The sequence below is a fragment of the Callorhinus ursinus genome, unplaced genomic scaffold (assembly GCF_003265705.2).
Source record: "Callorhinus ursinus isolate GAN/ISIS: 27379988/994484 unplaced genomic scaffold, GSC_fseal_2.0 scaffold86, whole genome shotgun sequence".
In the NCBI taxonomy this organism is placed as follows: domain Eukaryota; kingdom Metazoa; phylum Chordata; class Mammalia; order Carnivora; family Otariidae; genus Callorhinus; species Callorhinus ursinus.
Genome location: NW_027397148.1, coordinates 1,854,808 through 1,989,379, shown reverse-complemented (window position 1 = coordinate 1,989,379; position 134,572 = coordinate 1,854,808). Strand labels below are relative to the sequence as shown.

The 134,572-nt window shown below is 46.2% G+C and overlaps 3 protein-coding genes, 1 long non-coding RNA gene and 3 pseudogenes across 8 annotated transcripts; 4 read left to right on the top strand and 3 right to left on the bottom strand.

Moving 5' to 3' along the window:
• Positions 1–13,470: 13,470 nt before the first annotated feature.
• LOC112817877 (calcium uniporter regulatory subunit MCUb, mitochondrial pseudogene) lies at positions 13,471–15,718 on the top strand (annotated as a pseudogene).
• A 17,267-nt stretch (positions 15,719–32,985) lies between these two features.
• CIDEA (cell death inducing DFFA like effector a) lies at positions 32,986–51,232 on the top strand. Of its 4 annotated transcripts, none has more exons than XM_073888028.1 (6): positions 33,055–33,134; positions 38,756–38,883; positions 42,085–42,229; positions 43,040–43,186; positions 48,732–48,913; positions 50,760–51,232. In XM_073888028.1, the coding sequence occupies exons 2-6, from the start codon at positions 38,876–38,878 to the stop codon at positions 50,905–50,907; spliced, it is 630 nt and encodes a 209-aa protein (XP_073744129.1). In that variant the 5' UTR covers positions 33,055–33,134; positions 38,756–38,875; the 3' UTR covers positions 50,908–51,232. The 4 variants fall into 4 exon arrangements, with proteins under 4 accessions (XP_025720973.1, XP_073744129.1, XP_073744130.1 ...); XM_073888029.1 differs by having other exon boundaries at positions 33,062–33,134; positions 38,756–38,919; XM_025865188.2 differs by lacking the exon at positions 38,756–38,883 and having other exon boundaries at positions 32,986–33,134.
• Positions 51,233–56,519: 5,287 nt separating this feature from the next.
• On the bottom strand, positions 56,520–65,452 carry LOC112817850 (uncharacterized). The gene is made up of 3 exons (XR_003206482.2): positions 65,238–65,452; positions 63,880–63,945; positions 56,520–58,334 (listed from the first exon to the last, which is right to left on the bottom strand). It is a non-coding gene; the product is annotated as an uncharacterized lncRNA (long non-coding RNA).
• A 1,556-nt stretch (positions 65,453–67,008) lies between these two features.
• LOC112817849 (cytochrome b-c1 complex subunit 7 pseudogene) lies at positions 67,009–67,491 on the bottom strand (annotated as a pseudogene).
• Positions 67,492–75,861: 8,370 nt separating this feature from the next.
• Positions 75,862–92,362, top strand: TUBB6 (tubulin beta 6 class V). The gene is made up of 4 exons (XM_025865145.2): positions 75,862–76,035; positions 76,419–76,527; positions 78,380–78,490; positions 90,853–92,362. Exons 1-4 carry the CDS (start codon positions 75,979–75,981, stop codon positions 91,914–91,916), a joined length of 1,341 nt encoding a protein of 446 aa, XP_025720930.1. The 5' UTR covers positions 75,862–75,978; the 3' UTR covers positions 91,917–92,362.
• A 2,288-nt stretch (positions 92,363–94,650) lies between these two features.
• Positions 94,651–130,568, bottom strand: AFG3L2 (AFG3 like matrix AAA peptidase subunit 2). Of its 2 annotated transcripts, XM_025865185.2 has the most exons (14): positions 130,412–130,568; positions 130,121–130,273; positions 127,563–127,637; positions 124,148–124,272; positions 122,093–122,366; positions 120,764–120,901; positions 118,040–118,193; positions 110,063–110,170; positions 109,839–109,964; positions 107,553–107,663; positions 104,818–104,933; positions 101,380–101,580; positions 99,096–99,290; positions 94,651–95,486 (listed from the first exon to the last, which is right to left on the bottom strand). In XM_025865185.2, exons 2-14 carry the CDS (start codon positions 130,238–130,240, stop codon positions 95,244–95,246), a joined length of 1,986 nt encoding a protein of 661 aa, XP_025720970.2. In that variant the 5' UTR covers positions 130,241–130,273; positions 130,412–130,568; the 3' UTR covers positions 94,651–95,243. The 2 variants fall into 2 exon arrangements, with proteins under 2 accessions (XP_025720970.2, XP_073744132.1); XM_073888031.1 differs by lacking the exons at positions 109,839–109,964; positions 110,063–110,170.
• On the top strand, positions 115,581–117,792 carry LOC112817859 (WW domain-binding protein 11 pseudogene; annotated as a pseudogene).
• Positions 130,569–134,572: the final 4,004 nt, after the last annotated feature.

Here is a 134,572-nt window from a genome sequence, read left to right as displayed (position 1 = left end):
CTTCTGGCCAGGGCGGTCCAGTCGATTCTGTTAATTTAGCTAGCTTTAGTTTTAAGTTACCATGTGTCCATTCAACTTTACTGGATGACTGAGGATAGTAAGGACAGTAGTAAGACCATTGTGTTAGCAGCACCCTATTTCTTTCATTATTTGCCCAATGAAATGAGTTCCCCATCACTGGAGGTCTCTCTGGGGATACCCCATAAAGAAAATTGTCTTTTCTAAGCGTTTCTTAGCCGTGGGTGTGGCATCAGCCCTTCTGTAAGGTTTTAGTCTGTCCTGAGAAAATGCAAACAATGACAAGGACATATTGATAAGCCATTGTGGGAGCAACCGAATGAAATCCATTTGTAAGTGTTCAAATGGCCCCGAAGATGGTAGAATGCTCCATCTAATGGGCCATCTTAATGGTCTTTCCAGGGTTAGGGGTTTGATCAATCAGACATTGCGATCTTGGAGCAGTCTCCCACCAATACTTTTTCATAACTTAGGTCATTTTCTTCTGTGCCATGTTGAGTTGCAGAAGGTAGCACTTCTAGTAATGGCATTTTTAAGGACTTGGGAAGAACCAGGAGGCCATCCAGGCCCTCATCTAATATTAAATTTGCACACTTGGTCTCAACATTTGTCGTTCCAGCTCAAGTGCCTGATTTGACTTTTATATAGATTATCATAAATAATTTGGTTAAAATCAGTCTTAGGAACTCATTCAAGTTGTATATTGGAACAGTTTTAGTGCTGGCTGATTTCGCATCGAAGTCCACTAGAGCACTTCCCTGATACTCAGGTTCTATCTTCTAGTATGAACTTCGTTTTTAATCATTCCAATTCAGTCAGGCAATAGAATGGCAGAGAGCAGTTCATTTACTCTGAGTCCACTTTTCCAGAAGTGAGGAACTCTGTTTCTGTCATGGAGCAAAGGCAAAGACCACCCCAAAGGCATATGTGCTAGAGGTATCTTTGGGTGGCTAATAAGTGAGGGCATCCAACTCTGCTGGTTCCTGCTTGATACTGCCCTCCTGCATTCTTAGCGTAGGACCCATTGACGAAGAGTATCAAATCTGGGTTTTCTAATGATTTGTCCTGTAAGTCATGCGAAGGGTCAAGAACCGTGACACCACATCTACACGTTTACACAGATCCGTACCATCATCAGGCCAGGGCAGCAGGCTTGAGTGAGTTGCAGCACTATAGACAGAGGTTAGAAGGTGAAGGGAGAAGACTCTCACAAGATGTTCGTCTACTTGCTGAAAATGTTGAATCTGATCGCAGTGTAATAGACTCTGACCAGCGTGAGGTACTTGTAATATTAGGTTGTGTTCTAATACCGGTTCAGCTGAGGCTCCCCCCCCAGTTGAGGCGCTGTGGCTACTGCTTTCTAACAGTTTGGATGTCCTCTGATTCCTGGGTCTACCTGTAAGCTGTAGTCAGCAGTAGATCTGTGTTTTCCTCCATGCTCTTGGGTTAGAATTCCTAGAGCCTGGTTATTGCTCTCATGGACAAATAAGGTGAAAGGTATAGTATAATTTGGGAGCCCTAGGGCCGGAGTTTGTTGCAGGGCTAATTTTAGTTGGCTAAAGGCTTGTTCGTGATTAGCTTCCCAGGATAATGACTCTGGAATTGAGTTCCTTGTAAGCTCATACAGAGGCAATGCAATCAGAGAAAAATGTGGAACCCGAGATCTACAATATCCTGCAAGTTCAGGAAATTGTTATTAGTTGTAGTTCTGGGGAAGTTTTGGGTGGTCTTTATTCTTTTAGGTGAGAGGGAAATGCCTTCTGCGTTCAAATCATGTCTTAGATAGCGGACCTTCTCTTTTGAGAATTGGACTTTTTCCTTGGAAGCCTTACAGCCTTTACAAGCTCATTGCTGTAATAGTTAAACTCAATCTATTTCTGAGTCTTCCCTTAGAGGGAAGCATAGCAATAAGGCATCTACATACCGATGAATATAGCATTCTTGAGGAACTGTAAGATCTTGATATAAAACCCAGGACAAACAGGATGGGGCTTCAGTGACCCCTTGTGGCATTATCATCCAGGTATATTGTTGATTTTTCCAAGTAAAGATGAATAAATATTGATTCTTGCTGTCAACTGGGATGCTGAAGAAAGCAGAGCAAAGACCCACCACTGTGATCCACTTTACACTAGATAACAAGGTGTTGAGATTTGGAACGACAGGGAACCTTCAGATCACAATTTTATTGATTGCATGCAGATCCTGGACACACCTTGTCCATTTGGTCTCTTAATGGGTAAGATTAGAGCATTACAGGGACTAATGCATGGGATTCTGAGTCCTTAGTTAAGTCTTCTGTAGTCGGTGAGAGCTCTTCAGGAGATTCTGGTCTTGGTGAATATTGAGACAATTTAGGCAGAGGTTTGGAATGATCTATTTGGATTTCTATGGGTTCAGCACTTTTAATTTTGCCTTTGTCGGTCAGGGAAGAAGCCCATAGGCATTCAGCCACTTCTGAGAGATCGGGACTTTCACGCTTTCCAGTCTCCATTTCATCGAGTCCTGCTTGGAGAGAGGGGAGCAGCTCAGGTCATTTTTCCTCCTAGTTAAATTGTGTATGACTCCTCAGTTCAAAAGGGCAGTCTTCTCCTAACAGGTTTATGGGGGCAGTGCCACACAAAAGGAAAGTATGGTTTCCTGGAAATGGCCCTAATATCATCTGGACTGGGTTAGATACAGGTACCCTTTGAATTTGGTGAGAAATCCTTACTACAGAAGTATTTTCTTTACTCTGAAGGACTGGCTATTTTATGAAAGTGGGATTTATTGTTGATAAAGCTTATGCAGACCCACCAATACTGTGTAGGATTCTCCATTGATTTTTATCTTCGTTTCCCCTTGCTCATTTAGAGGTATCATGGGGAGCAGTTTCCTGGAGAATCCCTTGGAACTCCATCAGTGCTTATTATTTTGATAATTAAGTTTTTTAAGGCCTCCCCTGATGGAAAAATAGTGTGAATTAATAGGTAAAGGTCTATAAAACGATAGGTTCAGCAGCAGGCCTTCCTTTTTCCAGTGCCCTGGTTGTTTATAATGAAGGCAGACATTTAGGGGCTGGTTCAGTTGGTAGAACATACAACTCTTATTCTTGGGGTGGTGAGTTCAAGCCCCGTGTTGGGTGTAGAGATTACATAAAATCTTTTCTAAAAAATTCTAAATTACTCATAAAATATTCAAGGACTCCCTTTAGTGTTTGGAGAATCTTTGAATCTTCAGCCTTTGACCATGGAGAAAGGTGGTTACATCTGGTATTCCAGGCTCTACGGATGACCTCACTTTAAAAAGCATTGGTTTAACCTCTAGCTCATCTTCAGAGTGCAAAGGCAATGGAGTGAAGGGACCCACAGATTCAGAATATTTGGGGAGAGGAGGGTACAGGGAAGGAGCACTCAGACAAGTAAGTGTATACCTCTTTTTAGATTCACCACCATTGTTGCATAAGCTTTTCATTTGCCTTTTGTACAGAATCTTTTAAAGAAACATTTTTTTGATTCATTCATTTTCTTAGAAGCTTCTGCATATCAATAAAAAATGCACTCCTTTGTTTTGGGGAAATTCAGAACTTTCTTTTCTCTAGAGCACTTCATAAATGGATAAGCTCATCTAGGTTAAAAGTTCCCAATTTGACCACCATAATGCAAGAGGATCCTGGGTACGTATAGTTAGCCAGATGGAGGAGTCCCAGATTGTTTGGACTCAGAGGAACCCATTTTCTCCCCCCATCCCCCCCCCCACTTATTCCCTGAGGCCTCACTTGGTCCAGTCCAGCTTAAGTTGGACCTAGTCTGGCCCTGGACCTGGTGTGGTTTCTTCTGACTGATCCCAGGCCCAGTCTGGAAAAAGAAATGCTCAAGTAAATTCAGAGAGCTCTTTTAAATGTGGAAACTGCAGAGCTCAGTTCTTACCCGCAGCCTCCAGATGCAGTGAGAAAGCAGTGAGCTCACTGGGCTCAACAGGTATCTGCGCCTGGTTGCTCTTTGCTTCTGGGGGCCATGGCGGGCGGCGGGGAGAGATGGTTCACCTTCATATCACACTTCTGACACCAAAACTGTTGAAAGATAAACTGAGGCATGTTAATATTTTAGTCTGAGCAAAAATGGATTCCAACTGGGCAGTGCCAAACTGGAGGTAGTTAAGAGAGATCCATTGACAGGAGTTGGGGGGAAACTTTTATAGAGAAAAGGCAGAAGCAAAGTGAGGAAATAGAGCATAAGGCCTAGCTGGCTGCTTGGGATTGGTGGTCCTCAGCTTTCACTTTTGTAACCTTGAGGCATTTACAGGCTTAGATGGTTTGGTTTGGTTTAGAGCCCCATCGGTCCAATGGCCTCCTTGTTTCATTAACCTAACATGTTAGTATATGAAATCCAAGACATGGGACAAACTGAAGAAACATGAATAACTCAAAAACAGATCTCTGAGAAATTAGGTTGCTTCTGTGATCCATTTATTAATGAGGAGAAATTGTATTTTCTGGGCTTTATTTTTTCCCTCTGTAGGAGATGGAATTACATAAAGGATGTTCGCTGACTAGCCAGGTATCCTTTCTGAAGTTTAAGAATTGGGAAAGTCAGGGGCCCCTGGGTGGCTCAGTTGGTTAAGCGTCTGGGCTCTTGATCTCAGGCTCCTGAGTTCAAGCCCCAGGTTGGGCTCCATGCTGGACCTGGAGCCTACTTTAAAAAAAAAAAGAGAAGGTCAGGCTTAAGATGGAGAAAACTGCAACCTGCTCTTTTTCCCTCATGTTCCTAATTTACCATCAATGCCAACAAATATGGAGTATTTGGGAGCCTCCGTGGCATTTGCTGTCTCTGGCTCCTAAAATTCAGAGGTTGGCCTGTACAATAACCCCTGCTACTTTCATCAGACCGTACCCATGAGGAGTCCTCCACAAGCCCCAGGCTGACCCCCAAGGTGTCTCCTCTCTCGACACTGGTGAACCCTTCACTGCTGACTCCCCCACACCACCTGCCTCTCCTCTCACATGCAAGCTGCATGCAGGCCCCCCACTCAAGGCAAAGAGTAGAGCACCCAGTGAACTTCCCCAGAGGATTAGTCCCTTTGTGAGTCAGTTACCCAGATGCCTACCACCACTTCCCCTTGGGTTATTAATTGGTAAATTTGCTATCAAAAAGGAGTTTCCTTTTCTGATCTGAATGGGGTGATCAAGTGAACCCCCAAAAGGTGCACAGTTCAAGGGCTCAGATGTGAGGACTGGGATCTCCTTTGGGACTAAGGAGTCTAATGTGCAGGGCCCCCCCCCACTTCTGATACCTGCAGGAAGTTGGCACATGGCATACAGGGCCATAGAACTTCAGGGCCAAGGGCCTTAGCTACTTGAAGTTCTGCCACCCCTGGGAGTCTCGAGTGTCCTGCATGCCCTGCTGACCAGCATTCAGCCTCTTGCTGAACCCCAGGAGAGGCACACCATTCCTCCAGAGAGCACCCCCACACCAAGATCTTTCATATCATTAAAACGTTCTATGTTCAAGTTAATTTGGAGCAACTGAAATATGTAAGCACTCACGAAGTTTTTCTGAATGACTTTAGTTTTAATACATTTTAAAGATTAGTGACATACGGGTGCCTGGGTGGCTCGGCTGGTTAAGGATCCAACTCTTGATTTCCGCTCAGGTCATGATCTCAAGGTCGTGGGATGGAGCCCTGCGTCGGGGTCTGCGCTCAGCGGGGAATCTGCTTCTCTCCCTCTTCCTCTGCACGCTATCTCACTCTCTCTCTCTCTCTCAAATAGATCTTAAAACCAAAAACGATTAGTGACATAAATGGAAGCAAGCTACTCCAGCTAAGGGGAGCAGGCCATGCAGATCTGGTTGGGGGATGAGCAGAACCGGGCTCCAGGGGACTTCAGAGCCCAGAAGGGAACCTTCACATTCTTACTAAAAATAGTTATGTAAGCAAATGAGACCCTTTGTAAATTTAATTTTCTAAGTTGTGTAGCTAACTTACTAAGTTTTCCATTAGAGAAGATTGGGGTCACTTTTTTAAATTGCTTTAATGAGTCCCCTCCCTAAAATGTGTCTCTCACCATGAACCGCCCCTGCTGTCGTCACAACGACAGGCTTCTGTCCTCCGTGTTGAGCAGACACTTAATGACTTGCATGTGAAATACCAAAGACGCAAGCCTTGGGGCTGCCAGAGTCAGGGTGTGTTTCCATTGCCTTAACGAGGAACCTGGAGAAAGGCGAAGAGCTCAGTAGGCTTCAGATATGGATGTGAGATCATTGCTTCATACAAAAACGCCAGAGGTCATAAATGGTATTATTATATTAGGGGCGTGCTCCAAGTACAGCTGTCCCACCATCCTTGCAGTGACCGTGTCCATACTAAATACACGTGAAGGCAGTGGTTAATAAGAGCATGCACAACACACCTGCCCTCTTGGTTCTCCAAGCTTCATGGAAACCGCTGGGCTCTGAGAGCAGCTGTTGGTGTTCAGACCACTGTTTTATCACCTGGGCTCAACACATGCGCTGTTGGAGAGACTGTCTTGTACCCTGACAGTGATCATTTCAAAAAAATTTCCCCAAGTATCAGTCTCCTAATCTGTAGGTTATTTACGTGTACACACAGACAACCTTTAACTGTTTTTATACTGCTTCGAGGGAACCTACTTATGATACAAAGATAGTAGTAGAAGAGAGCCTTCCTCAAAACCCACATGTATTGAAAGGAAGAAAGAGAAACTTAAAAGCAATACCAAAATATTAAGGTAACTTAATATTATGGTAAGGTCATTCCGAACATAAATTAGTATCTTTTAGGCATACATTTGTGACTCTGAAAACACTGATGTGGGTTATTGAGCATAAATTTTTAATGCTTAAGATTCAAGGGGAAGAGTACAAAAGTGAGTAGCACACTGGACAAGGATAAGAACTGGTTCTGTATTCAACTCCTGGCCCTATGCCAACTAGCCATGTGACCCTGGGCAAACCACTGAAGGAAACCGAGGCCCCACTTGATAACTAACATTTGTGCATTACAGTTCTCCAAGGCTTTTTCTAGATTCTGTTCCCTCAGCCTATGAACTAGTAAAGACCACACCTCGCCCAAGTTCCCAGCAGGAATGGAGAAGAGGTGTGTATTATCCAGCTGAGATAACAAATACATTTTGTTTTTAAGTAACTCTGGGTTCTTTGTGTATTTCCCTAGGTTCACCTTCTTGTGAGCACCTTATCTTAATTACATTTCGTAATAGTCGTGTCTTTGAGGTTACGGAGCCTACTCCAGGTCTGACCACCCTCGAGAAAACCCAGAACTGCTCTAAGTGCTCTGTGCCCGTGCTCCCAGTGCCCTGGTCTCTCCAAGCTACTGACTAGTTCCTGAAGCACAATGACAATCATCTTTGAGGAGGCTGGGTCTTCTTTCCTCTCTGGAAACAGCCCGATTTGCCATTTTATGACTTCGTTGAATGGGACTTTCTAATAAATGGTGTGGCTTTTTTGAATGAACGTTTAAAAATATATGCTCACGTCTCACCAAATTGTTGATGATCTTCTTAGCCTTAGATTTGCAAATTTTATTTGCTCAGGATATAGTCAAACAGTTCTGAGTAAAAATGCAGACACAAAAAATTCCTTACTTTCTTCAACAGCCATTTCGAGGTGTAACAATTATTAATCACATGATGCCTTTTAGTTCTTAAGTGTCTAATGGAAGATTTCTTCAAAGAAATAACTCCCCACAGGAAAAGCCTTTAAGAGAGCACCCTACGAGCAGCCTAAGAGGGTGTCTCCACCTGTTTGCTTCTGCACTCTGCACTTGCTCAGAGTCCGGAGCTGGCTTTGGGAAGCTTTTGGCACGAACATTGTCACTGCCTCTTCCAGAGAAGCGGAGAGACCCCCTGGAGAACAGGGAGGTGCCTGAGACCCTGAAGCCATAGGCCAGGCTGGGGCACAGAGCATAGCCCACCGTGGAACCTGACGCCCGGGTGCCACTGCCCGGATGAGCCTCCCAGAAGCCAAACGAGCTCAAATAAGCTGCCTACTTTTATGATCTTCAGAGTCAACCAAACTGCTCACCTTATCATTGACTTCCTTGCAAAATACTGTTCGCCTACTCTTTGATGATCTAGCCCTAAATAAAAGGGAAAACATTTGTCTTAGCACATCACTAAATGTCACTATCCAAACCAGGAGTCAGAAAACAGATTCTGGTCCCAAGTTCACACTAAAGTAGCTGTGTAACCTTGAAGTCCCTTGCCTCCTGTCAGTCTTTAGTGGAACGTGGAACCTGTCCAACCCCTCTCTCAGGGCTATTGAGAAGATGTCACAGGACAATATGTGATGGTATCCAGAGCTGTGAAATGCTAGGTGATATATATATCATATATATATATTCCATATATGTATATGGATATATACATATCCATATATATATATGGAATATATGTATATGGATATATACATATCCATATATATATATTCCATATATGTATATGGATATATACATATCCATATATATATATGGAATATTCAAGAGTGAAAGGAATCATGGTATCTTTCACAGCCAAATGGGAGGGTTCAGGTATTGGAGAAAGCTAGAAATATTTAGTCAGATTACACCATAGCTTACAAGGGCTTTGCCTGACTTGTTAAGCCATTCACAATCAGTTCTATAATCATTCTGCACTCAAGACTTTAGGCAATCTCAGAAAATACCTCCCCTTGCTTTCCTCAGTAGTAACCACATTAAAATATGCAACACACTTTAATCATCATGCTTTTTTCCATGGAGGCAAGCTATAAATAGATCAGACTTTTTTTTTTTTTTTTTTAGAGAGAGAGAGTGCCTGGGGAAAGGGCAGAAGGAGAGGGAGAGAGAATCCCAAGCAGACTCCATGCTCAGCAGCACTGATCCCAACGCGGGGGTGCTGGATCCCACGAGCCAGAGATCATGACCTGAGCAGAAATCAAGAGTTAGAGGCTTAACTACTGAGCCACCCAGGCGCCCTGAGAACAGACTTTTAAAAGCATGAGCAAAGAACCAAATCAGTGGCCTAAAAGTCCGGATGACTTCCAGAAGCAGCAGGCCCTCTGAGCCAACCCTTTGCGTTCCCAGTGGATGGTGGGACGTGCGGGGGCTGTGCCGGTGGGCGCCACTCACCAGCTGGTTGATCCCGAGCTACCCGTGGGGCCTCTCTGGGCCTCCGAGTGAAACAGGTTAACCCGGGCTACTCCCGAGGTCGGGCAGAGTATGTGAACGTGCGCGCACATGGCTGCATTCAACACACGCACCACAAGAGCAGACAGACTTGAAGAAGCCAAAGGCTTCCCGCTCAGCGGCTTTGACCTTCCCTTCCCGCTGGTGAAGACATGGCGGGGGGGGGGCACTCTGTCACCTCCTAAAGGCCTCCTGTAAAGGACGTGGGAAGACAAAGATCTGGAAGTGTGCGGAGTTCCATGCGCTGAGCTTCACTTGAGACGCTGGTGGTCGCCTACGCCTGGCCCTCCCCTGCCGCACCAGGCCCTCCCCTGCCGCGCCGACCCCACGCAGCCCGGGCCCCGTGACACCCCAGAACTCACTGCCAAACAGAGGGGGACGGCAGGGAAAGAAAGCTGAGGACCTAGTGTAGGAAAGGAGATCCCAACGGCTGCTTCAACTCCCGGTGTGTGGGTTCGAGGCACCCAGGGCCCGGGGAGGTGGTCGGGGGGCAGGACCGCCACCACCACACCCGGCCAGGGAGGCCCCAGAAGTCTGGGGTTGGGAGGGGAGGGAATCGCAAGGGTGGCGGTGGCAGGTGGGTCATGATTTGGGGCCTCGGGGGATGGGGGACGGCGTGACTCAGAATACACACACTCATATGCGAGGGGCAGCCGGCTTCCTGTAGGCTCCTGGAGGTCAGAGGTTCCTGTGACTCTTCATCCGCCTCTGGCTCTGCTGTATCCACGACAAGAATGAAGGCCATTCTCAGCAATTAGACTGTCGACCTTCCAGAAAATGTCGACAGGACTCTACAGGGACGCGCTGTTATTATGAAGGGCCCCAGAGGAACCTGCAGAGAGACTTGGATCATATCGGCATAGAACTCCATCTCCTTGAGAAGAAAAAGAAGAGGCTCCAGGTTACAAATGGTGGGGAAACAGAAAGGAACTGGGTACTGTTCGCACATCTGTGCTCACGTCCAGAACGTGAGCAAGAGTGTTACACTGGCTTCTAGCAAAACGTAAGGTCTGTGCTCACTTCCCCATCAACATCATTCTACAGGAGAATGCTTCTTTTGTTGAAATCTGCCATTTCTTGGGTAAAAAATACACCTGCAGGGTATGGCTGAGGCCCGGCGTTGCTTGCTCAGTATCTCAGGCCCAAAAGATGAGTTAATTCTTGAAACGACATTGAACTTGTATCAAATTCAGCTGCTTTGATTCAGCAAGCCACAACAGTTAAAAACAAGGGTACCAGAAAGTTTGGGGATGGTATCTATGTTTCTGAAAAAGAAACAGTTCAAGAGATGGCTGATGAATAAGATTTCAATCGTCCAGCTGCAGAAGCAGCAAGATGACTGATGAGTCCTCAGACTTACCTGTGGTATCTCAAAGATGCAATAAAAGTTGTGTATTGATTGGGGAAAAAACCAAACATAGGCCTGGGTAACCTTGGACCCCCGCCCTCCAGTGCCCAGGACCAAGAAGTCCCACTGGAGAGGGCTGACAGGAGGGGCTCGCCCCGGGCTCCAGCAGCACCTGTGAGCATCGGCCCAGGCTTCCTGGGGTTTGAGGAGGTGAGCGGGGGTGGGGGGGGGCTGGGGGGGTGTTAGGTCAGTAATCAGGAGCAGGGCATTCCAGGTGGAGTGGGAGCACTGGCCGTGGGAATGCCATGGAAGGAAAGCTCCAAGTGCTGTGTGGCGGGGGAGGGGCATGGTGTTATCCAGGAGAGGGACAGGGAGGTGATGCTAAAGACACCAGGGCCAACTCAGAGGGCCTTGGACACTAAGCACAGCAGTTAGCCCTTCATGCTAAAAACACTCAGAGAGTACTTTTGTCACTCAGTCTCTCCAGCGGTTGGTAGGCGAGCTGTGATTCCATGAGGCAATTTCATTGTTCACCAAACATGCAACAGGGTGTCTTCTATTCGGTAGGATGATCTGATACATCCATGCATAAGGTATTTGGGGACTTTGACAATGTCTCCTGGAGGCTTCTTCCACCTAATAAGGGAGTCGCCCAGGTGGGGTTGGGGGAGGCATAGGAATCACCTGGTCCAACCTCCTGCCCAGGTAAATGACCTGGTCTCTATCTTACAGAGCCCCCCTCCCCCAACCCGGCCACTAGCCTTACAGTAGATTGCAGGTATGCCTGACAGATTCACCGCCAGAAAAGCAACAGTTACAGTAATTTAGTTTCCCCATCAGCCCTGGGGGAAGAGGAAGACGTGCAGGGCCAGAATGGCTCAGGGCCACTCTGATATGCTGAAATGCTGTGCAATCTCATATCCCCTGCGTACGTCCACATGGCCTGACTCAGCACGGGCATGCCCTCTGTCCCCTCCCCATCCCCCGGATGGCCTCGCTTCTCACCCCCAGAGTCGGCCAAGCTCTGTGCACATCTGGCACCTGGACCAGATTCACCAAAACCATCTCAGTAAGGATCCGGATGATGAAAAGCCCTTTCATCCTTGTTTTAGATTTTAGCCTCCAACTGCCACTTATCAGAAGTGTTTCCACGTTGTGACTTCTTTGGTTCTCCACGTCTCAAGTGGAAGGTCAGTAGGGTGCCCCCAAGGCCTCTGCCCTGGACAGGGAGGCAGTTCCCCACCATTCTCATGCTGCAGGACCCATGTGGCAGAGAGGGCCAGGTCTGCAGCCTCCCTGACTTGGAGAAGAGTGACTCTCACGAAGATATTAATGACTTAAGGGGCAACTGAGTGGCTCAGTTGGTTGAGCATCCAGCTCTTGATTTCAGCTCAGTTCATGATCTCAGGGTCCTAAAATCAAGCCCAGTTCCCCCTCCCTCCTCAGGCTCCAAGCTCAGCAGGAAGTCTGCTCAGGGTTCTCTCCCTCTGCCCCTCTCCCTGATCTCCCTCTCTCTAAATAAATAAATCTTTTTTTAAAAAACATATTAATGACTTAAGGTCACACACACAGCAGGTATGTGGTTTTCTTTTGCAGTTTTCAACAACAAAAATTAAGTCAAAATCCTTAATCACCAGGCCCGTAGGTGACTCAGTTGGCTAAGCGTCTGCTTTCGGTTCAGGTCATGATTCCAGGGTCCTGGGATCCCAGCACCGAGTTGGGCTCCCTGCTCAGTGGGGAGTCTGCTCTCCCTCTCCCTCTGTGTGCACACTCGCTCTCTCTATCAAATAAATAAAATCTTTAAAGAAAAATCCTTAATCACATGTGTTGCTATGAAGGTATGCCTCTCTGGTCATGTTCCTGCAGAGGTAGCTTTTTAGACTTATATGTAGGGCTTTTTATTTTTTCCCTGCAGCAGTCCATCTTCTCAGCATGGCCTTTAGATCTTTTGGGATTCTGATTCTCTCTTCATTTTATTGAAGTCCTGCCAGCACTAAGGCACCCAGGTGAGGGAGACAGGTGAGTTTCCCACGCCCTCATGTTACACGGTCTAACCTCCCCACCCCCCACTCCCACCCCCCTACTGCCCCTAGCTCAGGGCCAGCCTCCCTGTGAATGACTCCCTTACTCCCCAGAGCAGGAAGGTTTGCGCTAGAGAAAGAGATATTTGGACAGGGTGTGTCCTTCTTAAGAACCAGCTGCAGTTAGCCCCCTGAGGTTGGGAAGAATGTCGCAAGCAGCTTCCAACGCCCAAGGGGTGTCCCCGCGTTATGGTCTCACTGCAAACCAGGGCTCACCAAAGCTTTTGGACCCAGGACTACATCTATTTCCCGGGAGTCCCGCCTCCCACCTGCGCTCTCCTCCTCTTCATGGAGCCAGGGCCGCGAGGGTCCTGGGAGGCGCATCCTCGCCAGAACAAGCCACTGAGCAGTTACTTCTGCGGACCGAACCTTCTGGACCAAATTCCCCAGAGAGGAGTTCAGCTTCTGGGGAAACTGGCCCGGCACCCCCCGTTCCGCCCCGGGGGTGATTATCTGCGCCCCTGGGCCTGGGGTCGGGGTACGGGCGGAGGCCGCGCGGTGCTGGGCGGAGGCTGCCATCTGCTGTCGGCGGTGGCGAACTGCGCGGCGCCCGAGGCCGCAGGCGCTCTCAGACATTGGCGCCCTGCAAAAACTTAGGCTCCGAGTTTACGCTGAGCCTTAGGGTATGATTTGAGATGCCTGTCCCTGGACGGCAGGGAGAACCTCGCTGCTCTGCTCTTCCGTACCCAGGACTGTGAGGACACGGGATTTAGGCACCGTGACAGAGTAAATGCCATAATTCCATGTAATATGCCATAGTGCGTGGATAACCCCAAAATGTCAACATAGGTCATGGCCAAAGTAAAGATACGATGTAAAATTTGAGTCCAGTAAGAGAACAAGATGGAATTGAACGAGTTCATCCAGAGTTTACTCAAGTGTTTGGCAGAAGGTTTTTTTGTTTTTGTTTTTCATGGCTGCAATAATAACTTTGGAAAAGGCATTTAATGACTTTGAAATTTAAGATGGAATTGAAGCCCTGCTTCTGGACACTGACATGCAGAGTTTTGTGAGCTACAGAGTGTTGTGGGGCGGGGGCCAGCAAGAGGCGCCGGGAGGGCAGGGCGCCCTGAGAGTGCGGGGGGGGGGGGGGGGGGGGGGGGCGCGGGGGGGCGCTGGCCAGGGTTGGCTGACCTGGTCCGGAGGGGCCCCTGGCCGCGGGGTCCGCGGCTGCTGCCGACCCCCGGACCCCAGGGCCGAGCGCCTGTGTGGCCACGATCACGGATGCTCCAGGTTGTGTGTGTGAAGCTGTGTGGAAATCTACAACACTATCAATCCCGTCTTCGGAGTTCAGCGGTGCCCCGTAATGAAGTAACAGTTAATGATAGAGCCGGCCTTCCCTTGCTAATACTTACTTGGCCATCCAGAAAAGCGCGCTGTCGATTTGTGGTCAAGCCAGTGTTATCAGCAGTCGGTTCCTTCCTCCGGGACCTCCAAAAGGAAGATAAAGGTGGCAAAACTGCCCCAATCTTCACAGCAGATGGCAGTGAAATTCCAGCTTCAACCTTGATGGAAATTTTGCTAACGAATATTTTAAACTTGTCATTAAGAGGTACGGTGCCCCAAGAAAGAAAAAAACTGAACATGGAGCATGGGAAAATGGGAAATCTTTGGTTCACAGACTGTTTACAGCTTTGCGTTTAGAAGAGTTTCAGAAAAAGAGCGCCATTTACTGGAGAAACCGACCACCTGAAGGGACAGCCGCGGCCTCTCCAACAGATCAAAGCTGGAATCGTATCTTGCTCAGAAGCCAAAACCAGCAGCCGTGGGTCCATTTGGGGCCCAGTGGCCTCCCCCGCTGGGTGCACTCCTGGGATGTGATGGAACCAGGGACAAACCTCAGCACATTTGCAAATTCCATGGCCTTTTTTGCATACTTCGTAGTCACTCGACAGGATCATCCGTATCAGCTGTTAAGAGTAGGCAGTTTCTTCGCTTCCTGCATAAGAAATCAAAGCAATGACATTCCATGTGGTGCAGTACAAGTTAAAAGATTCTGCCAAGACTACAGAATCCCTCAAACAAGTGGCCACTCAATCCGTTTGTGAATGCAAGGAAAGGAACTCAAGGAAAAGAGTTAATCTTACATTTTCAAACGTCACTGAATTTTTCCAGTATGTGCTGATTCTGCAACTTAGAAACTGGAGCTTTTTGAGTCCCACAGTGCCTTTGAATTTGAGTGTTTCGATCTCTTTTGTTAATTTAAAAAAATGCTTGAAAAAAAAATGTTGTCAATTAAGTATTTCAAGGACAGGGATCATGGCTTTTTTTTTTTTTTTTGACATCTTCCCAGAATAGGAAAAATCTTAATTCAACTCCATTCAACATGCCAATAATCATTTATTGAACATATCCCAATAACACTACTTACTTCCTGTGTAAGACCTTAGGCTTCTTGTACTCTCTGTGCCTAGGTTTCATCATCTGTAAAATAGGTAATCATATCACCTACTTATAGGGTGAGGAGTAAATGATTCGTGGCACACTCAGCACCATTCTTGGCCAGACAGAGGACTCATAGGAAATGTTTCTTATTATTTTTACATCTACCACAGTTAAGTTCTGAGCTAAGTGCTGGAGTTACTCATAATAAGACATGATTCCCGTCCTCAAGAAGTTTACCATTTGAAGTAAAGATGTATACAAACAGGCATATAAGATTATCAATGATCAATGCTGTAAAAAACGTAAGAACAAGGTGCTAGGGGACAATGGACAGGAGAAATGTATTATGTCACAGGGGAAGGACACCAGAAGGCCTTACAGGAGGGGTAACATCTGAGCTAAATCTCAAAGGATGAGTTAGGATTTGGATGGAGGAAGAGAAGCAGTCTGAGCAGAAGAAATCACATGAACAACAATGCTGAGTCATCATGACAGTGTGTAGTAAATTCAGCATCAGCCAGTGGCCAGTGTGACCACAGGGTGGGAGATAGGGGTGAGGGTTGACAGGGAGGCCAGAGAAATGATCATAATCAATGGTGAGCCTCCGGTGAAGGCTTAGTTAACCAATGCCAGGCACCACGAACTGGAAGAAGATCAAGGGGCCCTATGAACCATGCTAAAAACTGATTTGTCTTACAGGCAATGAGGCACCATCAAAGCTACCTGAGCAGGTCCCTATTTGCAGAAGGATGGAGTACAAAACAGGCTCCTGGTAAACACCTGTCAGATTAAATTAAACTGGATGGCGGTAGGGTATAAATGGTGGCAAGTCCTATAGAGGTATGAAAACTACAAAATAAACTCTTAGTAATGGCATGGTTCAAATGTACTTGATACCTAGAAGGAATGAGTAGGTACATTCAAGACACATGGCTTATTTTAGAATCAGTGAAAACTATGACGCCAAGTAGGGAAGCAGTTTCTACCAAAGGTCACTGCTCTACAAAGCTTGAACATAACAAGTATGGATTTATCTTAGTATCTTATTCCTGAGGCAGCGGGGAGGAGAGTAAGCCCTGCTTTATGACAGAATGCAGTCATTCGGGGACCATGGCTGGAGGGGATGTGCAGTCCCCATTCTGGTGGTAAGGATATGGGGAAATGGTGTTTCCAGCTGAAGCCAAATCCCTAGCTTCCCAGCCTGTTAAGTGTACCTGAAGCTGGTTTTGCGCTCTCCAGCGCACTTGTAAGGTCTTGTTTGGGGACGCAAGAAGCTGTTACCTGTTTTGGGCCTATGTGCAGGGCATGCAAAAATGACATAATTGCTGCTCCAAATTCTGAAAAGCCCTAAGCGATTGGATGCATTGGCCATAATCTTGTCTTTTCCAGAGCATTATAGAATATCCAAGCTTGCAAACCAACAGAGGTGAGTATAAACCTCAAGACTTCCCCAGGGCTATCGCCAATTCGCCTATTGACAACTATGGCTAGAGAAACTTTATGCAAAGCCTAGAATGTGAGAAGGAGGACTGGTGTGGGGCAAGAGAGAAGATAGCAGGTGGGTGAAAAATCCAGTCCTGTTGGAATGCGCTCTTAGGTCCCCCAGTGCCTGGGAGAGTGGTGTGTTTAATGCCACCTAGTGGCTGGCAATAGATACACACCTCATCCTTCCCTGCAGGCTTTCTGGGGCACCTGGGGTAGGGGTAGAGGGCCAAGCCAGGAGTCAAATGGGGCCAGGAGTTGTTGTGTAAGAAAGAGCTGCTACTACAGTCCAGAGGATCTTGTCCCTGGGCACATACAAAATATGACCTTTGCTGTCTTTTGGCTTGGGATAACTTCCAACTGTGTTAACTGTGTTTCTACATTGCCTCCAAAGACACATTTTAGGCTTGGAGAAAAGCATGAGCTTTTGCTCACCCAGGGTCACTGTCGGGATTCAGTGCTTGGTATGGGTGTCATACTCAGTTACTGCACTGGCCTCTCATGAATTTCTGATCAGCGGCAAGGTCAATGAAGAAAAGGAAGTAAAAGGTGACAATAAGATAATCTGGGTGCCTGGGTGGCTTAGTGGGTTAAGCATCTGCCTTCGGCTCAGGTCATGATCCCATGGATCAAACCCCGCATCGGGCTCCTCATTTAGCAGCGAGCCTGCTTCTCCCTCTTTAAAATCTTAAAAAAAAAAAAAAAACTGGTAAAGAGAATTCCAGGGTGATACCATTTGCGCTCCTACCAGTCTTTTTTTTAAATTGAAGTATGATTTACATATGGTAGGGCTCACCCTTTGTAATGTACATCTCTGCAAAACTTAACAATGCCTACAGCTGTGTAACTACCACCACAACCAAGAGTTTCAACCAGCCCATCACCCCCCACCGAAAATTCCTCAGTATACTCTTTGTAGTCACTCACCCCAGCTTCTGGGGTGGCTATATTTTTGCCTTTTCCAAAATGTTATATCAGTGGAATTACACAGTCCGTAGTCTTTTGAATCTGCCTTCTTTCACTTAGCAAAAGGCATTTCGGGCTCATGCATGTTGTTGCTCGCAGCAGGAATTCATTCCTTTTTACTGCCAAGTAGTAGTCCCTTGTGTGGATATACCAGTCTATTTACCCAATCCCAGTTGAGGCACATTTGGGTGGTTATTTCCAGTTTGGGGCCATCATGAATAAAGCCTCTATAAACATTCTCATACAGGCTTCTATGTGAACATAAGTTTCTATTCCACTGGGTAAATACCTCGAAATGGGATTGCTGAGTTGTCTGGCTGAATGTTCAACTTAAAAGAAACTGTGGAGCTATTGTCCAATTTTCATTCCCACCAGCAACGCACAAGAGTCCCAGTTGTTCTGCTCCAAGTGCTTGGTATTGTCAGATTCATTCTGGTTTTCTGTTCTGTTTTTTTAAGTAAACTCCACACCACACGTGGGGCTCGAACTCACAACCCCAAGACCACACCCCCAGGCACCCCGTGTCAGATTTGTTTTTAATTTTTAAATTTCACACACATCCTGGGGTGCCTCGGTGGCTCAGTCAGCTGGGCGCCTGACTCTTGACTTCTGCTCTGGTTATGATCTCAGGGTCATTGTGCTGAGCATGGAGCCTGCTTGGAATTCTCTTTCTCCTGCTCCCTCTGCCCCGCCTCACCCCACTCCAACCCCACTTGCACGCACAAATGTGCGCGCTCTCTCTCTCTCCTTCAAAAATGAATGAATGAATGAATGAATGAATGAATGAATGAATTTCACAATCCTAATAGAGGTACCTCATCATAATTCTGATTTGCATTTCTCTAAAGACTAATAATGTTGCCCTTCTTTTAGTGTGCTTATTTGTACATGAATTATCTTTTTTAGTGAAGTACCTCTCCAAATCTCTTGCCCATTTTCTATTGAGTTGTTTCTTTTCTTGTCATTGAGTTATTTATTCTAGATAGAAAACCTTTATCAGAGGGACACCTGGGTGGCTCAGTCAGTTAAGCATCTGCCTTTGGCTGGGGTCATGATCCCAGTCCTGGGATCGAGTCCTGCATTGAGCTCCTTTCTCAGCAGGGAACCTGCTTCTCCCTCTGCCTGCCGCTCCGCCCTGCTTGTGCTCTCTCTCTGACAAATAAATAAATAAAATCTTCTAAAAAAAGAAAAGAAAACCTTTATCAGATATGTGATTTGCAAATATTTTCTCCACATCCATGGCTTGACTTTTCATTTTCCTGACAATCCCTTTTGAAGAGTAAACGTTCTTAATTTTGATAAAGTTCAATTTATCATTTTTTTCTTTTATGGTTCATGACTTTGACATTGTAGCTAAGAAATGTCTGCCTAACCCAAGCTCAGAATATTTTTCTCCTGTTTTATATTCTAAAAGTGTTATAGTTTTAGGTTGTACATTTAGGTCTATGATCCAGGTTGAGTTAATTTTTGTATATGGTATGAGGTATGGATCAAAGTTCATTTTTTTATATGGATATGCAACATTCCAGAATCATTTGTTGAAAGACTAGCCTTTTTTCACAGACTTTCCACTTGGTTGAAAATCAGTTGACCATATATGTGTGGATCTATTTCTGAACTCTCTTCTGTTCCATTTTGGCCAGTGTGTCTCTCCTTTCACCAATACCACACTGTCTCCATGACTGTAGCTTTATAGTAAGTTTTTAAGTCAGGCAGAGTTAGTCTTTCAATTTTATTCTTTTTCAAAATTCTTTTGGCTCCTTTGACTTTCCATCTAAAGTTTAGAATCACCTTCTTGATTTCCAAAAGAAAGAATTCCTGCTAGCATTTTGATTGGGGTTGCTTTGAATCCATAGATCAATTTGGAGAGAATTGGCATCTTATCAGGATTGAACAATATTGAATCCACAAACAAGATGTCTGGTCCCCATTTATTTATATCTTCCTTGATTTCTTAGTCCGTGTTTTGTGGTTTTCAGAATACAGGTCTTGAACGTATTTTGTTAGATTTCTACTCTAGTATTTTGTTGTTTTTGCTATTTTTTATTGTGGTAAAATACATGTTCTACCATTTTAACCATTTTTAAGTCTATGTAGTTCAGTGGCATTAATACATTCACGCTGTTGTACATTCATCACCACTAACCATTTTCAGAACTTCTTCATCATCCCAAACTGAAACTCTGTATCCACTAAATGTTAACTTCTCACACTTAATCATGATGAGCACCGAGTGTTGTATAGAATCGTTGAATCACTACATTGTACACCTGAAACTAATATAATACTGTACGTTAACTATATTGGGATTGAAATTTAAAAATAAAATAAAAAATAAAAAGCCCCCAGGGGCACCAGGGTGGCTCAGTTGGCTAAGTGCCGGACTCTTGGTTTTGGCTCAGGTCATGATCTCATGGGTGGTGGGATGGAGCCCCGAGTTGGGCTCTGCACTTAGCAGGGTGTCTACTTGAGATTCTCTCTCCATCTCATTCTGCCCCTCCCCCTGCTTATGTGCTCACACTCTCTCTCACTCTGTCTCTGTCAAATAAATAAATCTTAAAAAAAAATTCTAAAGCCCCCCAAAACGATAACTTCTCATTCCTTCCATTTCCCTAGCCCTGGGTTACCTCTGTTCTACTTTCTATCACTATGAATTTGACTGCTATTTCACAGAGGTTGCATCACATAGTATTTGTCCATCTGTGACTGGCTTATTTCATTTAGTGTAATGTTCTCAAGGTTCATCCATGTTGTAGAATGTGTCAGAATTCTTTCCTTTTGAAGGCAGAGTAGTATTCCCTTGTATGGGTGTACCACATTTTGCTTATTCAGTTGTCCCTCGACAGATACTTGGGTGGCTTCCTCCTTTTGACTACTGTGACTAAGGCTGCTATAAACATGAATGTACAAATATCTGTTTGAGTCCCTGCTTTGAATTCTTTTGTGTTTATACCCAGAAGTAGAGTTGCTGGATCATATGGTAATTCTGTTTTTAATTTTTTGAGGAACCACCATACTGTTTTCCCCAGCACCTGTACCATTTTACATTTCCATCCGCAATGCACAAAGCTTCCAATTTCTCCATATACTCACCAACACTTGCTCTCCTTTTTTTTTTTTTTAATTGTCACCCTATTGGGTGTAAAGTACTATTTCATTGTGGTTTTGATTTGCATTTCCCTAATGTCTAATTATGTTGAACATCTTTGCATGTGCTTATTTGTCATTTGTATATCTTCTTTGGGGAAATGTCTATTTATATTCTTTGACTATTTTTTAAATTGAGTTATTTTTACTGTTGAGTTGTTAAAATTCTTTATATATTCTGAACATTACACCCTTATCAGATTTACAAATATTTTCTCCTATTTGTGTGTTGTCTTTTCACTTTTCTGTTAGTGTCCTTTGATGCATGAAAGTTTTAAATTTTCATGGACTCCAGTGTAGTTGTTTGATCTTGGACATACCCTTAATCAGCTTGAGGAAATTCCTATGTTTATTTTGCTAAGAGTTTTCATCATGAACGGTTATTGAATTTTGTCAAATGCTTTCTCTGCATCTACTGAGATAATTGTATGGTTTTTCTTTTTCTTCTTTTTTAGATTTTATATATTTATTTGAGTGAGAGAGAGAGAGAGAGAGAGCATGAGAGGGTGGAAGGTCAGAGGGAGAAGCAGATTCCCCACTGAGCGTGGAGCCCAATTTGGGGCTCGATTCCAGGACCCTGGGATCATGACCTGAGCCAAAGGCAGACACTTAGACTGAGCCACCCAGGCACCCCTGGTTTTTCTTCTTTAGTCTGTTGATGTGAACTATCTTGATTGATGTTCAGATACTGAAACTGCCTTGACCAGTAATGCCCAGTGTCACTGAGCACCATTCATGTGTTTACTAGCCATTTGTAGATCTTCTGTGAAGGGACAGTTCAAGTCTCTTGTCCAATTTTATTTGGATCGTTCATCTTTTTATTGTTAACTGGTAGGAGTTCTCTAAACATGCTGGCTAAAATCAGATATATTTTTCCAAATATTTCTCCGGTTTGTAGCTTGATTATTCAATTTCTGAAGATTATTGTTTGATAAGCAGAACATGTTAAAATTTAATGAAATACAATTTATCAAATTTTTGTTTTGTAATTAGTGCTTTTTGTCATGTCCAAGAAATCTTTGTCTACCCTAAAGCCGCAAAGATTGGTTCCTATTGTTTTCTTCTAGAAGCTTTATGGTTCTGGCTCTTATACTGAGACCTGTGATCCATCTTGAATTAAGATTTGTAGATGGAGTGAAATATGGGCCAAGAATTATTTTTTCTATATAAATATCTAGCTCTTCTGGCCCTATTAAAAAAAAGACTTTCCTTTTGCCTGTTGGATTGACTTGCCAGTCAGTCAGTCTTAGTTTTCTTTTTAGGATTTCTCCATAATTATGTCTGTATATTTACACAGAAACAACTAAAGAGCATTTGGAGCTAAATTTAAAAAAATAACACTCATCAGGGCGCCTGGGTGGCTCAGTCATTTAAATGTCCAACTCTTGATTTTGGCTCAGGTCATGGTCTTGGGGTTGGAGATGGAGCCCCATGTTGGGTTTGGCACTGGGCATGGAGTCTGCTTAAGATTCTCTCTCTCCCTCTGCCCCTCTCCCACTGCCATGAGCACTCTCTCAATAAAAAAAAAAATAACACTGATCGATTAATATTTTGAATTGGTAATACATGTATGTGTTCTAAGTTAAAAGGTACAAAATTCAAAAAGATTATAGAATAAAAATTAAATTTCCTCTCAATCTCTGTCTCTCTTATCCCCGGTGCCATCCACTAAGACAAATGCTATTAGTAGTTCTCTGAGCAACTTAAAAAGACAGGCTTCACGTAATTCAACACTGAGATTCTGACCGAGGCCTGTGAGTGTGTGTGAGCGTGTGTGTGTGTGTGTGTGTGTGTGTGTGTGTGTGAGCATATGTGTGTCACAGGTACAAAGTATGATTTGGGTATTACAAATCGTTCCTAGCTCATTCTAAAAGATTCACCTGAGACATTATAAGCAACGCCTAAGAATTTTTTACAGGCCTTATTTTTTTTTAAGGATTTTATTTATTTATTTGACAGAGAGAAACACAGTGAGAGAGGGAACACAAGCAGGGGGAGTGGCAGAGGGAGAAACAGACTCCCCGCCGAGCAGGGAGCCCGATGCGGGGCTCGATCCCGAGACCCTGGGATCACGACCTGAGCCGAAGGCAGACACTTAACGACTGAACCACCCAGGCGCCCCGGGCCTTATTTAATTATCTCCTTCCCACTTACTTAGGTAGATAAAGAGAAGCATGATATGATTTTTAAATTCACAGAGAAGAAAAGGTGGCAAGGTTTTTCCCCTTCTCATCTTTTCTTTCTATTTTTGGCAATATTTATTGACCAACTCATCAGATCCATATACTGAATGACTGTCAGAAATTGCAAATTTAAAAGAAAAAAAATGGAGGGGCTCAGGAAGACAATAATAATTAGGATATATCTATTAAAAAGCAAAAAAATGCATGTTGTATATGAATCGTGAATACAATCTGTAGACAGCTTTTATTAGGGGATTCCTGGGTTTTTTGCTCTCCCTCGAGCAATTACCATCTATTGGCATGATTCTTGGGATTCCCCCATCACAAACTGGCTTCATTATAAAGTGGAAAGGCAGGAGCTGCCTGTCTCTAAGCCAGTCCTATGTGTTATGTAATAATGAAATAGAGAAGATGCAGAAGATTCTGCTTTAGCACAATTCCTTTTATTGTTGTTGTTGTTATTGTTATTGAAGCCTATCTGCCATACAAGGTCATGTTAGTCATGTACACATAGTGACCGTTCTGTGAGCAGTGCCCACCACAAGCGCAGTCACCATCCGTCACCACACCACGTTATTACAGTCTTAATGCCTAGATTCCCTAGGCTGTACTTTTCAGCTCCGTGATTGATTGATTTTTTTTAAATGATCTTTTTTTATTTTTAAGATTATTTATTTATTTATTTGACAGACAGAGACACAGCAAGAGAGGGAACACAAGCAGGGGGAGTGGGAGAGGGAGAAGCAGGCTTCCTGCAGAGCAGGGAGCCCGATGCGGGGCTTGATCCCAGGACCCTGGGATCACGACCTGAGCCGGAGGCGGACACTTAACGACTGAGGCACCCAGGCGCCCCCGTGATTGATTGACTTTATAACTGGAAGTTGGTGCATCTGAGTCCCCTTCACCTATTTCAGCACCCCCTCCCCTAGCCACCTGCCCTCGGCAAACACCAGTTTGTTCTCTGTATGTAAGAGTCTGTTTGGTATTTTGTTCCTTTCTTTTGCACGAAAGCTTCCCCCTTTCTGAGTGCGTGGCCATTGAATCCAGAAACCTCATTTAATGAATGTGCTGACTAATTCATAAAGTGAAAGAGCCTGAAACACATGCTTTATTGATTGCCCTGCTATAAATCCTCCCGAAGTGTCAAAACCACACCGTTTTCACACAAGGCCTTGCTGTTCCCGCCCCGGGGTTGCAGTCAGGACCAGAAGAGTCTGTCCTGAGAACATGACCAACCCCATCAATGTGCTGAAGCCTTGAGTCCTGGCAGCCAGGGCACACCCTGGCTGGCAGGGGGCACCCCGAGTCCTGGGGGGCTTGGACACACACAAACAGAGGTAGGAGCTACCTCTTCTCCAGGCCCCGAGGTCTGTGCTCCATCCACCCGAAGACACTGAACCACGCAGGGAAGAGGCAAGGGCAGGTTTCCTCAACCAGACAAGGTCAGAGAGGATCATTCCTGCAGAGGGTAAGTGGAGGCTGGTGGCTGCGGAGGGCGAGGCCCCAGGCCAGGGACTAAGGCTCAAGCCCACCGCAGGGAAGGAATGGGGCCACTGAGGGGTGTGTGCGCGTGTTCTGAGCCACGTGATATTGCAGCCTTGGCTGGATCCCCCGTGGGGTACCTGGTCTGGGGGAGAGGCAGGGAGCTTAGGGGCCAATGGAGACGATAAAACATACGTGAACGATACCAGGGTTTGCCAGAACCGATTCCCTGAAGTGGAATGAACAGATCAAGGGTAATGATCATTTTTCATGTTCATGATACATGCTCTTGAACTACTTTCCAAAGAGGTGGAACAGTTTATACACCGACCAGCAGGAAGAGTATAAATTCCTGTTTTACTGCTCTCTTACCAGTGTTGGTTTTTAAAAAATCTTTACTAAAGGACAGGAGGCAGAAGGTGGCATTTATTTTAAATAAATAAAAATTAATTTATTTTTTAAATATATATTCCTTTGATCACTAGTGAGTTTGGACATTTCCTTAGGCATATTCCTCACAAGTCACTCTTTTTCCATTTTTGAAAACCACTTTTACATGCTTTAAAAAGGTAAGTTTTTGAGGGGCACCTGGGTGGCTCAGTCGTTAAGCATCTGCCTTCGGCTCAGGTCATGATCCCGGGCTCCTGGGATCGAGCCCCGCATCGGGCTCCCTGCTCCGCGGGAAGCCTGCTTCTCCCTCTCCCACTCCCCCTGCTTGTGTTCCCTCTCTCACTGTGTCTCTCTGTCAAATAAATAAATAAAATATATATTTTTTAAGTTAAAAAAATTAAAAGGTAAGTTTTTGAATAAGTTTTGAAGGAAAGCAAAAGTGGCAGCTATTAAATTATTATTGTAATGAAAACAGTTTAATAGAAGTGGGAAGAAGGGCCGTCCAGGGAGGCCTGCCAGCCAGCTTAACGACCACTGCAGGAAGGACAGGGAAAGGGCGGGCCTGCGGAGGTGCCAAGAAACCTGCATACATGTCAGAAATAAGAAAGTAGTATCTACTCGCATTTTAAAAAGTGCATACCCTGGGGCACCTGGCTGGCTCAGTTATTGGGACCTGTGAGTCTTGATCTCAGGGTCATGAGTTCAAGCCCCACACTGGGTGTGGAACCTACTTAAAAAAATGGGGCGACTGGGTGGCCCAGTCGGTTAAGTGTCCAACTCTTGATCTCAGTTCAGGTCTTGATCTCAGGCTCGTGAGTTCAAGCCCTCTGCTGGGCTCCGCGCTGGGCGAGGAGCCCACTTACAAAAAAATGCGGACACCCTAAGAGCCAACAATTCTATTTCTTGGTGTTATACCCCAGAGACACACCCATGCACACAGGATGCATTTATGAGATGTTTAGTACAGTACTGTTTCTACCCATGAACAACTGAAAACAGCTCAAAATTGAGCAAGAGGGGAAATGTTGAGAATAATAGGTTATAGCCGTGCTGTGAAATATGATGCAGCAGTTCAAAATCTCAGGTGGGCGATGTGTACTAAGACAGGAAGAACTACATATTGGTGAATGAAAAAGCAAGTTGCGGTCAGTTGGTTAGATGACTCAGTTTAGCTCAGGTCATGATCCTGGAGTCCCGGGATCGAGTCCCGCATCGGGCTCCCTGCCTAGCGGGGAGTCTGCTTCTCCCTCTGACCCTCCCCCCTCTCATGTGCGCGCTCTCTCTCTCTCTCATTCTCGCTCTCTCAAATAAATAAAATCTTTAAAAAAAAAGAAAGAAAAAGCAAGTTGCAGAGCATTACATATAATACAACACCAGTTATGTAAGCAAATACACAAAGTAATACTTGTCTGTATATGGTCACAGAGAAAAGGGCATGAAAGAATTCCCATGGGACAGAGGAACTGGCAGGAATGGGGCCAGAACTGGTGACAGTGGTCTGAAATGTTGCCTATCTGTAAGGTTTTCATAAAAATGTCTCATAATGACAAGATATTTGTGTGAAGAGTCCAGGGCTATTTTCTATAGACATGTTGTTTTTGATGTTGGCACAACTCGTTGCGAAAAGCAGAGTTCTGCTTTGCCCTTCTGCCCAGTTGGGAAAGGCGAGGACTGTTCACCCTGGAATTAGCCCCAAAACACAGGCTTCTTTGGGCACTTTTTTTGGAGAGAAACATTCAAATTGAAGTCAGCAGAACAGAACATCACCTTTGTTCCTATATTTTGAAGGAAAAGAAACATCCATCCCCAGTAATAAGAACTGCCAACACAAGTGTCGGGCAGGGACGGGGGGCCGATGACCCCGGGTTGTTCCTAGCCTGGCACAGTCGGCTCACCGAGGGCCAGCCTGGGGCCACCGGGATGGGCCCTTCCTCCCAGCTGAGCAGGCCTCGCAGCCTGTGGCACATGGAACCCCACAAAGAGGGATGATCATAGGAGACTTTCTGGAGAAAAGGTCTAGAGCTTTCCTCAGCTGTTTAAGGGATCTTGAACCCAAAAAGGTTGAGAATCACTGCATCGGGGTGACACGGTGGCTTAGGCAGGCAGTAACTCAACACCAAGGTTTCCATGCAGGCTACACAAGAAATCGTGAAAACCTTAATGCCCGTTCCAGAATCTAAAGTCACTTTGGCTTTTAATCTAGTTGGAGGAACAGCTGTCCAGACCAAGGGCTCCTCACCCCACAGAAGTGTCCTGCCTGCCCCACCTCTCACGGGGTTGCATGCTGACCCCGCTCAGATCCATGGCCTCAGATGGGCTGGGTGACTTGTCCAGGGTCTCACTCCCAGTGCGTGGCGGAGCTGGAACACACCCCCCCCAGGGTGCCTGACACTCTGCCCTGGTTATGGTTCCTCTGGGTGAGGAACGGAAGCTAGTGGAATACTGAAGAAAGTGTACTCTGGCTTTCTGGAGACCTCTGCCATACCTCGGCCTCGGCAGCCCCTGGGACTTTAAAGTGCGAATGGGCCGATGCCCCATCCATAGCCTTGCCCTCCTGCCTATAAACACATCTATCTGCCTGACCCTCCAGTTCCTCTTTCTTAATTGTGATCCCGGGTCTCAAACTTAGTGAAAGCGTGAGAAAAAAGACAGCATAGTCGACCACAAGCAATGCTCCCCAATTTTGTGAAAATTCACCGCGAATTTTTGTTACCTGGCTCACGGCCAAGGCACCGTTCTCTGTGTCTGTGACTTGGTTTCAGAGGCCCCAGAACCCAAAGCTGCTCCGGTGGAAATGCAGATGCCCAGGCCAGACCTCCTAGGACAAGCCTGTTCCTGAGACATGTCTTTCCGTCAGAACTGTATTCTGGATATTTGCAAAATCTTCCCTCTCATCAAATGTGTCCCCTCCCCGCATCATTCTGTCCCTCTAACTGCTCTGCCCTCCATCCAACTAAATGAGCCATTTTATGTAGAGAGAACCGTGTACTTTATGCCTCCATGTCTTAGATACACTACTTTTGCCCCTTGGATGCCTCTTTACTTTTTTCTAGACAATTCCTCCATGCTGTCAACACTCAGCTCCTCTCTGAAATCTTCCCTGCCTTTCTAGAGGGGAAAAATGGTTGCTTTCCCCCTTCCTCCCATGGCACCCCGTGCTGTAAATATCTGGGTACATGTCTGCGCGCTCACTCAGGGTGAGCTCCTAAAAGGAGTGTTGCCTCTGACTCATCTCTCAAGCCCAGTCCCAATGAGAGAAACTGGAATACACAATGGAATTCTATTTGGTTATAATAAAGATGAGCAAACTACTGATTTATGCAACGATGTGGATGAATTTCAGAGACAAATGGTGGAGCAAATAAAGCCAAGTATAAAAGAGAAGATCCTGTAGGATTCAGTTTATCTGAAATTCAAGAGCATGCAAAACTCATCTGTGGTGATAGTGATAGAAGCCAAAATAGTGTTATCACTGTGGGTGGGAGGGTCGGGGTACTGCCAAGAAGGGGCAAGAGGAAGCCTACTGGGGTGTTGCAAAATATTCTTTATCTTGATCTGAGTGTCTTATAAACACACAAATTCTATGAGTCTTACAATAAAGAACTGTGCAATTTATTGTATGCATATTAGAGTTTACAATACAGTTGTTTTTAATTTTAGAGAAAGGCCACCAGTGCCTCCCATTAATGAAACCAGTTGGAAGCCAACGGGCAAGGCACCTCTAGTGCAACTCCAAGGGTCAGCGTCCTGGAGCCCAGGGCTGGGCAAAGAAGAGAAGAGAATGGATTGGGGGTGGGGTGCGGTATAACTAGGGCAATGCTCAGTAAATGTTAGCTGAGTGGGACAGCAATCATTGTACCTTAGTATAAGTAAATATATGGGATTTTTTTTTTCTAACGGTAAGCTTTCATGGAAAGCAATATGGAAATAGGAGAATACTGGGCACTTTGACTATGGGAAGTGAAAGAAATTTTTTGCCTTACTGACAGTTCTGCAGAAGATGCCCTGGTTATGCGGTCAACAGAATTCGAGTTAGCACCTTTCCAGAGCTCAATTTCCTTATCAGTGCCATAATAAGACCTAACACTTTCTAGGGCTTTTTTTTTTTTTTAAAGATTTTATTTATTTATTTGAGAGAGAGAGAGAATGAGAGATAGAGAGCACGAGAGGGAAGAGGGTCAGAGGGAGAAGCAGACTCCCCGCCGAGCAGGGAGCCCGACGTGGGACTCGATCCCGGGACTCCAGGATCATGACCTGAGCCGAAGGCAGTCGCTTAACCAACTGAGCCACCCAGGCGCCCCACTTTCTAGGGCTTGACAGCTGATGATGTATTTCAAAATCTTATCTCATTTAACCCTCATTGCAACCACGTGAGAGTTGGTAAGGAATACAGATGGTCAGGGATTACTAGAAATAAAGAAAGTGAAGCTCATAAGAAAAGCAATGCAAGGAAAACTTGCCCACAATCACAGAATCTGGAAGTTGCAAGCCCAGGGTTCCGACTCAGTGTTCATTGTTTTATCCACTTTGTTGTAAAACACACGAAATCGGGTTAGATGCTTGCTCAAATGTCTCTGAGCTTTAAGCACCTGTGTTCTCCATAATGTCGTTCAGCTTCCATAGCAGGTACTGACCCTTGGCTGGGAGCAGAAGTCCAGCTGGCTGTCACCTGTGTCACGGTGGCCTTGGTCACCCGCAATGACAGAGCCCTCTGGCGGGCACTGCACCTGGGCAGCCCTTCCCTCACGGGACTTGATTCTCCCCCTGGCCTGACGAAAGAAAGAGCCCTGCACCTTTTTACAGATGAAGATTGTGGCCTGAGAGACGTTAGGTGACCTGCTCACAGTCGCACTGGAACGTGGTCCGGCCAGGCTAGGAGCCCGTGCTCCAGAGCGGGTGCTCGGCCAGGACTCGGAGAGGAAGAGGGAAGGCCCACCTGGGAGAATGAGACCAGGCTGCATGGACCCCCAGAGGGAGCCAGGGGAGCCAGGGAGGTCAGCCTCTGGAAGCCCGCCCTGAGGCACGACGCCAAGGGGGCACCACACACAGACTCTGTAGGGACTCTGTCGACAAACAGTGGCTGAAGTCCACACAGAACATTAGATTTCTGATCTTGCGTGTTCTGGGAGTTGGAGTAATTGACATCACCAGCCTAGGCAGCGTGGCCAGATGTGCTGTTGGTGGAACATAGGTTGCACTGGAACATGGGAGTTGCTAAATAAAGGTGTATTGGCTGAGAAAGGAGTTTATCAGTGGAAATGTGCTAGAAAGGCACTTTCCTCACAGCAGGCAAGTGCAGTCTCTCACCCACTTTCTTCTCCACGGTCTCCTGGGCTTGGCCGCCACATGCTTAGGAACAACACATGCCCCTGCCCTCCACTCCCTCTCCACACACCCTCCCGGGACAACCCACCCACTCGTATGGCACAGGTCCCCACTTAGGAGCAGATAGGTAACTGGCCAGACTTGGCTTCCGGCCGGGTCCTCCCCTGAGGGCCATTTGAGTGTGGGCCACGGGCCGAGGGGCCCACCCCGCATCTCTGCCCGGCACAGCCCATGGGCCAGTGTGTTTCAGCATAACGTCCATCTCAGCTACAACCTTGCTGCCCCTCCTGTGTTTCTCCTCCCAGTAAGGGCTTCGCTGCCTCACCAGCTATCTGATCCGAAATTTTATCAGAGTCTCTCCAGCTACTTTCCTTTTTGTCCATCATCAGGTCCTGTGAAATGTTCCCTGCCCCCTCTCCACCCCTCCCCTTCCCCTCACACTGTCAGTGCCCTTGACATCTGTCACATGGGTCACCTACAGGCCCCCTGGCCCAGTCCGGCTTCTGAGCCACCCCAGAGTGGTCTTCTCAGATCTACGTCTGAGCAGGTCACCCCACCACCTCTGCTGGTTCCCCACTGAGAGCAATGGTGGCTATGTGTTTGGAGCTGTGCAAATTCACTCCAGCATGGCTGCCCTGAGTGGTCACGGGGCGTTCTCCTCTAGAAGCCCCCACACACCCACCCAGGATGCCAGACACGCCAAGCAATGCAGGATAGCGCCCCTGTGGACCACATGCTCTCTCACACTTCAAGCCTCAGCTCCAGGGTCCCTTCCTAGACACCCTGCAGGCAGAACTCAACATTTTGTTCCCTTTGCAATTTGCATTCACATATTACCATGAACATAGCACCTCATTCATTCATCAGTCCTTAACAAGCCTACCCTAAGTGCCTTAGCATCCAGATGCCTCTCTAGACCCTAGAAAGATGTAAATTAATTGCACCTATTCCCCTGATTGGTTATTGGTGTGTCAGAATCTCCTGTGATCTTAACCTTCACTGTTCCAGAACAGGTCTAATACATTGGTCTCTCAGGCACAAGAAAAGTGCCTTATACATTGGGGAGCTTGACTATAGACTATTAGGTGTTATTAAGAGATCATTTTTATTTTGTTAGGAGTGCTAATGTCACTGTGGTATGTGTGAGAACGTCCTTGTTTCTTCAGAGATGCAAGCTGAAGACTTTTATGTGAAGAGGTTCAATAAAGATACAGATAAATAACAAGCAAATATGTCAAAATGTTAGCAGTGCTTGAATCCAGGCCCTGGGCATAAGGGTGCTCACATAACGTTCTGGCTATATGTCCCTACATTTGAAATTTTTCACAATAAAAAGTTTTCTAAAAGGTGAATTGAGTTGACTTGCCTGGACCCCGTTCTCATCTATCAGACCAGGGATATGCTCTAGTCCATGTGGGCTGCTATAACAACATACCACAGAATGGGTAGCTTATCAACAGCAGAAATTTGTTGCTCACAGTTCTGGAGGCTGGAAGCCTGAGATCAGGGTGAGAGCTGGTGAGAGCTCTCTTCCTGGTTCATAGCCGGCACCTTCTTGCTGTGTCCTCCCACAGCAGAAGGAGCTAGGGATCTTTCTGGAACCTCTTTCAGAAGGCATTAATTCCACGAGTGAGGGCTTCACCCTCCTGGCTGAAGCACCTTCCCAGAGTCCCACCTTCTAATACCATCACATTGGGCACTACGACTTCAATATATGAATTTGGGGGTGGGACACAAACATTCAGCCACAGCAGGGTTTCAGTGGGAGGAGCCTCAGTCCCAGTGGCATGGAGCAGAAAACACAGCTCTGTGCTCCACAGCAGGCCCTGTGGAATCCAGGACTCTGGAAGGAAATTGCTTTTGGCTTCAACACCCCTTTAAGCAAGTCAAATGAGGTTTGTTGACCCCAGTGACCCTAAAGGGGAAGAAGTGTGAGCTTGTTTCCGTGAGCTGAATGGAGGAACGCCGAGAGAAGGAGCCGTTTTGGGTGACCAGATCAGTGTGCTAAAACGGAGCTGAGTCGGGAGAAGGGAGGCACAGGTCAGACCACAGCTCTTCGGAAACACCGCTCATAACAGGGCCAGTTACTAATAATCTGTGGAGCCAGTCACTCGACTCCATGCAGGATAGTATGCACTAGCCGCTCTATATCCTCGAAAGTTTCCACTTTTTAAAGGGCTGGAATTAAAGGACTGTTACACACAAGAGACTTCTGCTTTGGTTTTGTAGGTAAGGGCTCTGTGGAATCCCTAACAGGCTCCCTGCCCCCTCCTGAGGTCTAAAACAAGCCAGAGTGCCTCTTCTGGGACGGTTATTTGTGGCATCAGGACCCGAACAAAATCCTCCTCCGCGCTGGCTTGTTTTTCCCTTGCCTTCTTCACTCTGAGAAAGTCTCTTACCTAGAGCTAAAAGATTGTTAACACAGTCCAGCGGTTCCTTTACCCCTCGGTTCTGAACACCCTTCCTACTGCCCCCAAATGCCCATGATACAGCAGTGAAGCAACCTAAAAGGAAGCGAGCCAAGGTTCCCCCAAGCACCTGAAGGGCTATGTGTCCTGGTGTCCGCAGCAACCTCCTCACCTTGCCAACTGGCTTGCTGAGCTTGGAGCAGGACGTCATGGGCTGCAGTTTGGGCGCCAACCCAGCGCGGCCCTGGGGGTAACTCATCCTGCACCTCATCTCCCCCGCCCTGGCCTCTCCCTGCGTGGCCTGGGTTTGAAAACAACACATCTGCCTTTTCACAGTCAAAGCCACGCTGCCTCCGCTGGTGATGTCGCCAGTTACTCCCAACTCCCAGAACGCGCAAGGCAAACATAGACTAACAGTGACCATCAGGGGACCCGCGGGGCAGCTGGGGGTCGCGAGTCGTGGGGACCGTCCTCTGCAGCGGTCTGCGAGAGCCACCTTCCCCGTAGGGCCCCGAGGTGGCACGGACCCGGGCGCTCTCCCAGAAGGCCAAGCCGCGACCTTCGGCAGGGGTGAGCCCATTGTCAAGGTCCTGCCTGTAGGCGGGGCGGACCGGCCGGCCGGGGCCCGGGGCGGGGCTGGCGGCAGGGCTTTAAGAGGGCGCGGGCGGGCGGAAGCCGAGCCTGTGAGGGGGACCCTGGAGATGGACACCGCCCGCGACTACGCGGGAGCCCTCCTCAGGCGAGTGCGGCGCGAGCCCGGCTCAGGGCCACGCCAGCGCCCCACGTCCTCCCGCGCCCCGCATCCCCCTGGGCCCCTCGTCCCCTCTGCGCCCCGCGTCTCCTTGCACCTCATGCACCCCGCATCCCGGAGCGTCCCGCACCCCCGCGCCACACATACCCCTGTGCCTGGGCACTCTGCGTCCCACCTGAGCCCGGTGTCCCCCCCACGCCCTGAGCGTTCTGCATCCCCGTGTGTCTGGCACCTGCGTGAGCCCCTCGTCTCCCTGCGCCCGGGGTCCCCTGGCACCCCCTGCGCCCCACGAGCAGGAGCTGCCCGAGGTCGCGTCCCAGCCTACGCACCCAGCCTCACCTCTGGTGCGCACGCCTTCGGGCAGCCCCGGTGGGCAGAGCCCGAGCCCGCTGCGGGTCTCCTTCCCCTCCTCCAGCTGGCCGCAGGTGCCAGGTGTGGCTCTCCCGAGGTGCGCGGGCATCCGCGGAACAGGTGACAGTGGTGAGTACGGGAGTGGCTGAATTTCTTCCTGCTGCTGCATCCACCGGTGCAGATCCTCGAGGGCCCCCGTCCTGGGAAACCCGGGCAACGCCTCCAAGGTGCGCGGGGACGGGGCTTCTAGGGTACCTCGGGATCGCAACAGGAGCTGGGGCGCTGGTGGGGACACTGGGCAGCTTTGGGATGGTCCAGGCTTACCCCTAAAGACGAGGGAGGCTCTGAGCTCCAAGGGGAGGGTGGGCTGAGCCGAGAGCACCCCTTGGGCTCTGAATACGCCCTGACCCCTGCTTGATGAATCCACCCAAGCTTGTAAGGGGGTGTTTGGGGAGAAGGCTCCCCCTCCTCGCCGCGTCCGAGAGCGCCCTCCCTGCCAGGGACGCGTGCGGAGTCTTATCCCCTCTCCCAGGGCTTTGCACCCCTCTGGGGGCTTGAAGGCACCGCAGCACTTACCCTCACCCCAACCCAGCTTCCGTTCATCTTCATAATATTGATGTAGGAAAGAACGTTAGTGTTGGAAGCCTACGGCCAAGAAAGAATTCTAGAGAGGTCTTTGATGCAAAAAGGTTTATTAAAGCACAGGGACAGAAAGAGCTGAGGCTCATGAGGAGTGACCCATTATATACTTTCAAGTTGGGAGGGGGGTTAGGGATAGTGTAAGCCTTCCAGGATCCTGAGGGGGGGCTAGCTATTGTTAGGAAAGGTCATTTATTACTGTTTAGTAGAAATTCAATCATGAGACCCTTCAGATGCATATGGGTGCGTCATATGCTTGGGGCATGATTGATAACATGTATCTTGGGTGGTAGAGCTAAAGGAAGTTTCCAAAGGAATTTTTGTATGTTAAAGTAGACTTACAGGATCCTGGGGGAGGTGTGGGGGGGGGGGTTGGGCTAGCATTGTCTTTTGCCCTTAGCCAAGTATTAACATTGAGGCAGTTGAGTCCCTAGAGGAATGTCACTCTGCCTGTTTCAAGGACTTGTCAATGGGCTGTAGGTAGTAAGAAAATTTAATAATTTCTTTTCTGCTTTTGTTTCCCACATCAGTATCTTGACACACCCAATCCTGTCCTTGTTAATAAAATCCAAATATTGCATGGAAGTAATTTTTAAATATAAATTTATGGAAGGGATAGTGCTTCTTTGAAGATCTTCAAAGTACTTCAGAAAGGATAGAAAAGCCCTTGAGTTCTTTAAAATGCAGGTTTTCAGAGGTGACTGATCCCATTTGTACCAAAGGGCAGAGGGATAGGGTAGGTTGAAAGGGAAGGATGGCAGAGAGCGTCACTTTACAAAACTAGTGTGATCTATAGGGGGCTGAATTTGCTGTGTGCAAATTTCTAACTCAAGGTTAGAAAAATAGCTTCCAAAATGTAAAGATGGTCTGTCTGAACAGCATGGGCTTTCCCTTTAAAAACAAACAAAAAAATCCCCCAAAACCAGAAGTCAAGTAGTAGGAACCAGGGAGGGTGAGAAACAGACTTGTTTCATGCATCTTCTATAACGCAGGTAAGCATAAAGGTAAAGCCTTGGTTTCTTTCCTTTTTTGTTCCTCTCCTCCCCCACCCCCCTTACAATCCCGCTCCAGTGGGTAACAGCTGTTGACAGTTTGGGGTGCAATTCTCAAATATGCAAACACACCCATTCTGCAACTTCTTGTGAGCCCTAGGGAGGTGGCAGGCTGAGGTTTAAGGACTGGTAAGTAGGCACTAATTCCTAGCTGGGGTTGCCTGGAGCAGGCGTTGCCTGCGGACCCTGCCCTTTCACCCGGTTCCTACAACAGGCTACCCGGATCCAAAATGCATCGGTGTGAGGTTTCCATTGGGTCAAGTGTGTATGGAGGGGACTTGCTTGTGAAATGTTGGCAAATCAAAACATAGGGAAGGTCTACTCGACACATTCTTCTGAGCTTGGCAAACTCCAAAAGTGAGTGACCATTTGTTAGGGACACACTGTGCAGTTCTTTGAAAAAAAAATCTACCTGCTTCCAAAATAAACTGGAAGAAAAACAATGCATAATGCTTGTTGAAAGGAAAACACTTCTCTTCCCTGTCCTTCTTTAGAATTATGTCCAGGCTGAAGACCCATGTGAGCCACAGACTAGGTGATGGCCACGTTTGTTAGTTACAGTCTTGCTACTGTCTCCTCCGTGTTCCTTAATTTAACCTAGATGGCCCTAACTCTGTCTTTCCTTAGTAGATGACTGCCTTTTGCCAAAGAAATAATTTAATCCACAAACACATCTTTTATTAAGGTCAGCAATTCTAAAGTCTTAAACCAGTCAATAATTTGTTAATCGTCTGTGATCCTTCAAGACCATAGTCAAGGCACAAGCAGCCTGAGGTCTCTTAGCAGAGCTCTGGACATCAAGGATGCCCACACCGGCATGTGTGGTCATAGACAAAGCTGCTCAGCCTTTGTGTCTGTCGGTGAGCGAGAGCATTCACACCGACCTTGAAGTTGTTACAGAGCTGTTAGATACTATACTGGGCGCAAAATTGCTGCTTTTGTTGCTATTTGGTACAGCTTTCCTTTCCTTGAACAAGAATCTCTAGGTTGTGTATAGCTGGCATTTCAGGACACATTTCACCACCTTCTTACTAGTGACATAAGCAAGGAATTGCATTTGCTACAAGTAAATCTCCCCGGTTACCGACGCTCACTCTTTTGTGGGTCTAAACTGTTATTTTATTTATTATTTTTTTTAATTTTTCAAATTTATTTGACAGAGAGAGACACAGTGAGAGAGGGAACACGAGTAGGGGGCGTGGGAGAGAGAGAAGCAGGCTTCCCACTGAGCAGTGATCCCGACGAGGGGCTCGATCCCAGGAGCCTGGGATCGTGACCTTAGCCGAAGGCAGACGCTTAACGACTGAGCCACCCAGGCGTCCCTAAACTGTTATTTTAATAACATCTCAAAGTGTCCAAAGACTTCATGGTCATACACTGAGTCCTCTTACTGCATCAAGCATTTCGATAGGTTGGTCAAGGCCCAAACGGGAGCCGGCACAGTCCCTGTGGGGCCGCGGTGCCCCATGTGTGTAAGCCCATAAGGAGGCTCGGGCACTGCTGGGGAGCGGGAAACATCGCTGAGGCCGACACTCCTCCAGCTGCGGCCACTGAGTTAGACCCCGACACTGTCCCTACTGCTTGGCCAGATCCAGCCAGGCCTGATGTCCGCTTTTCAATCCTGTCTGTCTCTCTGCACTGCTGTATTGGACATCACCGCTTCCCTCCCTGATGTCCTCATTGTCCCCAGGCTTTAGTGGTAGTGCTTGCTTGGTTGACTTGCCCACGCACGTCCGCACTGCCTTACTCTCAGGTGGATTCCTCCTTTCCACCTAACACGAAGATGGGCCGCTCAGACACTGAAACATTCATTTCATTCTGGATGTTCCCCAGGGAGTTGCTTACACGGCCTCACAGAGCCACCTCATCACTGCTGACCCCAAAATGTTTCTCTCTGGGGGAAACTTTGTTCCCAGGCCTGCCCTTTTCCCCTCCTTCCACTTTTGGAAGAAACATCAGTCCATTGGGTGGCATAAAAACATGATTTTTTATGCTCTGGGGGGGCTAGCTTCGTTTTCCTGGAGTAAAGCTCACATCTGCCCACAGTCTGTGGCTCCTTGCTTTATTTGCCACACTGTTATAAGTTGAGCCTCCTCAGTTCCCTCCGGGAAAAATACAAAGATTTCTCTGTTTTCCTCACTTCTGGGAGATATGCCCCTTCCCAGTTTTAAGAATGTTCTGTGAAGTCTGACTTCTCTTTTTGTCTTGATTTCCCCGAAACAATGTTTCCTTGAATAACCTGTTTCCTGGTTTTTCTTTTCCTTTTAGTGAGCTGTTTCCTTCCTGCTTCGTAGGCTTGTTTGCACTTTCCCAGGAATTAGAGGGTGACTGACGTGTGATGTATCTAATCCAAGGCTTCTCAGAGCTCCTGTCTTGACTTTGATATATTAAAATATTAAGGGGAGAATAGCAACACGTTTTAGGCATTGTGCTGATAGCCAGTGACATAGATTATCCTCTTAGGAGGACCAGGAGTGAGTTGGATCAATATGATGCTTTGTTCATTTAGCTAGCTAGTTAACCCCACTGCCCCTTTAGCTGGAGCAAAGTAAATACTCCTATAACAATTGTCAAATAGTTTTAGTGTACATAAAATTTCATTTAACCCTTTTTTATGTTATCCATAAGAGAGTCTCAATTTTATATAATTTGATACATCAAATCACTCATCCTGTTCCTTAAAAGGAATATAAGGATTTAATGTAATTTATATAAATTAATTAAATAAATTTAATTTAATTTAATTTTTCGAGGATTTTTTGAGGTGCACTCCGTAAGCCTGTTCTCCGACAACGAACCAGTTCCCAGTTAGGAAAAGTAATGGGTAAGAAGAACATGGACTTTTTTTATTGAGGATGGCTATCTTGAGGGCAGCGTGGAGAGGGAGGACCAGAGATCGCTGCCAGCCCTTATCTTGTCCGAAGTTAAAAGACAATCAGGACTCTGTATAATCACCTATACTACGTAACTGGAGCACTGGTGCTTCCTAAGGCATGAATGTTGGCATCCAATGAGGAGGTACAAGACCACAATTAACTAGGTCAAAGCTGTTCATGCCCACAAGGTGTGCCATTGGCCTCTGGCTCCTGGACCTCAGATTCCAGGACATGAACTTTGTTCTCCCATTTCTCTGATCTTGTTCTAGCCTGTCTTTTACTCAGTGAATAGATTGCATGACAACAGTAGGCTAGGGGTTGTGGGGAAGTCAGAAAATGTGCAGACAGACCCTGGCCTCAGTGAGTATGGATTCTAGAAGGACTTCTGGTTCATGGCAATGATTTCCTGCTTTGTGGGGAGAAGAGAGGCTCTTGCCAGAGAGGATCCAAGGTTGCCTGTCCCATAGGAGGGTTTTCACCCTTATAGGGCTGACACCGTGGTGCAAAAGTGGGAGCTGGACTCAAACCCCTGTTCTAGCACTTGCTAACTCTGACCTTATTCATTTCCTAACCTCTTGAGCCTCACTTTTGCTCATCTAACACACCTGTCTTGTCAAGTTGTTAAGTGAAGCACTGATGTACCCAGTGTCTGGCATTAAGTGGAACTAGTATCTTTCTTTCCTCCTCACAGGAACTTCCCCTGGGAGTTGTAAGTTTCAGCAGCCATGAGTAGGTTGCCACCAAAGCCCGATCCTAAATGTAAAGCGTAATATGGAAAATCCTCGCTGCACAGCCCACCAAATTGCCGGAGATGGAACTGTGAGTGGGTTCTCTGCAGCGTCAGCTCAGCAGAATGTAGGCATCTTGTTCATCGGGTTGTGTAACTGAGGAACCTGGTGTAATGTCTTGTAATCAGGGCCAAAGTTTGGAGGCTGTCTGCTGGCCTCACCACTGTGTCAGTTCAAGGCTTGGATTCACTCCTTGGGTCTCTGCTCAATCTAATGGGGCACCTGAATCAGAGGTCAGTAACCTGGCACAATCCCCTTACAGTTGCCTCACTAGGAATAAATAATGCATAGATTTTGCCAGCCTAGAAGGGAAAGGACCTGTCTTTTCCTTCTTAACTGAGTGACCTGGAGAAATCACTCTGAGCCTCAGTTTTCCCATCTGAGAAATTGGGGTGATACTTTCCCTATAAAGTTGTGATGATGATTAGTTAACATGTTAAGAGCAAGCACAAGCTGGCCATAGTGAGGGCTCGGATGTGAGCAGTTAGGACGTGCTGATGTGAAGCTGGCTGAATACTCTTCAGATCAAATCCATGCTAACAAAGCAGGCCTGATTCCTAGAATGCCAATTTGTTGCTAGGGCAGAGGGATAAGGTGCAGACACTCACTCTTATGGAAACCTTGCTGAAACTGGCTGATCGTGCTACGAGCATGAACTTATCCTGACAATTTTTGAGAACTGGTTCATTACTATACTATCGGTTTTTCATATAGAAAATTGCTTGGTAGGAGGCGCCTGGGTGGCTTAGTCGTTAAGCGTCTGCCTTCAGCTCAGGTCATGATCCCGGGGTCCTGGGATCGAGCCCCACATCGGGCTCCCTGCTCGGCGGGAGGCCTGCTTCTCCCTCTCACACTCCCCCTGCTTGTGTTCCCTCTCTTGCTGTGTCTCTCTCTGTCAAATAAATAAATAAAATCTTAAAAAAAAAAAAGAAAATTACTTGGTAAACCACTGAATTTTCACTATGTCCATTTGTAGAGCTTCAAGTTAGACCACATATTACTTAAAACACATATGCCTAGTGCTAGTCTAGGCATTATGGGAGATACAACAGAGAAGCTTTTGTCCGTAAGGAAATTCTAATCTGGTTGGGAAAATAAAGCATAGATAAATATATGACAGTATATGTACAGGTATGTATGTATGTGTGTATGTATATGTATAAAATAAAGTACCAAATCCTAGGTGATAGGCATTCACAAAAAGTACAGAAGTCTCTAGAATTTTAGCTTTCATAGGGTTAATCTAGACAAGCTTTTATGAGTGTCAGAAAGCAGTGATGTCTTCACTTTGTATCTTCTACAAGGTTGCCCTAAAAATAAAGCCCTTTGTTTCATTCTCCTGAAGTCACTGTACAGACTATTTGTCCACATTGTCCACAACTATTTGAGCACCTGAAATCGGTAGTCACCGTTCAGGTGTGGGGAGAGCAAAGCTAGAGGTGCTATTACCTCAGGAGCTGCAGAGATTAAATGAGGTCATGTGTCACTTATCACAGCACCTGACATGAAACAAGCTACCTGACATGTTGCTAACTTACGTTTATATTCTTTTTTTTTTTTTTTTACGATTTTATTTATTTATTCGACAGAGACACAGCGAGAGAAGGAACACAAGCAGGGGGAGTGGGAGAGGGAGAAGCAGACTCCCCGCTGAGCAGGGAGCCTGATGCGGGGCTTGATCCCAGGACCCTGGGATCATGACCTGAGCCAAAGGCAGACACCTAAAGACTGAGCCACCCAGGCGCCCTGTTTATATTCTTTTAAATAATTTCTTTATGGATATATTCCTAAATATAAAACAGCCCCTAGTCCTGGGTGAAAACTACACATTGCTAGACTGGTCTCCAAAGAGACTGAAGCCCTGCCTAGTGCCACGGCAAGGAGCATCTGTTTCTCCTTACGGAGTTAGTTTTAAATAACTCCTTGCATGTTTGTTTAAAAGCATGCGGTAGTATGTCAGAGGTGGCTTTGCATTTCTTTAATTGCTATCGAAAGCCTCGTATGTTCCCGAATATGCAAACTTGTCTTATTCTTTTAGTGTGAGGCATCTAGATAAACCTTTATGAGGCCAAGAACAGGTGCTTGGGTCATAATCCCAGCTCTGGTTCCTACCAGTTGCGGGGCACCTCTCTGGCCTGATTGCCCTCACCTGTAAATTGAGAAAATCAGGACTATATCACAGAGTTTTCTGAGGATTAAGTGAATTAATATTTACAAAGCAAATGTTGGGGCCCTGGCTGGCTCAGTCAGTGGAGCCTGCAACTCTTGATCTCGGGGTTGTCGGTTCGAGTCCCACGTTGGGTGTAGAGATTACTTAAAAATAAAATTTTTAAAAACAAAAGTGTTTGTTAAATAACTACTAACGCTGTGAGCTTCTCGTTTATCCCCATTATATATATGTGTGTGTATTTGTACTATATATGTACATATGTGTGTGTGTGTGTGTGTGTGTGTGTATATGCAGGTAACTAAAATTTGATAATCAAGGGTTGGAGATTATTTTCCTCAGAAAAATGTCTTGATTTGGTTTTGTTATTTTCCTTCTCCTTCTTAGTTTTTTTAATAGTGAAATTTTGAATTCTTTGTTAGATGTGGAACTTACTCCAAAGTGTCATGTAACATATGGCCCAAAGTTCTTTTCCTTCTTGTTATTCCAACCACAATTATTATAGTGTTTGTTGTTCCTCGTTTATTCTAAGTTAATTTCTAAAAATTAGTTTATTGCTCTAGTGACCAATATCTGGCTTTTCAATTCCTGGCTTAGTCTTACTGTACAATATGTAACTTTTGTGCATGTGTACCCAATTCTTTAACTCTGCTTGGCCACTTCATAGCCTCTGGAAATCTTTTTCTTTTCTTTTTTTTTTTTAAAGATTTTTTTCAGCTGTAAAAGCCATGTTTGCAGCATAGAATTCTTAGTTCTTGTTTGAGTTCGATACCCTTACCATTTCTTTCTCACGTAGTTACTACAAGGACTTTGAATGTTCCAGTAAAATAGGTGTAATAATATAATGGTTGTGTTTTTTAATTATATATATATATATATAATTTGGATATCAGGATATATGTGTATATATATATATAAAATTTTCAATAATCCCCAACTGTTGATTTTCTTTCTTTCAGATGCAAATATTAAAATTGTTTTAATTTTGTGTACTTCAAACCTCTCTTTAAAGACTCTTTTGAAGATAACGTCCAAGATATTTTTACTTTTCCCCTCCATTTCCAGGCCCCTGACATTTATGGGATCACAGACCAAGAGAGTCCTACTAACTCCTCTCATGCACTCGGCTCGCCCTTTCCGGGTCTCCAACCATGACAGAAGCAGCCGGCGAGGGGTGATGGCCAACAGTCTGAAGGAGCTCCTCAGCAAGGTGCCAGGAGCCACGGCGCCTCCCCCCCACTCGCAGGAGGGCCCCTGACCACACATGGGGCTCTGGTCTTGAGTCCTAACCCACGGCAGAGACAGAAATGTCACTGTCATGACATCAGAGACTCTAAGGGGAGAAGAAAAATATGAAAGGGAACATTATCGCTTCTCTGTACCATAAAAGATTTAGCTGCAGAAACAAAGGCCTTAAAAACAGTCATCAACTGATAATGTAGCCTTTCTTCTTTGACAAGGGAGAATACAGGGAAGCAGCAGGCTTTGGAAATCTGTTTTCGGTTATAAAGCCCAGGGAAGAATAGTCCTTAATCTAAAACAGTGTCCTAGATCACCAAATAAGGAAGAATCACAGACTTTCTGGAGTCTGTGGAGTTGGGTTATGGAGGCATAACCCAGACAAAGACACCCATGGAAATAAATGAGCATCCCACATGCAGACCCTATAGCAAGAGAGATGTTCACATATGGGACGTGAGACTAAGGCTCTTTATCGTGTTGCTGCATTATTCATTTTATTTGTCAAAATAAGTAATTTTAGAAACTGTAGCTATTACCCAGTGTCTTCATTTGTCTCATGTCATTGAAATCTCTGAAGAAGATAGATCCATTAAAAATCTGCACTTCTCTTTTTCCAGGCAAAGACTAAGTCATAGACACCAGTGAAGGTAGATCTTTACCACTAAAATTTTAGCAAGATCAGACAGTACTTCTGAAACTATAACTTAATCAGTGGCTTTGAGTGGTCAAAATGGAATCTCCTGCTTTCTTCCATGTCTCTGACGCGTTGCCAATCTAGACGCTGGAAGCCTTAGTTATCACCAGCGGATTAGTCAATTTGGTGCTGGAAGAAGATGGAACAGTGGTGGATACCGAAGAGTTCTTTCAGACCTTAGAAGACAACACACATTTCATGATCTTGGAGAAAGGGCAGAAGTGGACACCGGTAAGCAAAAACACTTAGCCGACTTTTTTTTTTTTAAACAGGAGTTTATTATTTATTTATTTATTTATTTATTCATTTGCCAGAGAGAGAGACAGCGGGAGAGGGAACACAAGCAGGAGGAATGGGAGAGGGAGAAGCAGGCTTAGCCGACTTTTTACGCACAAAGTGCATTCCCTAGTTTGGTGTTGTCTTGCCCTCTTTCTAGATATATACCTTGTGTTCACCTAATAACTGGATCTGCCACCCTCAAAAGGTTGCTTTAAAGTATTTCTAGGAAACTTAGCATCTTAATAAGCCTAGGGGCTATATAATTTAAAGCAAATAATTCTTTTTTTAATTTAAATTCAATTAATTAACATATAGTGTATTATTAGTTTCAGAGGTAGAGGTCAGTGATTCATCAGTTGCATATAACACCCAGTGCTCATTGCATCAGGTGCCCTCCTTAATGTCCATCACCCAATTACCCCATCCCCCCACGCCCCTCCCCTCCAGCAACCCTCAATTTGTTTCCTATGATTAAGAGTCTCTTATGATTTGTCTCCCTCACTGATTTCGTCTTGTTTTATTTTTCCCTCCCTTCCCCTATGATCCTCTGTTTTGTTTCTTAAATTCCACATAGGAGTGAGATCATGTGATAATTGTCTTTCTCTGACTAACTTATTTGGCTTGGCATAATACCCTCTAGCTCCATCCATGTTGTTGCAAATGTCAAGGTTTCATCTTTTTTTTTTTAAGATTTTATTTATTTATTTGAGAGAGAGAGAGAATGAGAGATAGAAAGCATGAGAGGGAAGAGGGTCAGAGGGAGAAGCAGACTCCCTGCTGAGCAGGAAGCCCGATGTGGGACTTGATCCCGGGACTCCAGGATCATGACCTGAGCCGAAGGCAGTCGCTTAACCAACTGAGCCACCCAGGCGCCCAAGGTATCATCTTTTTGATGGCTGAGTAGTATTCCATTGTATATATGGACCACATCTTCTTTATCCATTCGTCTGTTGAAGGGCATCTCAGCTCTTTCCACAGTTTGGCTATTGTGGACATTGCTGCTATAAACATTGGGTGCATGTGGCCCTTCTTTTCATTACATCTGTATCTTTGGGGTAAATACCCAGGAGTGCAATTGCTGGGTCATAGGGTAGCTCTATTTTCAACTTTTTGAGGAAGCTCCACACTGTTTTCCAGAGTGGCCGCACCAGCTTTAAAGCAAATAATTCTGAGGAACAGGTTTAGGCCAGTAAGGAGCTACAGATCCTGTTAAAAGTGCACAGATGTGATCTGGTGACCATTCCCAGTCTCTGTCCTGAGGAGGCCAGCAAGCTAACATAGCCAGTGAAGTTAAGTAGGGATGTGTGTGTGTGTGTGTGTGTGTGTGTGTGTGTGTGTGTGCGCGCGCGCGCACGAATGTACAGTGATTTAGAAAAGTAAAGAAGTTGAATAAAGGTTTCTATATCCAGGAAAACTACAGATTATATATATATCTTGGATCCCACTATAAAACACTTAAAAGTGTAAAGCAAAATATTAAAACATATCTTATATGCTTACTGACCTTCAAGAAGGGAAAATCCTCAGAGGCCAAAACTTTTCTGGGAGCCAGAATCAAGAGAAGCAGCTTACCTGTAGGCGTCTCACCTGTGGCCATCCACTCACGTCGGTGACTAAGGGCTGCAGTTTTGACAGGTGCTGACAGGACAGGAGACAAAGTCTTGGGCTGACACAAGGTAAGGGCCCAGATTAGAGATGCCCACATAAAGCAGAGAATCTTAAAGTTCTCTCCTAAGAATCTATAAACACAAACTGCCTGCATGAGGTTTTAAGGACTCTTGATTCCAAAAACATTCAAGCTGAGAGTTTAGTTTCCCGAGCCCTGGGGAGGGAAGCATCGATGGAAGGAGTTTATCCATTGAGTTCTCTTTGCTCAACTGGTCCCTCCGTCCAGCCCCAGTGAGCTGGGGTTGATTGTGTCCCCATGTAACCAGTAGGAGCAAATAGCCTCAGAACGAGCATTGATCCAGACATCAGAGAGTTTCCATTAAGTTCCAACAAATGTGAGTTCACAGTCAGATCATAGAATGTAAGGACTTAAGGCACTGTGTGTGAGAGTAAGCAGAAATAATGAAGTCAGACCTCCAAAGACCTCAGATGTTGGAATCATGAGATAGAGAGTATAAAATAAGTGTATTTAAAATGCCCAAAGAAATATAAAAGGTAATCAAAAGTAAGACAGGACAGGAGGTAATCAGAAAGCACTAGGTAGTCTTGAAAGAATCAAATAGAATTTCTGACAATTAAAGTAAATGGAGCCAGGCAGTACTAAAGATACGTCTCAAGAAGGTTCCATGATGTAGCACAAGAAGGCAGCTGTTTAAAACAGTGTGCCTTTATCCCGTAGAATTGAAGCACCTCCTAAACCCAGCCAGCCCTCTCCTAGACATACACCCAGCACGCAGATACCCAGCCATGAGTTTCTATGTCAATCACATAAATAACTACTGCAGTGTCTGTCCCTTGGATGGGACAGTCTTTGGCTGTGAGAACGCAGGAAGTACAACTATAGGTATCTCTATGGATGAATCTCATCAACTCGGTTGAGTGAAAATATCAGAATAATCCAGTAAGCAAGTGATCTTCAAATTTTTTACCTCAGGACCCCTTTACACTCTTAAAAATGAGTGATGACCCCAAATAGCTTTTGTTTAGGTGGATTTCAATAGACTCTATAGATATCCATCAAGCAGAGGTTTTCAACTGGGGCCAGTCTTACCCCTTGAGAGGCATTTGGCAGTATCCGAAGACATTTCTAGTGATCACAACTGGGGTGGAAGGGCTACTGCTGGATTGGAAGAGTATAGGGTGAATCAGACAAATCTCTTAAAAGGCAATCTTGAGCTGGACTACTTTTTGTTTGAGAAAGATGTTGTGGGCAGAATACAGCCTCCCAAAGATGCCCACATCCTAACCCCTGGAGTCCATGAAAGTGTTCCTGTACTTGGCCAATGGACCTAGCAGGTGTGGTTAAGTTAAGGATCTTGAGCTGGGGAGATAGGCCTGGATAACCTGGAGACCTGTGCCATCACAGGGTCCTTACAGAGGGACACGAGGGTCATAGTGAGGGCCAGAAGCAGGGAAAGAAGAGGGGAGATGTGAGGAGCCAAGGAACGAGAGCACCTCCAGAAGCTGGAGAAGCAAGGCGGCCCCCGTCTCCCCCGGCAGCCTCCAGAAGGAACATCTCTGCCGGCTCACTGTGGCCTGCCAACCTCCAGATTTTATGGTCTAAGTCTCTGTTGTTTCAAGCCACTGAGTTTGCGGTAATTTGTTACAAGAGCAACAGGAAACCAGCTCAGAAGGGAAGGGCAGTTTGTGTTTGTTTTTATAACAGACACTGGGTTCGTGGGCCCTCAGCGCGGGTGGGCGCCGGGAGACTGAGCCAGAGCAAGGGCGCTGAGAGGCCGTGGGCACAAATAATCCTGTGGGCTGGTGTGTCCAAGGGGGCGGGAGGCCTCACAGCCCCCTAAGCCTGCTTGACCAGCGACTTGGGGTTGGTGTCTTCTCTTGACTTAGGCCTTTCAACCATCTTCCCTCCAGTGGAAATGGGCACCTCCCAGCTGATGATAAGATCCTAGCCCCTTGTAGATGTGTTTTTTGTCTGTTTGTTTTATCAGTGAGGCCAGTTGTATTTAACGCCAATGAGAACGGCCTGCCAAGAAATAGCCGCCAGGGGTCGCCCGTCTTCAGTCTGAGCGCTGGGAGGCCTGGGAGGGTGCCCTAGGACCAGGTGGTGTGGTGATCGTTTCTCCTTCCTGGGCCAGCAGGTCAGAGAAATTGTGTCACCATCGAGCTTGTGAGGGCTTGATTTTGATTTAAGACCCAATCTTAAGGATGACTTTTAGGGGGAATAAGGTACAAACTTCCATACGTCAGAAAGGAACATGAGGCAGTGAGAAAGAACAGTGGCCGGATTTTAGGTAAAAAACCCTCTTTTTCATTCAGTAGTCTTCTTTTTAAAAAAAATTCTATTTGGGGCACCTGGGTAGCTTAGTTGTTAGGCGTCTGCTTTTGGCTCAGGTCATGATCCCGGGGTTCTGGGATGGAGCCCTCCACCGGGCTCCCTGCTCCAGCAGGGAAGCCTGTGTCTCCCTCTCCCACTCCCCCTGCTTGTGTTCCCTCTCTCGCTGTCTCTCTCTGTCAAATAAATAAATAAAATGAGAGCACAAGCAGGGGGAGCAGCAGGCAGAGGGAGAAGCAGGCTCCCCACCAAGCAGGGAGCCCAACGTGGGGCTTGATCCCAGGACCCCAGGATCACGACCTGAGCCGAAGACAGATGCTTAACGACTGAGCCACCGAGGCGCCCCTCATATATAATCTTAATTTTTAAAAAAATAATGTTTCCTAGGGGTGTCTGGGTGGCTCAGTCAGTTAAGTGTCCCACTCTTGATCCCAGCTCAGGTCTTGATCTCAGAGTCATGAGTTCAAGCCCCTGTTGGGCTCCACACTACTTAAAAGTAATAATAGTAATGTCTCCTAAATGCTGGACGGTTAATACCCCCTAAAGAGGCAGCAGGACCTCTTGTACATTAAACAACAGGCTACCACGAGAATCTCTTGTTGCGTATGTCCTGTGTGGGAGGAGAGCAGTGTGGCTCCAGCAAGAAGGGTCTGGGTACTTTTAGGGGAATTTATGTTTTACCTTCACATAGTCATTGTTGTCATTGGTGAATTTAACAGTTCTAGCCTCAACTACTCCCAACCCCAAGAGTTCCTGAGACGTAGTACCTTTGAATCCTGAATACCGCAAGATCCGTGTGTGGAGCCAGCCCTTGGGAGAGTCACCCCCGGCACAACTTGGTTCCCTTCTTGCTTTTTCCAAAACATTCTGTGGGGAAGATCGTCTCATGCTCTTTGTAAACCTAACGACTGACAGAGGTCTCTGGCTTTCTCCCCTGACCTGAAGGGTCTACTAATATTCCAGGAGGACCTGCATGGCATTTGTAACCAAACAGTTTTCCGTATCCCCAGGAAGTCTGCGTTCATCCAGGGTGGTGACTAGAAAACAGAGGCAGCCCTGGGAAGTTCTCACCCTGGCCCTTGCTTTAGCTACTTGATTCTGAAGCTTCCTGCCAGGCAGCCTCTTGTAAAATGGAAATAGCTGCCTGCTCCTCTTTAAGCAGACCAAGCTATATGCATGAGATCGCCCACGTCAGTCAAGTCACCATGGGTGGCCCTAAGTGACCGGGCTGGATGTGCTCAGTACCTCATGCCAGTAGCACAGCCATCCTACAGTCCGGGCCCTGGAGCCAAACTGCACTCATCCCAAGTCACTAAACTGGAAGTAGCTTGGGGAAGGCTAGTTTCTTGTGGGTTTGGACATGGTAGCAATAGGAGCATATTGATCTGCTGAAAACAGGCCTCAAGTAAATAGCAGCTCAGTCACTAACAGATTTTAAGCCAGCACAGTCAAAATTAGCAAAAACCTAGAATTATGGGATTTGCATGTCACAGCTGGAGAGGCTCCTCAAGTCTCTCCCTCCCTTTCTGGTTCTAGGGTGGCAACTATGTCTCAGCTCTCCAGCAGCCAAAGAAGGCGGGAATAGCAAGAGTCACCTTCGACTTGTACAAGCTGAACCCCAAGGACGTCATTGGTTGCCTCAACGTGAAGGCCACCATGTATGAGATGTACTCGGTGTCCTACGACATCCGGTGTACGGGAGTCAAGGCCCTGCTGAGGTAACCCTTCAGGGGTCGGCTGGGGGTCTGGGAGCTGCGTGGACGCTGCCCGGGTGGCCTGTCCCCAGCTTGCGGCCAGCCCTGCCCTGTCCTGACCGGCGGCTGCTGACCTTCACTAGTTCCTGTTGTCCTCTGGGCGTTTATGCCACAGACTTAATCAGAAAACAGAAAGTCTTGAGCCAAAATATTATTTTTTCCTCCAGAGACCATTAAATACTATGTGGAAACAGAAACTAAATAATAAATAGAGAGCAGAACCAAATGCACAGCCCTCGTTTTTAAAAGAAATTTGGTTCTGCTCTCTATTTATTATTTAGTTTCTGTGTATCCCCCAGGAACACTCTGGTTGTGACCAGGCTGGACAGCCCCCCGCCGCCCGCATGAGAGGGCCCCCTGCAGTCCCTCCCAGCCTTGCCTCTGAGCAGCCAGCTGTGGGACCTTTAACACGCTGCTTAATCTCTCTGAGCGTCAGTTCCATCATCTTTAAAATGACAAGTCTGCTTCCAAGTTCTTTATGATTGCCTGGGCTCTAAACACACCTACTTCTGTCCTCTAGTAAAGACAGATTGATCCTCTAGTACCTAATTCCCATGGAGGGGGGAGGAGAGACCGACAGCAGAGAAGGTCTTTGAAACCAGTCTAAAAAGGTTTCAAGCTGACAAACCGGTGCTCCCTGCACAGCCCCTCTGGGCAGGAGCCCCTGCTTCTCAGAGGGCCCTGGCTCCTTCTCTCCACTGGCCCCATAGGGACCACTCTGGTCATCCCTGAGGCCAAGTGCAGGGCAGGAAATGCTCTGGAAATGAGACTGGTCTCCTCTGAAGGGGCCACGGGCCCGGGCACGGAGTTGGCTCCCGCAGTCCTTTCGGGCGGCCTCTGTTTCCCACTCAGACCCCTTAATGGCCAACTCATAGACAGCTGTTGCTGTCCCTGTGTTGTAATCTTGACTCCTGGGAGAGCTTCCTCCTTTGGCTGAGATGGGAGAAAATAGCTTGATTGCTTGATTTTCCTGAAGTGAGACAGGAGAGTTATACCAGCGTAGAAAAGTATAATGAAGAAAGTAAACCTCATCCCAAATCCCGCCCCAGCAAAATCTTTCTTGAGAGGCAAATTTGGCCTTCTTGTCCTAATTCTTACCATCTGAGATCTGATGGCCCCACAAGCAGCCACAGAAGTCATCCAGGTCCCCACATCGAAAGCATCACGCCAGGGTCCTGTCGTGGGACCCGGGGGGCAGGGGGCTCTCCAGAGCGGCATGGCTGACCCCCAGACCTGGTGAAGTGACAGAACTTTCAAAACTGGAATGAAATCCTTTTGCTTTGGACTCGGTAGAGAGTAAGAATTTGAGTTAAAACCCCCTTTTTTAGTCTGAAATAATGGGAATGCCAGGCTTAGCCCTAGGGCTTAGATGCCAGAACAGGGCCCAGTTGGGATGTCCCAGCCACCCTAAGCCACCTGGGTCACGGGGCCACTCTCCTTCAGCCTGGCTTCTCCTTTCACATCCGACTGGGCTGATTTTAGTAACAGGCCCCACACACCTGAGGTGGCTAGGGTGAGCAAGCTGCCAAAGGACAAAACACACTGTGTGCCTTCTCCGTGCTTCCTAATGACTGTGCAACAGGCCACGTTTGGAAGTGGCCGGAGGAAAGGTGGTCCCAGGCCCCCTGCGTCAGCATCTACATGTCAGCCAGTCCTGGCGGGTTTGGGGGAGTGGTTCCCTACAGCATCAAATGTGAGCAGTGCCTCCTCTGAGCGCAGGTTTGGGGGGTGGTGAGGAATTGCTGCGTGTCTGCCCCTGGCTGGCCCAGAACGCCTAGCCTGACGTGCATCTTTGTCCCCTTTGTTGCAGGAGCCTGCTGCGGTTCCTGTCCCACGCTGCCCAGGTGACTGGACAGTTGCTCATCTACACCGGCTCGTACATGCTCCAACTGCTGGGTGACACAGAAGAGCAGGCTCCCCGCAGGTCACCCTCCAGACGGGGGGTCACGTGCAGATGAGGAGGCAAGCTGCAGGGACCCGGGCGGCTCTTGACCCAAACATTCCCTCTCGAATGATGATTTTGAAGATGCTTTATGTTCTAAATCACACGCATTTGTACTCTGCGGGTCACCTGGGCTCGGGGGTGGCACCCAGGGGAAGGAGAAGGAGTTGACGGCCATGAGATGGGGCTGCACAGCGGGATGCCCGGAGGGAGGAGAAGCGTGGGGGCCTCTGATGGGGGAGGGAAGGTGGCTCCAGAGCCACACAAACATGCATCGGGCCTTTCAGCTCCTCCCCTCCTGCAATAAACCAATCACAAGAGCTGCTTTTCGTGTGGGTAAAGCTTCCCTCCTGTCTCTTTTGTGTTCCAAACAAACTTCTATATATAAGCAAAACTCAGCCAGAAGTGCTCTGCTAACAGATATGATCACTTTTAAGTGTTTGTTAAACTAATGGACCCAGGACCCTGAGATCATGACCTGAGCCGAAGGCAGACACTTAACCGACTGAGCCACCCAGGCGCCCCTGTGTTTTTGTTTTTTCGTGTTTTGTTTTGTTTTTTAATGAGGTCCTGAATGAGCCCAAAGGGACCCAAAAGCTTAAGAACCTGAAGTTCTGGAGGTCTTCAACCAATGCTTATAGCTTAAACACACACACACAGACACACACACACACACACACACACACTAAACTGCTTGAAACCCAGACTTGATGATGCATGGCACTAGTGGACCATGTCTTCAGTTCCTGATGTCACCGGGGTTATCAGGTGGGACCCCTGGTTGCGAGTGGCAGGACACTGACCCAGGCCGCTGTGAGCCCAGAGGGGCAGCTCTAGCTGTAGGCACTGCTGGGTACAGACCCTCAAGTGAGGTAGCCAGGAGTCTTGGTCCTGCTTCCCTCTGAGTTGGCGTCCTCTTAGGCGGCCCTCCCCACATGAAAATGAGTCGCCAGGGAGTCCTGGGGCCGCGTGGTCCCCGGGGCCCAGGGGCAAGGGTGTGACATGTAGGGCCCCACACCAGGTCGACAGGCAGAGAAGGGTAAGCCCCAACCGCACAGATAGGCTGGGGGCAACACGGCTCCCCAGAGGAAACGGGGGCGCTGCTACTAGAATAAGGGGGACCACCATTTGTCTCCTAAGGGTAGGAGACAAATGTCCTCCAACTCGGATTTGTGATTTCCTCTTAGGAAACGTTACCCCGGAGGCCTTTCTCCTTTCCTGGCAGGCAGTTCAGTGAAAAGAAACCCCAGCAAAGAATGCCCCGCACTGTTTCTGCAGCCCCTGCCCACAGCCCAGCCTTTCCCGGGGGCCTCGGCCTTGCTGCCCTTCACACACAGTCCAGAGACCCTCTGGGCGGTCGGCTCCGTCCCGGGTTCTCTCCATTCCTGAGCTGCCTGCTTGGAGAGGCTTTTCCTGGCAGGAGAGGCAAGAGTAAAGGAACCACACAGCATTCCTCAAGACACAGCCCCTGCTTTTAGCATCATGACAAAACAGGCATTTTAGCCCCCCCTGCCCCCTTCTGCTTCTGTCTCCTTCCAGAGTAGGACACTGCGGTGGTAGAGGCTGTTTCGCAGAGAAGGCTCAGATGCAGTGCCGGGGCTGCCCGCTAAAAGCCTCCCTGATGGAAGGTTTCCTATATAAGGAGCTCTGCTGAGAAGCCTGCCCTCCGCGGGCTGGGGCTGGGGCTGGGCCGGGTGCTCCAGGAGGGAGCAGAGGACCCCAGAAACTGAGAAAGCTCGCTGAGCCATCTTTCCACCTTGGGAGGAGTGGAGTGCTGCCCCTGCGTCTCTCTGACTGAGGGCTTGCGTCACTTCCCAAGGATTCTGCAGTCCTGGAAAGAGACTGCCTGGCTTCCAAAAAAGGAATTTTCACTGATGGGCCTGATCCTGCTGACTCAGCTGGTGCCCTCCTCCCTCGGTGTGCCCTTTTCCTCCCCGTGTCCACAAGGCACCCTGGCCTGTTTTGTGCGGAGGGGAATTAAGCAAAAGGACAATGTGGAAGTGCCGCCTCATCGTCAAAAAGGGGATCCATTCAGAAGGACTACTTGGAGTCTGGGGGCTCTCTTCCCCTTATCCTATGTGGTGCTTTACTGGGATGGCCTGGGATGGAGGAGCCCGACAGAATTCTCAGGAAGGGCTAAACCCGGGCCTTGAGGCTCTAATGCTCAAGGCCTGTGGAAAGGGGAGGCAAAGGCTGATTTTACAAACATCAAAGCCTTCCGAGGGCCCTTCATGAGGCTTTTGATGGGAGAGAACTAGCAGAATAAAAACCTGCTCCATGTCTGGGCAGGGTCCCAACAGGTGCGGCTCCCTCTTGTCTCCAGTTTGAATTAGGCGACATGCATTCCAAAAGTGACACTTTCTTGTTCTAATCTTAGTATCTCCACAACCCACATTCAGTCCACTGGCTGGGAGAAAGGTGTGGTCCCTGTGGTTAGCAGGAGTGGCCGGGCTGCTCGGCTGGAGCTCCACGCAGTATGGACCCTGCAGAGAAAGGGCTATAGGGTTTGGGATGTCACTGACAACCAAGTCACTAGCTGAAGCTGCTCCAGTGGCATGTGTCCCCTGCAAGGGCTCAGGGTCTCTCCTTGTGCCCTTGATTTACTGAGTTCTAGAGGCACAATTGAGAAAAGGGGAAATCATCCCTATGTGCTCAGAGTTCGTGACCTACTATTTCGGTGTGCACCCCAGTGTTTATTAGTGTGCCCCCTTTCTCAGTCACACATACACAGCCCCACGTCCCCACACATCCTGGCATCTCCACTGGGTAACCAGGCCTGGCATGGACTGAGAGTGTTAGCATGGCCAAAGACAGACTCTGGTTAGAATCACTCGGCTGTGAGCAGACTTCCCTGTCACAAGACTCTTCATCTGTACAATTAGGATTAAAACGAGGTGGTCTGAGAATTCCCTGCCCAGACAGGTGTTCTTGGCACAGGCTCAAAAAATGTTAACAGAACGCCTTTTGTCAGCCTGGCACTTTCCAATTCACCACATTTCTACTCTTCTGCCCAGCCCCTGGGAAAGTGTCTGTGGCCTGCTCGCCCCGGGACCCCATCAGTGACCCCAAGTCAGTGACCCTGGAGGCTTTGTCAGGCAAGGGCCTTAAAATGGGAATCCAGGTCCTCCAAGGAAAGTTCTTTCTCCTCGAACAGCATGGCAGCGGTTTGCTTTTCCTCCTACACAGCGAAGGTGAGCCCGGCCACCCTTCAGAGCTGCCCCCTCACAGAGAGAGCCAGAGCCTGGCCCTGCGCTTGGCCAGCCTGGGGACATGGGGCTGCTTTCTCAGCGCCCAGACCTCGGAGAATGTGGCCTTTCTCCAGGAAGCCACGCCTGGTGTGCTCATGGCCCAGGGACGAGCCACAGACAGTGACCTGACCCCACATCTCCTGAGGAGTGCTGTTCCCACTCAGGGGGTCCTGCCTCGGGTTCCCAACTTCTCTCTAATAAATAAAATGTATGTAAATAAAACTGTGGGGAGCATCCCTCTCCCTTCTCTTGTAGGATTTAGTTTCTACAAGGGTGTTGGAACCACCCTCACGTGAACAATTGCAAACACAGGGCTTGTTCTGGGGGTCCTTACGTTTGTCACAGCCTGAGAAAAGCCCAGCTCCGAGGGGGCTCCTTCCCTGGCCTCAGAGAGAGGCCAAGGTCAAAACGTGTCACAGATAGGTGCTCTGGGGGCTAATATGTCAAGGCACCATCCGGGCTCATGTCCCACCCAGGCCTCCCCCAACATGCCCACTGGCTTTGGAGCTCAGCCTGTGAAGGTCATACTGCATCTCCCCCGCCCCAGCTGCACAGAGTCTTCACGCCTCCACTGCTCGGAACCAGGTCCTCCCGGGCCTGGCCAGGACCTGAGGGCCCCCCCACCGTACAACAGTTGTGGTGTTGGGGCTCCAGATCTGTGCCAGGCGAGGACAAGAACAAGGTGAGTTGGCTTCCAGGCTCCACCAGGAGGGGGAGTACAGGTCCACACACATGTCAGCTCCCCAGGCTTCTGACTCCAGGATCTAGGATCCAGGATCCAGGATCTGACCCTTCCCAAAGGACTTCATCTTTTCTAAGTGAGCCTAGCCTCTACTTCTATTACCCCCTTAGCAAGCACAAAGGCCAGGCTACAAACTCGGCACCCTCCCTGGAAGGCTTGGGGAGGGTGGGTGCACAGAGTGCCCATGCATTGAAATCACTACCCTGGTCACGGATGCTGTGCCCCACATTCTCCTTGTCCACCTGGGCGTGATTCACGGGAACTCAATGAGGGGACATTTGAGATGGAATGACACTCAAGCATGCCAACACCTGTCTCACTGGTGTATAGTCAGACTTCAAACATACAAACAACAAAATCTAAAAGGATGTGACTTCCACTCGTTCCTGTACCCAATGCACCAGGGTGAATTACCACTCCAAATGGCATTTTGCTTTAGAAATGATCGCCTCTCTCCTCAAGGGCTGAATCGCGCCCAGATGAGGGCACTTGGCTCAGGAGGATGGCCCCTTAGGCCAAGCTGTTGTCTCAACCTGAGTCACAGATGTCCCGGTGTGGTGGGTATATGCAGAGATCCTCCCACTGCACCCGGGTCGTTGGTGCTCCGCTTCATCCTTGGTATGAACACTTTTAGGGGCTACATCCCTCATAAAGGCAGCTCATTCTATTTGTGGACAGTTTTGTTAATTTTCTCTCTTTCTTTTTTTTTTTTAAGTCAAATATCTGTGTCCCTAAAACTTCCGCTCACAGGTTCTACTTCTGTCCTCTTGAGTTATAGAAAATCAATCCTACCTACTTCCCCAGGCAGTGCGTTTAATCTCCCCGGGGTGCCGGCGCAGTCCCTCCCAGCCTTCACCCAGGCGGCTCAGGCTCTCCCGCGGCCCCAGGCCGGATCCCCAGCCGGAAGGGAGCGCTCCAGGGAGCGCAGGCTCCTTTCTTCAACTTGGACTTGCCCTACAGTCTCTGCCAGGGTGGCTGTTACAAGCTAATTAACAGTACAAGCTTTCGGAAGGGACAGAACGGAAGCAGATGGTGTTGCTGACTTGGGGGTCCGGCTCAGAGTGCGAGGCCTGGGAGGGGTCTGGGGCCAGGGCCGGCGAGGCGTGGGCGAGGAGGGGGCTTCGGGCGGGGGCGGGGGAGGGCGGCCTGGGGCAGGCGGCCGGGCCTCTTGGGGGGTCTGAGCTGCCAGTGCAGGAAGGGTATCTCTAGGATCCCTCCCAGGGCGACTTCTAAACCTTTGGGGGCGGGGGGCGAGAAGATCCCCGGCCAGGCTCCTAGGTCCTGGAGCCCGGAGTGCCTCTGACTGTGCTGGAAACCCCAGCTCCGCCTTTGGAGTGTGTGTGCTAATGTAGGCGTGTGAGTGCATGCCGTGTGCGTGTGTGCGTGCGTGCGTGCTGTGTGCACATGTACACGTGTGCATGGTGTGTGCGTGTGCATGCTGTTTGCACGGATGGGTGTCCCTGCTGTGTGCCTGTGTGCACCTGCGTTGTTAAGGGAACGACCTGAAACTGCTCAAGAGTTCATGTGAGAAGGGGGGGGCAGGGAGAGCCCAAAGAAGGTCTATTATTTTCATTACAACATTATTTAAATATGTACAAACATAAAATCAGATATGAACCCTTTATCTGATTGCTTCCATACAACTATTTTTTCAAATTTACACAACATATAAACAAAACTGGAAACAGCCACTGAATTCGAGTTAACAGCATCAATTTCATGTAGATGATGCTTGCTGAAGTTAAACTGTGGCTTGCAGCAAGATTCTGACCTGCCTTATGAGAACTCTGGGTTTGCTCGGATCACTGCCAAGCTTCCCTTCACAGGACACTGTCCCACCATCTGCCAGCACCTACCACAACACCTTCACATAGAAAGTGCTCAATAAATATTTGTTAATTAATAGCATAAATAAATCAAGGAATTGGAAGTCCCCCTCTACTCTTTTCTTGGGAGAATTATTTGGCACACCCCAATAATAAGCACAAAAAATACACAGAAGACTGAAGTGCCCATATGATGCATAACATGATCATCTAAATAAAATACAATATAAAACTTCTCAGAGTGAGAATTCGATGCCCACTCAGAAGCTCTGCTTTAGTGGAAACTACAGTGTGAGGTCCTACACCCAAAGACCAGCCTTCTCCCCTCCACCTGGCTGCCCACCTCCCATTCTGCCTGACTCAGGGCACAGCCTCCCTGAGCATCATTTTGAATCTGTATTGTTAGAATAAAATATCCACTGACTCTGAATCAGATCTCAGGCTGATTGCAAGGGTGAAACTTCACGAAGAATGTGAGAATGTTTTTTTAAAGTAATGGGAGCTATTCAGTCACAAACGACTCAGGTTTGTAAATTCCCCATCTTGCTGGAGAGTGAATTTAAGAAGAAAGAAAGACAGGGGCGCCTGGGTGGCTCAGTTGGTTAAGGTTAAACATCAGCCTTAGGCTCAGGTCGTGATCCCAGGGTCCTGGGATCAAGCCCCGCATTGGGCAGGGAGCCTGCTTCTCCCTTTCCCTCTGCCTCTCTTTCTCTCAAATGAATAAATAAAATCTTTTAAAAATAAAATAAAATAAAATGTCTAATGCACCTGACAAGCTGGGAACTGAAATAAGAAGACTGGTCAAGCCTTAATGGGCAGTCTGTAGGGCTTGAGCTAGAAAAGCAGTGTGAAAACTGCATCACACTTTGTATATTCACTGTAATGCACAACTGGAATGGAAGTCTTTAAAATTTTGGAAACGAAAACCATTTAAAAACATCTAAAAGAGAGATTTGGAAATTATAAATTATAGTCTAGGAGAAGTGCCAATACTTCTTTTGATTGTATCAGAAAGAACAGTTTCAGTTATTAAAAATGACAGATTAATTCCATAAACTGTAAAAGTGACCAACTATTTAAAATAAACTGAGCTTGAAGGAGAAGGCACACTTGAAATGAAGGTACAGGAAACACCATCTGTCGATATACACAATGAACATCAACTCCAGGAGAAAACTATTTTTTCCCATTGATTATGTCTAACCAATCACATTACAATGCACTTGCGGCTTGATGACAAAAGTGAAAAAACAGAACAATGTTTTACACTATTTCATGTTATTGAATTATGTTCCATGCCTTGAAAATGAACAAAAATCAACAAGATGAAGCCACTTACTAAATAATGGCATTCTAATAACATGTTTTCATGGCTTGGTTAACGACAGAGATATTGTATAAAATCTTAGGCAGTGTTAGAGAAGTCTAGAAGTCCTTTGAATGGAATTACTGTTGGTTTTGTAGAACTCGTGAATACCAAGAGCAATACCATTGATGTGAAGAGGAGTCTCCATACAAGTCACCCAATGTCTATCGATGTCATTCCCTGTGTCAGACCATGGCTCAGACAATGGCATCTTTTAGCTAGCAGCCACCAAGTCATACAGGGAGATCACATGAACATTTCCTAAAAATCAAAAAGTGATTGAAAATTACTAAAACGACAACAAATTATGCTACAAATTATATCACATGATTGGGAGTTTTATAATATATAGTTTTGTTTAGGAATAAAAAGAAAACATTTTGTATTTTGTATTTTATTTTATTTTGTTTATTTTATTTTATTTTATTATTTTTGAGAGAGAGAGTGTGTGCATGCGCATGAGGGAGGGAGGGGCAGAGGGAGATTTTAAGCAGACTCTGTGCTAAGCTTAGAGCCAGACTTGGGGCTCAATCTCATGACCCTGAGATCATGACCTGAGCCGAAATCAAGAGACGGACGCTTAACCTACTGAGCCCCCGAGGTGCCCCTCATTTTGTATTTTGATTGATTGATTCAAGTTTTATGGTACTAGTTCTTGCCATTTTTTAATATCACCCTGTGTTTGCCAGACATAGATGTTTTCTTGAAGACTCCTACAATATGTAGGTGCTAGTTCCAAGTTCTGCTATTTTGCAAACTGTGGTGGCCTTGGGGGAGTTAACTGATACTGCTAAGATTTAATTTCTTCATCTGTAAAATGGATATAATGTTATTTTTCCTTCCCAAGAGCAATGTTATGAGTTGAATAAGATAATCGCTGTTAAAACAGGCCGAAAATATTAATATAAACACAAACAATAAAGTTCTATTAAATAATGGCAGGAATACACATAGTTCCTGAGAGCTGGAAAAAAATAACAAAAATTATAACAAAAATATCTAAGGCAGGTCACAAATGAGAAAAACAGTTTATAAAAACAGACACTCAGATGAACTCAATTTATCAGACATGAGCAACAATTTCCTCACTGCTCCTCTCAAAGCAGACTTGTCTCTTAAGCTCCTGGGGAGACGAGTTATTTTCCTCCCTGCTGGTACATAGGGTGTTGCTGGGTGCTGGAGTCCCATGATGGCAGGTTTGGTATAGTCACACCAAGCCTGCAGTGTGCGCACCTGGCCTGCCCTGGGCACTCGCAGGGTGGTCAAGATGAGAACGTGGCTGGGTAGCTCCTGCTCCTTCGGCAGGGCCCGGGGTACTGACCCTGCCCCACAGCCTGCAGCTATACACGGATGACCTGCAGCCCCAAGCAGAGCTGCCAGCCAAGTGGCAGGGGGTGGGGGGGCAAGAAAAGAAAAGAAATGCCCATTGTTCAAGCCACTGTGTTTTGGTGGTTGGTTGAGCAGGATCTTTCAGCAACAGCAAAGGCAACCCCCAGATGCCAGAGTCTGGTGCTCAGCTCGGTTGTCTTGACTACGCGTTTCTGCGGCAGGGGCCCCTTCTCTCGGCACTGCATCCCTTCCTGCTCTTCAGGTGAGACAAACAGACCCTTCTTTGAGGAACAGCTGGTATTCAGCTCTCCAGTGTCTGGATGGAGCTGCCAAACACAAAGCCACGCATGTGGTCCAAGTGGCATCCGTGGTCCCTGCCACCTAAAAAGCCCAAGAGACCAACACAGAGACCAAACCTCATAGAAACGAGAGGGAGAGCACAGAGGCAGTGGGATCGGACCCTCTCTGCTCCCGTGGCCGCCCATGACTGTGTCCCCCAGTTCATTCTCTGAGTTGCCATTGCAGGCAGGGTTCAAAGCAGGAAGAACAGCCACTCTGGACAGCTCCAGCACGGAAGGGTCTGGCAAAGGGAATTCGGTGCTCACGTCCTTGGGAGGCTGGAGTCAGGGCTGCCTGAGCTCTGGTGTCATTGCTCCTCGGCACGCCCCGGGGCCCGAGTGGGTGTGCTGGGGTCCTGCGAGGTGGCGGGAAGAGCAAGAAGGAGAGTTCTGCTTCGTGCCCCTGCCCCAGCCCCTCACTGGCCATCGGACATTTGCAACCAGAGTCCTTGCCGCAGGGAGGGCAAAAATTCAGTTCAATTGTCCAACCTCTCCTTCTAGAAGGAGGGCAGTTTTAGGGGCCCACAAGAAAAATTCTGACCCCTGTTGGGTCAGTCATGTTCCAAATAACTTCTTTAAATTTTTTAATGTCTTTATGATTATGAGGTAGTTCCACAGTTTGAAGATAATTGTACTTGATTTTCATAACAATGCAGTTAAGATCCTTATTATCATGGCTACCCTGCAGATGAGGAAGCCTAGAATCTAGAATTTAAGTGCCTTTCTCAAAGTCCCACCAGTGCCAGCCCAGGGCTCCGGATGCCCTGATCCACCTCTTCCTGACCCCAGGAGACTGATGGAGCTCACGGACCTGGAATGGGGTTTGGCAGGTAGCAGACATCATAAATGCTTGGGAAGGAAACATCCTTTACATTGAAGAGAAAGAAAGACGAAACAGAAATTCAATATACTGACCCATTTATTTTCCCATTTCTTCCTGAAAAAAGCAAATGAAGCCTTTACTATAAATCTGACATGAACACACCATTTTCTTTCTTTTATCAAGGAAGAGGTGTATTGTCAAGGTTTGTTGAAGAAATGCTTCCACATGAATTTGAGAAACAAGACAGAGGATCATAGGGGAAGGGAGGGAAAAATGAAACAAGAGGAAACCAGAGACGGAGACAAACCATAAGAGACTCTTAATCTCAGGAAAAAAACTTGAGGGTTGCTGGAGTGGAGGGGGGTGGGAGGGATGGGGGTGGCTGGGTGATGGACATTGGGGAGGGTATGTGCTATGGTGAGCACTGTGAATTGTGTAAGACTGATGAATCACAGACCTGTACCTCTGAAACAAATAATACATTATATGTTAATTAAAAATATTTAAAAAAAAATGCTTCCACAAGAAGCTGGGTTCAATATCTTATGTCTGATATGCATCTGTTTAAAATTTTCTGTATTGCAAAGGGGGCTTTTATTTTAAAGATTTTCTTTATTTATTTGACAGAGAGAGACACAACGAGAGAGGGAACACAAGCAGGGGGAATGGGAGAGGGAGAAGCAGGCCTACCACCAAGCAGGGAGCCGGAGGGAGCCGGAGGTGGGGCTCGATCCCAGGACCCTGGGATCACGACCTGAGCTGTAGGCAGACGCTTAATCACTGAGCCACCCAGGCGCCCTGCAAAGGGGGCTTTTATTGATTGATTTGTAATGCTTCCTCTGTCCCAGGGAGCTATGAGTGAGGCAAACCCTTCCTCTAACCACAGATTTGACCACGGAAAAGCCCCGCCTGCCTCCATGTTGCCCCAGGCTTAGCTTTCAGTCAGGGTGGGCCTCAGGGACACCCCGGGGTCTTATTACAACTGAAGCCCGAGGCTTTCATGGAGTGCATCCCCTCCGCAGAGTGTCTTTGCTACGCTCTCTCCTCTGATGGCCCTGAGGTCAGCAGGTGGCCCAAACTGCTGCCCCACACACTGTGCTCCCCGCCCAGCCCTGCCACCTGGGCCCTGGCAATGGCAGGACTGAACCAGCCTGAGCTTGTTGTAGAAATGGAAAAGGAACCAAGGGCCCCCACAGCACCCCGAGCTACGGCATGATAAAGGCTTTCTTTTTCCTCTTGGTACCCTTGCACCACATTTCCAGTGTCCCTAGAACAGGAATCAGGGGCAGGGCTGGGCGTCCTCAGCTGTCTGGGCGTCACCCACCTGCTGTGGCGTTCCCTGAGCCTGTTGCTGCCTGCCAGGCCTGGTCCAGAAGGCAGATGGCCACATAAAAATAGTCAGGGAGCCCTTGAGGTGCCACTTCTCCAGCTGCTGTGTTGAGTGGAAGCCAGATGAGAGAGGGGACGAGGCATGGCGTCTGTTTGGAGTAGAGGCTGGTTGCTCAGTGTGTGTCTGGTGGGTGAGCGCGGGCTCTCCGTCCAGCAAGGATGAACGGGAAGGGCAGGGCCAGGGAGAAAATCTCAGCCTTGTGACCCCCAGCTCTCCCCGGAATAAACACCAGACAAAATAGGTCTTCCTGATTCATCAGTTTCCCATCAATTCTATTGCGGCTGAAACAGTTCTGTTGCATTATGCCAGTGTGGATACAGCCCCTGAGCTCCCGGCCCCGGTTTCTTGTTTAAGAAGCTAGGATCTGGGGTGCCTGGGTGGCTCAGTGGGTTAAGCATCTGCCTTTGGCTCAGGTCGTGATCCCAGGGTCCTGGGATCGAGCCCCGCATTGCGCTCCCTGCTCCACGGGAAGCCTGCTTTTCCCTCTCCCACTCTCCCTGCTTGTGTTCCCTCTCTTGCTGTGTCTCTCTCTGTCGGATAAATAAAATATTGAAAAAAAGAAGAAGAAGAAGCTAGGATCTAGACAATGGGGAGTTACTCATCAGCAGGTATAAAGTTTCAGTTGCGCAAGATGAGTAAGTTCTGGACATCTGTTATACAGCTTTGTATCTATAGCCAATAATGATATAGTGTATGCCTTGCTAAAAGGGTCGATCTCACCTTAAGTGCTCTTACAATAATACAATAAAATGTAAAAGGAGAAAAGAAAAAGCAGCAGCTAGAGTCTAAGAAGGAGCCAGAGGCCGGGACAAGTTCCTTGGTCTCTCTCAGACTTGGTTTCCTCATCTGTAGAAGAGGGAATAAGACCTATCTTGAAAAGGACAGCCTTAAATGAGATGCGTCGCATAAAGCGCGGTGCTCCCTGTTTTGGAGCACTGTGGACACAGCACCAGATGGCTTTGACCTCTCCTGATCATGTCAGTGAGCCGTATAGCATATATTGGGCAGTGAGTCACAGAAACACTTTAGGAGGGATAAGCTAAAGAACTGGGAGATGAGCCATCAGGGTGGGTGGAGAGCGCAGCTTTCTGAATCACCGGGCCAGCTGAGAAGCGAGGGAGGGGCTGCCACAAAATTCCTGAGGACAGCTGAGACAGCTGGGTGTGGTGGGCTCCAGTTTGAACTGAGCTGAACTCTCCAAATAGCTCTCTTACTACAGAGAATGAACGATCAGAACGTCACATTGCTTTGGTCTGCCACTTTCGGGTCCACAGACACCTTCATGCACGTTACGTCAGGTGCTGCCAGCAAGCCTGTCAGGTGGAAATACCCACCCCGCTCCAGAGCCCCGGAACAGTGGCCGCAGGGCTTGTCCCCCACCTTCCCAGATGCCCCACCACCTGCGGGAGCACTCAGGGCCACGGCCACGGCTAGATGAAAACTCAGTCCCTAGCTAGCCTGGTGGGGGAGAACTAGGCACAGAATTCAGGCAAGTAACTGGTTGATGATAATCAGTTGTAAACCATCTAATTCTGCTTTTAAAATGCCATCTGAATTTATATTTAATTCTGAGAAAACCCTGGTGGACACCTCTTCATTCAGGGGGGCATTACTAAATTTTTCTTCACTTCCCATCATAATATTCTGGGTCGTCCCTTCGAAGTCCTCTGCAACACAAACATTCTGACACTACTTTCGTCATTTACAAGCCTTCACTGGATGCATGTGCATAGTAAGCAGTGTGCTGAGTGCTGTGGACACCGTACAGGACGTCTAGTCTCTAACCCTGGGCCTTACAGTCTAGTCCAGGAGGTAAGACTTCTAAATGTGGGACATCTGGACAATGTGATCATGGAGACAGTGAGCACATGATACTGGGGTTGGGGCAGACACACAGGGCAGACTGGAAGTTCAATGCTGACTTACCTGTGTGGTGATGTCATGTCCAGCTGGAATCTGGACCAGAAAAAGAGCACATCAGCTTACTCCAACCTGGGGGTGGGGATGATGCACATTAACTTAATTTAATCCAAGCCACAGGGGTAAATAACAAAAACTCAAACAGTCCCATTTGTGCTTCTAGTTGTGAAAGTGTATCAGAACTTTAAACTATCTTTCCCCACACCATTTCGTTACAGAACAGCTCAGTGAGTGATAGGAAGGGCTGGAGGAAAGATGAACAGGTCCAAACATCCCAGATGCATCCTGGGGCAGGGAGGGGCCAGCTGACACATGTCAGCAGGAGGTGAGGGACGTGGCCTGAGGGGCTCTGACAGAGGCAACAGGCAGAAGTCCCAAAGGTGGCTGGAGCACATTGCCAGAGCTCCAAGCAGAAGATACAGGTAGAGGTGACACTGAGGGGGGCAGGAAAGAAGAAGGAGGGGCTGCATGGGGAGAGGCTCCAGCTCCTCAGGAGGCTGGGGTTGGGGGACCCAGAGCAATGTCCAAGTCACAGGGAGCTAAAGTTCCATGGCGGGAACCAAGGGTCAGGGTTCAGGGCAGCGATAAATTAAATTAAATCTTTTATCTAGGTATCAATGGACACAAGTTCAGGCCTATAAGATTTTTATCACACAAAAAATGTATCTTGGCACTCATACAAATGCTCATTGGATTCATCACGAACGAGATGCTAGCAACTTTGGTCAACCTCAGGAAGAGAAGGCGGAGGTCGCAGGACGTCCCCAGGAAACAGTTTCCTGGGATTTGGTGCACAGATCCACTCCTTGCCCGGAAGGTGAGAAGCATCATGCGGTCACCCTCACTGTTGGGGGCCTCTCAGCCTTGTTGGGAGACCCCGAATCTTATTAAAACGGGCCCTTTGGATCCTGGGCGTCTAGTCAATTATTCTCATGCTTTCCTCGGGGCGGGAGGGGGTCTGCTCTGCTTGTGCAAATAAGTCCCGTTGAAATTCTCCTTCCATGATGTTTCCCATATAACTGCCCTCTCTCACACACTTATGGGCAGAATCATTCATTCACTTCCAGCACTTTCTTTCTTAATATTAATATGAAAAAAATGTTTCCAAGTCATTTAATAGTAAGAATGGTGGCAATCGTTATTTATTCCCAGCATATCACATTATTATAATGGTTATTTTTTTTTATCTGCTGCAGAGGTTACTAAAACTTGATGACAATTATAATCAGTTGTAGCCCGGTGTCTGAGATGCAGTAAACACTCAACATTTGTTGAAGAAAAGAGTGAATAAATCAATGAATCCTCAACACTCAAAATAGTATCCTATGACAGAACCAGACAGAACAGACTGATGGGGCTCTGACCTTGGAGCTTTGATCCCCCAGGCCCTGCCAGGGAGCTGGTCCAGTGAGGCAGAGGGAGAGTCCTGGGACAGACAGCCCTGGGTGCTCCCCCAGGGACAGATCCGTCGGCAGAAATACATCGCCCATTTTCTCTATATTTCTCCTTTTCCTTTTAAGCATGGAGGTCTGTCTCTTCTTGTTTGTCCTCTTCTGGCCCTGTGCTTTCTCTTCCCTGACAGATAGAATTGAACACTTACTGTTATATCAACTAAGTAAATATTTGTTTGATGATAGGAATCTATCAAAATCCTAGAGGAGAGGGATGCCTGGGTGGCTCAGCTGGTTGAGCCTCTGCCTTTGGCTCAGTGTCCTGGGATCGAGTCCCGCATCGGGCTCCTTGCTCATTGGGGAGCCTGCTTCTCCCTCTGCCTGCTGTTCCCTCTGCCTGTGCTTCCCCTCTCTTTCTCCAATAAATACAGATAATTTTTTTTTTTAAATCCTAGAGGAGAACACAGGCAGCAACCTCTGTGACCTCAGCCACAGCAACTTCTAGCTAGACACATTTCCAAAGGCAAGGGAAGCAAGGACAAAAATGAACTATTGGGACTTCATCAAGATAAAAGCTTTCACACAGCAAAGGAAACAGTCAACAAAACCAAAAGACAACTGACAGAATGGGAGAAGATATTTGCAAATGACATATCAGATAAAGGGCTAGTATCCAAGATCTATAAAGAACTTACAAACTCAACACCCAAACAACAAATAATCCAGTAAAGAAATGGGCAGAAGACATAAACAGACATTTCTCCATAGAAGACATCCAAATGGCCAACAGACACATGAAAAAGTGCTCAACATCACTCAGCATCAGGGAAATCCAAATCAAAACCTCAGTGAGATACCACCTCACACCAGTCAGAATGGCTAAAATTAACAAGTCAGGAAACGACAGATGTTGGCGGGGATGCGGAGAAAGGGGAACCCTCCTACACTGTTGGCGGGAATGCAAGCTGGTGCAACCACTCTGGAAAACAGTATGGAGTTTCCTCAAACAGTTGAAAATAGAGCTACCCTATGACCCAGCAATTGCACTACTGGGTATTTACCCCAAAGATACAAAGGTAGTGACCCGAAGGGGCACCTGCACCCCAATGTTTATAGCAGCAATGTCCACAATAGCCAAACTGTGGAAAGAGCCCAGATGTCCATCGGCAGATGAATGGATAAAGAAGATGTGGTATATATATACAACAGAATATTACTCAGTGATCAAAAAACTGAAATCTTGCCATTTGCAACCACCTGGATGGAACTAGAGGGTATTATGCTAAGCAAAGTAAGCCAGTCAGAGAAAGCCAATTATCATATGATCTCACTCATACGTGGAACTTAGGAAACAAAACAGAGGATCATAGGGGAAGGGAGGGAAAAATAAAACAAGATGAAATCACTGAGGGAGACAAATCCTAAGAGACTCTTAATCACAGCAAACAGACTGAGGGTTGCTGGAGGGGAGGTTGGTGGGGGGATGGGGTAACTGGGTGATGGGCATTAAGGAGGGCATGTGATGTAATCAGCACTGGGTGTTATATGTAACTGATGAATCACTGACCTCTACCTCTGAAACTAATAATACACTATATGTTAATTAATTGGATTTAAATTTTAAAAATAAAGAAGGGGTAGTTAAGTATCTATTTCTCTCTCTCTCTCTCCACACACACAAACACAACCTTCCAAATCACACAATCACTTAAATTGATTTCTATCTCATTTAACATAAACTTAATTTTTTTTAATCACAATAGACATTTATTTAAAGTAATATATTTGCAGCTCAGATAGTTCTAAATTGTACACTTCAGGTTTATTCAACTTCTTAAAAATATTTGAGGGCAGCTGCAACCACAGAGTTCAACTCCATCATTATTTCTTTGCCCATTCTTCTCTCTCTTTTCTTTCCCGAATAACTTCTTTCAGATATGGTTCAAGGTAGAATTTATCCTCCTCATATTTTGTCCACTGCTCTTTAGGCAAGATCTGATGCCTCATGGTCAGGTCCAGTGCTCTCTTAATGCAAAACATCCTGTCATTATAAAGGTTCTCAGGAAGCCTTCTTATGGCCTCTTTCACATCATCATTCTCATATATTGTATCATCTCTCATTAACCCCAGTTTATTGAACCCTGCAGCATTGTAGTACCATTTTCGAATACCCTCCAGCCACCGGCTTGATGCTGCAACAGCAGGCCTGCTCGCCATTTTGACCGGAGGCTGCCAAACTTAATTTTTTATAGCCCTGTGACTGCAACAAAACGAAGTTGTCTTCTGCAGTTCTAGGACCGAGAGATTTATGCGTTTATATGGTACATACTTGAAGACAAACGTGCTGAGTGCTTGCTTTCAGGCAATCTCCTCATCAAACGAAAAGACCCTTTTACATACCCAATACACAATCTTCCCAAAAGTCCGGTAAGGCTGGAGTATAACCCACATTTCCCCATGTGGCAGAGCTGAAACTCAACCTATTCTGTCCAGTCTCAAAGCTCCACGAGGCACTAATCCCAGACACTTCATTTTATTAGCAGGAGAGTTTTGTGCTCTAACATTCCCAAGGAGAGAACACTGCATAAGTCACATAGAAAGGGACAGAGACCATCGACAGATGAATGGATAAAGAAGATGTGGTATATATACACAATGGAATATTATGCAGCCATCGAAAGGAATGAGATCTTGCCATTTGCAACAACGTGGATGGAACTGGAGGGTGTTATGCTGAGTGAAATAAGTCAATCAGAGAAAGACATGTATCATATGACCTCACTGATATGAGGAATTCTTAATCTCAGGAAACAAACTGAGGGTTGCTGGAGTGGTGGGGGGTGGGAGGGATGGGGTGGCTGGGTGATAGACATTGGGGAGGGTATGTGCTATGGTGAGCGCTGTGAATTGTGCAAGACTGTTGAATCACAGATCTGTACTTCTGAAACAAATAATGCAAGATATGTTAAGAAAAAAGAAAAAGAAGAAGATAGCAGGAGGGGAAGAATGAAGGGGAGTAAGTCGGAGGGGGAGACGAACCATGAGAGAGGATGGACTCTGAAAAACAAACTGAGGGTTCTAGAGGGGAGGGGGGTGGGGGGATGGGTTAGCCTGGTGATGGGTATTAAGGAGGGCACGTTCTGCATGGAGCACTGGGTGTTATGCACAAACAATGAATCATGGAACACTACATCAAGAACTAATGATGTAATGTATGGTGATTAACATAACAATAAAAAAATTAAAAAAAAAAGAAAGAAAGGGACAGAGAACCCTTTGCACATGAAACTGTCAGGGATAGTCCCTGTAGGACAGGTTCGAGTAAAGTGGCCCTGTGGGGTATATAGAGTTGTATTGGTGTGGCTCCCAACACATTAGCGCCGACTGCAGCTACAGCCGGTGGGAGTGTCCTTCCCTTTCTCAGTGACAGGCTGGGTCTCCCAGGGGCCACCTCCACCTCTCTAATCAGGGCAGGGCCCCATACCTTCATTCACACACACAACACCTCAAGCCCCTGCTAGCTGAGCCTCTAAGGTATTTCTTCTTTAAAGGAAAAGCACAGGCTTTGTCTCTCTCTCTCTCTCTCTCTCTCTCTCAAAGAATTCCAGGCATCCAGAGACCAGGAGAGGAGGTTTGGGGGTTGGTGAGGATCTCCCTCTTCACAAAGAGATTCTCATCCTCAGGTTGCAATGAGCTTTTTCCTGCACTGCTCCTCTCTGCCTCTCTTCTGGAAAGAGGACTGACAACACGGATTGAAATCCTTTTAATCATAGCGTTTGATCTAGTAATTCCACGTTTAGGAACCAATCTTTAATTCTAAATTCAAAAATATTTCATGCACAAAGATGTTTGTTGAAGCATTATTGACAGTAGTGGGAGTAGTGGAAAATTGGAAATTTAGCCAGATAGCCCAAAAGAAGGGAATAATTAGAATACTCTATAAAATGTTGTGCAGTCATTAAGGATGGTTTTTATGAAGCACCATGCAAACGCGAAGAAGCTACGCTTACAAAGTTCAGCGTTTCAAAGCCCACAGGCAACATGAACCTAATTAAGTTTAAGAAAACTAGTTGTAGGGGGCGCCTGTGTGGCTCTGCCGTTAAGCATCTGCCTTCGGCTGAGGTCATGGTCCCAGGGTCCTGGGATCAAGCCCCGCATCCGGCTCCCTGCTCGGCAGGAAGCCTGCTTCTCCGTCCCACTGCCCCTGCTTGTGTTCCCTCTCTCGCTGTCTCTCTCTCTGTCAGATAAATAAAATCTTGAAAGAAAAGAAAGAAGAAAGAAAGAAAGAAAAAGAAAGAAAGAAAGAAAGAAAGAAAGAAAGAAAGAAAGAAAGAAAGAAAGAAAGAAAAAGAAAGAAAAGAAAGAAAACTAGTTGTAGAATAAGACTATCAGGAAGGGTTGCTGGAAGGGAGGAGGGCAGGGCCTGGGCTAGGTGGGTGATGGGAATTAAGGAGGGCACTTGCTGTGATCAGCCCCAGCTGTTGTACTGTTGTACGGAGGTGATGAATCACTAAATTCTACCCTTGAAACTGATATTACAATATATGTTAACTAAAAAAAAAAAAAAAAAAAAGACTGTCAGGAAATGTGTCCAAATGTTAATTAATTAATTAATTAATTAATTAATTAATGGTGTTTGGGGGTTGGATTTTTGTTTTTTGTTTCCTTTTCAGTCTTTTCCAACTTTTGTGAAGCTTGTCTATTACTACCCCACCCCTTTTTAAAACTATGGTTTTAAAAAAGTGCACACCATAAAATGTGCCATCTTAACTATTTTTAAGCATACAATTCAGTAGCATTCAGTATATTCATAGTGTGCAACAGATCTCTGGAATTTTCATCTAGCAAAACTCATCTACCAGTTTTTAATGGGAAAATAATATAAAGATATTTTTAAAAATATAAACTGCCCAAGGCTAGCCCTGAACATTGTCCTGCTTCAGCTGGTTTTATTTATTTATTTATTTGTTTATTTTTTTAAGATTTTATTTATTTATTTGAGAGAGAATGAGATAGAGAGAGAGAGCATGGGGGGGAGGGTCAGAGGGAGAAGCAGACTCCCTGCCGAGCAGGGAGCCCGACGCGGGGACTAGATCCCAGGACTCCAGGATCATGACTTGAGCCAAAGGCAGTTGCTTAACCAACTGAGCCACCCAGGAGCCCCAGCTGGTTTTTAAAAATGTCGGGATGAAGACGCCTTTCCTTCCTTCCCCTGGCCTCCAGCCTATGTCACCTGGCAGGGACATTCCAGAGCCCCTTCTCCCTGGGCAGCCCCCCATCAGGGCCTCTGCTCCTCCCAGCACTTCTCTCCCCTCCTCCACAGCACCTGGGTGTGCTGGGGCCTCAGCCCCTTACCCCGCACACCCTGCAGTGTGTGTGCTCAAGATAAGGGGCCAGGGTGAGGGAGAATGAGGGGGGAAGATCCCCTGAGTATGGCCTAGGGGTGCTGGGGGAGCCCTGGATGTTTGGGCTCACGGTCTTTGCATCTAGTCACTCAACCCCCTCATGTCACATCAGGGATCAGATCCCAGGATTCTGTCACCTCACACAGAGCCCTTCCTTCTAGAACAGACTGAAGACTGTTATATTATGCACAGTATCAGAGAAAATGGTCAGTGTTGGAGCTGATTCCATGACTGGGAAAATACAAACAAACTTAGGTTGGGCTGGGTAAAGCCATCTGACTACAGCAAGACATGCTGCCATTTTTGCCAAATTGCCACACAACATGGCAACAATTCCATTACCAGCAGGGAGATGTCAGGTCGTATTTGTTATAAAGCTGATCTGATATGCTCAGTTCTGGGCATGAATGTTTATTCTTCATTGTGTACTTTATGGATATATGCTCACTACTTTTTTTTCTTTTAAGATTTTATTTATTCATTTGAGAGAGAGAGAGAAAAAAAACAGGGGGAGAGGCAGAGGGAGAGGGAGAAACAGGCTCCCCACCGAGCTGGGAGCCTGACCTGGGGCTCAATCCCAAGACCCAGAGATCATGACCTGAGCCGAAGGCAGATGCCCAACCATCTGAACCACCCCGGCGCCCCTGCTCACTACTTTCTTAGAAAGAGTTGAAATGGGACAAGGAGGTCACATTTTAGATCAGCTGGCTCTTCTTTGATTTAAGTTAGGAGACGTGTTGATCAGTCACAGGATATGAGAGCTGCAAGGGAATTTTAAGATCATCTGCTCTTACTCTGGCTGATGAGGAAATGGATTTTATCTAAACCTAGAACCTCCAGGATGCAGGGTTAAGAGGCACAGTTAACTTTCCGATTCATTTCCCATGTAGACCAGGACAGGCTCCCTGTGGCACTGCAGGGAATAAACCATTCCATGAAAACAAAGATAGTCTCTAATCACACATCCCAAACCAGTCTCGTCTAGCAAAGGTCTATAAAACGGGATCTTTATTTTTGTTCCCAACCCAAAACTAAAGGGGCTGGAGGAGGACCATGGGTGGGTGTGCGCCACCATGTCACCTGACCATCACTACTGCCCAGATGAACCCAATCATGGAAACTCCAAGTGGGTGGGCTGGGGGCTGCGTGCGTGAGTGCACGTGTCCGTGTGAGAGCTGGGCCCAGCGTCCTCAGTTCTTTGGCGTTTGGCTTACCCAACCGCCTACCCTTGTGAGGCAGCGTCAGCAGCTTCCTGGCTCCCAAACCAGCACGGCTCCTCGCACACATGGCTGTTCAGTCAATGTTGGTGAGGTGGGCTCAGAGCCAAAGGAGCTGTGCCCCCAACTACCCAGCCAACATCGCAGGGGCCCCCCAGAGCTCTAGAGTGAATGGGGATTCGCCTCTTCCTTCTCTCTTCACACTTGACTCAGAAGGGATGAGAGAGACGGTGCCCTATTTTCAAAGTCCTCCAGCCTTTGGAAGCCCTTCCTGGAGGCCCTCTTCCTCTCTTTGAGGCCCTATTTCTCAGCCACGTGGAACTTTGTGCTCAACCATCCCACCTCTGTGCCCGGGGAAGGGCGAACAGCCACCACCATACTCTTGGTGGCAGCTTTTTACCAACAGAAACTGAGACTGTGGCCAGGCTATCTGTGTCCTCCATTCACTGGGCTCCTTCGTGCACGGGTCCTTCCCTGCCACCATCCCTTCATTTGAGAAGTTTACAAACCTGTAGGAAAGTTGAAAGGATAATACAGTAATCAAATGAACGCCTATCTAGATGTACCTATTACTAACATGTTGCCACAGACAATATGGTTCCTGCCTTGGGCTGCACCGCTCCCCGCAAGGCTGCTGAGATGTGCCCACCCCACTACTTCAGCAGCCAAGATGGGAGAATGCCCCCCACGAACATCCCAACCTGCTTCCAGGGCCCCCTCATGGTGGACAGTGACACTGATGTGCAAAAAGTGGTGTCCCAGGGATAGCTGTGTGGGGGCTGGGGGGTCTGGGGTGTTCACAGGAGCCCAGGAGGCCCTTCCCAGTGTGGGATGGAGTTGGAGGGGGAGAGACGGGGGCAAGCTGAGAGTTGGGGCTGGAGGCTGGAGGCCAGCACCCCCCTCCCCCACTCCTGATGCAAATCCCCAAGGCATCTGAGAATCCTACACTGGAACCGACTTTCCAGACAGGAAAAGGCAGGAGGACAGAATGCACCCTTTAAAACTTTTGTTTTTGATTTGTAACTTGGTACATCCTTAGACACAGGTGTCCTTTTGCTCCAGCCCCATCGTTGTGAGGGCCTTAGCCATGGGCTGGAATCCTGTCACCCACTTGCCAGCAAGGTGATGCCCACTCTGAGCGTCCGTTTTCTCATCTGCAGTAACATCTGTAACTGTTGTGATGTTGTGATGAGTCCATAAGTTGTGATGATTCCATAAGTTCTGTGGAAAAGCATGAGGCAATGAGCCCAAGTCACCTTAGTTACCCGCCCTCGTGATGTGGATGGTAGGCTGGGGTGCCGGTCAACAGGGAGTGTCCATTAGAAATTCTAATAAATCAACTTTCCGCCATCGATTCCCGGTGATGGGGGTGTTCCTGAAGCCACCGACACCTGCTTTCTTATTCCATCAAATATCTCGGATTCAAATTCCCACCCAAGGACTAGCATCGAAAACGTGGTTATTTCCACAAACCACCAAAGCTTCTGAAGTAGACACTTTTCTTTAAGCTACATAGTGGCTTGATTCCGCAGCGGCTGTGTGACCAGAGCTGAGCAAAGTCTCTCCCAGGAACCCGAGGCCCTCCATTCCCCCAGCTCCCTACACTAGACTCAGTACCAGGAGACGGAAAAAGGGAGCGTTTACTTGGAGTCAGTAATTAAATTGAGCAATGGCCACAAACAGCCTAAATAAGGGTGCTGGCTACTCAGAAGAGGACAGCCGGGTCACCTCTGGTTGAAAGTTTGACGACAGAGTGTGCGCAAAGCTGTGGCCCCTCACCTGCTTCCTGGCATTGCAGAAGGTGTGGGAGGGGACCAGGGCCAGGGACCCAGTTTAAAGAAATTAATCCTTAAAATTGGAAACATTTGGAAAACTCCAAAAGAAAAAAATATTTCAAGTTCTCTACCTCTTTCCAACCACACAGTCGTGAGGACTTTCCCAAAGTTTTCATATACCTAAAAAGAAACTACCGGTGCAGATTACAGAGCATTGTCCCTTCCTCTTTGTGTGGCATTTCCATTTGGCCTGGGAGGGGGTGCAGTCCGGGCTTTCCAGAGTCTCCCCACCTAAAGTGCTCACACAGGGAAACTCATGCAAAAGTCTCTGGTGGATGTACATTCCAACCGAAGGTGCCACAGAATCAGAGCCCCTAGGATAATCCTTTCATTTTACACATGAATAACCCGAAGCCCAGAGAATTGGAGTGAACACAAAGCTAACTGGAAACAGAACCGGAATTGAAATCCAAGTGACCCTGACTCACCACCCAGTGGTCATTCCTTTCAACCACACAACACCGCCAGGAAGAGGGACTATTGCTCCCTGAGGGCCTAACTCATGCCCAGAAGTAACTCTGATTACCCCTGGCATACATTAAGTATCTGCCGCATGAGTACATGAGTGAGTGAGCCCTCCCAGCTAGAAGCTTCGGTAGGAGTGAACCGGAGAGAGTTCTAGGTGTGTGGGTGTCCGTGGTGAGTATGGCTATGTAGAGGGCTGGCCGCAGAGGGGCCCAGGCTGAGTGGGGCAAACAGAGGGGGTGGGGGCAGAATGAGGGCAACTGAGCAGGGAGGGGTAAGGGGCCCGAGCCCAGAGGGCCGGGATGCCAGCCCCTAAAGTGAAGGCTGTGTTACCTGCTAGAGGGTGTGAAGGGAACAGGTGCCCAGGAGGGACCGCCCAGCAAACACCGGGAAACGGGAGGTTTGGAGTTCAAAGAGAGGTCAGGGCTGCACCATGTTATAAAAGAAATATGGAGCCATGCTTTGCATCCGCAGAGTTGTCTTCAAGTCCCCAGAGAGGGCTGCGTTCAATCTTCGGCATCGGCCTGCCTTTCTGCGGCCCCTTGAGGATGGAGACGTGTCCGATTAAACTTTCCCTCTGGCGTCCTCACTCCTCCAGCACTGCACTTACGTAAAGAAGAGGCACACAGGCACACCTCCCTCCGAACAGCAAAAGGGAGTCCCCGGCACCCAGGAGTAGGGAAGGTGAGGGAACCGGCAGAGGTAGAATCCAGCCCTCTGCGCCCTCCTGGGGCCGAAGAGCTTTTTCATCGCTGACTCCCAATGGAGAGGCTGCGTAGACAACTGTGCAGGGGGTGTGCGTGCGTGTGTGTGTGTGTGTGCGCGTGTTCATGGTCAGATGCCGCCAGGTATTCACTCTAACTAAACCCCACTACAAACGTTTCGGAGCGGTACCTGTATTTCGAGACGGACAGGCAGGAAAGCAAGGACCTAAGAACCAGGTTCAGGGGGGAGGACGAGAGTCAGAGTCACGCTGGAACACTCCACTTTCGTGTCCCAAAGCCTGTCTCCTCGCTGTGTTTGACCCCGCGGCGCGGGCGGGGAGCCGGGGGCGGGGGGGTGGACCGTGCGCACCCACAGCTGCAGAGCGCCCCGGCCTGGCCCAGCCAGGCCCGCGCGGCCCCGGAACCCACCCCGGGCGGCTCCGGGTGGGACCCCGCCTGCCCAGGACGGCTCAGCGGGAACGGTCTCCCTCCGGGGGGGGTCAGCAACGGGGGGGGGGGGGCGGCAAAATGAGGGCGGGGAGGGGCAGAAGCCGCGTCCTTCCCGCCCGCCTCCCCACTTTTAAAGTCTCCAACGTCTCCCCCTATCTCCGCCCCCAAACCCGCTTCAGTAGGCGCATTTCCCGGCCTGACTTCCCCAGCAGGGGGTCCTCAGTTCCCCTTTCTGTTCTCCCTCCTGGGACAGCACCGCGTGGAAGCGGCCCGGGGAAGATCGCCCAGGGGGAGGCGAGCCGAGGTGGGGCGCCGGCAGCAGGGTGGCGGGGGAGGGAGGCCTGGGGGGCGAGGAGGGAGGCCCAAGGCCAGCCTGGACGGGAGGAGGCGCGGCCCGGGAGGGCGAGGCCCGGGGGTGGGGGCTCTGCGGGCGCTGGGGGGAGCGGGGGCGGCGCTCGGTCCGCGGGGGCGGAGGGGGCGCGGCCGGGGAGGGCGAGGCCCGCGGCCATTGGTCGGGGCAGCCCGGATGGGGGGTGGAGAGCAGACGGAGGGTCGAGTCCCGGGGAGCGCGCCGGGGGCCCGCAGTCGCAGCGGCGGTCCGAAGAGCCAGTTCCCGGAGCGTAGAGCCGGCGCCCGCCATGAGGGAGATCGTGCACATCCAGGCGGGCCAGTGCGGGAACCAGATCGGCACCAAGGTGGGCCGGGCACTGGGCTCCCTGCGGGTGGGCAGCTGGCAGGCCTGGGGTGTCGGGGCTCGACCCCTCGGTGCGGGCGCCCTGGTGCGCACCCTCGGTGCGCCTCGGTCCTCGGAGCCCAGCCCTGCCCTGCGCGGCACTCGGGAAGTGCTTCGAGGAGTGGCGCGGCCGAGGAGGGGGCGTCACAGCCAGGGACCCCCTGCCCCTCACCCCTATCCCCACCCCAGCTGGGAGCGGCCACCGGCGGCTCAGGCGCGCCTGGAATTCGGCAGCCGGGCCCAGCGCACCCCGCCCCGCCGGGCCAGCCCTGGCGTGAGCCGCGGGGGAGGGCGCCCTAGGCTTCGGGTTCTGACCGTCTGTTCCCCCGCCTCGCCCTGCCCAAGTTTTGGGAAGTGATCAGCGATGAACACGGTATCGACCCAGCCGGAGGCTACGTGGGTGACTCGGCGCTGCAACTGGAGAGAATCAACGTCTACTACAATGAGTCATCCTGTGAGTAGCGCGGCGCCGCCGGGACTCCGCCCTTCCCCGTCGGACCCCGCCGTCCCCCTCCCAAACCCTCGGCCATCCCCGCCCGGACCCTGCCATCTCCTCCTCAGATCCTGGCCACCGCCATCTGGGGCCCTAGCCATCCCGTCCCGGACCATCGGCCACCCCCAAATGAACCCCGGCCATCCCTCTCCCGGACCCGGCCTTACCCCTCTGGGACCCCGGCCTTCCTCCTCCGGGACCCGGGCCTTCCCGGGTCTTCTCCGACCGATCCAAGGTTGGCGCTCAGGATGCCGCCCTTGCGCTAGGGTAGTTTGCCCTCGGAAATTTTCCCGGGATATAGCAGGATGCCCGACTCCTTCCTCGCTTCCCCTGGGGCGGGAAATCCGCCGTCAGTTTCTTTCAAACAGCCGAATTTGGCCTATCACGGGGTCTGAACTCTTGAACTAGACAACCCGTTAGTGTTGTGAAATCCCTTACTGGGTCACGTCCGACTTTTTCTTTTGTTTTGTTTTTCAGTTTAAAATGGATCTCTTAATGGAGATTCTTGGCTAAAAATTTGAAAAACACCCAGTTAAATGACTTCTCTGACTTTTTACCGACCTCCAAAAGCACTCTATGCTCCCTGGAAGCTGAAACTACAGACAATTCTGGATAATTGGTGGAGTTCAGTACAAATTCCAAGCTGTGGTTTATCCAGGTTTGGGAATAATATCACCTCTGCCCTGCATACCTACATATATATTGTGGCTACGTGTATACATTATTTGTTACAGTTTTTATTATAAAAGTGATAGGTGCCCTTCACAAAACAACAAAAAACTAAGACTTTGAAAGAACACCCAGAAAATGACAGATGCTACCCTTCCACATGCATGACATATATCCCCAGAAAGAATTAATCTGGTTTTTGGAGTCACTTGCTGTTTGTCCACACAAGAGTTGTGAAGAGCAGGATACTGGGTTTTATTCATTGGGTTTTATTCCCAATCACTGGGTTTTATTCATTCAGCAGCTAGAAGAAAAAGTCTGGACAAGCAGGGCATAGAATATGAAATTTCTAGATAGCACTAAAGAAAATTCCAGTTATACATTGCACCTCCTGTTAACCTTTAGGTCCAGCTTGTGAACTTCCTTTGCTCAGTCTGGCTGTGTGTGTGTAGACGGACAGGAGTTGTAGGGCAGATCCTGTGTGCAATCTTATTAACCCCATCCTCACTGGGGAACAAGTTCCTGCCCACGAGGCATGAGAATGTGCTTGCTAACAAAAGGGCTACACAGCATCACTGGTTCATAAATGAGAGTGGATCCTGGCCACCCCCCTCTGGGGCCCTAGGAAACAGCCTGGAGCCCAGAAACAGCCCATGGGATCGTACCCTTAACGAGGTGCTCAGGCTATAGCTTGGATTCATGTATGCGTGTGCATGAGGCAAGTGCCAAAAAGTGGAAAGAATGTAGAGCAACACAGCAATTAGCTGCAACAGTTACAGTTTATTTCCGTGGAGCTAAAGAAGTAAAACTTCCCAACAGGAAAGAGGTGTCAGGGTGAAGTGGAAAATACAGAAGGCAGGAAGTCAGGAGACCTGATTTCTCATCCTGCTTGTTCCTGGCGCTTCCTCTGCCCATTCATGCTTGAGCTGGTTTCCTCATCGGAACAACTTCAGCTGGAACTGTGCTTCCCCCAGGCCCCTCCCAGGGCTGAGGTTCTGGGGTCCTAAGAAAGCCAGGCCTGTTTCTGAAGAAACCCTGCTTCCTACCCATCCAGGCAGCTGTGCTGGGGGGACTCGCTATGGGACAGTCCATGACTCTGGCGACCAGAAAGTGACGCTTGGGGGTGGGCTTTGTTCTCTTCCAGCTCAGAAATACGTGCCCAGGGCTGCCCTGGTGGACTTGGAGCCGGGCACCATGGACAGTGTGCGGTCTGGGCCTTTCGGGCACCTCTTTCGGCCGGACAACTTCATCTTCGGTGGGTTCCATCTCTCCTGCTTCCTTCTGCCTCTTTCTGTTTTTTTTTTTTTTTCACACATCAAACTATTTGATGTGCAAGATTAAAAGATAAAAGCTTAGGATGGAAATTAGCAGTCTCCAGTGTCATGACAGGGTGCTGCCACTTTTAGTTCTTGACTTTTCTTTAGGAAAGTAATCTCTGTCTCTCTAAATGAAATGCTTGTATTGATAGTTCTTGGTTTAACAAATTTTTTAGACATTAACTTCTTTCTTGCCCTTATAAATTATCATTAATATGATGATAATCATTTGTTTTGGTTCCTATGTGGCTCATCTTTTAATTGCAGTGTGTTTATATTTCTCTTTCATTACCTATAGAAAGTTATTTTGCCTTTTTCCCAAAGGCTGGCACTATGTGAATTTTGTTTTGTTAGAACTGGGCAAATCCTTCCCTCCCTTCTTCCACCTAAGACATGATAAAGCACCCGTCCATCTGCACACTCCCAAAGAAAATTATGTAATGTTAAATGAAGCAGCACCATTAGTACTACCAGCCTCCATCACCCTGTAGCCATGGTTTTTAGAGTCAAGGTTACTTGCCAAAATACTCAAAGAAGGAATATTCAAAACATGCAAGAAGAGACAGAATCCTGAAAGATTTTACTGGTACATGAACTGATGACTCTGTAGTAGAGTCAGGCAGTGACCTGTTATAAAGGGAACTCAGCAAGATGAACGTTCACAAAGTTTATGAATCCTCTGGGTATCGGCCCCCTCCCCATCACTCTGACAACTTACACAACCAACAGGACAGGCAAAGTTTCTGATAATAACTTGTTCAAGGGTTGGGCCATAATTGGCCCCAAGCAAAGCCTCTTCTGGACTCTGCTGCCCAATGTGGTAGCCACTAGCCACATGTGGCTATTTAAAGTTAATAGAAATTACATAAAATCAATTCACTTCCTCAGTTGTACTAGCTGCATTTCAGGGGCTCAATAATTAAATGTGGCGAGCGGCACCATATTGGACATATGGAACAGTTCCTTCATTGCAGCAAGTTCTATTGGAGAGTAGTGCTCAAAACCTTAATAGAGATACTCCACTAAATAAGGGGAATGAAAAGAGAAAACAGAAAGGCACTACACAAACCCATGGCCATTCATAACCACTTCTACCTTAGGAGCCAAGGTAGAGCCTACAGGATATGTGGCAGATTTGAAGGTGTTCCATTCGACAATCGTATTTTAATGTTAGATACCACACCTTCACTTATATTCTTTCTCAGAAATTACTAATGTAATTGAGTAAGAAATATGCCTAGAGAGAAAAATGTTACTTATCAACAAAAGTACCTCAATCAACAACAAGCACAATTTCCATGCCCATAAAAGGTAAAGTGTCTTACAAGGAAATGAGAGGCTCTTAAGGCCGATTCATGGCTTAAAGTTACTGTGGTATAGAAATTAAATCTATCAAAGATCTGCTTTCCAACCCCTTCCTCAAAAGGCACCATGTGGAGATGATTTCATTGAGAGTAACAGATAACCCTCTGCTATTTAAACCCTATGTATCTAGAGTATCTCCTACACAGTAAGTGCTTGATAAATATTAGCAACATCTTAAGAATGCAAGGATGGTTCAACTTTGAGAAGTCAGCTAATAGGGGCACCTGGGTGGCTCAGTCGGTTGGGTGTCTGCCTTTGGCTCAGGTCATGATCCCGGGGTCCTGGGATCGAGGCCGGCGTTGGACTCTTTGCTCAGCAAGGAACCTGCTTCTCCCTCTCCCTGCCGCTCCCCCTGCTTGTACTCTCTCTCTCTTTCTGACAAATAAATAAATAAATAAATAAATAAAATCTTAAAAAAGAGAGAGAGAGAAGTCAGCTAATAGATTAAGAGTGACAACATCTTAATAGGTGCCCCAAAATATTTGATAAAATTCAGTATGTGTTCCTGACTTGTAGAGGACAAAAACCCTATATGCAAGCTGGAAGTAGAAAAGATACTTCCTCTGTTTAAGAATTATCTACCAAATCCATCGCAACGTCACACTCACTGGTGAAACATCAGAAGTATTCCAAAGCAAAGTCACGTATGAGAAAGAGATGTCCATTGTCTCTACTATTCCATGTTTTGAAGGTTCTAGCCAGTGCACGAAGACCAGAGAAAGAAAAGAGATACAGATCATTTAAAGGAAAAGACAAAATTGTTATTTGAAGGTGGAATGATTCTCTTGGATTTTCCAGATAGCCTGTCCAATGACCAGTGATTGGCACTTATAAGACCTCAATAAGGCAGTCAGACACATGATAAAGACTCAGACGTTATTGCTATGGGGTGACCAACTGTCCTGATTTGCCTGGGACTGGGGGGTTTCTCAGGACACTACCTGCTCAGTGTTGAAACTGGTAAAGTCCCAGGCAAACTGGGACAAATTGATCTTAAAAGTAATAATCAATTATAAAATATAATGGGAAAGTATCCTATTCACAATAGCAATGAAAGTTATAAATACCTAGGGACAAAATTTACTAGTAATTGGGAATGAGGAGGAGACATTAAAACAAGACATTTTTCTTCCAACAGACAGGGTACTTTAAAAACCAACAGCTAGCACTGGTGAGCTTGCTTGGGAGACTGAGTTGTAAGCATTGTCAGAGAACAGCTTAATGGATTCAGCAAATCTGGAATTTTGATTCAGCAGTTTCAGTTCAAGGAATTTGTCCTGAAGAAATGTTCGCACATGCATTATGGACATTGCATACTGGTCTCTAGAAGAGCTGAACCCCTTTGCCCGCCCCTCCCGCCCCCTTGCCCTTACTACCGGCTGGTGTCAGTCTCTGTCAGTTCAGCAGACTGCTCCCTCAGCTCCTGTGGTGGAGACTTGACTGGGCGACTATTCATATTCTGTATGCCCAGAAGGAAAAAAGGACAACTCCCCTGTGGCACTGATCTTGACACAAATCAATGCCACCTTGCTCTTTCTCTTACTCAGTGGGTATAGATTCTTCTTCCCTTTTTTTTTTTTTTTGTAAGATTTTATTTGACAGAGAGAGACACAGCGAGAGAGGGAACCCAAGCAGGGGGAGAGGGGGAAGGAGAAGCAGGCCTCCGTGGAGCAGGGAGCCCGATGCGGGCCTCAATCCCAGGACCCTGGGATCATGACCTGAGCTGAAGGCAGACGCTGAACTACTGAGCCACCCAGGCGCCCCTAAGCGGGTATAGATCCTTAGCAGCTGTAGACCCTTCTTGCCTGCACCACCTCACTGGGTTACTGAGTTCGGGTCACCAAAAAGAGAGATCAGTGAATGGGGAGAAGGGAGACTTGGCCGCTAATTTCAGCTCTGCTACCTCTGGGGTTATCAGTTCCCTTCCCGGGGCTCCTTCAGCTTGAAGGTCTGAGGAATGAAGGGCCCTCAAGCATCCAGGCCTCTGTAAGAATCTGAGGGAAGCAACGGCCTGTCTCCCCAACGTGCACAGAAATATACTTCCACATAGAATTCTGCTCAGTTTCTTCCCTTGGAGGTTTTTGTTTTTGTTTTGTTTTGTTTTTAAGATTTTAATTATTTACTTGAGAGAGAGAAGGAAGGAGCACAAGCAGGGGAAGCAGCAGAGGAAGAGGGAGAAGCTGGCTCGCCGCCGAGCGGGGATTCGATGCTGGACTCGATCCCAGGGCCCCGGGATCATGACCTGAGCCAAAGGCAGACACTTAACCATCTGAGCCACCCAGGCGCCTTTCCTTTGAAGGTTTAATTGATTTTTGGTAAGAATCTGAGAGGTAGCTAAGGTTTCTTGAACCTGAATTACAGTTGGCTGAATCTACCCCAGTCTCAGTAAACTTTACCAAAAAATAGATTTGATCATTAAGAAAAGTATACAGTTGACCCTTGAACAACACATGGGTTTAGGGGTGCTGACTCCCTGCACAGTCCAAAATTTACTTACAGTTTTTGACTCCCCGAAGACTTAACTACTAATAGCCTACCGTTGATTGGAAGTCTTACCCACAACATAAACAGTCGATTAACACCTATTTTGTATGTTCTATGTATTCTGTGTTCTTACAATCAAGTCAGCTAGAGAAAAGAAAATGTTACTAAGAAAATCATAAGGAGGGGCGCCTGGGTGGCTCAGTCATTAGGCATCTGCCTTCAGTTCAGGTCATGGTCCCAGGGTCCTGGGATCGAGCCCCGCATCGGGCTCCCTGCTCAGTGGGGAGTCTGCTTCTCCCTCTCCCACTCCCCCTGCTTGTGTTCCCTCTCTCGCTGTGTCTCGCTCTGTCAAATAAATAAATAAAATCTTAAAAAAAAAGAAAATCGTAAGGAAGAGAAAATATATTTACAGTACTGTACTTATTTATCAAAATTCTGTGCGTAAGTGGACCCATGCAGTTTAAGCCCATGTAGTTCAAGGGTCAACTGTCCTTGATTTTTGATGGGCAGTGCATGGTAGGAAATTCAGACGTGCAGAAGGCGTGTACAGCGGGAAGCCGGCCCCTCCCTCCCCTCTCCGCTTTGTTCCCTCCCAGAAGGCTGCTCCGGTGACTGACCTCGTAGGAGCCCTTCCACGGACATATGCACTTTAGAAGCGAATACATGAGTTTGTGAGGTTTTGTTTTGTTTTGTTCTAAGATTTTATTTATTTGTTTGAGAGGGAGTGAGCATGAGCAGGGTGGGTGGGGAGAGGCAGAGGGAGAGGGAGAAGCAGGCTCCCCGCTGAGCAGGGAGCCCCATGCAGGGCTCCATCCCAAGGACCCAAGATCAGGACCTGAGCCGAAGGCAGACGCTTCACCGATGGAGCCACCCAGGCGCCCTGTGAGTTTGAATATATAAACATCTGGTAAAGCTTTATTTATGTAAAATACATGGCTTTCCTGTTTCGAGGAAGGATATAAGACAACATATAGTAAAGACAGTCATAAAACATGGCCGTTTAAAACACAGGGTGAACTGGAGAGTTAATTCAATTGCAGCTGATAATTAATTTAAGCTCTGGGTTTCTAGCAACTACATTCAAAAAAGGAAGCCCAGGACACGGTAGTCATCATCATAAAAGGCAATATACCACTTTTTTTTTTTGAAGATTTTATTTATTTATTTGACAGAGAGAGATGCAGCAAGAGAGGGAACACAAGCAGGGGGAGTGGGAGAGGGAGAAGCAGGCTTCCCGCGGAGCAGGGAGCCTGATGTGGGGCTCGATCCCAGGACCCCGGGATCATGACCCGAGCCGAAGGCAGATGCTTAACCGACTGAGCCACCCAGGAGCCCCGGGCATATACCACTCTGAAAAAGGGAGATCCCCCTTCATTCTACATTATTTGTATTTATTTATTTTGATCTTTGCTTTTTTCAACAAAAGCTAATATAGAACTGTATTATTAAAAATTAAGAACTAGAGTAAAAGAATTATTCTATATGATCATCACATAATCATTATTGGCATTGAGGTATATTTCTACCTTTTCTTTCTGTTTGCTGATTTTCATTATCTGTGAACACCATCAGATCTTCTTTCCCACTGAATATTATGTTTAAGTCATATTTCATGTTAATATATAGTTTCTAAAATCTGTAAGTTTTAATACATAGCATAATCTGTAATTATTTATTTCATAGTGGCCAATAATCAGGCAGTCATTTCTTACCAGATTTTGCTCTAAGAAAAAATATATGGGGGCACCTGGCTCGCTCATTCGGTGGAGCATGTGGTTTTTGATCTTAGGGTGTAGAGCTTAATTAAAAAAAAAGAATATAGGGGTGCCTGGGTGGCTCAGATGGTTAAGTGTCTGCCTTCGGCTCAGGTCATGATCCTGGAGTCCTGGGATCGAGTCCCACATCGGGCTCCCTGCTCCTTGGGAGCCTGCTTCTCCCTCTGCCTCTCTCTCTCTCCCTCTCTCCGTCTCTCATGAATAAATAAATAAAATCTTTAAAAAAAAAATAAAAGAATATAGTAATATAGAATCTAGATGTTCCCATCTTGGTTCACATAAATTGGTCTGTGTTTCTAACTCTGATCACAGAATAGATCCTCAAAAGTAAAATTACCGGGTCAGAGCCTGTGAACATATTTAGGTCCATTATACATTTTGCTTTAGTCTTTTAGTGGGATTAATACCACCAGCAGTGTTTGAGACCACAGCAGTTTTTGCTCTCCTTTTGCCTGAAATTAAACTTTTAAAAAAATGTATCAACTGAGGGACTCTGAACAATATAATCAACAATGCTTTAAGAAATACTTTCGAGGAAATGGGAAAAGAACTCTGAACTCGGCAAGTCTGTATAAACTGTAGAAATTGTCTGTATAAGAAAAAGAGAAACTTGCACTCCCATAAACAGGACTCACACATAGAGAAACCTGAAGACCCAGCATTAAAATACAACTCAGTGAACCCTCTTCTGATGGGGAGGGGCAGTTAGCTGAAACACACACACACATACACACACGCCCCTTATTGCTTCCTGAGAGAAAATAGAAAAATATTATCGAATTGTACATTATTTCAGATGTTCAGACTCATTCTTGTTACCTTGGGCTTCATGGAACTTTGTTATGTTTTATTTCTTACAATGGGTGGTAGGTAGGTAGATATGAAGCCTGTTTCACGGCCTTTTTCACGCGGTGAAGTCTGTCCTGAGAAATGTCGGCATGGGTAAGGCGATGGCTCTTGTTGATGCACTTGCTGGGGAAGGGTTTCTGATCAGACCCTGGAGGCCATGTGCCTTCCCCGCCTCACTTGTCTCTCACCCAGCCCAGATGTCTGCTCAGGGTCAGGCCTCCCCTCAGCCACCACTCCTGTGCAGCTTTTTAAAAGAGTCTTTACTGGGGGCACCTGGGTGGCTCAGTCATTAAGCATCTGCCTTTGGCTCAGGTCATGATCCCAGGGTCCTGGGATCGAGCCCCGAATCGGGCTCCCTGCTCTGCGGGGAGCCTGCTTCTCCCTCTCCCACTCCCCCTGCTTGTGTTCCTGTTCTCACTGTGTCTCTCTCTGTCAAATAAATAAATAAAATCTTAAAAAAAAGAGTCTTTATGAAACAAAAAATATACATAAAAAAAGAGGCTTTATGAAATTGGATCAAACTATTGAAGTTGTGCTAAGCTGGTTTCTCATGGCAGCCGCTTCAGTGATGGTGGAAGTTTCCTTTGGTTTAATGTATTTGAACTGAAAACTGAGAGAGCCTAAGAAAGGTCCGGACTCATCTTTCTAGCTATCAGTAAGTGGGACAAAAAAGATTAAGAACAAATTCACACAGACCTATGGTGACCGTTTAATTATCTAATCCACGGCCCTTGTAAACTTTCAAGAATGTTAGAAACGACATCTGGCTTTTATTTTTATTTTTTTTTTAAAGATTTTATTTATTTATTTATTTAATAGAGAGAGACAGCATGAGAGAGGGAACACAAGCAGGGGAAGTGGGAGAGGGAGAAGCAGGCTTCCCTGCAGAGCAAGGAGCCCGATGCAGGGCTCGATCCCAGGACCCTGGGATCATGACCTGAGCCGAAGGCAGACACCTAACAACTGAGCCACCCAGGTGCCCCACAACATCGGGCTTTTAAACTGCCTCTAGGATTGCTTCTTGTATCTTTGCTTCTTTGTTAGAACATGCATCCCTATTTTTGATTCAGAATATTTTGAGCAGATTGTACTGATGTAAAATAGCTTTAATAGTAATATTTAAAGCCAACACTGAGGCACCTGGCTGGTGCAGTCGGTAGAACATGCAACTCTTGATCTCAGAGTTGTGAGTTCAAGCCCCACGTTGGGCGTGGAGCCTATTTACAAAAAAAAATTTTTTTTAATTCAAAGCGGACACTACTCTTAATTAAGAACTGAATTGTTTAAATGAATCTGCTTATTTTGTTAAAATAGCATGCTTGTTATGCTTTCACCTTGTTGAAAGGTGTCCAGAGTGTAGAAACACAGTATATTGTTTGAGGAAACAGTTGTTTTTAAGTCATCCTCTATTTAACAAAAGAGGCAGAATTGCCTAGGAGGTGGTTCAGCCCCCTGTAGCTTCAGAGCTCCCTGTCTCAGAGTTGGTCAATTACATACACCAGTATCATTCCATCTCTAGGTGTGGTTTGAAGTGGTTTTTAAAAAAACACTGACTTGAAGTAATGTATCATTTTAAAAGTGAAAGTTATCTGCGTTTAAGTTTTGTACATGAATGTACTTAAAAAAAACTTTTTCTTAACAAATTGCTGGTTGAATTGCTGGTTGTATAGCATTCGTGCCCAGAGACAGTGGGAGAGAGTTTTGTGGGAGAAAATGGAACACCAGAAAGCCTCTTTCTGCACATGTAACTTTCCCCTCCCGACTTAGGGCTAGAGGGGGTCAGGGAGCACTTAATCCCTTACTCGATGTGAGCAAGAGCAAGTAAACCAGAGGATGGACTCTGAGAAAACCCTGGGGACCTGTTGCAATCCGCAGGCCAAAGCTTAGAGATTGCAGCCTTGTGTTCTAAGGTCCTGAGCCGCTGATTAATGTCCCAACATCTCATTACAGAACATGTTCAACTCATGACCCCCAAATATTTAACTGGGAACATCTGTTGCTAGGAGACGGTGGCAAAATATTTTCAGAAGTCACTTGCTTCTTCCTTTTGTCAAGAGCAGAGAAAACCTCGTGGCTAATCATGCTGTAAATACTGAGGAAGCCGAGTGCGCGGTGTGAGCTGGGGAAGGGTCAAGTTCAGCGAGCTTGACTTCCTGCGGTTACATGCCTGCCTGAAGCTACCTTCTTGTTGTCAGTTGCTGGCTTCTACTCTGTTTTATAACATTTTGTTTTAAAGATTTTATTTATTTATTTGACAGAGAGAGAACACAGCGAGAGAGGGAACACAAGCAGGGGGAGTGGGAGAGGGAGAAGCAGGCCTCCCGCCAAGCAGCCAGCCCAATGCGGGGCTCGATCCCAGGACCCTGAGATCACGACCTAAGCCGAAGGCAGACACCCAACGACTGAGCCACCCAGGCGCCCCTGTTTTATAACATTTTTTTAAAAAGATTTTATTTATTTTTTTGAGAGAGAGAGAGAGCAGGGAGAGAGGCAGAAGCAGGCTTCCCGATGAGCAGGGAGCCCGATGCGGGGCTCGATCCCAGGACCCCGGGATCATGACCTGAGCCGAAGGCAGACACTTAACTGACTGAGCCACCCAGGTGCCCCTCTACTCTGTTTTAATGAAATCATTTCTTAGCCTCTTTTTGACAATTGCACTCGCATTCTTTCCTTTGTGAAGGTGTGCTAGTCCTACACTGAGCTCCTCGAGCAAGGCTAGCCCAGCCCTTGTTCCTCTCCCTGCCTCTGGTGCATCTGGCCAGGCCACTGCCTGCTGGGTTGGGTGGGGAGGGGTGGACAGGAGTTAGTGGGGGGCATAGGAAGAACAATGGCCATTTTTGAGTCAGCTGGGCCAGAGAAAAGAGAATCTCTGTTTGTAAGAGAGAACGCAGTCACCTCCTAGACAAGGAAATGGCCACCAGAGAGGGCTAAGTGGCCGGTGCCCTTGGGGGGTGCTTGTGAGGGGGAGCTGCAAGCTTGGAGGAGCTTGCTTGTGCCCAGCCTGGGCCCCTCGTGAAGCCGCGGTACTGCCATACCCATCATCTTGGGGACTTTGAGCAGATGGGACAAAGACAACAGGAGTGAGAGGCTGAGCTCCCTCGCGAAGTGGGGCTAAGACAGCTGAGCGGGGGCAGCTGTGTGTCATTCCAATGGGCAGTTCTGCCCTCCTGGACGTGTCACTATTGAATATTTAAATGTGTTTACTGTTTTCATCATAAAGTTAAAACTGCACATGTTTTCTTCAAACACACAAGTATGTAGTATAGAAATGGAACCTCGGGCGCCTGGATGGCTCAGTCGTTGGGCGTCTGCCTTCGGCTCAGGTCATGATCCAGGGTCCTGGGATCGAGCCCCGCATCGGGCTCCCTGCTCCGCGGGAAGCCTGCTTCTCCCTCTCCCTCTCCCTCTCCCCCTGCTTGTGTTCCCTCTCTCGCTGTGTCTCTGTCAGATAAATAAAATCTTTAAAAAAAAAAAGTGGAACTTCCTCATCCCTTGTACAGATGACCCTGAGATTTTATTCACTGGGGTAACTAGTGGAATGGCTGCTCGTGTGTTCGTATGCATTGAAACCATCACTGATTTAACCAGTCCCCTGTTAAAAGATATTTGAGGTTGTTTTCCTTTTCTCTTTACTATTATTACAAACTGCTCAGCACGTTTGTCTACGTCATTTCCCACATGTGTACATATACTTGTCTAAGCAAATTTATAGAAGTAAAATTGCTGAGCCTAAGAGGACTAACTTTGATAGATATGCTGAACTGTTCTCCATAGAGCCTGGTCCTTGTTATGCCTCCCCCGCAGCCCCAGTTCTGGCCAACAGGGTTTGCCAGCTTTTTGATCTCTGTCAGTTTCGCAGGGGAGAAATGGAATCTCCTTGTTCTAGTGTACATTTCTCTTATAAGGAATGCATCAAATATTTAAGTTATTTGAATTTCCTTCCCTGTGAACTGTTTATATCCTTTGCCCATTTTCCTAAAAGTTAGTTTTCCTTACTCATTTGTAGGACTTCTTTAGGTATTTAAGGAGGGTATCCCTTTCTTTGTATGTGATACAAGTCACTAGTAGCGAATACATTTTAAACTTACTGAAGAGCCACAGGATTTTGGCTGTTTTTCTTGTTTTACAGATTTCCACTTAACACCCACAGTGTTTGGCACTGATAAATGCTGTGGAAGAGTCAAGGATATTTGAGTTGAGACACATTCCTCCAAAAGTAGGCCCTTGTGTAAGGCCACACCCACAGTACACGGCAGAATCGGGGGTGGGGGGCAGCAGCAGAGCTCAGTAAGCGGGCCCCAGCCCGAAGCGCACGAGGGCCTGGAATCTGCTTGTCTTACCTGGTGTAGCACTGGGCCACTGTCGGGAGGCAGCCAGAGCTTTGTCACCGTCTCCAGCTCAGCTTCCCACTGGTGTGCCCCGTGTCAGCCATGGAACTGCCTGTCCAGAGCAGAAAAGCTGGTTGCTGGATGGTGGTTGTGGATTTTTGCCACCAGTTAAGTAGACAAAAATCAAGCGAACATCTTTGGAATAAGTGGAGAGAGGTCCATACAGTAGGATTCCAGCACTGTCTTAGCTCTGAGCAGAAGGGCAAACAACCCGGGCATCTCTGCTTCCTCTCGTTTTTTTGGTCCACTTGACACATTCAGGTCACTTGCCCAGCTCCTGTGGTGCGTCCGGGTCCTTTTCATCCGATACATAGGGAAATTTGATAGGGATGCTAATGAATTTGTTCTTTAATTATACATTCTTTTTAGAACTAGATTTGATATATACCGATTTACTAAATAAACACAATGCCTTTTAATAATCTTCCTCGCTTCTTAAATAACTTACAATTTTGGCTATATATTACATTGCCTTCTACCGGTTAAAATCATGAGCAACAGCAGTGCCTTGTTTTATAGTTTATTACTAAATAGATATATTATCTCTCGCCATCAGAGGGGCACAGCCAGGCATGGAGGTGGGGGAAGGGGACCATGTTCATCGTGAGCTTGTGGAGGTCAGCACTGAGCATTGACTTTACTGCATTTCATAATTTACCCTACAGTGTGCTCTAGAATTTAGTTCTAAGTGGTTTTTCTAATAATCCTTGGAATGTATATTACTGTATTGATTTGGATCGAAAAAGTCATGTTATTCTGACAGAAAATAAGTCCAGGGGCAGCTGGGTGGCTCAGTTGGTGAAGAGTCTGCCTGGCACTAGGGTCACGATCCCTGGGTTCAGGGATCGAGCCCCTCCTTGGGCTCCCTGCTCAGCGGGGAGTCTGCTTCTCCCTTGGCTCCTCCCCCTGCTTGTGCTCTCTCTCTGTCAAATAAATAAATAAAATCTTTTTTTTTTTTTTTTAAAGAAAGTACAGTTTGGAGGATTGCTCTGATAATTAGGGCTGTCTTTGCCAATTAGAGTATATATCTTACATTTTCTATAACCTGAATAAGCTAAGCTTCAACCTAAAAACTCTTTCCAGTAAAAACATACTTAAAATATTTAATTAAAAAATCATATTGGCAGAGTTGTACTGGAATTAATATTTACATTTTCCCAACTCTTTCCAAGTCTACTGGACTAAGACAAGTGCCTCTCAGTAAAAGAGGCAACATTTGGTAAGTCCTGGTGGCAAAGCCTTTTGATTTCTCCCAGAAACAGAAGAATGAGCCAACTCAGGTTGTTTCCAGTGCTACTTTCCATAGAATTGAGTCTGGCGCTGAAAGATGTGTTTTTTCATCATTGTCTTAAAAGTATGAATAAAAGGGAGCTTCCTCTTCCCCCTGCCCCTGTGCCGACCTACTGAAATTGTGTGCCACTCTCTTGTGCTTTGTCCCAGGACAAACAGGCGCAGGCAACAACTGGGCGAAGGGGCACTACACGGAAGGGGCCGAGCTGGTGGATTCGGTGCTCGACGTGGTGAGGAAGGAGTGTGAGCACTGCGACTGCCTGCAAGGCTTCCAGCTCACGCACTCGCTGGGCGGGGGCACGGGCTCAGGCATGGGCACACTGCTCATCAGCAAGATCCGCGAGGAGTACCCCGACAGGATCATGAACACCTTCAGCGTCATGCCGTCGCCCAAGGTGTCGGACACGGTGGTGGAGCCCTACAACGCCACGCTGTCGGTGCACCAGCTGGTGGAGAACACCGACGAAACGTACTGCATCGACAACGAGGCCCTGTACGACATCTGCTTCCGCACGCTCAAGCTGACCACGCCCACCTACGGCGACCTCAATCACCTGGTGTCGGCCACCATGAGCGGCGTCACCACCTCTCTGCGCTTCCCGGGCCAGCTCAACGCCGACCTGCGCAAGCTGGCCGTGAACATGGTGCCCTTCCCGCGCCTGCACTTCTTCATGCCGGGCTTCGCGCCGCTCACGGCCCGAGGCAGCCAGCAGTACCGCGCGCTCACCGTGCCGGAACTGACGCAGCAGATGTTCGACGCCAAGAACATGATGGCGGCGTGCGACCCGCGCCACGGCCGCTACCTGACCGTGGCCACTGTCTTTCGGGGCCCCATGTCCATGAAGGAGGTGGACGAGCAGATGCTGGCCATCCAGAACAAGAACAGCAGCTACTTCGTCGAGTGGATCCCCAACAACGTCAAGGTGGCCGTGTGCGACATCCCGCCGCGCGGCCTCAAGATGGCCTCCACCTTCATCGGCAACAGCACGGCCATCCAGGAGCTGTTCAAGCGCATCTCGGAGCAGTTTTCTGCCATGTTCCGGCGTAAGGCCTTCCTGCACTGGTTCACGGGCGAGGGCATGGATGAGATGGAGTTCACCGAGGCCGAGAGCAACATGAACGACCTGGTGTCGGAATACCAGCAGTATCAAGAAGCCACGGCCAATGATGGCGAGGAAGCTTTTGAAGACGATGAAGAGGAGATCAATGAATAGAGGCGCATCCTAGTCTCAGATACCACAAATCAGATGTTTCTTTAACTCCGGAGCATCGTGACCCTGATGGCCACCACATGGTGCTCTGCTCTAAATATGTGGGTATAGGCCCCTCACCAATGCAACAAAATTGCACTATCAGTCATCTGGAACGAAGAAAGTACATCGGAATAGCAGAGAATCGGCAGTCTTACCCAATCAAAAGATCAGACGACAGATCTTCTACTGGAGGACTTGAAACAATAAAGGGGCCATCAAGGAAGAGCTAAATGAATTGACTTCACCTTCTGTCAAGTGTTCAACCATGCTGAGAATTAGCAAGGAAGTTAGAAACAGTGTTTTTCATCCTTTGTGTTGAAACCTGAAGCTGTGCAGTGTTGCCTTATATTGAAAATGCAATATGGAACTTTAAAACAACTAATTCATAATAAAACACTAAAACCATTCCTTTGCCTCTTCCAGCCTGTTTCCTGATAGATTTGTTTGCGTTGTTATAATGGTTACTTGGGTACCTTGTCTCTTACTGGGGTGAACTGCTCCTGCCACTCCAGTGAATGAACTCAGAGGAAAGGCTTTCCTTGAACTGCAGACCTTAAGGGTGGCAGCCAGAATTCTCCTGAGCATCAGAGTAGCACACATGTAACTAAAAGCCCGTCATCCCCTTTTGCAATCAGCACTTAGACCTCCCAAAGAATCTTTCATCTTCCAGTGTCACGTCCTGGGCTAGTTAGTCCCAACCTTCCCTAACAGCTGGGCTAAGATTTGCCAGAGGAGCTACAGAAAATGACCTCCAGGCTTCCAGCCAGGGCCGGGGGGACATGCAAGCTCTTGGTGGGTGATGAGGGACCTTGCAGGGTTGGCTCTGAGAGCTGTGTGCTTCCTTCAGGAGCACTCAGGCTCAGTGCCAAGGTTGAGGGCTATTTTCTATATAACAAATCATCACCTTACAGTTTCTATAACTTGACACAACTTCTGTAAGAGGTCTTGTAAAGTCAAACTCCATAGGACATGACCAGGCTAGTCCTACTAGTAATTAGCAGACATTGCTGTTCACCAGTGTTTCTGGTTTATTTCTCCTTTATGCCCCTTTGAAGTTAGCTGTGAACATGACTTTGCTTCGGCCAAAAGAATGTGAGTAGCATGTCACTTCCGGGTGGAAAGGTCTAAATGCTAGTGCTCAACCGTCACCTCTGCCTCTGCCAGATTCCTCCATCAGTCTGGGTCCTGGTAACTGCTGAGCATAGCGCCCTCTGACCTTTGTTGGACAAGGAGTGAGAAAGAAATGACTGTCATTTGGAGCCATTCTGGGGTTACCCCACAGTACCCTAGCTCCCCCACCTGACAGAAGGCCTGAGCTCTGTGATGCCATGGCTTACACCCAATAACTATTTATCCTGTGCCGAGCCCCAACCTTGGGCAGACGGAAAGGGAATCACTAAACAGGGCAGCATGACTTGAACTGTGGTGAAAACAGACCCCATTTCTGTAGAAATCTGCCCTACACTTTGTGAGACTACAGTAAAAGTAAGTTCTCTTACCATCCACATCTAACCTGGAAATATGCTAGGTTTGACTGACCCTGGAAGAGGTAAAGGATGAGTGCTGTGAAACCCTGGTGTGAGTCAGGCTCCATGTGGGAGCCAACATGAGCACTGCTCACCACAGTGCTATGGGCCTCCTTGTGCAGGTCAGGAAACCTGAGGATGGCTGTGGTAACTATTCCAGGCCATGCTGGCTGCCTTCTCAAGACTCCACAAGCTTGAATTAGAAGTGCCGATGTGAGTTACCATCTGACCAACCATCTCACACACGGCTTTGTCCCTTTTCTTACTAATTCAAACCTGACTCATGTTTGGCACCACCCACTTCATTCCACTCAGGAGGCCACACAGCCAAGGCCTACCAGACCTCCGCACTTGCTGGCCCCCCTCCTCACAGTGGTACAAGTAGTCTCCTTATTGTCTACGGATTGTGTGGGGAACAGCACAATGATATGCTGATGGCCAAGTGAATCATACAGCCTTCAAACAATTCTTCACTGAATCACCTCCCACAAACATCCTCTGAAGAAGGGAGGCAGTAAATCTGTTACATCTGCGGGTCACTGGGCAGAACAGCTGAGACTGCAGGATGAGCTGAGGAAGGCTCCCATGCTCCTGGAATACTGAGTTACTGGCATCCACACAGATGGTTCTGTGGTCCAGTGAGCTGGAGCTCGGCATCTCTGGGAGTGGCCCAGGGTCAGAGCAGCCTGCCCATACCACCTCTCTCCCCATCGGTCCAGTGCTGTTCCAGGGATGCCACCTCAATCTATGTCTGAAGTCTGAGAAATGGTTGTTCCCACAACATACTTAACTGCATCAAGAACACACAAGGCAAGCTGAAATAACTGAGATCCAATGTGATGGTTTGGGACAGCCTGCCGGACCTGCTATGATCACACACTGACTTCTAGACCCAGATGCCAGGACCAACGTCACGACCAGCCTAGTGAGGATGTAAACTGATGCCATCATCAGATTCTTGCACTGACTTCGTATCAATGTACTTCATATCCAGAGCTCATCATTCTAGAATGTACGACTCTAGAAGCTACCAAGCCTCTTGTGGGAGCTGGTATAAGAACCAGCAGGAGTGAGGTTTTAAAGGATTCCTCTCTCCAAAGTTAGAACACTTAATTCCTTTCCATTACGTTTTCTAAAAGAAAATACCCCAAGCATGAAACAGTGACCCATTGTTGAGTTCAGAAGGAGAAAAGTACAGTACACTTTATTTTTGATGTAAAGAAGCCGTATTTACATAATACATTCATATCTGTAGATATGTTGTAGCTCTCTGTAGAAAACCATTCCATTAAAACAGCAACATGTGATCTGGATTCAATCTTTAAAGTATTAAGTCAAATTAAAATATTCTTATCAGGACTCCAATGTAATTTCACAGCTCATCCACAGAGGGAAACTCTGAAGGGAAGCAGGAATGAAGAGTGGGGGATGGGAAGAGAACAACACACCTCTTCCACACCGCCAAGCCTCCACGGATGGTCGGTCGGTCCCCAACACACATCGGCTGGCACCATGGATGGTGGAGGGAGCGGCGCTGGGTGCCCTCTCCGTGCTCCCGGCCGCTGAGAGCCTGGCGGGCTCGGGGACACATTCTCCTGGGCCTTCAGAAAGTCACCCTGCCACCCAGGCTGTGACTTCAGAGGCTGAGGACTAAGGACTCCTCTTCCCACCATCTCAACCAGGTCAGCAGATGGTTATGATCAACCCTGCAGTGTCCTTATTCCTCTGAGAAAGCCAGAGTCGACCTTGACAAAGGCACAAGCTAAAATGGTCTCCCTTCTCGGAGCTGGCTGGTGATTTTCTCATCCCGGAGCGCCTCTTTCTCCTTCTCCCGTTCTTTGTTCCAGTCCTTAAGGCCCTCTGGAAGCGAAGTGTCCTCGTCCAAGCTGCCAGTGCCTTCCACGAATTCTTCATAGGTAGATTTTTCCGCAAATGGCCTGGGGCCCAAAAGTTCAACCATATCATTCTTATCTAACACTTCTTTTTCTAACAATAGAAGAGCAACCTGAAATATGAACAATTTCCATTAAACACAATTTCTTAGCAAAGTCTTCGCACGCAAAGACTTCGCAAAAAAAAACAAAAAAAAATTTTTTTTATTTATAGCTAATCCCACTCCAAAATAGGATTTAAGACCACTGAAAAGATACAGACAAGGTCCCAGGATTTTAGAGTAAAATAAACAAAATATTTGAAAAAACAAATGTCCACCAGTAAGGGAGGGGCTAAATAGATTTGGATACATTCACACAATGAACAATTATGCACCTGTAATGAAGACTCTGTTCTATATACATCTTGGAGAAAGATACTCAGTGAGAAAAGCAAGATGCACACCCTTTATGGTATGCTACATTTGCCTTTAAAAGGAAAGGAATATATATCTTTTTATGTGCTTACATGTACATAAAGAAGTTCTGGAAGGATACACTACAAACTCAGAAAAGTGGCTAGGAGAGCAAGGTAGGGGAAAGGAGAGAAAGAGGTAAGCAAGAAATTTAAAAAAAGTTAGTTGAAAAAATAAAGACAAGGGCAGAGATACAAAAGGAAGCCAGGAAGGTTTACATGAAAACATGTATCTTGAAGTTCTAGTCATTTCTATGCTTGAACCAGAAATTTGACAGAACACATCTTAACAGGACACTGGGAAAGGGACACCTGACCAACTATGTGTGTGGAGGTGAGTGGGGGTGTCAGGGTGGAGGACAATGGCCATTAGAGCATCTGACCATTACAAAGACAGCAAAGTGGGTTAAAATATCAACTGATCTCATAAAATAGATTTAGTTTCTAAGGTAACTCCCTACTTAGAAATTTAACTTATCTGCACTTTTACACTAGATGCCGTTTTTAAAGATACCAAAAAATAAATCAATTTTATTTTGTTTTATCAGTTTTTAGAAACCTTATCATGGACTATTGCATATATGCACAAAAGCAGAAAATGGATAACGGATCCCCATATAGCCACTATCAACAGTCCTCAAGTTAGAGCCATTTTTGTCTCATCTACTCCGTAGATTACTCTGAAGAAAATCCCAGCTGTCATATTTTATCCATATATATTTTTGTCTCTATTTCTAAGAGATAAAAACTCTTAAAAACATAACCAGGTTGTCTTCTTAGACCACCATTAACTCTCAATTTGCCTATTTACACTTACGTTGCAATAATATGTTTTATTTAACCCAATATTATCAAATGCAGTATCATTTTTCACAAAGATTTATTTATTTTAGAGAGTGAGAAGAGGGGGGAGAGGCAGAGAGAGAGGAGAGAGAGAATCTCAAGCAGACTCTTGAGTGCAGAGCTCAATGTGGGGCCCGATCTCATGACCCTGCAATCATTACCTAAGCTGAAATTAAGAGTCGGACACTCAACTGACTGAACCACCCAGGTACCCCCACAGTATCGTTCTAACATGTAATGATATAAACAATTACTGAGATATTTTACCTTCCTTTTTTCATAGCAAGTCTTTAAAACCCAGTGTGCTCAGAGCACACTTTCACTTGGGACTAGCCACATTCAACAGTACAGTACAGACCTTAAGCAAAGTTACTTAACCTCTCCCGGTACTAGTTTCTTCTTTTGTAAGATGGGATGACAGTGTTTCCACCTCCTAAGGCTGCAAGGAACTTTAGAGAAGTTCATGCATCTTAAGCGGTAGCCGGTACACCGGGTGGATGATAGGTGGATCCTAGCAGGTTACTCTTATTCTCCTAAAGCTTAGCCCTTATGTACTATCCTGTCCAGCAGAGGAGTCAACTGAGGCCCAGAACTTGGAGGACACTAGTCCTAGCAGCAAAGTCTCCAGCCACCTCTCCTCTTGATGGCTCCCCATCTCCTGGCTGGCTCAACATTACTCTTTACAGATTTAATTTTCTCAAATGGGCCAAACAGTACTTCAGGACTCTGCAGTGTTTCCAGATCCTCACTCCATTGAATCAATTTCCCTTTCCCACACACGTCTTTGTTACCACTGTCAGTATAGGCACTGTATGTGCAGAAGGCTAGATAACTGGGTCAAACTCCCTGGACCTGTTTGGCATCTGTGGTGTGCACGTGGAAGGTTCCTCTTGGATCCATGAATGCACACTGTCCTCCTGCAGCCAGGGGTCTCGAGTGAGCTCCTCCACGGTCTTCCATGGCTCAGATCCGTCTTTTCTACATCGGGCTATGGGGGGACCACCAACAGATCCTATCTCCGGCCTGGACCTGCTGTCCACATTTCATTCGCAAATGCCCACTGCCCGCATTCTCTTGGGTTCAAGACTGACCCCCACCCTCTGTGTTGGCCACCAGGAGTCATCATCTCAAGGGCTTTCTTCTCGTTCACCCCATGCATTTAACCAATAAATCTCAGTTTTTTCAGATCTGCCTTTGCCCTACTTCCAGTGCTAGCCCCAGCACTGTGTCAGACTGAGCGACCCGCACCAGCCCCTGAGCCAGTCTCTGCCACTCCCCGGGCTGCCACACTCCCGCAAATGATGAACTTCATCATTTCAACACTCTTTAAGGACTCCTTGCTATAAAACAAAGGGCTGGATCAGATCATTTTGAAGGTCACTCTTATTTCTAAAACTGTGTTTCTAAACTTCCTAGCTAGCTTTTGAGAACCTGGGTACTGCAGTTCCCTCCCCCCAACTATCTGCTCAACCCTGCCCTGCTCCCCACACACCTCCTGCTCACCAGGCCTCCACACCACCCTCTGCTCCCCCCGCCCCCCAACTCATTCACTGTAACATGACTACCCTTCTACATAAAATCTAAGTTCTATCTTCTATAACGAGGCCTTCGCTGACCACTCTGATCTTCCTTTCTTAGAGTTCCTGTGTGCAGGGCACCAGGTCTCTCCACCCGCATTGGGCACTTTTGTGAAAAGACATCACAGATGCTTCTGGATTGCCTTACTGATGGAACAGCACATCTTGGAATATTCTTTTATCCGTGTCAATCCCTCCTAAAAGGCTCTCTCATTTGTGCTTTAGGAGTGTGGAATGTTCAAAGAACAAAAAATTCTAATTTTGGTTGCATGGATTCTGAATAATTAATAAGAGTTTACTGGATGTGAGAAATCCACTGAATTCAGAAGGAAACCCTTCCTTTGGTAGGTGCTATCATATGAAGTAGGACAGAAAACACAGAGCATGTTTATTCGCAAAGCTCATAATTAAGCCAAAGGTAATTTTCATGTGCCAATTTCACATGGGCTAGCTTTTATTTGCACTTTCATCACTACCTGTTTATGCCAGAGGCGAAAGACATCGGTAAATCCGTTGGTCCACTGTGCTCCTTACTGAGGAGTACGGGTAAAACACACGGAAGGGGGGAGGGATGCCTCAGTTGCGTATTTTGTGGTTATTTGCAGATTCCATTAATCCTGCACTCACACTGCTAACAGCCACAAGAGCCAGGGCTGTGTCCTACTTTTGCTCACTACTGCACTCCCACCTCCTCAGAGACAGAGCGGACACAGAATCAGAATGAGTGAGCCCGCTACAGGAAATGCTCATGTCTATAAACCAACGCAGTCAATCCATCACTTTAACCTTTTTCTTTTTTTTTTTTTGGCAAAACCATGTAGAGAATTATTCATACGCCTGGCACCTACCTTCTCCACATCAGCTTTCTTCTCTGTGAGGAGAGCCACTGTTCTTTTATAAGCATCATTAATAAGTATTCGTACTTCATCATCTATCAGTCTTGCGGTGGCTTCGCTGTAGGGCTTCTCTAAAACCATATCACCCTGACGTGGGAGATCAAAGGAGATTTGCCCAACCTTTTCATTCATGCCGAACTGAACAATCTGAAAAAGAATACATGATTAGTAGTGGGCATTGGTTTTGCTGACAGGCTGACTTAAAAAAATGGCAGGAAGTCTTTATAATGGCATTAACTCCACACATCTCACTGTACTAGTACTCTAACCTGGCGAAATCTACATGGCAGCCTTGGGTTGGCTGAGTGGACAAGGGTGTTCTATGTAGACAGTGCAGCAATGGATAGTATTTTAAACTGCTCAATTAGGGACACAAGACAAGAAGCCCATGGACAACATCTATGAGACCTGCAAGATACTTCTCCCTGCTCGAGGGGAAGTAGAGAGGCAAGAAGGATCTGACAGACCGAAGAGGTTAAAACCCATGCCCTCCAGGCTCTTCCTGGAAAGGGCAGTGTGCCAACCTGGAAGGGAGTTTGCATTTTCCTGTTCCCTCAAGCTACGGGGTCTAGACTAGACCCTATGAGCCCCCAAAACTAAAAAGCCCCACACTAAGAAGTTTCTGGAAGTAAAATCCAAATTGACTAGAAAAGAGAAGGCCCAGATGAAGTGAGGAGCAGGAACAGAGCCAAGAGAACTCAGAAAGCAGGAAGCTATGTTTGTTTTTTTGTTTTTTTAAAAAGATTTTATTTATTTGAGGGAGAGATCGGGGCGGGAGAGGGAGAGGGAGAAGCAGACTCACCCCTGAGCAGGGAGGCTGACGTGGGGTGCAAACCCAGGACCCTAAGATCCTGCCCTGAGCTGAAGGCAGATGCTCCACAGACTGAGCCACCTAGGCACCCCTCAAGTCTTTTTTAAAGATTTTTTTTTCTTTTTTAAGGGGCGCCTGGGTGGCTCAGTCGTTAAGTGTCTGCTTTCAGCTCAGGTCATGATCTCAGGGTCCTGGGATCAAGCCCCACATCAGGCTCCCTGCTCAGCGGCCAGTCTGCTTCTCCCTCACCCTCTGCACCCCCCACCACTCGTGCTCTCTCGCTCACTCCCTCAAATAAATAAAATCTTTAAAATAAAAAAATAAAAATAAACAAATAAATAAAAAAGACTGGAAAAGGTGACAGACCAGAAGAAGAGCTGACATATGCGTTATACGAGTTTTCAGAGAAAGTCATTTAGATGAAGTTCCGAGACAGCAAAACTCTATTTTGGGGATGCATGCACCAGGGATAAACAAGGAAAATGTGGGTATGACAGTAACAAGTCAGGAGAGTGGCTGGTCCATCAGGAAGGGAGGGGACCAAGAAGGGATGCTCTTAGGGACAGCCCAGAGTACAGGCAGTGTTGCACTATGGGATCACAGAGGCTTCTAACAGAACTTTAAACTCTGCATACCCACTTTACAGACTCTTAGTAATATTAGGTATCCCCTGCCTTTCATCTTGTGTCACTTTGCTTTTATGAAAGACCTACGGCAGTACGTGCTTTCGCTAACCGAAAAGAAACTGAAAAAGGACTTTTTTTATGAAAAGAGGTGAAAAGAGCACCCCGCATGTGTTCTGCAGCAAGCTGGTACAGAGGCACCACACCCCCGAGCAGTGAGTGGCACTGCAGGCTCCATTACAGATGTGTCCCAAGGTACAGCAGTCTACCAGACGTCAGTTTTGGGGTCTGGGAACTTTCAGAAATTTTCCCATATCCATTAACAATAAGTGCTTCTTTGCTTTGAGCCATTTCAGCTTCCAAACGGTTTCATAGGAATTCAGATAGCAGGAGAAACCTGTAAACTTTATTTTATTTAAAAGATTTTATTTATTTGACAGAGACACACAGCAAGAAAGGGAACACAAGCAGGGGGAGGGGGAGAGGGAGAAGCAGGCTTCCCGCCGAGCAGGGAGCCCGATGCGGGACCCGATCCCAGGACCCTGGGATCATGACCTGAGCCGAAGGCAGATGCTTAATGACTGAGCCACCCAGGTGCCCCGAAATCTGTAAACTTTAAATACTGTACTATCAAAAAAAAAAAAAAAGTTCCTTTTAGGAATTACTTCTTGCCTGAAAAGTCTAAGCCAGTCAAACACAACACAACAATAGCCAGTCTGCTGTTTCAGAGCCAATCACAAACGCCCATTTCTGGTACAAATGTGAGAGAGCAAGGAAGAAACCCTCCATTTCATATACTCACTTGAGCATAGGCACTCTGAGTTACTTTCCTCAAGTCGTCTTGAGCGCCAGTTGTAATTCTCCCGAAGAAGATTTCTTCCGATACCCGGCCACCCAGGGTCATGCACATCCTATCCAAGAGCTGCTCTTTGGTGTACAGGTATTGTTCTTTGGGTAAATACTGAGCATAACCTAGTCCTTTGCCCCGCGGGATGATAGAGACCTGGCAAGTAGAAAACATACATGTTGAGTATCCCGCCACCAAATGCTGACCACGAGGTTTACCTATACAAAGATAAGCTCGCCGCCGAAACATAAGCATAGCAGCTGGGCAACCCGTCAGCCTTGGCAAGATGAGGTCTAGCAGGAGTTGACTGTTCAGAGGGAGTATTTTCTCTTAGAATAACTTCACCTTAAGAGTTCTAGAAAGTATCTCTTGTCTTTTTGTGATACACACTTGAAATTATTTAATCTTGACGAAAGGACAGCTGGTAAGTGAGGACTCCTTCTGGCAGCTCAAACATGGCCTAGTTGTCATTCAACTTCACGGAGTCCCAGCCATATCCTCCTCTACAGGATGAAAGGGAAGGCAGACCTAGATGCTCAACAGTCTTCATTTTCTTTCCTAGTGCTTTTTGCAATGGAGTAAATTCCTTAAATTTTTAAAAAATCAACTTTATCGAGGGATAGTTTATATTCAGTAAATACACCATGTTAAGTGTACAAGTCCAATGAGTTTTGACAAACACAACCTCCTACCACAACAGAGATAGAAAATCTTTCCTTCGTCCTGCAAAGTTCTTTTGTATCCCTTTCTGGTCAGTCTTACCTACCCGACCCCCCAACCCCCTTCACTCCAGCCCCAGCTGGAGATGTGACCAATCCATAGGGACTTAATCACAATTTCTGGAACTGCATATAAATGGACTCATACAGTATGTACTTTGTCTGGTTTCTTTCACCGTTTCTGAGATTCACCCACACTGCTATGTGTATTAATAGTTCATTCATTTTTACTGCTGGGTAGCATTCCATTGTATAAACATACCAAACATCTACTTCATTTTTGAGGGACATCAGGATTGTCTCCAGTTTACTGCTATTATGAATCAAGCAGTAAAAGTCTTTGTGTGGACATATTTTTATTTCTCTTGGGTGATTATATGAGTGAGATTGTTTGGCTGTATGGAAGCATTTGTTTACCTTTATAAGAAACTACCAAACTATTCTTCAAAATGCTTATACCATTTCACATTCCCATCATCAATGGAAGGGAGCTCCAGCTAGAATGACATTCACCAACACTTAGGACTGACTTTAACTTCAACCACACCAGTGGGTATGTGGTGTTTGTACTTTCTGATGACTAATGAAATTATCTTCATGTGCTTAATGTCCACTTGTATACCTTCAGATCTTTTGCCCATGATTTCACTGGGTTGCTTATTTTTGAGTTTTTTTTTTTTTAACGTATTCTAGATACAAGTCCTTTGTCATATATATACTGCAAGATTTTTCAAAATATGTGGCTTGCTTTTCATTTTCTTAGCAGTGTCTTTCAAAGACAAAACATTTTCAGTTCTGATGAGATCCCATTTATCAACTTTTTCTTCTGTGGTTCATCCTTTTTGTGTACTAAGACATTTTTGCCTATCTAAGGTTACAAAGATTTTTACCTATGTTTTCCTCTAAAAGTTTACTGTGTTTTAGCTTTTACAATCTATTTCAAATTAATTTTTTACATATGATCTGAGAGTTAAGGTTGGCTTTTTTCCCCCATGACACTGAGTTGCCAGAATCATTTGCTAGTAAGAGAATTCTCCCTACCTTGAATTACTTTGGGACCTCTGTTGAAAATCAATTCATCGGTTCCGTGTGAGGGTCTATTTCCGGGCCCCACTCCATCCCACTGGTCTGTTTAGCCCCTTCTGCAGTACTAGTCTTCATTACTGTAGCTATATACAAGGTCTACAATTGGCAGTGTAACCCCTTCGAAATTCACCGTTCTGGCTATTCCCTAGTTGACCTGACTTCCATACAAATTTTAGATCTGCTTATCAATTTCTACAAAACAAGCTGGCTATGTTTACCACAGAGATTGCACTGAAACTATACATGAATCTGGGGAGAACGATGATCATAAAATTGCAGGGACACGGTATATCTCTATTTTTTTTTTTTAAGAGAGAGACAGAGAGTTAGAGCACGAGAGCAGGGGGAGGGGCAGAGGGAGAAGCAGACTCCCCGCTGAGCAGGGAGCCTGATGCGGGACTCGATCCCGGGACCCTGGGATCATGACCTGAGCTGAAGGCAGACACTTACCTGACTGAGCCACCCAGGGGTCCCTGTATCTCTATTTTTATTTAGGTCTTGTTTCGTTCAGTGTACAGATCCTACAAGTATTTCAATAAATGTACCCCTACATGTTTCGTGTTTTTGGATGCTGTTATAAATGAAATTGAATTTTTAAAATTTTATTTTCTAATTGTTCATTGCTAATATACAGAAATAAATTGATTTTTGTATATGGATCCTGAATTCTGTAACCTTGCTAATTTCACCTATTGGTTTTAGTGACTTCTCTGTAGATTATCTAGGGTGGTTATTTATTTATTTTTTAAACCCTACCCCAACGTGGGCCTGAACTCATGACCCCAAGGTCAAGAAGAGCGGTATCCTCTACTGACTGAGCCAGCCAGGCACCCCTATCTAGGATGTTTTCTGCACACTTAATGTTATCTTCTCTGTGGTTCCCTTGCTTCAGGGGATCCCCCTCCATTTCCAGTGGTCCCCTGACATTGCACATCAGATTGCGGCTTCCTGTTGTTCGTGCTGCACCAGTCTGGGGACTGCACTCAGCTGAAAAAGCAAAAATTTACCAATCTCACTTGATGCACCCATCTTTCAGGAGATTTCCCTTTGGTCTCTTTTTATTTTTGCCAGGCTCTCTGGGGTCTTCCTGTGCAGGCATAGTTTAGTGGTCAGCCAGGGAGCCAAGGAATTTCTACTTGGACTTGGGTCTCATTCCTCTGTAGCTTTCTTGCTTCCAGGATTTTCCTGTTAAATTTCCAATATTCTTCAAATCCCGAATTCTTTCCTCTGCCACCTCAATATGATAGATCAGCCTTTTCCATCACTGTGGCCATAGAAAAAACCCTCAGGCAAAGAAGCCACGAACTCCCAATTCTAACCCATTGCAGCTACTGCTTTTCAAAAGGAAAATTCTCCTCCAGCTTTGGTCTGCTTTGGACACTGTTCGGTCCCTTTAAATAGCAGCTTTCTTTTCAAACTTTGTAACTTCTTTGAAGGAGGGTTTGCAAAACCTTTTCATCCCACCATCATTACCAGACGTCTTGACCAAATTTTATATACCTGTCCTTTGTGGGAATGCAATTTTCTCCTTAAGTAATTGCTCACAGGATCAGTTGGCTTGCCTACTGTTCAACACAAACTGCTTTACCTTTAAGAGTGGGTCTGCATGTTCCAGATACCACCCGGCAACTGCATGACCTGCCTCATGGTAAGCCACAGTCTTTTTCTCCTCGGGCTGCAGAACCTGGGTTTTTTTCTCTAAGCCTATACAAAATAATAACAAGTTAAAATCAAAACCACTGTCTCAGTGGCACTGACATAAAAAGACAGTTATACAATCTACACATGCCTTATCTAAAAGGTGACTTAGAGACTAAGCTGCCTATAATTCGGAAATTCCCAACCACGGTCAGACTAAAAGTTAAGGACCAACTCCAAAGTATACCCAGCTACTTGCAAAATGCATTCATTACCCCCAGGTCTACTAACTCTCTAACTCTAACTCTCCCACGCTTTTGAGCCATATATCTTGTTTTGGGAAACAGAAATACAAAATAAAATTCAGCACTTAGGTCAATTTAAAACATAAAATTCAGAAAAGACAAAGAGATGTGGAATGATCTCCTTTTTATAATCCAGGTACTTGGAATTCTCAAGCACTGGGTAAACAAACATGCACGAAACTGCCTGCTGTCTGTTCCTGATGGAAAGCATACAAGAGAGGAGGAACGGAGCTGTTTGAAGATGTGAAAATACCTCGCCAGCGAGTTGGCTAGGCCAATGCTACAGCACCCAGCACACTAATCAACTGGCCCAGGGGGTTCCAAGAGCTAGCAGCAGGGTAGACCTGAGAAAATAAATCCAAGAGACGCCCCTGTGTTGGGCCCATGTGTTGACTACACAGCTGGGGGACCCCCTAGTCCAAGTACAAGTCTTCTCTGGCCTGGATCAAGGTGGATACTAAACCTCCTTTGCCCCTTTGTACCACAGAAACGAACTCCATAGTTCGTCACACTGTGACAAAAGGAGTTTTGTTGTGTTCAAGGTAACCCATCTGAGAGAATTTCTCAAATGGTAACGTATTAATGAGTCTGAAAGATTTAAAAAAAAAAGAGTGCTATGTTCCCAATGACATAACCCAAGACAGTAACAGAGCTGGAAGGGTGGAGATTTACAGAGGGTGAGTTAGTAAGAAGAGTTGAGCAGTTCTTGCTTATATGAGAAAACAAGAATCCTGACCCCCCTCCCCCCATTTGATCCCTGGAAGTTTTCATTTTCCCAGTATGCTTACTAGAGACCAACTGCTCGTAGCTGGTTTACAGTAGCTGAGCTGTGAGCAGGTAAGTGTCTGTGTACCTCAGAGCGAGGACCCCTCCTGGATGTGCCACCCTGACGTCTTTCACACTGAGCACTGACTGTTGCCTCACCTAAAAGGCACAGACATGCAGCTTTCACCTGCCTCTACAGTGAATTGTTTTAATTCCACTTACAACTCTATCATCTTAGATTTTTTTTCCTTTCAGTAACAAATTTCTAGAATAAGTAGTCTATTCATTTGTTCAAGGGTTATTGATGTAACACCTAATCCAGGTTAAACACATTGCTATACTAGCCTCTAGCATCACTTGATCCTGCTGACAAGTGCTTTATAAACGTGTCTTTGCCCTTATCTTCTATCTCTGGTAACCTCCTGGGTTTCCTTTAATGGCATCTATTCCTTGTCTGAACTCGATGCACTTTGCGGGCCTGGCTCCCGGAGCCCTCTCACCCACCTCCACACCACGGGAACCACAGCCTGTGGCACGGTGGTGCTGCAGAGTTCCACATGGATAGCTCGCCCCGTCTCAAATTCTGCCCAGCCAGCTGCCTCTTGAAGCACCCTGTTCTTCCCAAGGCATGTAAGGCTGTCCGGTTTTGTTTTTGCCTATTACCACTGGGACTACTTAAGCTAAAATCCACTATCTCACATTAATGACTACAGGGTTCTCTGCCTTCTGATGCTTCCGTCTTCTTCATCACTGATTATCACGCTACTCGATGACTCAAGAAAAATCCCACGTTCAATACTGGCCACAGTTTAACAGTTTAAAAAGCCCTTGAGCTTAACATTCAAGGCTTTCTAAAATCTAGACTTAAGCAATTATTTCCAGCTTTGCCTTATTTCCCAAAGGAACTTGAATCTGACTGGTTTACTTTCCCTCCCTGAAACACAGGGTGTTAACACTGCTACCAAGCACCTTCTGTTCCGGCCACTGGGACACCAACCTCCTCTTTCAATTGAGCCTGGTTTAAATCCTGCCTCTTCTGTAGAGCCCTGCCTGACCACAGCACCCTTCCCTTCTTTGAATGCCCAAGTTCTGGAGTTGCTAGTTACCTTTTTATGGGTGTTAAATTATAAGCTCCCTAGAAAACAAGGAAAACATGTTATATATTTTCCCAACTGTGCTTGTGGGGTGACCATTTCCTGGCTAACCAGTTGTTACAACAGCTGTTTATCCATCACCTCTACCAAGCAGAGAGCACATTTAATTCATGCAATACAATTTTTGGAAACAGGAAGGTTGTGAGCATTTTCAAAACACTAGACTGGTATAATTCAGGGGAAGACACCTTGCTGCTTGCTGCCCATGTGACTGAGGCACGGTGTGGGATGCTGTCTGTCTCAGACTCACCCAAATCAACAGCATCCATCTCCCCAAGACCATGGCTGAGGGGGGTCGGGGGGCGCCCTCACAGCACTGAGGGAACACAGCAGGTGCATGGTAACCCCAGGCTGGGTGGACAGACTTTTCTTTGCTTCTAGATCTTGCCAAAACAGAGAAACCCATGGCCTCAAACTCATTTCATCAACCTTCTGACTTGAGTTACATTCAGTTTGCTTACCACCAATCACTCGCTCGATAGCTTGTTCGAAGTGTTTCTGATTTATGGAATCTGAAAGGTGTCTCGCAGCAATCAGAGCCGCTTCATTACAGACATTCGCAACATCAGCTCCTACAAAATGAATGTACAGAACAGCTTACCCACCAAATATACTCGAACTGATTAGTCACACATTATGGATGACCATATCCACAGTTTCTCAACCAGCAGGTAGACTGAATAAGGGTTTAGTGTAACATAATTCAGTTTGATTCATGATAACCCTAAGCTGTTCTAGCATTCAGTAGCAACCTGGTACAATCCTGGCCCTTTGAACTAAGATGCAAGTATTAGTAGTAGTAAGGAGATAAATTATGGGCAGCTACCTTTATAGGCAATATGGTTCATGTAACAATGAACTAAGGCAGTCTTTAAAAATGCCCATTAATTAACTTAGTTCTATGAGCTCTGCTGGGAGAGTGACTAATGCGGGTATTAGGCAACATGCTGAAATATAATGAAAAACATAAGCATTAAAATAACTCAGTGCATTCAGTTAAATAACAAAAATTAAATATGTGAAGCTTGCCAAATGCTTTCTAGATCCATAAGTCTCTTTATTTTTTTTTAAGATTGATTTATCTATTTATCTGAGAAAGAGAGCGAGCACGACCAGGGGTCAGGGGGTGGGCTGAAGAGGGAGAAGCAGACTCTCCACTGAGCAGGAAGCCCGACGTGGGGCTCGATCCCAGGACCCCAGGATCATGACCTAAGCCAAAGGCAGGTGCTTAACCGACTGAACCACCCAGGCACCCCCATAAGTCTCTTTAAATTCACTTTTCAGATAAAATATATGGTAACTCAAATAAGCGATAACACAGGTATGTACTCAATAAACACTGAAATGTTATAAATTCCGAAGTCCAAAGATAGAAAACAAGTAAAGTTAGGACCCTGGGACATTTAAGATGCCTATCTTCTTCTAACCATACACTTATATATATAATCCTCTTAGACTTTCCAAATGTTCCTTTTTAAGAAAGCCTCACATTTTCCATTTAAAAACTCTTGGAATAAGCATATGCAAAGATGCTCAACATCACTAGTCATTAGAGAAATGCAAATCAAAACCATGAGATACCACCAGGGTGGCTACAGTCACAAAGACAGGCGATGACAAGCATTGGCAAGAATGTGGAACACTGGAACCCACATACACTGCTGGCGAGAATGTAAAATGGCACAGCCACTTCGGAAAATCACTTTTTCAAAAAGTGATTCAGCAGCACTACTCCTAGGTATATAACCAGAGAATTGAAACATATGTCCACATGAAAATCTATACACAGACGTTCATAGCAGCATTATCTCTAATAGCCAAAAGATGGAAACCCAAATGATGAATGAAGATGCGGTCTATCCACACAATGGAACGTTATCCAGCTGGAAAAAGGAATAAAGTGCTGACACATTCTGCAACACGGGCGAACTCTGAAAACACTATGTTGAGTGAAAGAAGCCAGGCAGAAAAGATCACGTTACATAATTCTTTTTATATGAAATGTCCAGAATAGGAAAATCTATAGAAACAGAAAGTAGGTGAGGGGTTGCCCAGGGCTAGGGGTGGAGGGAGTGGCTGCTAATGGATTCTTCTGGGGTGATGAAAATGATCTAAAATTAGACTACAGTAGTTACAGTGTAACCCTGTAAATATACTGAAAACCACTGAATCGTACACTTGTACAATTCACAGATAAATTTTATGGTATGTGAATTTTGTCTCAATAGACTTGTTTAAAAAAAACCTCACGAGGCACCTGGGTGGCTCAGTTGGTTGAGTGTCCGACTCTTGATTTCAGCTCAGGTCACGATCTCAGGGCAATGAGATCCAGCCCCATGGCAGGTTCTGTTTTCTTTGGGGAGTCTGCCTGAGATTCTCTCTTCCCTCTGCCTGCCCCCTGCCCACTCAACCAAGGGCTTATGTGTACTCTCTCTCAAACAAATAAATCAATCTTAACAAAACAACTAAAACCCACACAGAAATAACTGAGAGGCAGGAGGAAGAGGGTAGGGTATATATGAAGGTTCAACATGAATTAGTAATTGTTCCTGAAGCTAGGTGATGCATGCAGAGGGGTTCATTATACTATTTTCTTAACTTCTGTAGATGTGTGAAATTTCCTACAATAAAAAGGTAAAAAAATATACTGAAGAAGCCCCAAGGTGAGAGGTAAAAGTAAACTGGTACCTGGCAAATGTCACTGACCTAAAGGACTTCTAACAGATAGCAGGCTCTGTTCCACTCACCTGAAAACCCTGGAGTCAAGGATGCAAGTTTTCTTGCCAGTTTCTCCTTTTCCAGGGCATTGTCCAGTTTTAGTGGTCTGAGATGAACTTTGAAAATAGAGGCTCTTCCTTTTATGTCAGGTGGTCCTTGAGAAATTATTTTTAAGGGGGGAAAAAAAATCACGGTGAAACAGTTACATCTCTCCTCAAAAGAACTGGACTGAACCCAATGAAGATCATCTCACCAATAAAGATTTGCCTATCAAAGCGCCCTGGCCGCATCAGTGCTGGATCTAGAATATCTGGTCGATTGGTGCCTGCCAAAATGACGACGTTTGTTGTTGTGTTAAAACCTAAAGAGACAATAACAAAAATGCAAGACTTAAAGCTTTAATAAAGCTTTTATTTTATTTTAATTTTATTTTAGAGAGAGAGAGAGAGAGACCGCAAGAGAGGGAACACAAGCACAGGGAGTGGGAGGGAGAAGCAGGCTTCCTGATGAGCAGGGAGCCCAGATGCGGGGCTCGATCCCAGGACTCTGGAATCATGACCTGAGCTGAAGGCAGGCACTTAATGACTGAGCCGCTCAGGCGTCCCCCCTAAAGGATCATTTTTTTTTTTTTAAAGATTTTATTTATTTATTCATCAGAGAGAGAGAGAAAGCAAGAACAGGAACACAAGCAGGGGGAGTGGGAGAGGGAGAAGCAGGCTTCCTGTGGAGCAGGGAGCCCGATGCAGGACTCGATCCCAGGACCCTGGGATCATGACCTGAGCCGAAGGCAGACGCTTATTAACGCTTGAGCTACCCAGGCGCCCCTCTTTTTTTTTTTTTTTTTAAAAGATTTTATTTATTTTTCAACAGAAAGAGAGACAGCGAGAGAGGGAACACAAGCAGGGGCAGTGGGACAGGGAGAAGCAGGCTTCCCGCTGAGCAGGGAGCCTGATGTGGGGCTTGATCCCAGGACCCTGAGATCATGACCTGAGCCGAAGGCAGACGCTCAACGACTGAGCCACCCAGGAGCCCAAGCATCATTTTTCTCAACACAAATACCAGAGATTTTAATTTATATAACCCTAAATTGAGAATATGTTGTCCATTTCTTAAATACCTAAAAAAAATTTTTTAAAGACTTGAGAGAGAGACCACGCATGAAAGAGCGAGTGTATGAGTGGGGGGAGGGGCGGAAGGAGAGGGAGAAGCTGAGTCCCCACTGAGCAGGGAGCCCAGGGCGGGGTTTGATCCCAGGACCCCAGGACCACGACCCGAGCTGAAGGCAGACACTTAACCGACTGAGCCACCCAGGCGCCCCCAGGTGCCTTCATTTTTAAAATGTTTTAAAACCAGTGAGACTAGAGGAGCCTGGGTGGCTCAGTCCGTTGAGCGTCAGACTCTTGATTTCAGCTCAGGTCATGATCTCAGGGTCCTGGGATGGAGCCCCACATTGGGCTCTGCACTCAGTGCAAAGTCTGCTTGAGATTCTCTCCCTCTGTCCTTCCTCCAGCTCAAGCTTGCTGGCTCTCAAAAATAAATAAAATCCTTAAAAAAATAAAAATAAAATCAGTGAGATTAAATTTGCAAACAATGTGTCTAACCTCCCTGGGTCACAGGACAACCCACTGAATTATTTGATGACAAGTATCAAACTCCACCTCCAACCTCTTAGCCAGGCTCAACTTGCTTGGTTCTATCTGCCACTTCTCAAATGTCAATGCCTTGGCTATAGAGCCTTCACCCTCAGGACCCTGGCCCCCAAAGAGCTTTGGTACTGGTACCCCACAAATATGGCTCTACATGGACTGACCACCACAGAGTGAGGGAAGAGCTCTACCTTCTTAATCTGGATATAGGCAGACCTTGTTTTACTGTGCTCTGCTTTACTGCACTCCATACATACCGTGTTTTTTTACAAACTGAAGGTTTGTGGCAACCCTATGTTAAGCAAACCTATCAGTGCCATTTTTCCAACAGCATTTGCTCACTTTGTGTCTCTATCACATTTTGGCGCAATACTTCAACATTTTCATTATTATTGCAATACTTCATTTCATTATAATTGCAATACCTCAACATTTTCTTTATCATTATTATTTAAAAGATTTATCTGAGAGAGAGAGCAAGCGAGCAAGAGAGAGAGCACAAGCCAGGGGGAGAGGCAAAGGGAGAAGCAGACTCCTTGCTGAGCAGGGAGCCCAATGCGGGGTTCGAACCCAGGACCTGAAATCATGACCTGAGCTGAAGGCACATGCTTAACTGACTGAGCCACCCAGGCACCCGCTTTGTTGTTATTTTTTTTAAGATTTATTTATTTGAGAGAGAGAGCATGCATAGGCGGCGGGGGGAAGGGGGAAAGAGGAGCAGAGGGAGAAGCAGACTTGGGGCTCGAACCCAGGAGCTGAAGGCAGACACTTAACCAACTGAGTCACCCAGGCAACCCCATTTTCATTATTGTATTTGTTGTGGTGACCTGTGATCAGTAATCTTTAATGTTATTATAGTGTTCGTTTTAGGGCACCACAAACTGCACCCATATAAGTGAACTTAATTGATAAATACTGTGTGTGTTCTGACTGCTCCAGTGACCGAGTGTTCCCTGTCTCTCTCCCTGTCCTTGGGCATCCCTATTCCCTGAGACACGATATTGACATTAGGCCAATTAACAACCCTACAGAGACCTCTAAGCGTTTAAATGAAAGAAATAGTCGCATGTCTCTCACTTTAAATCAAAAGCTAGACATGATTAAGTTCAGTAAGGAAGGGACATTGGAAGGTGAGATACACTGTAGACTGAAAGCTAGGCCTCTTGTGCCAAGCAGTTAGCCAAGGAGTGAATGCAAAGGGAGAAAGTTTCTGAAGAAAATTAAAATGCTACTCCAGTGGATACATAATGATAAGAAAGCAAAACAGCTTTATTACTGATACAGAGAAAGTTTGAGTGGTCTGGACAGAAGATCAAACCAGCAACAACGTTCCCTTGAGCCAAAGCCTAATCCAGAGCCAGGCCGTAAGTCTCTTCAATTCTGTGAAGGCTGAGAGAGGTGAGGAAGCTGCAGAAGCAAAGCTGGAAGCTGCCAGAGGGTGGTTCCTGAGGTTTAAGGAAAGAAGCTGACATAAAAGTGCAAGAGGAGAAGCAAGTGCTGATGTAGAAGCTACAAGTGATCCAGAAAGTCTAGCTGAGACAGTTCAGAGTGGCTACACTAAACACCTTTCGACGTAGATAAAACTGCCTCGTATTGGAAGAAGATGCCATCTAAGACTTTCATAGCTAAAGAGGAGAAGTCAATGCTTCCCTACAAAGCTTCAAAGGACAGGCTGACTCTCTCGTTTGTTGCTAATGCAGCTGGTGACTTTAAATTGAAGCCAGTGCTCATTTACCATTCTGAAAATTCTAAAGAATTATGCTAAATCTCTCTGCCTGTTCTCTAGAAATGGAAAAACAAAGCCTGATGACAGCATATCTTTTTACAACATGGTCTACTGAATATTTTAAGCCCAGGGTGGAGAGAGCTGCTCAGAAAAAGATGCCCTTCCCAATATTACTGATCACAGACAATGCCTGGCCACCCAAGAGCTCTGATGAAGATGTTGAGATTAACGTTTCGTGCCTGCAAACATAACAGCCATTCTGTAGTGCATGCATCAAAGAGTAATTTGGACTTTTAAGTCTTATTTTTCAAGAAATACATTTCGCAGGGCTGTAGCTGCCAGAGATCATAGGAAGGACTCCCCATGAAGAACATTTGTGATGCATGGGAAGAGGTCAAAATACCAACACTGCCAGGTGTTTGGAAGAAGTTGATTCCCATCCTCATGGATGACTCTGAGGGGTTCAGGACTTCAGTGGAGGTGGTAACTGCAGATGTGGTAAGAACACCAAGAGAACCAGCATTAGAAGTGGACCTGCAGAGGTGACTGAATGGCTGTGATCTCATGATCAAACCCTCATGGATGAGGAGCTGCTCCTTATGGATGAGCAAAGAAAATGGTTTCTTGAGATGGAATCTATTCCTGGGAAACTTGCTGTGAAGACTCTTGAAATTACAGTAAAGAAGGGCACCTGGCTGGCTCAGTTGGTGGAGCATGTGACTCCTGATACTGGGGTTATGAGTTCAAGCCCCACGAGGGGAGCAGAGATTACTGAAAAATAAGATCTTTAAAAAAAGGGGGGGAGGGGGCGCCTGGATGGCTCAGTTGGTTAAGCATCTGCCTTCATGAAGCTCAGGTCATGACTGGGATCAAGCCCGTGTGGGGCTCACTGCTCCACAGGGAGTCTGCTTCTCCCTCTGCCTCTCCTCCTGCCCCACTTGTACTCTCTCTAATAAATTTTAAAAACTGCCACAGCCACCTGGCCTTCAGCAGCCACCACCCTGATCAGTCAGCAGCTGTCAACACTGAGGCAAGACCCTCCACCAGCAAAAAGATTACAAATCACTGCAAGTTCAGATGATCGTCAGCATTTTCAGCTATAAAGCATTGTTTAATTAAAGTATGTACATTTTTTTAAGACACATACTGCACTTACTAGACTACAGTATAATGTAAACGTAACTTTTATATGCACTGGGAAAACAAAACATTCATTTAACTTGCTTTATGATGATATTCACTTTACAGCGGTGGTCTGGAATGGAAGCCGCAATATCTCCAAGGAGTGCCGGTACAATGCCCAGCCCGGTCACATAAAGCAGTTCAATACTTAGCATTGTACTACCCTCTCTGAGCACACAACAGCATCCATGTATCTTACAGCAAGCAGCATTCTTACATGCTACAAACTGGCTTTCCTAATAAAAGAAAAAGCTGACTAATGCGGAAAGATTGCTACTCTCTTAGTAGGAGTATTCAAAATCTGCCAAATCCACACTTGGTTGTGTGTGGGTTTTCCTGATGCTTCAGAAAGATAAATGGTTTTAAGAATGAGACTTGGGGCACCTGGGTGGCTCAGTTGGCTAAGTGTCTGACTCTTGATTTCAGCTCAGGTCATTCAGGGTTGTGAGATTAAGCCCCGTGTTGGGCTCCCTGCTCTGCAGGGAGTCTGCTTGAGACCGTCTCTCTCCATCTCCCTCTGTCCTTCCCCCAACTTCGTGCTCATGCGCTAAAATAAATAAATCCTAAAAAAAAAAAAAAAAAAAAAAAGAGGGGCACTGGGGTGGTTTAGTCGGTTAAGCATCTGACTCTTGGGTTTCTACTCAGGTCATGATCTCAGGGTCGTGAGACTGAGCTCCATGTTGGACTCTGTGCTCAGCTCAGAGTCTGCTTGAGATTTTTTCTGCCCCTCCCCCTGCTCTCTCTCTCTCTAATAGACAAAATCTTAAAAGAAAAAAAAAAAGAATGAGACTATAATTCTTTTGTGGATCATTTCACCAATTTTTCCCTTATTCAATACCAGGTAAAAACACAACCTTAACACCAATATTAAGTTCTGGCATTCTGCTAGGTAAGAATATTTTGCTCTTCTCTGTACTGGTACAGAAGAGCCTTGAAAAAGGGCTGTTTTAGAGAATGTTTTTTAAAAATTTATACTCTCGGCATAAGGATTCTCACTTTAGAATATGGAAAACAATTACGAAGTGTAGTTTAAAATACGAAAAGACCTTCAAGATGGCAGTGGCTGGGTAGCTGAATGGCAGACAGAGGTGAAGGCCTCTGTGAGGTAGAAGAGGCCAAGAATCGTCCCCTCCCCACTTCTCGCAGGCCCAGGGGCCCAGTAGAAGTGTTGTTTTGTTTTAACAAAACCATACAAGTAAACCATACAAGTTGTCAACATGGGATGGAGATCTACATCATCCACCGAGTGGAAAATTTATGAACCCCACAGACCAAGCCCGAAAAGAAGCCCGAAGGGAGAGTTTTTAAAGAACAAAAAACAGTGCATGATGGTACGAGCTGCAGTCTTGAAGATGAAGGATCCCAGATTATCTGGGACATGGAGAAACTGGCTGAAATGGGGTTTAGCCCAGCACAGCAACCACAATTAAATGTGAAGGTGCTGAAAGACAAGCGTAAAAAGCTGCGTGAGACCTCTGAACTTACTATTCTACGACTCTACTAAAATGAGAATCCGGATATTTACCAAGAATTGAGAAAGCTGGAAGCAGAATATGAGTAGAAGAGGGCTCAACTTAGCCAATATTCTGACGCTGTACAGAATGCTCAGCCTGTGGAAGTGGAGAGTATTCCCCACCAGGGACGTCACAGGCTCCTTCCAACATCTAGATCCGGGACATTCCACTTCCTGCCCAGCCACCCTCCATCCTTAAAAAGACCTCAGCCTATGGGCCTCCAACACAGGCAGTTTCTATACTTCCGCTTCTTGGACATGGTGTGTCACGTTTGCCCCCTGGCAGAAAACCTCCTGGTCCCCCGCAGTCTACCATCTCCTCAAGTCTTGCAAATGTATGGCCATAAAGGGGGCTCTGCCCTAGAGCTTCCCCCTTGTAGGCAGGATGAAGACATGTTATATAGCCCGGAATGCTCAACGGGCTCATGATGATGGTGTTTCCAGCACAAGTGAAGATGACTGGATCAAGATAAGCATGATGACCATACTGATGACAGTGACACTGACAGATCAGATGGAGAGAATGAAGGGGGTGAATTTGTGCACCATGATGATCACAACAGAGACAATAATGAAGAAAAAAAGTCAGGTCTGAGTGTAAGATTTACAGATATGCCTGGAAAATCAAGGAAGAAAAAGAACATGAAGGAGCTGACTCCCTCTTCAAGCCATGATGCTTCGAATGGCAGGTCAGGAAATCCCTGAGGAGGGATGAGAAGTAGAAGAATTTTCAGAGGATGATGACAAAGAGGATTCTGATGATTGTGAAGCAGAAAAGCAATCACAAAAATGGCAGAAAGACGACTCTCTTTCTGATGGCTCATCTACTACTTCTTCACAGCAGCAAGCCTCTCCCCCCGCCCCCCAGTCTGTTCCTCTTTCTCAGATCCAAGCACCTCCCACACCAGGACCACCTCTGGGAGCGCCTACATTCCTGAGACCACCTGGAATGCCGGGACTCCGAGGACCTTCACCCTGACTTTTGCCTGAAGGCCCACCACCAGACCAACCCCCCTGGCCCTCCCCCAGGTCCACCTCCAGGTCGGCCTCCTGGCCCTCCTCCTCCTCCTTGGGGACCCTCACCAAGGCTACCTCTCCCTGCACCTCCGGGTATCCCTTCACCTCGTCCCGGCAGAAGTGCCCACCTTTGGTGCCTCCACTTGGACCTGCCCCACTTTTTCCCACCAGCTCCCTTGCTGACCCCAGGGGGTGTTAAGTTCTCCACCTGACGATTCAGCGACCCGAGGCGGATGATACAAGCGCAGCCCCCACTGAGAAGAAAGCCACGACAACCATCAGTGCCAAGCCATAGATCACTAATCCCAAGGCAGAGATTACTCGATTCATGCCCACTGCATTGAGGGTACATCAGGAGGATAAAGGAGCCACTGCTGCTCCCCGAAGAAAGTCAGAGGATGATTCTGCTGTGCCTCTAGCCAAAGCAGCTCCCAAACCTGGTCCATCTGTTCCCGTCTCAGTGTAGACTAAGGATGACTTTTCTGAAGCTTTCACGAAGGGATGGAAGAGATCCTGAAACAGTGTTTAATGCCACAGCAGGTTTCTGTTCGCATCAGTGGTTTGTGGGGAAAGAGGCTCTTACTAAATTTAGTGAAGGAGCAGCTTTCACTGTCAAGGTATTTTTAAATTTCAGTTCAAGGAATATCCTAAAGTTTAAGCTTTGTTCAGAATTTATCACATCTAAGAGAGGATTATGTCATTCAGAACAGACTGGTTACTGCAGCAGTGCTGCTAACATCCATTCCCTTTCATACCACCATTTTCACCCCGTTTGTTTCCCCTTCTCCAATTCTTTGGAAACTTGTGATTAGTGGCGGGGGGAATCTTTGTTATTTATTTGTTTTGATTCTCTCTTGTGTACAGTGGGCACTGGAGTAGAGATTTCTGAAAAAAAAAAAGTTTATTTTACCGCATCTTGCCTTTTGTGTTTGAGTTATTTTAATATTTTCTTGCAAATATTTTTGCAATCTATTAGTGAAATGGATTACAATGTCATTTACTAATATAAAGTAAGATATGTGGGGAAAAAAAATGTACAATCCTTTGATTACAATTATTTCCCACTGACCTAAACTTTGAGTGTTTCATGGACTAAATGTTCTACACCAAGAAAAAAAACAGAATACAAAAGACTTGAATATTCACCATCCATTTCCACAAGCAGCTGATTGAGTGTATTCTCCTGCTCACTCTGTCCCCCGAAGTTGCCTCTTCCTCTTTTCCTTCCCACGGCATCTATCTCGTCGATGAAGAGAATGCAGGGGGCGTTCTTGCGAGCAAGGGCAAATAAGTCTCGGACCTGAATAAAAATATATACATTAGAGTCACTTGACAAGTGAATATTATTTTCCTCCTACTAAAATAAGCATCAACTTCCATCCAATAGGAAATCTTTTTGTTACATACTGTACAGTACATATTTAAAAAGTTATAAGCAAGGAGGTGACAAATGAAGTTGGTGGGTAACTGATTTAAGGTGAGCAAACATTATTTCTGTAATAAGTTACTGTATATATCATAAGACTAACAATATCTGCTACTTTTTATAGCAACTTATTAATGCTACACATTTTTGCCCTATAAAAAGAGAACACTGTAGAACCGTAAACTTTATAGTCAGTTTAAAAGTTCAAACTACTCTGGGGTTTGCATTTCATGCCCAAGGCAGCTGTTAACAAGCAGACACTCACTGAAAGGCGGAGGCGGTACATGCCCGCGCGGCAAAGGCAGGCGGAGGCGGTACATGCCCGCGCCCGCACAGCGACCACCGCAGAGCCCTGACAGACAGTGCCCCTACCCCCAGCCCTGCTGCTGCAGGAGGCCCCCGCACCGACATCCCGTCCTACCACCCATGTCCCCTCAGGCCACTGGCTCAGCGGGCTGAAGGACTGGCCGTCCCCATACCTTGCCACCAGCGAAGAGTTCCGAGTCTCACACTAAGATCCAGAAACAGTCTCCTATGCCTCACATCCCTCTTCACCTCACTCACCAAAGTCCAAGTCTCCCTGTCACCCTTCCTGCCTGGACTTGCAGGTTTTCACTGCTATACTTCTCTGAACACATCCTCTAGGGTAACCCATGTCCCTTCAGGGTCTCCCCCTCTGAACTCCAGATCTGTGATCAACGGACCCCCACCCTCTCACTCTTCCCTAAATACCTCCTTCACCCTCTTGCCTGAACTCAAATTTGTCTGTCCCGCAAAGCTCTCAACTAGAAGGGGTTTTTGTCTTTCCCTCAGGGCCCATGGGAGTTGAAGTCTCCCTCACATGCCATGACTACTGCCAAAATAATTCTGCTGGAAAACCCCTGCTCAAGAGGCTCTCACCGTGGGGTAGACACATCACCCTCCTTGTTGCAGCACTCCTTGGGCCTGATTTCCCACTCTTCCACCCCACCCCCACTGGACACTATTTTCTTAGTGGTTCCTGGTTGGTCGGTCCCCTGGAGCACCTATTTCAATCACCTTCTGTTCCACTCTGCCAACGTTTCCCTACATAACCAGCTTCCCAGTCTACTCTGACCCTCTTCTGTCGGTCTAGCCTGCTCACGGGCTCAAGCCTCTCTGACAGCTGGCTCCTCTTAGGTCTCCACCCCATTAGATTCACTGCTTTCCCACGACCCACAGCCCCTCTGTCTTCAGTCACCCCCACTGCTCCCACCCATATTAGATTCCACAGTCCAACATCATGAACACTTAACTCCTTCAGACTCCCCTAGCTGCCTGACAAGCCTCATGAATCCACCTACTCTACCTAAGATGCCATCAGTGGTATGACACATCATTAATACATTTGCCATTGACCAAAAAAAAAAAAATGCTGCCAGTTAATGACACAATACCTAGTTATTGATTGTGTGCTATATCCTGATGTCTGGAAAAGCAACTGTGATAGCACTTTACCTCTCTGAGGTGTTAAAAAAAAAAAAAAAGTCAACATTTAATGAAATACACAAGAGTAAAAATTTAAGTGCTGCTTTAAAAATTAATCCACACTCACACTTCCTGATTTCAAAACTTACTACAAAGCAACAGTAATCAAGACTGCAGTAATGGTATAAAGACAGACATATAAGGGCGCCTGGGTGGCTCAGTTGTTAAGCATCTGCCTTCAGCTCAGGTCATGATCCCAGGATCCTGGGATCGAGCCCCGCATCGGGCTCCCTGTGGGAAGCCTGCTTCTCCCTCTCCCACTCCCCCTGTGTTCCCTCTCTCGCTGTGTCTCTTTCTGTCAAATAAATAAATAAAATCTTTAAAAAAAAAAAAAAGGCAGACATATAGGTCAAAAGGATAGAATTGAGAGTCCAGAAATAACCCCGTGTATCTATCTATGGTCAAGGGTGCCAAGACCATTGAATGGGAAAATCATCTAACAAATGGTGCTGGGAAAACTGGATACACACATGTGAAAGAGTGAAGATGGACCCTTACCTTATGCCGTATTAACTCCAAATGGATCACAGACATAAATGTAAGAGCTAAAACTATAAAACCTTTAGATGAAAACGTGGGAGTAAGTATTTATGACCTTGGATTTGGTGACAGATTCTTAGATAGGATACCAAAGTCCAAGCAATGGCAAAAAAAATGGATACACTGGTCTTCATCAAGATTAAATCCTTTGTACTTCACTATCAAGAAAGAGAAAAAGCAAACCACAGAATGGGAGAAATTATTTGCAAATAACGTATCTGATTAGAATTTAGTATCCAGAATATACAAAGAACTCTCACAACTCAATGACAAAAGGACAACCCGATTAACAGACTGCATAAAGATGGCCAGGGCCATCTTTAGCAACTCCATATTTGGGGGGAAGTTCAGGGGGAGAGGATGGAAGCTGTGCCATCCTAACAGAACAAAAGACTTACTCTAGCTGGACCCACACCAACAAACATCTCCAAAAACTCAGATCCACTAACGGTGATGAAAGGGACGTTGGCTTCTCCAGCTGTGGCCTTAGCCAGCAGCGTCTTTCCAGTGCCTGGAGGACCAGTGAGAATGGCACCCTTCAGATATAAAAAAGGAAAAGTATCTTTAACTAGAATTTCAGAAAAGTAAATTGCATATCCATAAACAATTCTGAGATAAAAACCTTTCTAAAACTCTATTGACATATACTAAATGTTCCTTAAACATCTGAACTATGGCAAAACATTTTTATATTAGTAAGAAAAGGATTAGAGAGACTTTTTAAAAATTTAGTAAGAATGTGAAATCTTAAATACTTCGCTTATTTAATAAGATTTTTAGTGTTGCTTTTCAGACCTTTAGACTTAAGCTGAATATCTACTAATAAACCAACCAAGGTTTAATTAGATAAGTCAAGGAGACACAAAACAACACATTCCCAAGTTACATTTTGCTTTCTTCCCTTTAAAATTTCACAAATGAAGTAAAAATCTAATGACCAATTGTGAACATAGTTAAAAAGAGAAAATGTGCTTGCTCAAACAGTATAATTATTTAAGTTGTGGAGATACTTAGGCATGATGTGCAAACAGCAAATTACAAAATTATCAAATATGACTTTTTATCCAATACAGTCAGGACATGGAAATCAAGGAAATGATGATTTCCTTTACAAAGGATTCCTTTATTAATGGATTTTTAAAATAATTAAGCATTCTTGATTCATTTACTTAATGACTGAGCCTGGCCCTCAGAATACACAGATGAGTAAGGCCAGCCCATCGCCAGCAGTGGGCATGGGGATGTCTCCTTGGGGGGGGGGGGGGGGGGGGGAGGCTAGAATTAGTGTTGTCTATCTCTTCTCCACCAAATCCTGTGCCATGAGTCTTGAGTCCCAGGCACAGGCACAGAGTCTGCTCAAATTTGCTCAGGGAGGGATAACTGGGTAACAGCAGGGGGCAATATGCTCTGGTGCACACTTGGTGAGGGATGGGTTATCTAGATCTGACTGGAGGGAGAAGAAAGGCAAATCAGGGAAGGCTTCCAAGGGGAGAGAACACAAATCTTTCCAGGAACATACACACTATATGCAAGCAGAAACATTCCTACAGAATAAATGACCTGAAAAAACCCTGGAGTAAAAAGCAGACTGGTAAGATAGAAGGAGAATAACAAATACTTTATCATAAGTAATCAAACTTCATTAAAATTTTAACTTTAGAGATCAAAAAGTAATTCAAAAAATTTTTGGGTTAATCAGTTGAAAATAATCTGAAAGTTCACTTTACCTTTGGGATTTTTGCTCCTAGATCTTGATATTGCTTTGGGTTTTTCAAGAAATTCACAAATTCCATTATCTCTAGCTTGGCCTCCTCGCAGCCAGCCACATCTTTGAACTTCACATCTATCTCATCCTTCAAGACTTTGGCAGTGGTCTCTCCAACACTGAAGAGTCCACCCATCCCCCGGCCTGTCCGACCAATCCCTGCAGGCCCTCTCCGGATGGTGTAGAGTAAGAAGGCGATGATGAGCACCGTGGGCAACATGCTCAGGAGAAACGAGCTACAGGAAACCACAGACGATACTGACATGTTTTAAGTCTGTTAAACTTTGGTTTTGTAAATGTTTTGCAAGATATACTTTTTGGTAACTGCTTAGGATATGACTGTATAGATTTTCTATTTTTAGAAAACCGGAATATTCTAATATTTTGTCTGAGGCACAAAGAAAATCCTAGTGCCTTGATATTACTGACACAGAACTGCAGAAGATGAGACCAAAGAAAAAGCTGTTCTTTATGCGCTGTCTACTGAGATTTTCTTTCTATCCCCATAATCACCATTTATGCACAATACAGACCCACCTGTAATTTACTATCATTATATCTGCAGTTCAAAGAAATTTCTTTTGAATTACTTAAAAATTTTAACATTTTTAACATGATCTGGTGTTAGCCTGGGCAAAAATTCCAGTTCTCTTACTGGAACGCACTGACTTATTCTAAAGAGATGTCTTCCAAATATCAAATCCTTGCTAAGTTAACAGCAGATCAGCTTCCAAAGTCCCGTGTACAATGGGGACAGCTATCTCTTGGTGAGCACTGCACAGGCTGCTCTGTGCAGCTTGTGCAGACTTAAGAGACTGACTCCCAGGGGAGCAATCATTTACCCTTCAAACTCGTGCCTGCTCTGGAGGACACTGCTCAGATAGGACGTAAAGCTGGGAGATACCTTTTGCCTGTCTTAGTAAATTTCAATACAATCATGAGTATGGATACATACTCGCATTGGTTAATATAATGCAATTTAGCTGAACTTACCCTAAGAAATTTGAATCAAAACCTTGTGCAAAGGTTAGCTCAAAAAACAAAACAAAAAACAAAACCAGGATCAACTTTCTAAGTTTTCATCTGTTACAATATTTTAAATGCCCCTACAGCAGGCAGCAAGAACTGTGAGAACTTTACCTTTGGTTTATTTCTGGAGAGAAAAAAATAGACACCGACAGTAAAAGTTCAAAGAATGGTGCAACAAAATTTTCCGTAACGTTTCAGCAGCAAAGTTAACCGATTATACGACAGCCCCAGGGGCAGGGGGACATAGTGTATGTGAAACCACCTGGATAGTTCTCTGGATCTACATACAGAGGGAGACTGTAGGTCTATACAAACCGAGATGCAAAAAAGTCTCTAAAACAGAGTAATACTACCAGCTCGATTAGCACACTAGCAATCTGCTTTTCTGCTCTTTTACGTAGTCAGAAAATTTAAGATTTCCTTCTACTTTTGCTCTTGAGCTGATAACTCTACAGTGAGGTACACTTCGATTCGAATGAAGTGACTGTGAGGAAATCTACCCCGGTGTAGTATGCGGGTGAGTACCCAAAGACAGTATAATCCCCACAGAACTGAAAGACAAGAGACTCTTGAAATCAATGGGCCCTTCCTGAAAGACTCAGATTTGTAAGTGGTCTTATTAAAGACAAATAATCCCTAAGAGAAGAAGTTCTGACAAGAAAGGAAGAGTTACTTAAAATTCTTGGGAAACTCTGAAACATAAATGTAAATGATGGTTAAAAGACGGCAATGTCACTCTTTCACACACAGGGGCTCTCGATGCAAAAATCCTACTAAAGGATGGTGATACCCCAATTTATCACTTAATCAAAGATAAATATAAATGTATAGAAAAATCAGTCATGAGCAAAACCCAGTAAATTACCAATGATTTACAAGAAGTCTGGTTACACTGAGAAAGGCCTGTTTGAGAATGTGGTCTGTAACCTGCCACCTGGTGACGGAACACACAGTGAGCTGTGCAGGGCACAGTCAACAGTCTTCTTACCCGTCACTTTCAGCAATGTAGACAACAGGAACCCGATTCTCCCCTTCTATGCCCAATTCCTGCTGTAAGGTTTCCAGATTCCGCTCAAAGGTGTCCACACTGCCAATATTAAACCAGACGTATTGCTATAAAAACACAAAAACAAAATATCCTAAGAATGAAAGCAAAGTTTAATTTACTGGGAGGTTCAACTTTTAAAGAATTTCTCAGAAATACTGAAAATTCAGAAATTGAAAAAAAAAACCCAACAATAATAAAAGACTGGTTTTAATGATGAAGCAATTAAGTTTCACTCAATGAGAACACCTGGCAATCCTTGCAAATAAGCATTTCTTAAAAGCAATATTCCTTAGTGGTTCTACAACTATAAACTCAAACAAATGAAGAATCTATTTAAAAAGACAATCCTTTTCATAAATATGTGTCCTTTTCCTGTTCTTCATTTCCCACATATTTCTCAGCTGCCTAAAAACTAATGTGACACAGTAACAACAGCTAAAGTTTACTGAGCACTTACTAAGTGTCAGGCATCGTTCTTAGTCCTTTATAGACATGAACTCCTTCAATCTTCAGAACCACCCTAAGAAGTAGGTACTATCACCAGAAGTCACATTCAAAATCTGAACATTAGGAAGGCACCCCCACCACCCAATGACAACAGAAGAGTACCTTGCTGTGCCAGACATTACTCTTCTATTCACCTGATTTGGTGAGTTACTGAGGCCCTAGGGGGGAACAGCTGAAGGGTTTGAGGCAACGGCTACTTACCCACCAGCTCGAGCACGTAAGTATTCCCCGTTGTTCTAGCTGTTTACTGGGTGGAGATCAGCCCTCTTACCGTCCCCATCACCCCACAGATGAGAAAACTACAGGGGTGACTTCACTTGCCCATGGTTACAAATCTGGTTAAGAGGCTGGATCTGAACCCAAGCAGTCCTGAGCCAGCGACCCTAACTGGCACGTCACACTGCCTCTCTTCTACAACCACACACATACTTACCACAATAACTCACACTTACTGAGTTTCTAATATACACGCTAAGCACTCAGTGAGTAGTTGCATTTTATAGCACAAAAAGACCCTGTTCCTCCTTAAACCTGCAATCGCTTTTAAAAGATTTTTTTAAATCAAAACAATAAATCTAGGATATAAAACTTAAGACAATTCACAGAATAGAGTAACATGTCATCCTATATTCCTCCCACCAACCAGTGCTACTGAATGGAGGATATCACTCTGGTATTTCTCTCCAAGTATCTAAAAACAAAAGATGGAGAGTAAGTTTTGTAATACATGTACTTTTTCTTAAGTTTTATATTATATAATAACAGTCCTTGCTGAGTAGTTCACTGTCAAAGCTACAAAATTCCTGTGGTTACAAGCCCCCAAACAAGTCAATAATAGGTTGACCTCATGTGACTGAGCATTCCCTTACTTAGCACCTACTATCAGCTGGACACTGTGCTAGCAGCATGAATCACATTAGAGATTCGGGGCAGATAAAGGCTCAGCAGCAGATTTGGGGACCAGATTTAGTTAAGAGCCTCTGAGGGTGGGTCCTAGCTCTCCAAGTGATTCTTAGACATACTGAAGTTCGAACACCCCCACTGAGGTTCATGATCTCATTTAGCACTAAACCGTAAAGAGCTGTTATTGCTGTTCTGATCTCAGCTATAAAGAAATCCAGGTTTAGGGGACTTAGGCCATATAGGTAGTAAAGAGTAGAACTGATGTGAAGCAGAGTCTGTCAGACTCCAAAGCCTGTGCTTATACAATGCAACAACTAACATTGCTACTCTATAAGCAGGACACTGAAACTCTTCTGTTTCTGAGAGCTCAAAATGAAGTTTTTTATTAAACATGCCCTCTGTAGAAAACTAAGGAAATATAAAAATAAAGAAAATAAGAAGCATCTGTAACGTCAACACCCAGGGACAAACACTATTAGCAATTTTGATGCCATTCCTTCAAGATTTCATAATATCCCCTTTACAATCTTGAAACACATGCACAATTTTGAAATTGATATAAAACCTTAACTGCAATAGAAAGGAGAAACAAAAAGAAAACAATTTATAATAAAATAGTATGAATTTCAATATATAAATGTTTGTGCATGCCAATACTAGATGTAAAAATTGCCCTCTAGGGAAGAGGACCGTTCCGCTGAGCCACTGCTCTAGCGGCGAGATTAAAGCAAGGGAAATGAGGAACCCCTACCATTAACCAGGTGCCTACTGTGGACATTTATCGATTTCCAATTTTCCACTCTAGAAACAATGTTTTGGAGGACATCCTTGTATAGACATCTTTACATGCAACCTTAACTATTTCCCTAGGATACAGTCCTAGAAGCAACATTACTGAGTGTGTGCGTACTTTCAAAACTGCTGATATACACTGCCAAATTGTCCTCTTGAAAGGGAGTGCCAATTTAATTTCCAGCACTAAAACTCTGAGGAATAGTTCTGGGGAAAAAAAAAGTAGCGTGGTTATTAATGAACATTTCATCATAAGGTAAAGACAGTGGGGAGGGGGGCAGAAACGAAGGCAGGTAAAAGAACTCACTCCAACAAGTGACTGAAATACCAGAGCTACACAGCTTTACAGACACTCCTCTGTTTACTGATGTGCTTCGGGCAGAGGTGGTCACCATCAGTTCTAGTTTTCCTTAAATGTTGCCCCATCCAGGCAGGATGACTAGGAAACCGTTAAGTAAAATCATCTGGAAGGAGGGATGCAACCTGGTAAAGAGGTCTGGCCCTGGGGGAGGGTGGTAAGATAGCAGGACACCAAGGGACTAGGGACAGTCCTCGGGGGCAGGCCTGGGAAAGGCTGGGGATCCCCTGGGAACCTCATTTGCCCCTCTGCTGCCCTCCCCCACAATCCCCTCAACCCAGTCTAGGGTATCTGGAATAGAGTTCAAACTGATTGGACTGGATACACATACTATTTTTGAAATGGGAAAAGAAATGTAAATTAAAATAATCCAGTATCACATAACAGCTGGGAGAGATATGATCAGAATGCTTCTTAAACCAACTAGAAAAAAGCTACCTCAAAATATAGCAATGCAGATTTAACAGTTTTTCCCTAACCAAACAACTGTTTTCTCAGTCTTGAAAAATCACAGACGATATCAGAACACTGAAAACTGGGATTTCACGGTTTCCTAAATGTACAGCCAAATGATTACCAAAAACCAAACCAAAACTGACCTAGTCTTCGTAACACAACTACATACACAGCGTTCACATTCTTACCGATGTTAGTGAAATTTCCAAGTGCTGTGCTGCCTAATTCTGGTATCCCCAGTGCACAGAGCTACTGCAATGTGAGGAATGCTTGCTTTTCAACTCTAAATCTGAAAAGTTAATTTACAGCTAATCCACATCAATTAATAAAATCATTTACCCCATCAACGGGAGTTTTTCCTGGTGTAAAAGTCACTCGAACAAAACGCTTGTTGACGACTTCCAGTCTGTCTACCTGGAATTTTAAAAAGTTAAATATTTAGACACAAATTTACAGAAACGACTTGAGATATTCTCTCAAGCACATTAAAACTGCACATGGTATTTTAGACACACAAAGAAGAATGACAACATAGGGAGGACCCATGCTCCCCCTCTCTGGGTTGAAAAATAAAAATGTCACAAACACTGTTGAAGCCGCCAGTCATGTCCCCTTCCCAGAGGTGGCCATTCTCGGCATTAGGTACTGACTGTCCCAGAGCATGTCCTGGTGCTTGTGCCACACACAGATGTAACCCTAAACATACGCTCACTGTTGCCTGTTTTTAGGACTTTAAAAATGGTCCTGCTTGGTATATATTCTTCTATAACTTTTTTTCCCCTTCCTATCTTATTTGTGAGGTTCATCCTTGCTGACATGTCAGTTCTGCACAGTATTCCACTTCATGAGCACACCCCAAGTTACTTATCCATTCTCCTGTTAATAGACACTTAGGCTGTTTCAAAACATTGGCTACCACTAACAATACTGTTATGAACAGTCCTGCCGCATAAACCTTCTTGGGCACATCTTCAAAACTTTCTCTGGACATGTACCTGTAGATAGATACAGGCAGGCTTGGGTTGCAAGATATACGTACTTTACTAGACACTGTGAAACTGCTCTCCAAAGTGGCTCTCCAGTTCACACTGCACAACAAAATATTCCTATTGGTCTACATCCTCACTTGCTATTAGAAGACTTTAATTTTTGCCATTTTATGGGTGTAAAATGATATAAACTTGTTTTTTTAATGTCCTAATTATACAGGGTTTTTAAGACACTAAAAACCTCATCCCGAAGTTCTGGGTTGACTTGGAGCATGAGCCCTTTGGAAGAGGCTTGCTTCCTCCTGTCATTAAGTCTGCTTTGGCAGAAGTCTGAAAGGTACAAGTCAAAACTGGAAAGTGAGGGAGCCCTGGGTAATTCCAGGAGGAGCTGGGACAGGGGACTATCTGTTCCTAAAAGCACGCCATCTGGAAAGGAGGACTAAAGTACTCTACTCCCCATAAAACTTCTGGGATAATAGCAGACTGATTTCAAAGAACCAGTGGGTCCAAAAGGAGATGCTTCTCTGAAGAATCTTCCTCAAAGCCCTGTCACCACATTCAAAGGATGGCTACGGCCCCCTCCCTACACGGACACAAATTACTTCTCAGAAAGCAGGCTCTCCCAACAACTGGGATACATACATAAATACCTTGGCTTCCACAAGAAACATTTGCCTCAAAAAGCCGAGTAAATAATCGATTCCATTTTTTCCAACCTCACCTTACTGTACAACCTTTAAAAATAACTTTTGAGGGGCACCTGGGGGGCTTAGTCAGTTAAACCTCTGACTCTTGATTTCAGCTCAGGTCATGATCTCAGGGTCCTGGCATCCAGCCCTGGGCTGGGCTCTGTGCTCAGTGCTGAGTCTGCTTGTCCCTCTCCCTCTGCTCCTCCCCCTGCACACCCTCTAATAAATAAATAAAACCTTTAAAAAAAATAAAAATAACTTTTGATTCTTTATGCTACCAGTATTACTATCTCACCTTTATTTTATCCATTTCAATGATGAAAAGCCCAGTACCGAGAGGTTAAATAATTTCCCCACAGTGACAGAGCAGCTTGGTTCTCTCACTATCACTTCGTTTCATCAATTCTAAGGTGGACATTTTTCATATTTTAACTTCTGAGAAATTAGAATATGTTTGACAGTTGGTATTATTTTATAGTTTCACTGGCAGCTTACTAAATTTTTCTGAGGAATACATAAAATAACGTGTCTTACGGTCCACAGCATCTAAAAGATACTGGAGTAGAGGCTCACTGGGTAAAGACCTGCTGGTAGTGACAAAGGCTCCTAGGAAACCCTGCCTAGGCCCCCACTTAGAGCCCATCTGCTCTCCCTTTCAGCACTCATCACTTATTTACCAATTCCAAGCCCCTGGGAGATTAAAAGCCCTGGAGGCATAAAGGAGCCGGAGCCGGTGGCACACTCCAGCAGGGGGAAGAGGTGACTGAGCACAGGAAAATGATAAAATGATGAAACGAGATGGAGGATGGCTAGGTTCTAGTAGAAGTCAAAAGCTAGGTTCTAGTAGAAGTGAAAGAAAAGGATTTTGTGGTAAATGCGGGGACAGCTGGGCCAAAACAAACAGGGTTCTTGGTCGCAAGTACTTTTTCCAGCATTAAAAAAATTCAAGATGAGGGGTGCCTGGGTGGCTCAGTTGTTGAGCGTTTGCCTTCGGCTCAGGTCATGGTCCCAGGTCCTGGGATCGAGCCCTCTCCCATTCCCCCTGCTTGTGTTCCCTCTCTCGCTGTGTCTCTCTCTATCAAATAAATAAACAAAATCTTAAAAAAAAAAAAATCACCAGGAGAAGCTGGGTAACTAGTTGACTGTTACTTTACTGGTGCAATCTACTGAATTTCACCTTTGGAACCACTATAAACCACCCATCCCATAAAATACTTACTACTCCTTTGGAAAGATAGTTATTGACAAAGTCCTTCCACGTGATTTCTCTCCCGGAGCTCCTGAACAGGAAGTAAAACATGACTCCACCCCAAAATAGAGCAGTCCAGAGAAAGTACATCCTGAATTCCTTGTCATCCCATGGAAAGTCACCCTGGGCAAAGAAGGAGACAGTCTCTGTCAAGAATGAAATGTCACAATATGATCTAGGCTATATTGGACACAAATTCCTCCCAACCTCTCCTGGGGCCACCCCAGACCCTCCAAATTAATACACAGCCTGGAATCACACCTTCTGGAATCTGGACCACCAGTGAGAATCATCTTTCTTGCCACCTCGTTTTCCACCGCCACCAACTCCTCCTCCAGAAGGGCGTGGGGTAGCAGCTGGCTTTGATTCTGTTCATCAACAGAGAGCACAGAGAGCATCACCGCAGAATTTCATCTCTCTCAACAAAGTTCTCATTACTATGGTTTAATAAACGACTTACTACAAAAAGTCTCACAATAACTTGTTAATCTTTTTTCATTAAGATATATCCAGAGCCAACTATTAATAGCTGTGACCTCTTTGTTGTATTATATGCTTAGAAATAAATGTAGGCCTTTTATTTCTGGGAATCAGGAATAGGAAACCCTTCAGCGCCCCTTGTCTCAGCTACTCATCAACCAGCAGTTCTGGAATCAGCCCGTGTGTTACGGTGTCGTGACAATACTCAGTATTCAAAGTTCGGATGACTTTGAAGGAAATACTGTTTCACTCTGTTATAACTCACATACGCGTCTTTGATGTTACTATAAAATAGGGAGGCAGAGTTTCATCAGGCACACACCAAACATTAGCTTTGTTATTTGATAGTTACATTGGGTCTTTGTAAGGCAATCCTATCCTGTACCTCAAGAAGATTTAAACCAAGTATAAAAGTCACTGAGCACAGAATAGCTATCCTCCTGGGAGACAGAAGCATCAATTTTGTTGTTACTGTGGCTTTAGAACAAGTTTTGACCTTGACTGAGGAATCAGAAGCCTATCTAGGATTGGAATTCAGTTTTTCTTCAAATTACCTTGACACCTTGAGATTTTACTTAATCTCTTTGTGCTCTTGTCAAGTAGGAACAATAACATGTGAATAAAGCCATCTTCCCTATTTTATAGGGTCGTATCAAAAATGAGAGGGAAGTTCCTCTTTGAAAAAAATCAAAACATTATACAAATCCAAGAAAAAGGGCTTCTTGTGAAATAGCTTACGGCAACTCATCAGTCTGCCATGAGAAAGGAGACTAACAGAGAGTTAGCGTTCGAGGGGGCTTGCCAGCGCTTTACACACACTATCCCGTGATACCTGCACAATACGCTAACAAGCTGGTAAGTATGCTACTATACTCATTTTACAGATAAAAAAGGTGTAGCTTAAGAAACTTGGTAAATAAGTTGGTTGCAGTGTCAAGTGACACTGAAAGAGTGACAGAGTTGTGTTTGAGGTGAAGGTAAACTAGAATTCCTGAATGCCCACTTAAAGGTAAAAGGGAGGTGCTCCCCCTTCCCACTCCCATGAAGTGAATACCGTAACAGTTTCTTTTATCAGCGAGGCATAATTTTGATAATGGACTACCAAAAAAACCCAAAAAAACAAAACAAAAAACCCAACAACCAAAAAAATCTTACCCACATAAAATTAGTTTGTTAAGAATCTGAAAATTAGTCACTGTTACAGATTGATATGTGTCCTCCCCCAAATTCGTATGTTGAGAGTCCTTGCCCACTGTGATCTTATTTGGAAATTGGGTCTTTAGAGAAAAATAATCAAGTTTAAAATGAGGTCATATGGGTAGATCCTAGTCCAATATAATCGGCATTCTTATAAAAAGAGTAAATTTGGACACAGAAATGCACAGAGAGAAGGAGGCAAGGGAGAAGACAGTCACCTGTAAACCAAGGAGAAAGGTCTGAAACAGAGCCTTCCCTGGTGACCCTCAGAAGAAACCAACCCTGCCAACACACTGATCTTGGACCTCCGGCCTCCAGAACTGTGAGATGAATGTTTGTGCTGCTTAGGATGCCCAGGTGTGGAGCTTTGTTACAGCAGCCCCGGGAAACCAATATACTATTAACACTCTCCACCCCCCCACTTTTCTCCCCTCTGACAGAATCACAAATACTACTCTAACATCTTCAACTACGATGAAGCAACCCCTCTACTGTGCAGGATGGGAGACTGCAGCTACCTAGCCCTGAGTTCCTGATGTGTTCACCCCACCATGATGCACACAAGGAGCTTCTGCACCCCTGTCTTAGGTGAGGCAGGGTCTGAGAGAGGCAAGCCTCTCTACCTGTAATGAGGTGCAGGGCTGGGAAACAGTACAGCGCATTTCTAAAGTTGTTTGACAAGACTCCCTACTCCTGGGACAGGACAAAGTAACACACATGCAGAAAGTATGCAACAGCCTATATTTTAAAAATGGACCTATTATCCTTAATCTGCCCCTAAACCAAGATAAAAAGACGAGCAACCATGCCCCTGGGAAACCCTGTTCAAATTGTCCATGTCTCTAGGCAGGCCACACTAGCACTTCTCCCTTCTCTTAGCCCCTGGTCTTGCTTTCATTCCCTGCATTCTCTGAGCATGTATTTGTCTCTCCGACTAGATCCAAGTTCATTTAAAAAAAGGGCTGTATTATAATTTTCCTTACATTTCCCTAAAAACAAAGATGCCAACTGAAATGTGCCAGGCATTGTGCTAAATGTTATCACATGTGTGACCTCTTCATTAGACTTGCAAATGAGTAATGCCTTTTTCAAAGGGAGAAAATAGTTATAACATTACAGGAATTTTTGTGCCTTTTTTCCTTAGTTAGTATTGGGAAATGTTTGCAATAAAGTTTGCTTTTTGAAACTTTAAAAATAAATAAAAAATAAAAAGTAAATGTTATCACACGTGTGAAAGGGGGACAGGAGACTCGGCCTACACAGTCCTCCCAGCCACGAAGCTCTAAGAAACCCTATCTGAAAGCCTAAGCTAAGACAGGCTGTGAGGAACAATTTGAAAAACGCTGCACTATATCAAAATATGCGCCAGATAAAAATGCATGTATTAGGTTTCTAAGATTTTTCTTAACGATTTAGATGTATAAAATATATTGACCAAATCTGTAGTTAAATATGACTGGTCATCTCTAAGGTGAACTTAAATTAATTCAATTTGAAAAATGACAAGAAAATATGAACAGAAAAATTAGGTGAAATGAAACACAGGGTCTGTAGAACTTTGCATGTACTTGTAACCTTCCACTTCAGAACTGCTTTAAGAGAACACTTACTGGGGGCGGAGCAAGATGGCAGAGGAGTAGGAGACCTGGATTTCATCTGATCTCAAGAATTCAGCTGAATAGGGATCAAACCATTCTGAACACCTATGAACTCAACAGGAGATCAAAGAAGAGAGTAGCAACAACTCTCTGAACAGAGAAGCGACCACTTACTAGAAAGTAGGACGTGCGGAGAAGTGAATCCGAGGCGATATTCGGGAGCATAGACGGCGGGGGAGGGGGCCTCCGTCAGCCACTTCTGGCAAGTGATAGAGCCGCAGAGCACAAAATCGGACCTTTTAGAAGCCGGCTCCGCTGAGGGATGTCACTCCAGTGGCTAAGCGCGGGGTGGAACTCGCGCGGGACAGTGTGGTCTCAGGACCCTCAGGGTCACAGAAAGACCGGGCGTGCCTGAGTGCAGCAGAGCTCCCAGGTATCCGAGCGGGGAAGCCGGCTGCAGAGACGGAGCCGAGGCGCGGGCTTGCAGCTCGGGGTGGCTGTAAACTGTGATCCGCGGCCCACTTGGGCCACTGCGCCTCCAGCAGGGACCCAACAAGCAGCAGAGCAGGGGAGACGCCCTCCCCCCCCAGGAGGAGCGGCGCGGGAGTGCACCTCAGGGATCTGCTGGGTTTGGACACTCCACACGGGGTCAGGTGCCAGAGATAGAAACGCTCAGTCACAGGCCGAGTGAGCACGGAGTGCGGCCGGAGACCGGGGACGCGGGAGTGATTGACTGCTTTTCTCTGGGGGCGCACTGAGGAGCGGGGCTATTAATGAGGTGCAATCAAAAATGGGGGCATTAACTGCTAGGATAAATGAGGCAGAAGAGAGAATCAGCAATACAGAAGACCAAATGATGGAAAATAAAGAGGCTGAGAAAAAGAGAGATAAACAACTACAGGATCACGAGGGCAGAATTCGAGAGATAAGCGATACGATAAGACGAAACAACATTAGAATAATTGGGATCCCAGAAGAAGAAGAAAGAGAGAGAGGGGCAGAGGTATATTGGAGCAAATAATAGCAGAGAACTTCCCTAATGTGGGGAAGGAAACAGGCATCAAAATCCAGGAGGCACAGAGAACCCCTCTCAAAATCAATAAAAATAGGTCAACACCCCGACATCTAATAGTAAAACGTACGAGTC

Coding starts and splice junctions, on each gene's coding strand:
- AFG3L2 (XM_025865185.2), bottom strand. CDS start 130,240: ATGTACTTTCTCTGGACTGCTCTATTTTGGGGTGGAGTCATGTTTTAC. Junction 110,171..118,039: donor GCTGCTTGTGGAAATGGATG/GTGAATATTCAA, acceptor TTGTCTCTTTAG/GTTTTAACACAACAACAAAC. Junction 95,487..99,095: donor AGAAAGCTGATGTGGAGAAG/GTAGGTGCCAGG, acceptor TTCATATTTCAG/GTTGCTCTTCTATTGTTAGA.
- CIDEA (XM_025865188.2), top strand. CDS start 33,097: ATGGACACCGCCCGCGACTACGCGGGAGCCCTCCTCAG. Junction 43,187..48,731: donor AAGGGCAGAAGTGGACACCG/GTAAGCAAAAAC, acceptor TTCTGGTTCTAG/GGTGGCAACTATGTCTCAGC. Junction 48,914..50,759: donor GGAGTCAAGGCCCTGCTGAG/GTAACCCTTCAG, acceptor CCTTTGTTGCAG/GAGCCTGCTGCGGTTCCTGT.
- TUBB6 (XM_025865145.2), top strand. CDS start 75,979: ATGAGGGAGATCGTGCACATCCAGGCGGGCCAGTGCGGGAACCAGATC. Junction 76,528..78,379: donor CTACTACAATGAGTCATCCT/GTGAGTAGCGCG, acceptor GTTCTCTTCCAG/CTCAGAAATACGTGCCCAGG. Junction 78,491..90,852: donor GCCGGACAACTTCATCTTCG/GTGGGTTCCATC, acceptor GCTTTGTCCCAG/GACAAACAGGCGCAGGCAAC.